Here is a 144179-nt window from a genome sequence, read left to right as displayed (position 1 = left end):
AGTCTAGCAAGTTCATCCACACCAAAGTTATCACACCTTCTAATGAGCGTACTTATAGCCCTTCAAACTTTTTCTCAAGCTTTCGTACCTCAAGTAAATAAGCCACCATGTTGTCGTCTGATCATTGGTACTCCTTTTGAACTTGGTTCATGACTATCTGTGAGTCCCCTTTGACAAGAAGTCGTTTAATTACAACCGACGTAGCTATGCGGAGCCCGTTTACTAGTCCTTCATATTTTGCAACATTGTTAGAGGCTTTAAAATCTAATTGAACAACGTACCTGAGTTCATCGCCCGTTGGAGATTTGAGTATACGCCAGCCCCCGTGCCTTGGAGCGTGAGCGATCCATCAAAGAAGAGCGGCCAATGATCTTCGACCATGTTTGGCCTTGCTTCTTCAATGCTTGTCCATTCGGTGATGAAGTCCACTAACACTCCAGATTTCATGCTCATGCGTGGTGCATAGGTTACGTCAAACTCATTTAGTTCTATCACCCATTGCACGATTCGGTAGCTTCCCAATTGAGTATTACATCCTTCAGTGGGTACGTCATCATGACGGTGATCCTTTGCGCTTGAAAGTAGTGCCGTAATTTCTAAGAAGACATCAATATTGCATATTTCAGCTTCTATACTTGCGCATATCGTAGCTTTGCATTATGTAAAACCTCGCTCACGTAGTAAATAGGTTTCTGGACCTTGGCCTTTCTCTCAAGACATTCCCGTTCAACCACCAGTACTGTGCTTACAACTTGTCGGGTAGTTGCAATATACAAAAAGAGCTCCTCTTTTTCGTTAGGTGGTGTAAGGATTAATGGAGACGATAAGTACCTTTTTAAGTCCTGGAAGGCGTGATCTGATTCTTCCATCCACTCGAACCGATCTTGTTTCTTCAACATCTTGAAGAAAGGGATCCCTCGCTCGCCCATCTTGGAAATGAATCGACTAAGAGCAACAATTCAACCTGTCAGTTTCTGGACCTCTTTTAGTGTTCGAGGTGACTACATCTAGTCGAGAGCCTCAATATTATGCGGGTTGGCCTCAATGCCTCGACTCGACACTAGGAAACTAAGAAGCTTTCCGGACTGCACGCCAAACCGGCACTTTTTGGGGTTGAGCATCATGTTATACTTCCTGAGATATTCGAACATTTCTTCGAGATCGTCAAGAAATGCACTTCTGGTTTTTTATTTGACTACAACATCATCGACGTACGCTTCTACATTGCACCCCATTTGGGTTGCAGACAGTTTTGAATACAACTTTGATACGTAGCACCAGCATTTTTTAAACCGAAAGACATCTTTACATAACAAAATACACCAAAAGGAGTAGTAAAGGTAGTTTTCTCCTCGTCCTCTAAACCCATTCTAATTTGTTGATACAACAAATAGGCATCTAGAAAACATAACAATTCGCAGCCTGCCATAGATTCGATGATCTGGTCAATGTGCGGGAGAGGAAAAGGATCCTTGTGGCAAGCCTTATTGAGGTCGGTGAAGTCAACGCACATTTTCCATCTGCCATTGGCCTTCTTGATGAGGATGGGATTTGCAAGCCACGTAGGATGGCGTACTTATCAAATGAAGCACACCTTTAGGAGATTATCAACCTCCTCCTGGATGGCCCGCTTCTTATCTTCCACAAATCTTCGCTGCTTCTGCACCACAGGTTTGGCATCGGGTTTAACAGCTAATCTATGCTCGATCACCTCCCTGGGGACCCTAGACATATCGGACGGTTGCCATGCGAACACGTCTTGGTTTTCCTGGAGGAAGGTGACAAGCTTGAGTTCCTATTTGGGGTCGAGGTTGGCCCCAACCTTAATCATCTAGGATGGTTCAGACGGGTCGAGGGGCATTGCCTTGACGCAACCATCGGTCTTTTTGTGGCTGACGTCGTCGTGGGTCTTGCCCTTGGCGTCATCAGATTTGTTAGTGATAGGAATCACTCTCATTTTGTTCGACCGTATCATTGAGTAAGACTCAGGTTCCCGATTCAGATGATGTGCCTAACCGGGTTTTCTAGGTTCTCATATCAATTATTCGGGGTTCTGAACACCTCTGAGTTCTTAAGTGAGTCCTTGACAAGGTGTTTCATCCGAGCAGAATGTCTTATTAGCCCAAAAATATCATCCCGTCTTTGCAAAAGTACAGGGGAGACAAGATTTATCGTTGGCTAGGCTCGGAAGTGGAACCGTCATAGTGGATGTTTTGTGTGATGGTGAAGAGATTCTATGTCTGAAAAAAGAGTTGCATGAGTATGGCGCAGCAACATCCCATCTTCTGAACTGCCACATGTGCTTTGAGGAACACGGCGGGCAATTGACTACACTGGTTGACTGCCTCTTTATCTGCTCAAGCCAGCCAAAAATATGCAACCTCTATGACTGAGCGGCGCTTGGGCGTCCATGATCCATTGTGTGGCTGCGCCCGGAATTAATGCTTGGAAGGTGAAGAGATATCGTCTTTGGACCCGTTAGACTATAAAAAGCCCCTCGGTGCCAAAGCTTGGTTGCACCAAACCTAAATTCGATCATGGAACCTCTTCCTTCGCCTGAATACTCTCCCTCTTCTCCATCATCCGTCAAGTTCTCTCCCCTCACACCACCATCATCTCCCATCGAATCTTGTTTGGCAGTGGAAGTCATCGACACCTCCTCTGGTAAGGAGTTGAAGAGAAGGCGGTGACCAGCGGCATCCCTGTTAAAGGTGGCAAGCCCTTGGGATCCTCAGGGTTATCCCAAGTCTAAGATGAAGTGGATCAAGATCTCCTGGAGGCGGAGATATGAGGAGAAAAGGCAGTGGCTGAGATGGAGGAAGAGGAGGTGTCTTGCAGCATCTCTATTAAAGATGACAAGGAGTCAGCCATTTCATTCCCTTTGTCCTCTGGCAATGCCGACAAGGCTGGGTGAAGAAAATAGCCAGAATCAGGGGGGAACCCAAGCTTCTCCACCAACCTCATCATCATGGTCGTTAGAGATGTCGTTGGTTGGGGCAGTGCCACTGATGAGTTCGGTGGGGAGTCAGGGCCGCTTTGATGATCTCATTCTTTTCGTCGCTGTTGGTGGTCAGGGCAGCAAGAGGAAGGAGAGACTTCCTAAAATGTGTTCTTTCTTCCTCTTCCTGCATGGTGCCGAGTGGATTATGGGACCTTTCTAAACCCTCTGTAAAAGACCTCAAAATCTCGTTAAATTGAAAAATCCTATTTCTACTGCACTACCTATATGTGAATCTTTATGTACATAAGGAATGTTTAAACAAGTGTTTGGCCCTGGAATTATGGCTTCCAAATAGCTTGGGGAATGTTAAAGTCACTTGCCGAGATGTTTGTCACGATTATCATTGGCCAGATTTTGAGCGAAAAGTGTCTTAGCTTTTAGGCCCATGTGGACTAGATAAGGTTTTTCGTTGTCCCTAAAGAGCCCCCCCCCTTCTCATCATAAGTTATTTTTATGGCGTGCATGACAAGTTTTTGTAGTCTGAGTATGTGTGAAGCCCCCGACTAGTTATCGGGGAGGAATTCCTGGAAAGGCTGTCTAAGAGTTTGACCGCACTCATGGGTTTAGGTACCCGAATAGCAGCTTATCTTAGTTCTTAAGGCATTGGTTCGAAATAAGGAGAAGTAATATATTGATCTATGTAAAATGATAATTAATATTACAAAATATACCATAAGTACTTACATATAAAACTTACAAAGCTAGTCCATATTCCAGTCATATTGAAGGATTTGACCACCTTTCTCATGTTTCACAACATATGGAAATGTTTCTATAAATTCAATCCATTTAGCATGTGTACGATTCAGCTTAGCCTGAGTTTTGAGATATTTCAATGCTTCATGATCAAAATGTATAACAAATTCCTTAGGTAATAAATAATGTTGCCAGATTTCCAAAACTCGAACTAAGGCATAAGGCTCTTTGTCATAAATAGAGTAGTTCAGATGTGGACCTTTCAGTTTTTCAAAAAAATAGGCAACATGTTTACCTTGTTGAAGCAAGACACCTCCAATGCCAATACCACTATCATCACATTCAATCTCAAAAGTCTTCGCAAAAGTTGGTGGCTATAGCAGTGGTGCTTCCCAAAGCCTTCTTTAAACTCATTAAAGGCAAGTTGAATGGAGCATCCTTCTTTGTCAAGTTGTTTAGTGGTGCAGCGATTGTGCTGAAATCTTTCACAAATCTGCGGTAAGAACCAGCAAGGTAATGGAAACTTCGTACTTGGCTCACATTTGTAGGTGTAGGCCACTCTTTTATTGCTTTGATCTTCTCTTCATCCACTTGGATTCCCTGTGAAGTGACAACAAAGCCAAGGAAAACAACACAGTCTGTGCAAAAAGTGCATTTAGCAATATTTCCATACAATTTATCAGCTCGCAAAATAGCAAGTACTTGCCGAATATGATTAGTATGTTCAGCATGTGATTTACTGTAAATCAGGATTTCACCAAAATAATCAATGACAAACTTTCCAATAAAAGGTTTAAGAACATGATTCATTAAACACATAAATGTAGAAGGTGCATTTGTCAAACCAAAAGGCATGACAAGCCATTCGTAGAAACCAAACTTTATCTTAAATGTTGTCTTCCATTCGTCACCAGTTTTCATGCGAATTTGATGATAGCCACTACGCAAATCAATTTTGGAAAAAATAATTAAGCCACTGAACTAGTCTTAACATATCATCTAATCTAGGAATAGGAGTTGTGGTGTTCCTTACGTCTATCAAATCACTCTTGCTCACCAATAAACACTCATTCTTTTATGGCACTCTTTTGTATTCAGTTGGCTTGATACAATGGGATGGCTTAGGATGCTCTCGCTCACTATGTTTTTGTGGATCACTCAATTTTTTCTTCTCACTCCCCTCTCTACTTGAGCAACATCAGAAGCATGTATTTCTTCAGGAGATAATGGAATCAACACCACCTTCTTCTCTTTACGCAAAAATGTGTGCTTGTTGGAGCGTCCAAGTGTATTGAATTCACATCAAACTGCCATGGACGACCTAGAAGCATGTGGCATGCTTGCATAGGAACAACATCACAGTCCACCTCATCATGGTGACGATGTGTTGTTAGATTGAGATTCTCAACAAGCATTGCACTCATAATTTATTGCAGCTCCCACCATCAATGATAAAATGAAAAACCTGCCCTTTAACTTTGCATCAAGATTGGAACAAGTTATGGCATTGGCCTTGTTCAGCTGTAGATAATTTAGTAGAAAGAACTCGATGAACCACCAAAGAGTGATTTGTTGCAGCCAAAATAGAAGACAAACACATTTGTCCAGATCTGAGATGTGACTACAAAAGGTGTGTAGAAGCAAGTATCCTAGAAAATAATGGCAATTCATCACCAATTCAGGACAACAAGCAACATTATCAATAGCTTGACGTGTGTCATATGCAGAAGCAGCAGATGTGACCACATCACTGCTAGTAACTGGGTGTCATGCAGCCAATAAAGAAATAGATGTTCTGCAAAATGTGGGTGCAGCCACCATGGAACTTGCTTCTTTAGTAGCTAAATCATCACTCGAATCAGAAAGCAATTAATGAAAGTCAGCATTAGTAATTTCCTCAATGGTACTAGGAACATCTTGATGTGAGTTAACCACATGGATGGAGGAAAAAGATTGACGGGTCATGAAATTCAGACCCAATTCTAACTCACCATGTTCTGCCTCATACTCATAAGTTTCCAAGTTTGAATCATGGAGGTCAATGCCATCTCCCTTATCCTCCTCTTCACTTTGTGAATCATAGGAACCATCAGCAAGAGCAATAATAACACATCGATTAGGGCACTCAGCCTGCTTGTGCCCATGACCACCACACTTAAAACATTCAATATTACTTGTCTTCTGTTGGAGCAAGAGTTCGTCTTGCCTCAGCAAGTACGGCGAGAGTTTCTTCGAAGGAGGAGACTCAAGCTTGAAGACAAAGTTTGAGAGGAAGGAACACCATAAATGTATTGATAGTAGAAAAATGGATCAGTCTGGAGGGGAGTATCACAGCGTGGTTTAGCGCTTGGGCACCTTTGTGTACTGTGTGTTTCCTTGAGGGTTCTCCTTGTGACCTCCTCTTTCCCCAGATGACCACAACCCCCTATTTATAGGGTGGTACGTAGCTTAGTGTACAAATTATCATGATGCACAAATATCTAGGACCTGGCTGAATTACTGGGCCTTATCTTGGATAACTACTTTTTACCCTACATAGGAGATAAATATCTACTATGGTAACTATTATGGTGCTTGGCCCATGATGGGTGAGACTGTTGCCAATTGTGGCTCGATGCCGCTCTGCCGGGGGTGTCAGGATGACTTTCATCGCGCTAGGGTGTCATAATAAGCACCACTTGCACCAGCATTAATCGCCCTTCACCTCGTGTCGGGTCAGTTATAGGGGGTGTCCTTTCTTCCAATTATCTCCGGAGGCCATCTGGATCTTTAGGCCTCGGAAGGCCACGTATGTGCCGGAGAGGTGGCCCGAAGGGGTCCGCAACCTATGAGGGCCAAGCCTCCTGCTGAGATTCTAGAGGCCAAAGGCTTTGGATGGACTTGTTGTAGCTCTTAGTCTCCGGAAGGCCACACATGTGCCGGAGAGGTGGCCCAAAGGGGTTTGTAGCCTTTGAGGGCTAGGCCTCCTGCTGAGAGTCTAGAGGCCGAAGGCTCTGGAGGGACTTGTTGTAGCTCTGAGTCCTCGAAAGGCCACGTATGTGACGTAGAGGTGGCCCGAAGGGGTTCGAAGCCTCCGGGGGCCAGACCTCCTACTGAGGGTGCGGAGATCGAAGGCCTGGAGGGAGCTTTGATAGCGACCGTCAACCATTATCCTTAGCTGGTCTATTTTCCCCCAACAGTACCCCTTCATTCTTAGGCCTCGACGTTCGGAGGGGTGAGAGGATGTAGAGGAAAACCAACTCTAGCCTGGGTATGTAACAAGAATGCCCAAAGGCCATTTCCTGTCCCTGAGGAGTTTTTTGGCAGGAACTGCGGATGTTAATGGTAAAGCTCAAGGCTGATGGTGCATTGGTGGTGGCAACATGCCCTGGGGTTATGTTGAGGTCGGAGGTGCAGCCGGCATCGAAGTCAATGTCGAAGACCGAAGATGTATTAGCAGAGGAGGCGCGCTCCATAGCCTGTTCGAGTTTTTGTGTGCGGTATCGGGACCCAAGGCCGGAGGGGCATCAGTGGAGGTAACACACTCTGGGGTCGGTGTCGAAGCCGATTTAGATTCTTCGGACTTTTTTGGAAATGGATCTTTTCGCCATTTGAGTTTGATAGAGTGGGGAATCCCCACATTCACCAGTTTGAGGACAGTAGGATGGGATGTGTCACTAGCACGTTCTAACTGGATACTGCGTGGATTCATTTAGGGTCTTATGCCCACGCTCGTGGCATGCGCCGAAAGGAGTCTAGGTCATTAATGTGACGGGACGTTCGTGGAAGAAAATGAGGCATTGTCGTGGGATGTTGCCATGTGTCAGTGGAATGACAAGGATATGGCCTTGGGCCCCAGAGATTAATGAAGGGCACCATGGAGTGACGTTGCGTTGGTTTCGCTTCACCTCCCGGGCGTACATGGCTGCTTGGCCTGGATTTACCATTGCCCCATGAACGAGAGCTCAATTTGACTTTGAATATGGCATCAATTTCCTCCCTGTCCTCTTTAGAAATGTTGATGATCACAACTGCTTCTACTGGGGCTGGGCCATCTCGGCTACCGGTGGTGACGCCATTGGCTCTCTGGCTTCCATCCCTGCAAGGTGGACATCTTCGTGTTGTCCCTGTCCAACCCCTGGTTCGGGAGACCACGCCTATCAAGATCATCGATATTTCTGACGATGATGAGGAGATCGACTGGGATCTCCTGTGGAGGGAGAGTGATGAGGAGGAGCAGGCTTCGGCGGTGAGGGAGGGGCTGGGAAGAAGCGGGAGGAGGCCCCGATGATGGATCCTTCGGTTTCATCTTCGTCTTCCAACAGCTCAGGGGCTGGCTACTACATCAGCTTTCGTGGCGGTAGGCCGCAGATGAAGTGCATACCCCGTTCCATGCGCAGCCCCTACTGAGATCCGTAGGAGGCGAAGGTGGCCTTCGTGGGGTGGTTCATGGACATCCCTGTCTTGCCGTTCGATTATGGCCCTGCCGCGGGCCAGAGTTGCCTTTTGGCACCTTGTACTCTTTCTCTCCCTGGTTTGCTCTTTCGGGGTCTGTCTTTTTCGTAGCGGCCTTTGTATTGTTTTCTTCTTTGTACGCATCCTCCAGATGCACGATTTGTTTAATAATGTAATTTGGACCTTTGGGGGCGATTGTACCTCTTTTTGGGTTGAAGTGTAAGGGGATCCTTCGAGCAGGTGACCGCATGTCTGTGTGCCTTCTGAAGGGTTGCGGGTAGGCTACGCTAGCACAAAATAAATTTTCTCTACCGCATTCAACCAGGAAGCCATGCGAGTAGGGGATCATGAATCGTTACCACTTGACGAGCAGTGCAGCGGAAGAAGAGTTGGAGCAGACCAATCCAACGTCATGCGTGTCAAGTAGTCGATCGTCAACCTCGTCCCGAGCACGTCCCGAGCACCTTCCGAGTGCTTGCGTGTACGTCCCGAGTACACCCGAGCAGATCAGCACCGCAATAGTAGCAGCGCCTCTACGGTATCCACACGTACAAGGATGGAATCGCCGTGCGCCGGTGGGCTAGCACCGCGCGCCCAGCTAGGGTTTCGAAGGGAGTTCGGGAATAGGAGGCGGCCAGGGTTTCTAAAAAACTCAATGCGCCTTAGCCCCTGCCTATTCTTATATAGAGCATGCTAATGGGCCTTTAATCAACATTAAAGGCTATTATGACTCTAAACCCTAATGGTCCTTTAATCAACATTAAAGCCCATTAGCAGATCCAATCCGCAAACTCGATCGCCTCTAGGGCATATTACCAACAATCTCCCACTTGCACTAGAGTCAGCACAAGTTTTATATTCCATCCCCTTAAGTGTGTGACCCGTTAGGTTCATGTGTAAACGGCCGCTATCCGGAAACCCTTTTCCGAATTGCAAGTCAATAGCGGTACCTAGCAGGACATATTGACTCCCGAATGCACACAAAGATCATATCGGCTGAACCTTGATATACTCATGCACCAATCCCTTTACCACACGATACCAGTCAAGCTCAAGGCGAGATTCGTGCCACCCTTGTGATAGCTCGACCATTCACTCGATCAAGTAGTGGATTCACCATGATTAACTCTTTAATCACATTGGCATGGCCATGCACTTTCCAATCCAACTACCTCGAGGGGCCCAGAGATATCTCTCCCGTTATTTAGGAGGGGTAAATTCCATCTTGATCACTCACATCCCACGACATGTTTCATAACATACCCGAAAGCAACCTTTATAACTACCCAGTTACGGAATAGCGTTTGGAAGCTCCTAAGTGTGTTACTACACATTCTGGAATCAATGATGATCTCAGGTCAAAGGATTCTGTAGGTACACCATTTGAGATAACAACTGATGGCACATTAAAAATAACAATCCCAGCAGTATCTCAGGGTGGGTCTATCCAACATCATGTTCTCTAACATGTGTCCACATTACTGATTTGATATCTCCATATCTATGATCCGCGAAACATGATCATCATTTAGTCAAATGTGCTAATCTATAAATCATTATTGTCCCACACAATGATATGAGATTAGGGACTATTTAGAATAACATCATAAAAACAACGAGTTTCACAAACAAGTCACATACTTGCTGATCAATGTAAATGATAATTATTCATGGAACTAGATAACAATTATCCAAAAGTACATTAGCATAGACAGAACACATTCTCTCACATGCACTAGAGTCTATCCAGCAAGTATCTAATACCCATAGAGCTCAAGTGTGCCTCATGCTTGGGCTGTGAGAGAGGCTTCGTCAACGGATCAACAATATTCGAATCCGTGTGCACCTTGCATATTTTTACATCACCTCTATCAATAATCTCTCGAATGAGGTGATAGCGCCGAAGTATGTGCTTGGACTTCTGGTGCGACCTAGGCTCCTTGGCTTGTGCAATGGCACCACTATTGTCACAATAGAGGTCCATTGGACTGGACGCACTAGGGACCACACCCAACTCAGAAACAAATTTTTTGATCCAAACAGCCTCTTTTGCAGCTTCCGAAGCTGCGATATACTTGGCCTCCGTCGTGGAATCAGCAACCGTTTCTTGCTTGGAACTCTTCCAACTCACCGCACCTCCATTAAGGCAAAACACAAAACCAGACTGCGATCTCGAGTCGTCCTTGTCGGTTTGGAAGCTAGCATCGGTGTAACCATTTACAACGAGCTCCTCCTCACCTCCATAGACTAGGAACATATCCTTAGTTCTTCTCATGTACTTGAGGATACTCTTTACTATAGCCCAGTGACATTCACCTGGGTTCAATTGATATCTGCTCGTAACACTTAGAGCATAGGAGACATCTGGGCGTGTACAAAACATAGCATACATGATGGACCCGATAGCAGAAGCATACGGGATCGCACTCATCCTCTCGAGCTCATCAGATGTCTTAGGACATTGATTCTTGCTGAGAGTGATGCCATGTGACATTGGAAAGAAACCTTTCTTGGAATCCTGCATATTGAACCGATTCAATACCTTGTCAATGTACGTGCTCTGGCTTAATCCGATTAGTCTTTTCGACCTATCTCTATAGATCTTTATGCCCAATATGTATGCTGCCTCTCCTAAATCTTTCATTGAAAAACTCTTTTGCAATGAAGATTTGACAGCATCGAGCATTGGAATATTATTTCCGATCAATAATATGTCATCCACATATAAGACCAGAAACACAAGTGCACTCCCACTAGTCCTTTTGTAAACACAAGGCTCTTCTTCATTCTTGATGAAACCAAACCCTTTGATCACTTCATCAAAACGAAGATTCCAACTCCGAGAAGCTTGCTTTAGTCCATAGATGGACTTTTGCAGCTTGCAAATCTTCCCAGCATTTTTTGGATTGACAAAACCTTCAGGCTGTGTCATGTACACATCCTCACTTAGGTTTCCATTAAGGAAAGCCGTTTTGACATCCATTTGCCATATCTCGTAGTCGAAATATGCAGCAATTGCTAGGAGAATCCGAATAGACTTTAGCATTGCGACGGGCGAAAACGTTTCATCATAATCAACACCTTGAATTTGCCTGAAACCTTTCGCCACCAATCGTGCCTTATAGATGTGAACATTTCCATCAACGTCTATCTTTTTCTTAAAAACCCATTTACACTCGATAGTTTTCACACCATCAGGTGGATCGACCAAGTTCCAAACTTGGTTTTCTCGCATGGATTCTAACTCGGATCTCATGGCTCCAAGCCATTTTTCAGAGTCTGGTCCCACCATTGCTTCCGAGTAAGTCTTAGGTTCATCATTGTCCAACAATAATATGTCGCGCTACCCCGTGGTTAGGAACATAAACCACTCGGGTGCACGACTAAACCTTTCCGACCGACGTGGGGCTGGTGTCTCGACAACAGGTTCTGCAACATCTTGCATACCGAGTTGTGGTTCAATAGGAGCTGAAACACTTTCAAGTGGTTCCCGAATTTCTTCGAGTTGCACCGTGCTCCCACTAACTCTCTTCGCGAGAAACTCTTTCTCAAGAAAGACACCATTCCGGGCGACAAACACTTTGCCTTCTTCCCGGTTATAGAAATAATATCCTTTGGTTTCCCTAGGATACCCCACAAAGAAGCATTTATCAGATTTGGGAGTGAGCTTATCAGACGACAAACGTTTTACATAAGCCTCACAACCCCATATCTTAAGGAAAGACAATCCGGGACGCTTCCAGGTCCATATCTCATATGGTGTCCTCTCTACAGCCTTAGATGGAACCCTGTTTAACGTGAAAGCAGCAGTTTCTAGAGCGTATCCCCAGAAGGACAATAGAAGATCAGATTGGCTCATCATCGACCGGACCATGTCTAACAAAGTTCGGTTCCTCCGCTCAGACACCCCATTCCATTGTGGCGTACCCGGTGGAGTCAATTGTGGAATGATTCCACATTGCCTTAGATGATCACCAAATTCATGGCTCAAATATTCACCTCCACGATCTGATCGCAGAAATTTAATTGTCTTGCCTATATGATTTTGTACTTCATTCTGGAACTCCTTGAACTTTTCAAAGGATTCAGACTTGTGCCTCATTAGGTAGATGTAACCATATCTACTAAAGTCATCGGTGAAAGTAATGAAATACTGAAAACCACCTCTAGCTGTAGAACTCATCGGTCCACATACATCTGTATGTACTAGGGCCAATAATTCATTTGTCCTCTCACTTCAACCAGTGAAAGGCGTCTTAGTCATCTTGCCAAGTAAACAAGACTCGCATGTATCAAATGATTCGAAATCAAATGAATGTAGAAGACCATCTTTATGGAGCTTCTGCATACGCTTCTCATTTATATGACCTAATCGACAATGCCAAACAAAAGTGGGATTCAAATCATTAAGCCGAGGCTTCTTTGTATCAATGTTATAGATAGTTATATCCTCAAGATCCAATATATATAATCCATTTACTAATGGACAATTACCATAGAGCATACCATTCAAAAATATCGAACAACACTTGTTCTTTATTATGAATTCATAACCATCTTCTTCCAAACATGAAGAAGAGATAATGTTTTTGCCCAAGGTAGGAATATAATAAGAATTATTTAATTCCAAAACTAATCATGAGGGTAGCGATAAGGAGTAAACGCCAACGGCCAACGCAGCAACTTTTGCACCATTACCGACGCGAGCATCCAATTCGCCTCTTGCACACTTCCTAGTCCTTTTCAGTCCCTGCAACGATTTGCAAGTATGAATCATTGATCCGGTATCAAATACCCATGAATCATCAGGACGAGTAGCAAGATTAATTTCAATAACATTTATACTTGAAGAAGAAGTCTTACTTCCCTTCTTCTTTTTGAGTTCTTCCAAGTACAATTTGCAGTTCCTCCACCAATGACCAGTCTTATGGCAGTGGTGGCAAGTGTCAGAAGCGGCAGGGCTAGCCTTGGGCTTTCCAACAGGTTTAGGCTTAGAGCTCGAGATCTCATCCGAAGTTTTAGCCTTACCCTTGCGCTTTCTCTTCTTGCTATCCTTTTGAACCATCATCACATGACTAGAGCTCTTCTTAATGCTTTCCTCAGCAGTTTTTAGCATCCCATGCAATTCAGCCATGCTTTTCTCCATGCTGTTCATATGAAAGTTCAAAATGAACGGCTCGAAGCTCGCAGGGAGCGACTGGAGAATTACATCCGTAGCCAACTCAGGGCTAAGGGGAAAACCAAGTTTTTCCAGGCTCTCAATGTAACCAATCATTTTGATCACATGAGGACTGACTGGACTGCCTTCTGTTAACCTACACGCAAACAAGGACTTTGAGGTGTTGTACCTCTCGGCCCGAGCTTGGTTCTCAAACATGCCTCGGAGTTCCACAATCATATCATGGGCATCCCTGTTCTCATATTGCTTCTGAAGCTCAGAGGACATACAGGCAAGCATGAGGCAGCTAACATCCAGTGAATCGTTGGTGTGCTTCTCATAAGCCCTCCGATCCGTGGCAGGAGCATTATTAGCTGGTTCATCAGGATAGGGGACCTCTAGAACATATTCCTTTTTCTCTTGTTTGAGAACAATTCTCAGATTTCTATACCAATCAATAAAGTTTGTTCCAGAAAGCTTCTCTTTTTCAAGAATCGATCGCAAATTAAAACTGGAAGTGTTACTAGCGGCCGGTGCCATAATCTACAACAGAAAATGCAGGTTCAGCACTATGCCTATGTGAATCTTCTATTAAACAATTTAACAAAAGATACTCCACTATATGTGTTTTCCCTCTAACAACATATAGAGGATCAAGATCCATATTCAACTAAGTTCTAGTGAGCTTTGGCATCACTGCTAGAAACTTAGTGACATAGGTAAGCAACGCCTTGCTAATCACATCCCTATGTGACTCTTGTTTGCTGGGTGGCATCGAATGCCCCGGCGCCCAACACCATGCCCCAAAGCCCAAAACCGTTTTGATAGCTTTATCAAGTAAACCAATACTATGCGTGTGGATGTCCGACATCCACTCTAACTGGTTAAGATAAATGATGGCACCCTGCTTTGGCAGACCTACCACACAATGATCAAAACCTTTGTAGGTGCAGCTATTGGAAGGGCATCAATTACTCTTGATTTTTCTGAGGGAAACTACTCTATCATGAAAATCATATCCACCACATATAAAACATGAAAGAATAGTATGACAGGAACATAAAAACATCACAGGCAATCATATTAACTGTGACATAGTATGGCCCCTTCACATGGTGATCTTCATCGCCACGGTTCCTGTCCTCCGGGTCATCATGCTTCAAATCTCCATGATCTTGTTCTAGTCTATTAAACCTAATAGCACTAGATAAATTACATGAGAAGAAGCATCACAAGTCGACACGCAGGCCGTTATACAATAACATGACAGCCTTGGGCTGCAATTAACCATGACACGCAGGCCATGAAAAATTACACACATGCATCACATATCACAAGGCCATACCAGTCACAACATTCTCTGCAAAAACGAGTTAAGCGTAGAATCGAATTCTAATGTCGTGATGGGATCATGTTATTACAACAACCTATGCGTGTACGCAACGGCGGTCCCGAGTCATTCATAATGCCTCAATTTCCATTAGATCAATCCCATTGATCATCGCGTGAGGTTTTTCCAAAAACGATGACAGCACACACGACCTCGATCTGCTGTTCTCCCGACCATGTCGCGATGCACGCAGTTAGCCCCGATGGTGATTCCAGTCGGTAGGGGCAAGTCGCACGCAAAACCCGGTGGGAGATCGAGCTAATCTTTTTGGCTATGTGGTTTCATCGACTGGCATCTCATCCGATCTCTAATTCACCTAACCAACCGTGCATTGATCAATCCATCATATGAACTGATCAAAAACAATAGATCTAATCTATTTCTATCACATATCTTCTATATGTGACTGATCCAGATCGAAAACTACACAGGATGGCTCTGATGCCACTGAAGGGTTGCGGGTAGGCTACGCTAGCACAAAATAAATTTTCTCTACCGCATTCAACCAGGAAGCCATGCGAGTAGGGGATCATGAATCGTTACCACTTGACGAGCAGTGCAGCGGAAGAAGAGTTGGAGCAGACCAATCCAACGTCGTGCGCGTCAAGTAGTCGATCGTCAACCTCATCCCGAGCACGTCCCGAGCACCTTCCGAGTGCTCGCGGGTACGTCCCGAGTACACCCGAGCAGATCAGCACCGCAATAGTAGCAGCGCCTCTACGGTATCCACACGTACAAGGATGGAATCGCCGTGCGCCGGTATGCTAGCACCGCGCGCCCGGCTAGGGTTTCGAAGGGAGTTCGGGAATAGGAGGCGGCCAGGGTTTCTAAAAAACTCAATGCGCCTTGGCCCCTGCCTATTCTTATATAGAGCACGCTAATGGGCCTTAATCAACATTAAAGCCCATTATGACTCTAAACCCTAATGGTCCTTTAATCAACATTAAAGCCCATTAGCAGATCCAATCCGCAAACTCGATCGCCTCTAGGGCATATTACCAACACCTTCATGCCTTTGTGCCGCGCTTCTTCCCCCCCCCCTTCATAGGTGATGGCTAGTTTTTCAGACGACTGAGGTACCTAGCCTTCGCATAGATCATAGCCAGTTTCGTTCCTTCCAGGGGAGAGGTGGCTTCAGAAATCTAGTAGTGGTAGACACATAGGGTGACTAAGGAAGATCGGGTGAAGCAGTGGCGACCTCCTCATTCCCTGTCATTCGCGTACTCCTCAGGTTCGACGTTAGTAGGGACTTCTTCCAAATTTGCTCCAGATTTCTGACCCAACGAAGTCCATCTGAAACCTTTGGGGACAAGATTCGGAGGTGGTCCGTGACCCTTCGTTCTTAGCCGTTGCCCGGCTTCGGAGGCGATCTGTCTAAAGCCTGGCGATAGTGTGTCAGAGGCGAAGCCAAAGGCTAGATGGGAGAGGTGGTCCTCAACCCCCTCGATCCTTAGCCGCTGCCCGACTCTAGAGGTAATCCGTTCGGAGCCTGGCGATGATGCGTCGGAGGTGAAACCGAAGACTAGATGGGAGAGGGTGCTCCTTGACCCCCTCGGCCCTTAGCCATTGCTCAGCTTCAGATGTATTTCGTCCGGAGCCTGGTGATGGCACGTCGGAGGCGAAGCCGAAGACTAGACGAGAGAGGTTGTCCTTGACCCCCTTGACCCTTAGCCATTGCACCGCTCTGGAGGTAATCTGCCTGGAGCCTGGCGACGGCCCGTCGGAGGCGAAGCCAAAGACTAGACGGGAGAGGTAGTCCTCGACACCCTCAGCCCTTAGTTGTTGCCTGGCTTAGGAGGTAATCCGTCCGGATCCTTCGGGGGTACCGAAGGTTGTGGTTGACATTGAGATCACTGCAGGGGACCACGTGCCCCGGAGCCTGTGGTTTCCCCAGGGCCTCCTTTCCTTTTGGGAGACCGTCGAGGTTGTGTGATGAACCGGTTTTCGAAGCCACAGTGGCTTTGACTACGCCTCACTATTGCGAGCTTGTTTTAAAAGGGAGCCAGAGTGGCTCAATGGGAGATTTGTTTGCCATTTGCCAAGTTTTCTTACAACAACAGCTACCAATGTAGCATCAAGATGTCACCTTTCGAAGTGCTTTATGGACAGAGATGTCTAAAGCCTCTAAATTGGTCCGAGTCTAGTGAAAGAGCTTTTCTAGGCCCGGATTTGGTCACAGAGGTGGAAGAGCATGTCCTAATCATCCACAAGAATTTTCTCACTGCTCAATCTTGTCAGAAAAGCTACGCCAATAGTCACCGGCATGAGCTTGTTTTCAAAATCGGAGATTTCATCTATCTCAAGGTCTCTCCTCTCAAGGGAACACGGCGTTTCCAAATCAAAGGAAAGTTAGTGCCGCGATATGTTTGTCCTTTCCAAGTTGTTGCCTGGCGTGGCGATGTGGCCTATCAATTGGAGCTACCTCCATCCCTCTCCGTCGTGCGCAACATTTTCCATGTCTCGTAATTGAAGAAATGTCTCCATGTTCCAACCGAAGTTGTGACCGTGGATGACCAAGAACTACAACCAGATCTTTCTTATTGCAGGCATCGTGTTCACATCCTTGATGAAGCCGAACGGAAGACACGACGCAACACCTTCAAATTTCTTAAGGTGCAATGGAGTAATCACTTCGAAGATGAAGCGACGTAGGAACGGGAAGATCGACTTCGTGCCAATTATCCTGAGTTCTTCTCCAACTCGTGAGTGTTGCTCTAGTTTAAAATCCTCACAGCGTGGTTTCTCACGAAATCATGAAGTTCCTTGTTTCACCGAACTCTTCCCCAACTCGTACCGAATCTCGTGACAAGATTCTTTTAAGGGGGAGGTTTGTCACATCCCAATTCCTAATCATGTCATTACGCATAATTAGGCATCATAAGCATCATGTTTATTTGTTAAGCATTTGGATTGCTTGATTAAATCAACTGATAAATTGTTTATTTATATGTATTTGAAAAATACCTAATGATAGATTTGTCGTTAATTAAAACCTCCGCTTATGGGTGTAAATGAATCCTTTTAGAAAGGTTTCATCTGAAATCGGGTCACAATTTTCCTAGAATTTTTGAAATGCTAGATTTCTAATCTTTGGGCTATTAGATTGGGGAGAGAAAGATTTGTTTTTCAGTGAACTTTTGTTCTCTCTTATGCGTGGGATCCATTTTGGTCAGCCCCACACCCTCTCCCTCAACTGGGCAGCAACCCCACTCCTCCACCTCAGCTCCCTCACTCTCCTCTCCTCACCCCCACACCCAAACAGCAGCAAGAGCTGCTGCTCCCCCCTCCCCCACTCAAACTCATTTACTCTCCACCCAAATCCCACCCCAAGCCCTTGGATTTGAGGTATGCATGTATTATCACTGAAATCCCCTCCTCTCTAGCTCTCTATCCCTCTAATTCTTGCCCACATGTATCAATCGTAAGCCGTATGGTCCTCAAGTCGTGTGGGTAATGGAGTACCCCCCTGCAGGGTGTAAAACAATTTGAATTGCCGCGCTCTCGGTTATGAGTACGCTTCTGTTCATTTGCATGAATCATAGAGTTCCGATTGTGGTTGTGATGGTATGTTGCAAAATGTATGGTGATGTTGTTGAAGTTTTGATATGGTTCAAGTTATAATTTCAGTATGGTAATGATCTTAGGATAGAAGGTTGTTTATGGTTAGATGTAGATGCTTACACTTGAGTCAAAATTTGCTCTTGCATATAAAATTCACTTGAGTTTGTTGCCGAGTCCTTGCTAATTATTCTGCATTCTCGTTGGAGTCAGGCTAATTATAAGTGCCTATTATGGATTAAGTCTTGCGAGTACCTTCGTACTCACGTGCTTGGTTTGCTTTTCAGGTGAGGAAGGTTTAGTATTTGCTACTTTACGCCCGCCGATGTTGGTGATGGGCATGAGTAGTGCCGTCTACTTAGTTGATGTTATTTTGGAGCAGCGTCTTAGGGCAAATGGTGCTTCTCATGTTTTGCTGTTATGTATTTTATTCCGCTGCGTAGCTACTCTAACAACGTTCGGTTTATACTTTTGTTGTAAAGTAAATCTACTTAAAGACTTGTAACTTAATTTAATTGCTCACTTTTCATTATGTCTTGTGATGATGTACTTGTTGTAAAGGCCCGTGTTCCAATCCTGGAGGAACACATGCCAGGACTACCAGAGTGATATTCTAGTTAATTGTTGTAGTCATGGTTATGCAAATGACCGACTTGATGATTAATTAGAATACTATCTGGACGGTTGCCTACATTATCCATGTACGAAGTAGGTACATCTCCATTTCTTTATAATATTCATCCACATTACGATTACCTTGCACAAGCCATTTCAGCCTCAAATGAAGCTCACGAGAGTAATATGCAGGAACAAAATGACACCTCATTTCTAACTTCATTTCCTCCCAAGTAAAATGATTGTCCCACACGATGTAATTCAGCACGGACTTGATTCCACCAAGTGATGGCATAACCTGTGAACTCAATAGTAGCAAGTTTTGCCTTCTTATCAGGAGCATAATCATATAAATCAAAGATCTTATCAACCTTGGTCTCCCATTGAAAATAATCATCAGCATTCTCCTTGCCATTGAATTTAGGAATAGACACAAATCTTCCCCAAACCATCATCATCACGACGATGATCAGGAGCTACATGATGTTGTTCATGATGACCATCATTGCCACCATGTCGGTGGTCATCTAGGTCTCCAAACATTCCTCCACCATCAGCATAAAAATCAGAATCTGCATCAAAACCTCAAGCACCTCCAACAGGAATGCGCCGCACACGATCAAACATGTGGTGCCGAACATTATCAGCGTCGTTATTGCCCTATCTATTACCCTAGTCACGATCAGTAGCACCACGTCCATGGCCAGCAGCTCGATGTGCCGCCTGCACTTGAAGATGTGCAACTTCATCCTCCATTGCAGCCGTGGCAGCATCATCAAGATCGGCATCATTGTGTGGAAACTCCACTTCAGTTTGCACTTGGAGCTGTAGGGCTTGCAGCTGCTCCATCAATTGGTTCATTTGAGTTTGAAACTGCTGGAATTCCTCCATTGATACAGCAGCACCGGTGTTGCTTCGAGACCCATTTGCATCATCATTTCCTGCCATATTAGTAGAGACAACAATATAGAACAATAGAAATATGTGGAGTCACTCCCTCACCACTTATGCAACAAGCTCTTTGTCTTCCTGAAAAAGAGAGAACCGGGACAGCAAAACAGTGGTGGAAGAGCGATTGTACCAGAGGTGATAGTGCTCACCTCGCGATGCTTTCGGTGGGGCTGGGTGCGGTAAAATTGTTGTACTATAATCTGAAAGTAGTGATGCAAAATCGAGTAGTAAATCCAAGTAAATCACAAGCCTATGTTGCTTGTCAAGAAGAAAATATGTGGACAGTGAAGCAACAAGGTAACCAAAGATCTAGGGTATGACACACTTTGCATCAACTGAACCGCAGCTTAATCCCCTTTCTCCTGCAATCTCTTTTGTACAGAATCACTCCCTCTTTTTTATGTTATTTTCTCTTTTTCACACTTTCTTTCTTTTTTTAAAACTCTCACCACAACATGAAAATAATATAGCAGACTAGGCAGGTTAGGGTGGCGCGAAACAACAAATCTGGTTGATGCAAAGCGTTCGGAGCTGTTCAGATTGAACTATTGATGGATTTTTTTTATATGTTTCTTTTGGGGGTCGGAACAAGGGAAAAAGAAAGGCTTAACTCTGGGGAAGTGGGGAAAAAATTCGAAATTCAAAACAAGGAATAAAAAAGCTATGTATATGGATCAGGTCTGGTGATAACTACTTGATGATATTTTTTTTCAGATCTAGAACAAGAAGCAAACAAAGAGGTGGTTCTGAACAACACTAAGAAATGGATTTAGGGAAAAGCAGCAACTAGCAAGACTCAAAGGATTGAAAACTCAAGACTGCAAACTACAATTCAGATGCAAAATAAAAGGCTAGGTATGTAATTTTTTACGGTGTGACTGTTTGTGGACTATAGGAACAGGAACAAACTAAATGACCAAAAGAAGAACGATCCCACCGAGTCAACATAGGCTCTGATGCCAGATGATGTGCGCACACGTATGGATCATGCGAAAGCAACTGCTGTGTCCTGATCTTCTCATTGGATCCTCAAACTCGATAACTATTGTTGCGCGACCTGACAAAGAGGTAGTGCACCACGAGTTCTACATTCGTGACGAACTACCGAGACATTCGCCCTTCCACGCACCATATAACCACTTAATTCATCAAGCATATCATCTAACCTAGGAATAGGATGGTGATATTATTGATTGCTCTACAATCCACACAACCATGATCAATCTTTCTTAGGCACTAGAATGATCGGAACAGCACAAGGACTAAGAGACTCACGCACATACCCTTTGTCAAGTAATTATTGAACTTGACGCTGTATATCCTTAGTTTCTTCCGGATTTATTCTGTATGGCGCATGATTAGGCAAAGAGGCCCCTAGAATGAGGTCAATTAGGTGCTCAATGCCTTGAATTGGTGGCAGCCTTGGTGGTACATCCTTTGGAAAGATGTCAGTGTACTCCTTCAAAAGATTAGCAACCACCGGAGGCAAAGATGATGGAATATCCTCAAATGAAAACAATGCTTCTTTGCATATCAAACTGTAACAAATGGAATTACTAACATCTAAAGCTGGGATGTCAGATTTAGTTTCAAGGAAACTGGAACCTTTGAATTTTATTGCCTTAGAAAGATTTGGTTCAGTTTATTCTGGTTATGAGATTGCTCTAACTCACTTGCTACAATCTGACTTAGATTTTGAGGTCTCATGATTTCTGCTAGCTCTAGCAAGATCACCTTTCAAAATTTGTTCAAGAGTAATAGGATGTAACACAATCTTCTTGCTTTTGTTCATGAGAGAGAGTATTGATTTGCTCTGCCATGATGCAAACAATCTTTATCATATTGCCATGGTCTACCTAACAACATAGAGCATGCTTTCATAAGAACGACATCACAATCAACATAACCATGATAAGAACCTAAAGCAAAATGTACTCTGACCATACAAGTTACCTTAACATTACCACTGTTATTAAACCATTGAATGTAGTAGGGATGAGAATGCGGTCTAGTGGGAGAGTGCTAGCTTTTCCATCATCTCCATGCTGGCCAGATTGTTACAACTCCCACCATCAATGATTATATGAACTAGTCGCTCCTTCACAATGCCTTTAATCTGAAACAAGTTGTGGCTCTGATTTTGTTCAGCACGAGCAATCTCAGCACTTAGCACGTGTGGTGCAATAATACTCAAATATTGGTCCATATCACCGGTGTTCACGTGCTCCTCTTCATGCTCTGAATTTGGTTTGCCATCTTCATGTTCAGCTAGCAAAGCATAGGTGTTTTCATCAAGTTTTCTTGCTGAATCATACTTGCCATCCTCACGAATTATTAGCATGTGCTTGCTCGAACACTCCCTCATCATTTGGCTGAAACCCTTGCAGCAATGGCATTGAGTGTCTTTTGTGCATCCCGTTGATGCAACTGATGACGATGAACTTCTGGTTGAAGCTTTTGTGGCACTTTTTGTCGGTATGGGTGTTCGGGGTGCTGAAATTGAATTAGAGGATGCAAGTTTGTTGATGGAGGAACTTGGTGTGGTGGTACGGGTGGACGGAATAGCGTAGGTTTGAAGTGTCCATGAAGTAGTGCGACCTGCAGAAAAGTTAGTTTTCATCCTCGATTGTCATCCTTGCACCTCACGTTCAGCTTTACAAGCAAGATGGAATAAACGAGTTATCAAATTATACTCCTTATAATCTAGAATGTCCTAGATTTCTCGATTTAATCCACCTAAGAAATGAGCCATAGAAGCCACCTCATCCTCAACTAAACTATAATGCAACATGCCAGCTTGCAATTCTTGATAATATTCCTCTACTAAACTAGTACCTTGACATAAGCAACTGCAATTTGTTTAATAAATCTCTAGCATAGTATGAGGAAACAAATTGATATCTCATGATCATCTTTAATGCTTCCCAAGTGGTTGATATATTGTTTGGATGAAGGCGGCAATGCTCTCTCCACCAAACAGAAGCAGAATCAGTGAATTCACTAGTGGTAGCCCTAACTCTTCTATCCTCAGGAAAATCATTGCATGCAAATTTTGATCAACAAGTAATTCCCAACTAATGTAACCATCGGGATCATATTTACCTTCGAATGATGGCATGTTGAATTTTACCTGAGAAAATGTCATCATGATCACGTACCTTGTATCATGGTGGATCACGTCGCATACCTTGCTGATTAAAGTGTAACTGACGATGGTCACAATTGTTATCATAATTGACGACATTGTCATCCTTTGAATCAACGGCATATTTTTTGGTGTTGTCACCGTTGGAAGGTCCCAGGGCAGCAGCTGCAAGCATATTAAGTCTAGACAAAATGGTGGCAAGGGTAGTGTTAGCAACTCCCTGTGCGGTCTCGATGGACTGGAGGCAGTCTTATTACAGTGACATAAGCTCATTAGTGAGTTGTACATCCCCTCTAAGGCCCTCAGTGGTGATCCTTATCATCCTCTCAAAGTGAGAGTGTTGCTGCGGACTCTCATTACCGTTGTTAGTAGAAGACAAGAAACACAAAGATAATGTTCCTATCATAGGATGTGGTGAAAAGTCGCTCAACTCTCAAGCTTTAATTAAAGCTCTTACCATGCAGCAAGTGTTGTCGGCCATTGGTGGTGTCAAAAGTTCTTCGAAGCTTGGATAAAGCAATTGCCAAGGGACGAAACGAATGTGCTGGGTAGAATGTGGAGCTTGGATACAATTTTCTCACACTCACAATTTAGTGGCACAATATATCAAATAGTAATACATGCTGAAAAGATTGTTGTCACACCCGGTTTTAACGGTCAAAACCAGATGTGGCTTATGTGTGCCCAGGATGTTCAACACACATAAGGACGTCATAGGTGAAGTAACAAAAGCAATACTTTTATTAAATAACATTAAACTCTTACAGCAATTGACATATATTGTCTTCTATGAAGATATCTATAGCGGAACAGAAGCACTGGTGCCCAACAACACCACAGGAAACCGACCGGGAGACACGCGCCAAGAACGTCACAACCTCGTCTTGATAGTCTTCAACATCTTCACTCACTGAGCAGCAGCATACATGTCGCATGGTATAGGGAAAATAGCAAGTGTGAGTACATGGAGTACTCAGCAAGTGGGGGAAAGTAATGATATGCAGGCTTATATCAAGAATAGGCTAACACATGGTATTTTTGCGTAAATGCGAGTAATGAAAACATATTTGGACTCAAAAGCATTAACCAATTATTAAGTGAATGTAACCCACACAATCCAACACACAACATACAAGGCTCCCCACCTTGCACACCATAACCGTCTAGTACTCCCTGTACTATAACCAAAACTACAACCATCTAGTACTCCCTGTACCAGAACTATAACCACAACCATCTGGTACTCCCTATACCAGAACCATAACCAAATCCATAAGCACAACCCACTAATCATGTGAGGATCCAAGTCTCTCATATCCGTGAGCATGGCTGTTATAACAGTTTTACACTCTGCAGAGGTTGTCCAACTTTACCCACGAGTCAGTGAATTCCATGTTGTCGTGTTTGCAAGATACTTAACACACGCCAGTGGTGTGCCGCTAAGAATCACTGTATGACACTTTCCACTAACCAGAGACTAATCCAGTGCATGTCTGCCCACTAGGTTTCACCGCCAGGCTTTACGCAAGCAACAGCTCCTACTCAGAAGCCCCCTTTTGTGCTGACCCAACGCACACTGGACAGACTCTAATCAGTATGTCACACTTTACCCATATCAGCCTCGTGGTTGGTACGTTACTTCTTGGGTTGTCGCTCCACGAACCGGTCCTTACTTAGGTTACTTGAGCAAACACTAAACCAACATCATAACCATGACAACCATCAAAACCACTTTGCTCAAGGCCTAAGGTTCCATGTTGCTAGACCATTAAAACATTAACGACCATTGTCGCATATGTTCATTAGTCAAGATTATGACACTTCCCAATATCCCAAAAGCAAGGCTAAGCAATCTACTCATAAAAGACACCTAACCATAAACCATCTAGGTTCCAAGGGATGATAAGGGGAAATCTAGGGAAAACCCTAACATAGGTGACTACCCATCATATTGACAGACATTGCATGCAATTTTGTAAAACAAAACATTTAAAAACATAGGTTCAATATGATCAAGGACACTTGCCTTTTTCCCAATGCTGCTCAGTGTTGTCGAAATCTTGGTCTTGAAGTCCCTCGAACTGCTCCGGAACGTTATCGACTAATCGCGAGAACTACCGACAAACAACACAAAGGAAAACACTAAGAACAACATACCAAACATCATTAAAATACTTTAAAAACACTATGGTTGGATAGGGATGATTTTAGAAACATTTAGACGTAAGAATCCCGTAAATCAGAGTTAAGATGAAAAGAGAACAGCTTTCGGGAGATGGATTAGACTGAAAAGGAAATGCTGATTTACTGGAACTATATATCACTGTGTCAGGCTTGACAACATCATTGCGCAAGATTCAAGAAGTGTAGGGCAAAATAGACTTCACTGACTAGGCTAAGGAGAATGATGTGGCCCTGACTTGGCATACTATGCAAGTACCATCTTAGATTAAAGAAGGGATACGCTGAGATCCAGTATCGACCACCTATGATGGATCAAAAAGGCCGAAAGTTATGCTTCTAGGTTAAGGATACTACTGGTGACTATATGTAGTGGTGGTGGTTCGGGTTTTGTCGGAGATGGCGATCAGGCATGCGGCCACAAACATCGATGTCGGCTTCAGTGGTGTTTCAGTGAAACGAGGGGAGCATGGCGTAGAACGCGGAAAGACTAACTCAACGGTACGGTTGGTTTTGGAAGGGATCATCCAAGGTAGCGGCAAAACAACAATGACAGCTCCTAGGTTTGGTGGTGACCGCGAACAAATGCACGAACGAAGACGCTCGCGTTCCAGGAGATTGGCTATGAAATTTGAGGAACCGTTTGAACAAGGATGTTCATATAACCCGGGAACACAATGCTATGGCATGGGTTTTGGTAGATCATCCACTGACAGGAAAAACAATCAGCATAGATGAAACGGGTGATGGCTGCGACATGCTGTGGTTGGCAATGGCGTCCTGGTCGTGTCGCTGCACAAACGGGGATGGTCTCCTAGGGTAACATAGAAGACTCCATGGGACACGCCGTGACGCGGTTGGTGCATCCATACGGCTTTCGGATTGACGGGGGACGCGAATGCAAAACCGGTGCGCGTGCTGAACACTTCCAGAAACCGGACAGCGGGTATGTCGACCTTGATTTCGATAGTTTGGCTAATCTACTGACCAAACTGGTTGGTGAGGGCGTGGGGAACATCATGGGACATGCACCGGTAAAAGGGCTTGGTGATTTGACCTCTGGTCGGTCGGGAACATCGATGCCAATCAGCTGCAGCGCTGCTGTCTCGCGGCTGGCCGCGACGGTGACGACCGTGGCGGCGTAGATCGGGCTTTGATCGGGGCTAGGCCTTTGCTAGGGACTTAGTATGATGCTAAAACAGTAGTAAGGGATGAGAAGAAGAGGTCCTCACCTTGCTTTGATGGTGGAAGAAGAAGGATTCGCGGAGAAGACGACGTAACGCATCACGAGCGGCGGCGGCGGCAGCTCCGGCGAACGGCGGCGCTCCGGTGACTCACGGACAGAGAAGCAGCGACTTCTAGGGCTTGGGGGCATGGAATAGAGGTAGGAGAGGGCGTGTAACTCATATATATAGGCCTAGGGACGGCTGGATGAGGTAAAGTCCAAACCGAACACGAGTTGGATTCGAGTCCGAGTCGGTTACGATTCCTTTTTCGCAGCTCTGTATTCCGAGGATGATATCTTTATCGTCCGGACTCCAAATTGGACGTTTCTCGATTCTAAATTGTATTACTCGAAACGATATACAACTTTGGTAGTCATTCGAACTTCTGAAAATGTCATCTTGATTTCCAAAAATGCGCCACAAGATAAACTGTTTGAACTCGGACTTCTCTGCGCAGCACTGATTTCGGGGGCTATAACTCCCAGCTCCATTATCGAAAAGAGGACTTCCATAGGTTCAAATCGAAGCTCTCGACGAGACCTACAACTTTGGTATTGTCAAGATTTGCATTTTAGGCCGTTTTGAACTCCGAAACGTCATGAGAAGATGAGGCTGTCCAGGACTCCGCGAAAATTTGCAGATTTCGTGGATCCTTTGTTGGGCCATCTAGAAGACTTGGCTAAGGGTTTGGACTTGAGCAAGATTGAGCCCAAAGATATTTTAGATATATCAAGGGTTTAGAAAAGAAACTTTTGTAGAGAAATTTGAATAGGATTTGAATTTGAATTGAGTTTGGAGTGAATTTGAGAGAAACGAAAAAGATGAGGTTGAACAAGAATAGGAGTAGATAAGGAATTTGAATTTGGATTTGGGTAGAATTTGAAAAAGAGGAGAGATTGACTTTAAACAAGGATTTGGATAAGATTTGAATTAAACTAGAGAAGGATCAAGTATGATCAAGGATTGAATAGATGATGAATTCAAAGATTTTGAATTCCAACCATTAAGATCCTTAACTTATTCACTACTGAGTTTTGTAAAAACCTTTTCAAAATCTTTTTCACTCAAAACACTAAAGAGAAAGAAAACAAAAAAAAAGTTCTAATGCATTTACCTGGCTCCTAACAAAACTCAGCATGCAATGCACACAAAATAATAACCTATATTGATTGATTAATTAAGAAAATAGGTTTCAAACCCATACTACTACTGAAGCTATTCAATACTCTTGGAAAATTTTAGAAATTTGAGAAATCTGGAAATCCGGGTGTTACAAACCTACCCCCCTTAAAGGAATCTCGCCCTCGAGATTCGGGCAGATCGAAAATGAGATAAGGGATCTTGATCTTCAGGTTTGTTCTCGCTTTCCAAATTGCTTTTGCTTTTCAGTGTTAACCTCATTGCTGTGACAAACTCTGCTCACTTTGCTTTTGACAGCTTCCGCATCTATCTCAACAAATCTTGATTGATTACCCTGAGTTTGCTGGATTTTCTCGGATATTCCATTCTTGTTATCTTCAACGGTTGTAGTTGTCTCTGATGTACTATTCTAGCTTTTTGACATGTGTCACATAGGACCATATACTTTGCTGCACTACTCTTGTTTCCATATTACTTGATAACAATCCTTGAGTTCATGATATTTCTTAGTGCTTTCTGATTCTTGGGAATTCCGTAGCTTTAGCACTCCTAGGATCTTCTCATCTGTTGATTGACCTTGGCAGACCTTCTTATCCTTGAAGATTTAGTAAGCCATATCCTAATTCCAAGGAAAGAGTACTTGTTCTTAGCAATCACTTCTGTGGTCGGAGTGCATCTTCTGTGTACTGTCCTTCCTCACACTTTATTACCTCATTACCTTTGCTGGCTAGCCGTTTCCAATATTTGTCTTTAGGTTCCAGAACCAAGAGAATGGCTAGAAAGTCTACCCCCCTTAAAAAGGAGCGGACTTCTCTGACTTACATTTCCAGTTCGTGAGAAGTAGATAAACATGTAGCCTTTGACATGGAATATATCACTCTTTTTTTTTTGGTGACTACTGAGCTTCTGCGAGCTTGATGGGATCTCGTCGATCTTGGCTATCTTGAGTTACAACTTGAAAGTTGTGACGGTCTGAATCTTGAACTGAGATCTTCATATGGGATTTGGGTTGATCCAGTTCCGTACGAGGCGCTTCGTGGGACATCTTTTGACCCAGCGTGTAGGTTCTCCAGAGTGGACACACACCTTCTTATCATCATATACAAGGATCCTTAGAGGGCATCCATTGGCATAGAGTCTTTCTTCTTCACAGCAAAACACACCTTCCTTGTAGGGGTACTTTGCAAATTTTCTCTCGACCTGTGAAACTTCCTAGTTGACAGAACAAAGTGCTTGTTCAGGACTGGAACGTAACCAAGAACTGTTCTTTGTTTGATGGTCTTCAAAGGCTTTCTTCTTGTTGTTGTTGTTGTCTTGCTTTCTATGCTCGTCTTCTTCTCCTAGAGCTTCAAAGATCTGTAGTAGACTTTCCATATTCTGAGCCATATTTTGAAATATCTGAGTCTGGATCTCCAAAAATTGTTCCTTGTTGAATTGAGGTTGCATCTACTGGATGTTGTTGTTGTTGTTGATACCCTTACCAAGCTGATCTTTCTTTGTGTTCACCATCTGATCGGGATTGAGGCGAAAGGTTGGGGCAAGAAGAGAAGGGACTAGAAAGAGAAAACCCAGCTATACTATCAACTATAGAGATATATAAGGAATGCAGCTGTTACCAGATGCTAAAGCATCACACAACGCATTCCAGCACTCAAACAGAAAAGCCAAATCACACAAGGCACACAACACAAGAACACGACCCTACATCGCTCTAACGTCTCTAAAGACTGGGGAAAATCCTCCTATAACTCGAAGAACTAAAACCGGAAGAAGCGCAGAGGCATATCTTCATATCTTCAGTGTTGTGGTAGATGAATCTTCCTTGTCGTGATGGATCTTCATCTTTATCATCGGAATCTTCACTCAAGGTAGGAGCACCAAGAGCGATCTTCAAGTTCATCCTTCTCGATCAGAGTAACCAGGGATGGTTCAACAACTAATAGTTTGAACAGGGGAATGTTGGAAATTCATTTTTCTCAATAGATTGAAATAGGTAAGTAGAGAGAGAAACCGAGAGGTCAGAAAAGCACAGGAATGGGTTTTTCAAAATAGACTTTTAAAATATGACCTTATGTCACGACCATTCTATCTAGGCTTGCGTCCTACGGTCAGTATGGCTCTGATACCACCTCTGTGACACCCGGTTTTAACGGTCAAAACCAGATGTGGCTTATGTGTGCCCAGGATGTTCAACACACATAAGGACGTCATAGGTGAAGTAACAAAAGCAATACTTTTATTAAATAACGTTAAACTCTTACAGCAATTGACATATATTGTCTTCTATGAAGATATCTGTAGCGGAACAGAAGCACTGGTGCCCAACAGCACCGCAGGCAACCGACCGGGAGACACGCGCCTAGAACGTCACAACCTCGTCTTGATAGTCTTCAACATCTTCACTCACTGAGCAGCAGCATACATGTCGCATGGTATAGGGAAAATAGCAAGTGTGAGTACATAGAGTACTCAGCAAGTGGGGGAAAGTAATGATATGCAGGCTTATATCAAGAATAGGCTAATACATGGTATTTTTGCGTAAATGCGAGTAATGAAAACATATTTGGACTCAAAAGCATTAACCAATTATTAAGTGAATGTAACCCACACAATCTAACACACAACATACAAGGCTCCCCACCTTGCACACCATAACCGTCTAGTACTCCCTGTACTATAACCAAAACTACAACCATCTAGTACTCCCTGTACCAGAACTATAACCACAACCATCTGGTACACCCTGTACCAGAACCATAACCAAATCCATAAGCACAACCCACTAATCATGTGAGGATCCAAGTCTCTCATATCCGTGAGCACGGCTGTTATAACAGTTTTACACTCTGCAGAGGTTGTCCAACTTTATCCACGAGTCAGTGAATTCCATGTTGCCGTGTTTGCAAGACACTTAACACACGCCAGTGGTGTGCCGCCAAGAATCACTGTATGACACTTTCCACTAACCAGAGACTAATCCAGTGCATGTCTGCCCACTAGGTTTCACCGCCAGGCTTTACGCAAGCAACAGCTCCTACTCAGAAGCCCCCTTTTGTGCTGACCCAACGCACACTGGACAGACTCTAATCAGTATGTCACACTTTACCCATATCAGCCTCGTGGTTGGTACGTTACTTCTTGGGTTGTCGCTCCACGAACCGGTCCTTACTTAGGTTACTTGAGCAAACACTAAACCAACATCATAACCATGACAACCATCAAAACCACTTTGCTCAAGGCCTAAGGTTCCATGTTGCTAGACCATTAAAACATTAACGACCATTGTCGCATATGTTCATTAGTCAAGATTATGACACTTCCCAATATCCCAAAAGCAAGGCTAAGCAATCTACTCATAAAAGACACCTAACCATAAACCATCTAGGTTCCAAGGGATGATAAGGGGAAATCTAGGGAAAACCCTAACATAGGTGACTACCCATCATATTGACAGACATTGCATGCAATTTTGTAAAACAAAACATTTAAAAACATAGGTTCAATATGATCAAGGACACTTGCCTTTTTCCCAATGCTGCTCAGTATTGTTGAAATCTTGGTCTTGAAGTCCCTCGAACTGCTCCGGAACGTTATCGACTAATCGCGAGAACTACCGACAAACAACACAAAGGAAAACACTAAGAACAACATACCAAACATCATTAAAACACTTTAAAAACACTATGGTTGGATAGGGATGATTTTAGAAACATTTAGACGTAAGAATCCCGTAAATCGGAGTTAAGATGAAAAGAGAACAGCTTTCGGGAGATGGATTAGACTGAAAAGAAATGCTGATTTACCGGAACTATATATCATTGTGTCAGGCTTGACAACATCATTGCGCAAGATTCAAGAAGTGTAGGGCAAACTAGACTTCACTGACTAGGCTAAGAAGAATGATGTGGCCCTGACATGGCATACTATGCAAGTACCATCTTGGATTAAAGAAGGGATACGCTGAGATCCAGTATCGACCACCTATGATGGATTAAAAAGGCCGAAGGTTATGCTTCTAGGTTAAGGATACTACTGGTGACTATATGTAGTGGTGGTGGTTCGGGTTTTGTCGGAGATGGCGATCGGGCATGCGGCCACAAACATCGATGTCGGCTTCAGTGGTGTTTCAGTGAAACGAGGGGAGCATGGCGTAGAATGCGGAAAGACTAACTCAACGGTACGGTTGGTTTTTGAAGGGATCATCCAAGGTAGCGGCAAAACAACAATGACAGCTCCTAGGTTTGGTGGTGACCGCGAACAAATGCACGAACGAAGACGCTCGCGTTCCAGAAGATTGGCTATGAAATTTGAGGAACCGTTTGAACAAGGATGTTCCCATAACCCGGGAACACAATGCTATGGCTTGGGTTTTGGTAGATCATACTCTGACAGGAAAAACAATCAGCATAGATGAAACGGGTGATGGCTGCGACATGCTGTGGTTGGCAATAGCGTCCTGGTCGTGTCGCTGTACAAACGGCGATGGGCTCCTAGGGTAACATAGAAGACTCCATGGGACACGCCGTGACGCGGTTGGTGCATCCATACGGCCTTCGGATTGACGGGGGACGCGAATGCAAAACCGGTGCGCGTGCTGAACACGTCCAGAAACCGGACAGCGGGTATGTCGACCTTGATTTCGATAGTTTGGCTAATCTACTGACCAAACTGGTTGGTGAGGGCGTGGGGAACATCATGGGACATGCACCAGTGAAAGGGCTTGGTGATTTGACCTCTGGTCGGTCGGGAACATCGATGCCAATCAGCTACAGCGCTGCTGTCTCGCGGCTGGCCGCGACGGTGACGACCGTGGCGGCGTAGATCGGGCTTTGATCGGGGCTAGGCCTTTGCTAGGGACTTAGTATGATGCTAAAACAGTAGTAAGGGATGAGAAGAAGAGGTCCGCACCTTGCTTTGATGGTGGAAGAAGAAGGATTCGCGGAGAAGACGACGTAGCGCATCACGGGCGGCGGCGGCGGCAGCTCCGGCGAACGGCGGCGCTCCGGCGACTCACGGACAGAGAAGCAGCGACTTCTAGGGCTTGGGGGCATGGAATAGAGGTAGGAGAGGGCGTGTAACTCATATATATAGGCCTAGGGACGGCTGGATGAGGTAAAGTCCAAACCGAACACGAGTTGGATTCGAGTCCGAGTCGGTTACGATTCCTTTTTCGCAGCTCTGTATTCCGAGGATGATATCTTTATCGTCCGGACTCAAATTGGACGTTTCTTGATTCTAAATTGTATTACTCGAAACGATATACAACTTTGGTAGTCATTCGAACTTCTGAAAACGTCATCTTGATTTCCAAAAATGCGCCACAAGATAAACTGTTTGAACTCGGACTTCTCTGCGCAGCACTGATTTCGGGGGCTATAACTCCCAGCTCCATTATCGAAAAGAGGACTTCCATAGGTTCAAATCGAAGCTCTCGACGAGACCTACAACTTTGGTATTGTCAAGATTTGCATTTTATGCCGTTTTGAACTCCGAAACGTCATGAGAAGATGAGGCTGTCCAGGACTCCGCGAAAATTTGCAGATTTCGTGGATCCTTTGTTGGGCCATCTAGAAGACTTGGCTAAGGGTTTGGACTTGAGCAAGATTGAGCCCAAAGATATTTTAGATATATCAAGGGTTTAGAAAAGAAACTTTTGTAGAGAAATTTGAATAGGATTTGAATTTGAATTGAGTTTGGAGTGAATTTGAGAGAAACGAAAAAGATGAGGTTGAACAAGAATAGGAGTAGATAAGGAATTTGAATTTGGATTTGGGTAGAATTTGAAAAAGAGGAGAGATTGACTTTAAACAAGGATTTGGATAAGATTTGAATTAAACTAGAGAAGGATCAAGTATGATCAAGGATTGAATAGATGATGAATTCAAAGATTTTGAATTCCAACCATTAAGATCCTTAACTTATTCACTACTGAGTTTTGTAAAAACCTTTTCAAAATCTTTTTCACTCAAAACACTAAAGAGAAAGAAAACAAAAAAAAAGTTCTAATGCATTTACCTGGCTCCTAACAAAACTCAGCATGCAATGCACACAAAATAATAACCTATATTGATTGATTAATTAAGAAAATAGGTTTCAAACCCATACTACTACTGAAGCTATTCAATACTCTTGGAAAAATTTAGAAATTTGAGAAATCTGGAAATCCGGGTGTTACAATTGTCAACCACTAGCCTAGTTGCTGATGAAGCAAAAAAGTGAAGAGTAGACAACAACACGTACACACAAAGATAATGGGATGAGCTAGATAAAAAAAAATTGAGAGTGTCATTGAAGCTTGTATTGCAATTGTTCAAGGAGAGACACTAGCTATTGCTCAAATTCGAAATAAGAGGGCACAAGATTGCTTAAAGACTAGCACGCCAAACAAAACTTGATGAACTACGGCCCCAAACAATATATACTTGATATAGAAAAACTTTTGGCCTCCTTTTTTCTATATATTTTTCAGTTATGTTTTCTTTCTTCCTTTTTTGGTTTTTTTTTTTTTTTGACTTGATGAAACAAAAACTTGTGGCACACAACCTACAAATGAGCAGTCCCTTGAGCAAATTCAACAAGCTAGTCTCAAATAGGATCAAAGCTGTTGCAAAGAACAGATGGGTTCACAAAGAAAACGTGCAACTAAGTAGATATAAGTGATGTTTTATTGTACAACTAGCAAGAACTAGCCACTCGCACCAAACAGCAAGATGATTTCTATAAAATGCATGGTGCGCAAAATAGCAGGTAATGGGAGGAAGGAAATTTTTGTGGCACTATTTCTAGTATTGTCTAATATTGGAGGACACAACTAGACAGAACATGACATAAGTTTTCCAATGGATCAAGAAACACTAGATTATGATAACAAACATGAACGACTCAACGAAATAAAAAAGCAATGGCTTAAGTGACTTAAAAAGAACACAACCAGCAACATCTAGATGGATGCAGCACAAATTCAACAATGCAAATAAGATATGATAAAATTGCAAATAGCTAAAAACAATGGTTCAGATGTTATGATCTAACCTTTTTTTTTGCTTTTTCTAGACTTTAGGTATGAAAAAATCTACTAGTAATAAAAACAGGAAACCTCTCACTGAGCAACCTGAAATCTGGTACCACTTGATAAGGTGGTTGGTCCCAATCTTTCGATGAGAGGGACAATTTTGATTTGGTGGAAGTGACTTTGATGATCCGACTACATGTGTGCATGCTGCCATTGAAGCGAATTGATACTCTGGCGTGTACAACCAGCAAGAACTAGCCACTCACACCAAATAGCAAGATGATTGCTATAAAATTCAGGGTGCGCAAAACAGTAGCTGATAAGAGGATGAAAATTTTTGTGGCACTATTTTTGGTATTTTCTGGTATTGGAGGACACTACTAGATAGAAGATGACACAAGCTTCCCAACGGATCAAGAAACACTAGAATCTGATAACAAAACACGAACGAAACAGATTGAAACAAAAAGCGATGGCTTAAGTGACGCAAAAGAAACAAGGCTAGCAACTTCTAGATGGATGCAGCACAAATTCAACAATGCAAATACTAGATGATAAAATTGCTAATGGCTGAAAACAATGGTTTAGATGTTATGATCTAACCTATTTTTTTTAGCTTTTTCTGGACTTTAGGGATGAAACAAACAACTAGTAATAAAAAAGGAAACCGTTCACCAATCAACCTAAAAATCTAATACCACTTGATAATAGGATTGGTCCCAATCTTTCGATGAGAGAGATTCTTTTGATTTCGTGGAAGTGACTTTGACGATCCAACTACACCATACGACGACGATGCGCCTTAGCAATCGCTAACCATCTCCGAAGAGTTGTTGACCTTGCCGTGAGCATGATCAACCTGACACAAGGTTCAATTCCTGTGAGCAACTGAAGAACAAGCAAGAACTCAAGTAAAAGCAATATGAAATTGCAAAGATATTGAAAAATGAACAAAGTGGGGTTCTATTTATGTTCTTGACAAGGTGGCGGTCCTGCACAACTCGAAGACTCAAAGTTTGCATGTAGCTAAATCAATCTAACAAAACCCACCTCTTCAGCGGCAGCTGCTAGGTGTATAAGGGTAGAGGACGACCAGGAGTTGTTGGTGTCGTACTCCTACCCTAGGACACATCCCTCATGGGCTCTACTTGATACAATGACCATCTGATCTAAATAAGGTGGCACAACACATGTTTGTAGAAACAGACTCGGTTTTAAATTGACAATAGTGATCGACTCGGGCTGAATTTGGAGATGAGGCCGAAACCTTTGGAAAGTAGACTTGATAAGTTTTCCATGAAGTCCTAGAACATCCCAAACATAGTCCTAATGAAGTTGGTATGGACGAATTAAGTTGATGCTATCATGCAGTCGAATCCGAATTGAACTCGTGGATAGGACTTGTTTTACACTTGGTGACTCTACTTCTGCACTTGGGCATGCTTGGTTCCTCTCCCTGGTTCCTAAGGACAAGGAAATCATCACAAGAATTAAATTGTATCCCATTCTTTGAAACATTTGTATGCATCCCTAGGAATGCATTCACCTGATGATTAAGTTGACGAGCACAAGCTCTAGCTGGTCCTTGTATTGTTGGAGAAGTGGTACTAGATGTTGGTGTAATGGGTGTAATAGTAGTGGAGATGTCATCATCAAGAAACCTTGTCTAAGTGCCTTTCCGACCAGGGTTCAGAAAGAAGTGTGAGCCCCGCACACCCCTCCATGGATTTCTTCAAGTAGTTATCTACCCTGCTCCTGAGAGATGCATTTCATAAGTACTCTGTGAGCACCTCTTCGATAGATGGCATCGTCCACCAAGGTATACATCCTGGATCGATGAGATATTTTCTTGGTAGTTCATCATCTCAGGCACAACTCGATCTTGAAGGTACTTACAGATTGTGTCCATCTAAAGAAACTTTGCTTTCGAGTTGAGCCACAAGTTCCCCCGCAACTCCTTTTGGGGCGTTGATCCCTAACGAGCCCCTGAGTTGGTTATAGGTCTCAAAGACTACCACTCCTTTGGTTGTGGCATCTGATGATTTCACAGACAGCTTCGAGAGTTTCTCTGTGAAAATCCTGGTTTGTCATGGAGATCGTGAGGACGTTTCGCAGGCAAGACTATTGGTGAGGCAATTATCATTCCTTCAGATATATTTGACCTCAAGTCCGACAAATTTTTTTTCTAGCTTCCTCACCTCTGCAAGGTAGTCCATCATGGTCTTATTTGAGGTTTGATGCTCCTTGTTGCTTTGCTTCACCACCTGTTGTGAACCCTCTCATATTTAGCTATGTTATTCATGGCTGGGAAACTAATCTACAAAGCATATTGTAGGTTTTCTCCCATGGGAGAGATTAATAGAATCCCAACCTCTGCACCTTGAAGCCTGAGTGATCTATCGAGGAATAGAGTCCATACATTTGATAAGTTGTTGCGGTTGTCTTTTTGTTGATCAGGTGCCGTCCATATGTCCACGAAGTCCATGAGTACTTGTGACTTGATCGCTATTTGAGGCACGAAGCAAATGTCAAATTCTCATAGCTAAACAAACCACTTGGCGATTCAACCGATAGCGTCTCTGTTGTGCAGGATCTCGTCGAGTGGGAAAATTGAGGGTACAATGATCTTATGAGCCTAGAAATAATGTCATAGCTTGTGAGAGGCCATCATCACAACATATAATGTCATAGCTTGTGAGAGGCCATCATCACAACATATAATTGCTTCTGCACTTGTGGGTAGCGCTCTTTGTGGGTACCCCGAATTAAGGAAGTACATATCAGGAAGGTTTAGATTTGTTACCCAACCTGATACGATCAGTATTCAAAACAGATTTATCTACTTGGACATCAAGGAAGACAACTCCCTATCGACTATGGCTGGATAGGAGTCGGTACCTCACCCCTATATAAGGCGAAAAGGTTGGGGGGATGACGAGGAACAACACGAAACACGCGAGAAAACTCGAGGCAAGCATCAAGACCCTAGCAGAGAAGATATTTGGCTACTTTAGCCTTAGGTTAGATTTGATATGATCTACTCTCTGTAATAGTTTTAGCTACATTGCTTGTACTTAAGATCATCAATATATAGCAGTAGCACCCCCACAGGATGTAGGGTATTACTCCATTCGAAGGCCTGAACCTGTATAAATCGATTGTCTCGTCTCATGATTAATCCCTGCACTCGAAGGTACCCAGTCAATTTACGGATATATTGTTTGGAGCTAATCTTCGACAGTTGGCACTCCAGGTAGGGGTCTTCTTCTGTTTTGCAAGATTAATCATGTCTTGGGCTCACGTTTACGTTGGATTCTCCAACAACGGCTTCTACGACCACTTCAAGTCGACGGTGGATAGCTTTGAGTCCCCTCTCGTCGACTCAAAAATTATCTTCGGAACTATGGTTTTTTGTTAGGATGGTCAAGGTGGACTGATCCACACCGATACCCTCAAATACAAACTAGTGGATGCGTACCGTGAGGAGGGACATCTCGAGTGGGATCCCGCGGAGCCTAATGTTCTCCACTGCATGGATACCGACAGCGAAGACGGTGGCGATAGTGATTCTAACGCTAGCCAAAACAACCGAACAGATCGATTCGTGTATATGGCTATAAGCAACGACCCCCATCGGTTGACCTAATGGTGATAGATCCAAAGGCCATGGTCGATAACGACGCGGAAATTCCCAAAGATTCGGTGACAGCTGTCGCTACAAACGGTACCGGCGCCAAGTTACCATGAGAAACATCTGTAGTTGGAGCCTTACGTGCACCTGACACGACCCTCCACTTGCGAACCACGGGAGGGCATATGCCTCCTGGCCTCTCCCGACGACTTCTGGTGGGTGTGCCTCCTCCCGTGACAACCCAAGGCTCAAGGGAGAAGCTCCATCCAAATAGTTACCATGAAGCTTCATCGGCTCGACCGCCACCGAGCCTCGGTAGTGACTATTCAGTACTCTAGATACTAACGTACAAGGAGCTCATCTGAGTCTCAGATCTCTTCCAGAGTTGGATCCGACGAATCCACTAACTCCTATGGTCAATCAAGTCAAGATCCTATTCGATGCAGCCCATATCCAAGTTGCTCGAGAAAATAATCCAAGCAATTCCAGCACCCCAGTTGGTACGATTTCGGCTCGAGGAGCCATGGGCAGGAATGCTCTCGAGTAGAGGAATCTGAGAGGTAAGCTCAGGTGGTTGAGCCAGAACACAACACTGGGCCAATCTGTAGCTGCCCTATCCATAGACGTAGAAATTAGGAAGACCTGAAGAATCATATTCCTCAAAAATGGCATGATCTACGGACGGTGATTGGAATACACCATGAATAACGCCGTGAAGATGATCGCCACCACTATGACCATAGATATACAGGACGAGATGGTCGATATGACTCCCATGCTTGAAGAGCCAGGCGTGATAGTCCCCCCCCCACCTCCTCCTGAAGAGTTCGACGGGGGCTACGAGGCTTTCATGCATGAACTTCGATCAATTCGGTGGACCGAGAAGTTCAAAGCGGGCCTGATCCAGAAATGTGATGGGAAAATCAATCCCAATTAGTGGTTGCAGATCTACACCACTATTATTCGAGTAGCCAGTGGTGACGATCAATTAATGGCCAATTACCTATTAACCGCCCTCGATGGACCCGTAAGGTCCTGGTTGCTAAATTTGCCACCCAATTCCATTAGTTTGTGGGTAGAACTTAAGGCTTTGTTCATAGCCAATTTCCAAGGCACATTCAAGCGCCCAGGAATTGAGAACGACCAGCACCAACTACACCAAGGCAACAATGAATCACTTCAAGATTTTATCCGCCGGTTCAACGACAAGCGTAATACAATCCCAGACATCTCCAATGAGTTGGTAATTGTTTCTTTCAAACAAGGTGTTCATGACATGGCTTTACACGGAAAATGGCTACTCAAAAGATCCGTACGGTCAAAGAGCTTTTCGAGTTGGCCGACAAGTGCGCAAAATGAGCAAAAGCACAGGTTCACACTAAAAACCTTCAATCTGGCAAGGACAAACCTGAGTCCTCGAAGAGCAGAGGAAAGAAGACCAAACCCAGTGACAGGCACAAGGGTCATGAGACAACTATAGCTACGGTCGATAGGAGCAAATCATGCAACACTGGGGACAACAAAGGCCTTAGTCGAGGTGGAAGAAAATGGTGTCCCATCCATCGGAGCAACCAGCATGACTTATACAAGTGCTATGTGTTCAAGAAGAAGCTTGATGAAAAGATCAGGCAAACGCTGAGCGTGGCAATAAGCAGGCTAAGTCAAACGTGGAGGGTAACGAGCCCCAATTCCATGAGGCTAACCGCAACTTTGCGAACACCTTCGGAGGATCTGCCACATACGAGTCCAAAAGGTAGTACAAGGCAGTCAAGTGAGAGGTCAACTTGGCCCTAACTAGGCCCACTTGTTATCTCAAGTGGTCAGAACAGTCGATCTCCTTTGATCAAACCGACTATCTGGTCGTGAAACCATGTCCTGGTCGATACCCGATCATGGTTCAACTGACCATACTCAATATCAAAGTCTCCAGAACTTTGGTCGATGGTGGTAGTTCACTCAACCTCATTTTCTCCAAAACGTTGGACAAGATGGGAATTCAGAGATCAGAACTTAGGATGGAAGTCGAGCCTTTCCACAGCATAACTCCCAACTCATCGACAATGCCTCTTGGCCAGATTGAGCTACCAGTCACATTTGGCATGCCCGACAACTTCCGCACAGAAAAGCTGACCTTTGATGTCGCAGACTTCGAGATGGTGTACAATGTGATCTTAGGTCATCCAATGCTGGGCAAGTTCACGGCGGTGGTTCACTACACCTATCAAACACTCAAGATCTTGAGTCCTAAGGGGGCTATTATTGTTAAAGGGGATCAGCGCGCAGCGGTCAAATGCGACAAGCAAAGCCTGGATATGGTCAAACACTTCAGTCGAGTGTCCATCACTCCCAAGGACACAAAATCTAAGTGTCAAAGGCACCAAGGTGTCATCGAGGCCAAATATTCTAGGCTTTTAAGTCTTGCTGGCACTTCTAAATCTGACGACGCCAAAGGCAAGAACAACGATGGCGTCAACAACAAGAAGACCGATGGTTGCATCAAGGCAGTGCCCCTCAACCCGTCTAAACCATCCAAGATGGTTAATATTCGGCCAATCTTGACCCCAATTAGGAACTTGAGCTCATCACCTTCCTCGAGGCAAACTAAGACATGTTCGCATGGCAACCGTCCGATATGCCTGGGGTCCCCAGGGAGGTGATCAAGCATCAACTAGCTATTAAAACCAACACCAAGCCTGTGGTGTAGAAGCAGTGAGGATTTGCGGAAGATAGGAAGCAGGCCATCGAGGATGAGGTCAATAAGATCCTATAGGTGGGTTTCATCCGAGAAGTGCACCTACGTGGCTCGCGAATCCGTCCTCGTCAAGAAGGCCAATGGCAGAAGGAGAATGTGCGTCAACTTCACTGACCTCAATAAGGCTTGCCCCAAGGATCCTTTTCCTCTCCCACGCATCAACCAGATAGTTGAATCTATGGTAGGCTGCGAATTGCTATGTTTTCTCGATGCCTATTTGGGGTATCACCAAATTAGCATGGGATTAGAGCATGAGGAGAAAACAGCTTTTACTATTCCCTTCGGTGTATTTTCTATGTAAAAATGCCTTTCGGTTTAAAAATGCTGGTGCTATGTATCAAAGGTGTATTCAAAATTGTCTACAACTCCAAATTGGGCACAATGTAGAAGCATACATCGATGATGTCGTAGTCAAATCGGAAACCAGAAGTGCATTGGTTGATGATCTCATGGAAATGTTAGACGACTTCAGGAAGTATCGCATGATGCTCAACCCCAAAAAGTGCATGTTTGGTGTGCCGTCCGGCAAGCTTCTCGGCTTCCTGCTGTCAAGTCACGGCATTGAGGCCAACCCATGCAAAATTGAGCCTCTCGACCAGATGCAGTCACCTCGAACACTGAAGGAGGTTCAGAAACTGACAGGTTGCATTGCTGCTCTTAGTCGATTCATTTCAAGGATGGGTGAGCGAGGAATGCCTTTCTTCAAGTTGTTGAAGAAACAAGACTGATTCGAGTGGACAGAAGAAGCAGAGCGCGCCTTCCAGGACTTAAAAAAGTACTTATCTTCTCCATAAAATCTTAAACCACCTAACAAGAAAGAGGAGCTCTTTTTATATATTGCAGCTACCCCACAAGTTGTAAGCATGGTACAGGTGGTCTAATGGGAATGTCCCGAGAAAAAGGCCAAGGCCCCAAAACCTGTTTATTACGTGTGCGAGGTTCTACACGATGCTAAGCTATGATACCCGTAAGTGCAGAAGCTGGTATACGCAGTATTGATGTCTTCCCGAAAATCACGGCACTACTTTCAAGCGCACAGGATCACCGTCATAACGACATATCAATTAAAGGATATAATACACAATCGAGAAGCTATTGGATGAATCGCGCAATGGGCAATTTCATTGCCGAATGGACAAGTGTTGAAGAAGCAAGGCTAAACATGGTCGAAGATCACTAGACGCTCTTCTTTGATGGATCACTCACGCTCTAGGGCGCGGGGGTTGGCGTTATACTCAAATCTCCAACGGGTGACAAACTTAGGTACATTTTCAATTAGATTTTAAAGCCTCTAACAATGTTGCAGAATATGAAGAACTGGTAAACAGGCTTACTTACTTGAGGTATGAAAGCTTGAGCAAAAGTTCGAAGGGATAGAAGTGATGCATATCAGAAGAAGTGATAACCCTGATGCGGATGAACTTACTAGACTCGCTTCTTCTTGGGCACCGGTACCCATAGGAGTCTTTGTTGAGAAACTTCTTAAACCATCTATCACGACAGTTCGGCGAACAGATGCTACCCAACCCGACCAATAGTCTGGCCAGGACATAGATGCCGCACTACTTGAACGCAACCTGACTTGGATGACTCCATACCAAGCCTATCTCGATGGCCGAGACATCCCTGATGATGGTGCGTCTGCAGAGAAAATTGCTCGTAAATCCAAGCTCTACATTTTGGTAAACAGCAAGCTCTACCGAAAGGGGTGTAAAGGATTCTTGATGAAGTGCATCATTCAGGAAGAGGGCAATAAAATATTGATCGATATCCATGGAGGCACATGTGGTAATCATGCGTCTTCTTGCACCTTGGTCGGATAAATTTTCCGCCAGGGATTCTATTGTCCAACTGCCCTCCAAAATGCTTCCGCGCTCATCAAAAAGTGCGAGCGCTGCCAATTTTTCAGAAAATAGACCACTCGACCAACCCAAGCTCTACAAACAATTCATCTCTCTTGGCCTTTCTCTGTTTGGAGCTTGTATATCCTGGGACTGTTCCCAAGGACCGAAGGTGGTTACAAGCTCCTATTCATGGCTATCGACATGTTCACCAAGTGGATAGAGGCTGAACCCATAAAAAAAATAACCGCATAAGCGGCCAAGAAGTTCATGAGGAGTATAATTACTCGATTTGGTATTTCACATTGGATAATTACGGATAATGGTAGCCAATTCAGAAGCGGAACCTTTATTGCATTTTGCGAAGAATTCGGCATCAAGACTTGTTTGTCCTTAGTAGCTCACCCTCAGAGTAATGGTCATGTTGAGCGTGCTAATGATATAGTCTTGCAGGGTATCAAAACTGGGATCTTCGACAGGCTAAAAGCCTACTCAAAATGCTGGGTAAAAGAGCTTCCCTCGGTACTATGGGCCGTTCGTACGTCAACTAATAGGGCCACCGGTGAAACTCCATTCTTCTTGGTTTATGGAACGGAAGCAGTGCTCTTGACCGAATTGTAGTTTGTATCACCTCAAGTGGAAAGTTACTCAGAAGAAGGGCAGGAGCACTTACGAGTGGATGACATAAATTTGCTTGAGGAGTATCGAGATCGAGCATCTATTTGAGCAGCTAAGTATCGGCAGGTGTTGCATATATATCAAAACCAGATAATTCAGCCCAAGCAACTCGCTGCTGGGGACCTCGTCCTGCGAAAGGTACAGAAATAGGTCCAGCGCCACAAGTTATCTCCTAAGTAGGAAGGACCTTACATAGTAGTCGAAGTCAACCGACCTGAGTCAGTACGGCTTTCTACTCTGAACGGCGAGATACTAGAGCACTCGTGGAACATTGACCAACTCCGAAAGTTTTATTCATAAGGTAGATTACAGAAAGGATCTGCCTAGCTCTAGCAAATAGTGAAGATCCACCACCTCCAAAAGTTTGGAAGCATATGGACCCTCATTCACCCCTGAATGAGTCGAGGAACCATCTATACTCCTCCCTCAAGTGACAGCTGATCACCCTAGGAATCGTCCGTCGACCAGCACAAGGGCCAGGAAAAGTGATCAAGGCGAAGGTTCTGATGGAGCTGATGACCAGCGTCGGTGATGCCGAGTGGTCTTCTGCCTGGCACAAAGGTGATCTGGTAGTTGTTGACAGAGAAGGCGACCGTGCCTCCTTCACCGGTGATGGCTCAAGGGCTCCACCGCCGAAGACCTCAATGGTGGCTTGGTCAATGATCTGGTCGATATCACCACCATCCTCATTCCTCTCCGGTGCAAAGCGCTGCGTTGAAGTATAGGTCTTGATGTAACAGCAAACGCGTTGAGTGAGGGGACAGCGACGATCCACAGTGAATGTTTCTTCCCTTTCCTTCTAAGGCCTGCTACTCGAGTCCTCATCATCGGAGGACGTGATGATGATGACCTCAGGAGGTATCATGGAAAGAGGCCTGGGGGATTGGACTTCTGGGATCGGCTCAAGAGGCAGAGATGGAGTGGAGGGTATGGCTTCAAGCTCTATGAGTCCTAGGAGGCAATGGTAAAGGAAACGAAGGAGATGACGGACAAACGGCTTCGGGCTCCCTCTATTTATAGCGGGGGAAATGGGTTGTATTGTGCAAACATGGCCATCAAGATCAGAAACAATGGCGTCACCTCAGGCACGTAGAGTTTTTGGTGGAAGTCATGATGGTGTTATGGCTTGTCTCGTCTTTGCAAAGAGGGATGGGTGGCCATTATGATGCATCAGATCAATGTTGCGGTGAAAACGAGTACAAATGGGAGTGGGATCTTTTAATGCCTACCTGCCCACTGGTTCAAGTTCACTAAATAATCATATTGCAGTCAAAACCATAATGCTCAGAGGCTTGCATTCTCGAGTATTCAGTCGAGAACAAGCCTCACTCTTCGACCGACTCCGTTATTGAGTACATGGTCAAGAACGAGCCTCACTCTTTGATTGACTCCATTATCGAGTATATGGTCGAGAACGACCCTCATCGTGCACATGGTCCAGAGCGAGATTTGATCAAGTATTGAGTTCTGAGCTATAAAACTACTTCCGATCAATAGTACATGTATGTCCTTTTCTACTTTTCGATCGATCAATTTCTTCTTCGACCGTAGAGTCGGGGGTTACATCATAATACCATATGTTTGTTATATGTTTTTTGCAAAATTTTATCTGGCTCTATGTCGATCACATTGAATAGGACCAACAGAGGCATGTGTTGGGTCGATGATGGACAGCTATACCTCAGGAGGCATAACGACACAAAGATTTCTAGACATCTCACGCCTAACGGCCAAAAGGGTGTTGAAGTCCTAGTCTACCTCGCATGTGCTCGCTATAAAATTCATGTTTGTATGCTGATCGAATGCACACATTGATAAAAGTTCGCAACAAAATTTGATATGCTCTTTCTTTTTCTAGCTCTATATTAGTCTTTTCCTTACTATTACGGTCTCCTCGAGTACTCAAGGACGGCGCATCTAATAGCTTATCTAGTTAAGATTTCAGGTTGATAGATACATAATTGTATGGTCTTGAGTTATTGCATCTACTTATGCTAATCCTATTTCATCGACAAGGAAATAGTAGACAAAAGCATAATAGACTGGCAAAATGTCACATTATTGTGGGCATTCTCAGATCATAAAATGTATTTTACAAGTGCCAGGACAGGATGGACCATCAGTCTGAGGGACTCTCCTCACCATCATCACTAGGCAAACTAAGCCTCAGAGACTCGACAAAGGCTGGAACCACCAGCTGGACGCTTTCGACAAGTTTTGCGGCCTCCTCGCTAGTACAATTAATCCCGACTATCACCAACGAAGTATCAAGCGTGGGATTGTAACTCTTGAGGATATCGAGCAATGTAGCGGCGCTTATAGAGGTTGATTGGGTCATGCAATCAAGGTTTGCTCCTTCAACTCTTGAAGAGCCAGAACAGCAGCATCCCGTTGGGCAATTACAGCATCCCTTTCAGTCACCATGGCTTTCTTTTTAGCTTGCGCGGTGTTCACCTGGTTCTTGAGCCTCTCCCGATACTTGACATCATCGTCAATATTCTTCATTGCGTAAGCAAGAAGTTTCTCCTTATTGCTATAGGATGACTTAAGTCTTGAAAAAAGTAAACTGGAAAGTAATTTTTGTTAGTCACCCAATAATCGAATCACACACTTGTGATCAGGGACAGACTTACATTCAATTTTCTCCCTCTTGGCTTTGATATTTTTGTGGTGGTTGGCCTTGACGGCAGCTACCTAGGCACCTATAACTTGGAAAAGAACCTTTATTGCTGCCCATGGGTTATTGGTTGGGATTGATATTGAGGTTTCTTTTCCCTTGAGCTGCAGGTCTTCTTTGGGCGTGCTCGAGGTAGGATCTCTAAGGAAGAGTTGGGATCCATGGATCTAAAGTTCTTCCTAGTGGTGGTGAGTGTTGGAATAGAGAAAGCTAAAAGTCTTGTGCAGGAAGACTGGTTGCAATAACGAGGAATGGCCACCACAATTTCGGGTCATACGGGTAAAAAACCGAAAAGTTATCACCGCTTCAACCACTACCACCTTTGCAATGCCTCGATCAGCGTGGAAAAGAGAATGATGATGAAGTACGAATCTCTACACACCCTTGTGCTCACATTAAATGCGCCCCATACCCGTCGTTTCAAATTTTAAAAGGTTTTTAACTCTTCTCGGAGTCGTGTGTCGATTAGTTGAGTTCGTTAAATCTTTTTTCTTCGAGTCTCGAGTGCGGTTAGCCACAGGTCGCTTGACCTGACTAAGCTTTCACTCGATACTCGAGAAAGGATTCATCCATACTCGATTCTTTCGACCATGAGTTTGATCTCCTTTACTCGACCAAGCTTAAACTTGGCAGTACTCGAGTAGGTGCTTGTGGAAACCTCTTCTTCGGAGTAGAGTTAGGGGGCTACTATAGAATATCTAACTATGGGGTATATACGCATAAGGAGTATATCACACATAGACAGGTATGTGCAACACATATTAGGGAACTTCAGATATCACGAAACTGAATCAGCGATACCTGATATACCCAGAATCAAGGAAGTATATATCAGGAAGGTTTGGATCGGTAACCCAACCCAATATGATTAGTATTCAAAATAGATTTACCTACTTGGACATCAAGGAAGACAACTCCCTATCGACAATAGATGGATAGGAATCGGTACCTCACCCCTATATAAAGCGGAAAGGCTGGGGGACGACGAGGAACAACACAAAAGACAACAACATGAAACACGCGAGAGAACTCGAGGCAAGCATCACTACCCTAGAAGAGAAGATATTCAACGACTTTAGCCTCAGGTTAGATTAGATCCGATCTACTCCCTATAATAGTTTTAGCCACATTTCTTGTACTTAAGATCATCAATATACGGCAGCAACACCCCACAGGACATAGGGTATTACTGCAATAAGATGCCTGAACCTGTATACATCGATTGTCTTATCTCGTGATTAATCTGTGCACTCGAAGGTACCTAGTCAATTTACGGACATATTGTTAGCAACTAATCTTTGACAGTTTCCTCACCATACTACTCTTTCTTTGGGTTCACCATCTGGTCAGGATTGAAGAGTAAGGTTGGGGCAAGAAGAGAAAAGACTAGAAGGACAAAACCCAGCTATACTATCAACTATAGAGATATATAAGGAATGTCGCAGTTACCAGATGCTAAAGTATCCCACAATGCACTCCAGCACTCAAACAAAAAAAAATCCAAATCACTCAAGGCACACCACACAAAAGCACACTACTAACATCGTTCTAACGTTTCTGAAGAATAGAGAAAGTCCTCCTATGACTCGAAAAACTAAAACTGGGAGCGGCGCAGAGGTGGATCCTCATGTCTTTAGTGTTGTAGTAGATGATTTCTTCTTTGTAGCGAAGTGTTTTCAAATCATTATCTGAATCTTAATTCGAGGTAGACTCATCAACTCAAATCTTCAAAATACTCCTTCTCAATTAGAGTAATTGGGACTGGTTCAACAACTAACGGTTTTGAAAGGGGAAGTGTTGGAAATTCATTTTACTCAATAGTTTGAAGTATGTAAGTAGAGAAGAGAGACTAGAAAAGCATGGAGCTAGCTTTTCAATATAGGTTTCTAAAATAATTCTTTATATCATGACCACTATATCTAGGCATTCCTCCTACAATCAACACGAATCTGATAATAGCTATGTCACACCCAATTTTATAAAGGGACAAAACCAGATGTAAACTACATATATGCCATGATCAAGTTTCATACATGCAGCGACTTAATCAGTGTATCACACATAGTGCCACTATTACAATGCTTAACTTAAATAAAATAGAAAGACCTTGAAGTCTTTAACTAAAACACACTAGCAAAACATAGCAAAGCTCTCATTTTCCACAGGCAATCGACCAGGGTCCACCAGCCTAGCAATCTTCATCTTTGTCAGTGAAGTAGTCTAGTTCTTCTTCATTGTCTGAGCAGTGTTTGATGTACATTTGGATAGAAATAGCAAATGTGAGTACATATCGTACTCCTTAAGTGTGGAAAATAAATGTCATGCAATCTTAAATAAAGGAATAGGCTATAACAAGTTAAATTTGCATAAATGACAACTATGTGAATCACCACTAAACTTCCATCCTCTAGAAACATCTCCACATGTTTCCCAACCACATGAAAACCACTTCAGGTTCCCAAATCATCCAAACCAAACAAAATAATCAAATCAACTAATCATCTGAGGATCCAAGTCTCATGACCGCGAGCACGGCTGATATATCAAATTTTACACTCTGCAGAGTTTGTCTAGCTTTCCCCATGAGTCGTGAATTTATTGTTGCCGAGCCGGCCAAGCACTTAACACACGCCTATGGTGTGCTGCCCAGGAATCACTACAAAGCTGTTAAAAAATTTCATCCAGCATGTGCATGCCTGTGAGGTTTCACCATCGTCAAAAGTGGTATTCATGCCACCCAGAAGACCCCTTTTGCATCGTGTTGTTTCTAGGAAGTTTTCACCCTTTTCTTCCACTACACATCTCATACAATTAACCAAATGGTTCTGGCCTTAGTCATCCCTACACATCCACTCTTCTATTTGGCACGCACAAAAACTGGAATCCACTAATTAATAGGCCAAGCTTGTCCCATACCAGGTCTCGTGATTGTTACGATATTTCTTGAGTTGTCGCACCACGAACCAGTCCTTACTTAGGTTACTTGAGCAAGCACTAAGCCAACACCATAACTATGATTATCATCAAATCCTCTTTGCTCAAGACCTAAGGTTCCATGTTGCTATACCATTACCAAAATTTTCCAACTCATAGTTGCATAGTTCATTAGTCATGTTTAACTGACTACCCATCCATACCCTTGTGCAAAGCTAAGCATAAGCTACCCAACAAAACTAATACTGACAACTAGGCGATAAGGAACATATGGAACATGGTACTATAAGTAAATAGGATTCAGGATTAACAGCATGCATGTTTGAAATAAAGAACACATTTGAAAAATTAGGATCAGAATGTTCAAGGACATTTGCCACTTCCAACTCGCTCCTCAGACTGTTCAAAGACTTGGTCTAGGAGATTCTTGAAGTGATCTTCATCTGCTCTCAAAACACATCGGAAAAGCACAAAACAAAACTAACTAAGAATAGTACACCAAACATCATTAAAAAATTTTAATACTATGGTTGGATAAGCATGATATTAGAAGAATTTAGACGCAAAAATCGCCTAAATCAGAGTTAGAATGGAAGAGAACGATCTTTCGGGAGATGGACTAGGTTGAAAAGGAAAGGCTGGTTTACTAGAGTTATCTTCCTATGAGAATAGGCATTATCACGCAATCCTTGTGTCACGCATGACAACGTCCTTGTGCAAGGTTCAAGAAGTATAGGGCTGACTAGGCTAAGGAGGATGATGTTGTGCCAACTTGGCATGCTATGCAAACATCGGCTGGTGTCTAGTCTCAATCACCCATGATCAAATAGTCAAGGTTATGCTTCTAGGTTAAGGATACTACTCGTAAGTCTGCATAGCGGCGGCAGCTCGGGTTCCATCGAAGACACCGACCGGGGGTGTGGCTACTAACCTTGATGTGGGGCTTCAGTGGTGTTCCAGCAAAACTCGGGAAGCAAAGCGTAAAATGGGGAAAAGCTATCTCAAAGGCATGATCGGTTTTGACAGGGGTCATCTGAGGTAGCAGCAAAACAACGATGACTGCTGCTAGGTTTGGTGGTGACTGTGAACAGATACGGCAATGAAGATGCTCGCGTTCCCAGGGATTGTTTATGAATTTTGAGAAACTATTTGAATAGAGACGTTCATATATCTCGGGAACACAGTCCTATAGTATGGGTTTAAGCAGATCATTCCCTCAGAGAAAGAACAAATAGTGGAGATGAGATGGGTGGCGGTTGCAATATGCTATGGTTGGCAAACACGTTCTAGTGGAGTCAATGCACAACAGGTAAAAAACTCCTAGGGTCACATACAAAACTTCATGGGACATGTTGTGTCATAGATGGAACATCTATGCGGCTTCCACATTGACAGGGAATGCAACAGTAAACTTGGTGCGCGTGCAAAACGTGTCTAGATCCCGGTGGTTTGGCTGCTCTACTGGATGACTCAGTTGGTGAGGGCGTGGATAACATCATGGGTCATGCACTGGTGAAAGGGAATGGCGATTTGACCTCTAGTCAGCCGGGAACGTCGATGGCAATCAGTGATGGCACATCTGTCCGCGACGATGATGATCGTGGCATCATAGATTAAACTTTGGATGGTACTAGGCCTTGGCTGGGGACTTAGTATGATTGTAAACCAGGGGTAAGGAAGGATAATTAGGGTCCTCACCTTGCTTTGATGATCAGAGAAGGAAGATTCGTGGAGATGACGATGTAGCGCATCACGGGCGGCTACTGCGGTGACACTAGTGAATGGTGGCACACGTGCAGAGCACCTACGGTGGCTAGGGCTTGGAGGCATGAAAAGGGGGTTGGGGAGGATGTGCAACACCTATTTATAGGGCTAGGGGCAGTTGGTTTAGGTGGAGTCCAAGCCGAACATGAATCGGGTTCGAGTTCGAGTAGGTTAGGATTTCCAAGGACAATATCTCCACATTTCAGACTCCAAATTGGACTTTTTTTGGACTCTAAATTATAGTACTAAAAAAGATCTACAATTTTGATATTCATTGGAACTTATGGAAATGACATTTTGATTTTCAAAAATGTGTCACAAGATAAAGTGTTTAAACTAGGACTTTTCTACGCAGCACTTATTTTGAGGGCTATAACTCATAGCTCTATTATGCAAAAGTGGACTTTCATTGGTTCAAATCGAAGCTCTCGATGATATCTACAACTTTGGTGCTGTTAAGATTTGCATTTGAGGCTATCTTGAACTCCGAAACTACATAGGAAGATGAGGCTATCCAGAACTCCACAAATATCCACAGATTTCGTTGATCCTTTGTGTTGGGCCTCCTAGATGACTTGTGTGCTGGCTAAGAGCATGGGCTTGAATTGGATTGGGTCTAATGGCACCTTAGGTATATCTAGGGTTTTAGAAACGGAACTTTTGCAGATAAATTTAAATAGGGTTTGAATTTTAATTTTGCTTGGAGTGAATTAGAGAGAAACGAAAAATGAGGTTGAACAAGAATAGGAGTAGATAAGGAATTTGAATTTGGATTTAGGTAGAATTTAAGAAAGAGGAAAGATTGGCTTTAAACAAGGATTTGGATAAGATTTAAATTGAACTAGAGAAGGATCAGTTATGATCAAGGATTGAATAGATGATGAATTTAAAGATTTTAAATTTCAATAATTAAGATCCTTAACTAATTTACTACAGAGTTTTGTAAAAACCTTTTCAAAATCCTTTTCACTCAAAACACCAAACAGAAAGAAAAAGAAAAAGAACTCTAATGCATTTATTAGGCTCCTAGCAAAACTCAACATGCATTGCACACAAAATAATAACCTATATTGATTGATTGATTATGAAAATAGGTTTTAAACCTATGGTACTAGTGAAGCGACTTACTAATATTGAAAATTTTTAAAAAAACTGAAAATTGTAAAACCAGGGTGTTACATGTGCAGAGCTATCCGAAACCTAGGATGCCCTAGCCTAGCAGGGGGCTGAATATGCTCTATCTACCAACAGCTTCCCATGGCACTGGATATATTCCAGGACACCCTCAGCAGAGACGGGCTACATGTGGAACCTTTGGAGGACGCCAATGCTATTGTGTTAGACAACAGGGTGACACAACTTGTTGAAACCATAAGAGGTTACTGGCCAGCGGTGGCCGACACATCTCGAGCTAGGCCTGGCAAGGTGTTGAGGATGTGCTTGCCTATGTGTTTGCATTAAATGTGACCTTGAGTTGTGGCCTCAGAGTTATGCCATGGTTCTAGTTGAGGAGCCATTTTCAAGAGTCACCACCCCATATAAAATGAGATGGGGATCTCGTGCAACGTTCATCCTTCTGTCATCGTCTACCTCTCATCACCTCTTTGCGCCTCTCTTGCCTTCACCTGCCTCCAAAACTCCCCTCCCAAAAAAAACAGTCTCTCTAGTGCCATAGGTCGAAAGAAGATTGAGAAGACAAAGAGTATTACCACTGGTGCAGAAGCGAGCACAATCACGAATTGGTTGGAATCGGATGTTTCAGAGGAGGCCCTAGTCAAGGCAGAGCACGACGAGGTAATATGCTCTCAGGCCTTAGTTGCTTGCGCTCCGGTGACTGGTCAGATGATCCCTAGTTCAGACACCACCTAGACTGTCATTTTTCTTAATTTGTTCCACTACAGCTTCTGCTTCACCCCTTCCTACCTTATCCTTGAGGTGCTTGCTTTCTATGGTCTTGAACTCATCCACCTTAACCCCCAACTACATCGTGATGTGTAGCATATTCGCGCATCTATGCAAGGCCATCTTAGGCATGTGCATGCCCAGCCTAGGCAACTACATTATAACCTCTTTAGGTATTTCTACCTCTTGAAGGGGGTTCCAGGGCAAGGTCACTGGCAATGCCGTATTTGGCTAAGGGAGGGGAAGTCAGCTTAGTACATCGACTTCACCGCCAAGAGTTCTTGGTTGGGGTGGCACAAGAGGTGGTTCTACTACCAGCCTAGCCCACTCGAACTCTCTTGCCAGGGCCTCTTCCCAATGCTAAGGTCTACGTGGATGAAGGAGCCGATGGAGACCGTCATCCGCCAGATCATAATCAATGAGATTTGGTATCTAAAGGAGTGGGGGTTGATGACGTACGATGTCACCAGGGACCTCATCAAGCGCCATCTTAGCCCTCTAAAGTTGCGTACCACCAGCGCTTGGCAGTTCATAGCTGAGATAGACCCGACCTGAAAAGGTGAGATATGTATCTAGTGATGCCGAGTAGCTATTAGGGAAGTTGTGTGCTCATTTCTTATGAATCATCTTTGTTTGTTGTTTTTCATAGAGCTTCTGCCAAATGTGGTAGACCAAAGGACTAAGCTATGTTTCGATGCAGTCCCTAAGTCTGGTCGCAAGGATGTCCCGGTCCCCATTTTAGAGATGGAGGCTCATGCCCAAGAAAGGATCTTGTCGATAAGCCTCATGAGCCTTCTTGTTTTCTTATGTTATCTTGTTTCTGGGTAGTTGTAGAACATGGTGGTGATGGTCGCAAATCATAAAGCTCCCCAGGTGCAGGCAGCTCGAACTGGAAGTTGAGAACACCAGAGCTCAGAATGTGGACCCGGACGAGGACCAGATCACGGGGACTAGAGGCCCGAGTGGAAGCCGTGGTGGTGGTGCCACATCACAGGCATCGTCTTATGTCAGTGGTGGGGCGCTAGACAAGGATGACCTTTTTGTGAACATCGACACATCGATTGATGACTCCACACCGCTGATGTTGTCTACTACACCTAATGCCCCTAAGGCACTAGGTCTAAATTCCCCTCTTGCGGATCCAGTGCCGACTCCGACAGCCGAAATCGGATCCCAACTATGACCATAGCAGATCTGGCCGAGATTCGAGCACTCGAGTACCAGCTTTGACTTAAAGTTAGGCATTTTGGCCAAAGACTTTGTAGCCCTGACATTTAATTCTGAGTAAGTTTAGGCACCTACCTAGGATCATGGAAAGGCGGTCTTCATGACAGACTCATCGAGCGTCGCGGCCCTTGCCATGCTGATATGATGGCCAAGAGGTCAGCCTCCATACTGGTCCCGCTGAGACCCTCGCTGGCCAGGAAGTGACCCAAGTATGTACTTGTCACTATGCACATCTTTCCTACGTTGATAGGAGCACAAGATTTAGATTCTCTTTCTAGCATGTTGCTCAGTGCGCCACCTCCAGCCCCCAAAGCTCAACCTCCTCTGATTCTGGACATCACCTCCTCCAAGGCAGGTGAGAGCAAGCCCGATAAGCCTCTGACATCGGTCATTGACAACCCAGAAGTGGAGGTCGCTGCACTACAGGTTATAGAACTCCCGGTACTCGTGAAAGGGATGTTTGGGCTTCCTCGGGACATTACTTGGAGGGAGATATTTCAAGGAATGATGGGTCACCACCTGGACTCAGTCTTAACTCCTTCCTTTGGGTAAGGATTTACCTGCAAGTTAGCCACTTAGTTAATGAAATGACAGGTACTGACCTGATGTTTTGTAGTTATTTGTTTTACGTTTGGGAAAACTCCATGATGACACCGATAAGGCTACTACCTAAGGAGCTGAACTCGAGAAGGAGGCTACCGAGCTGCACTACCAGCTTTCCTGGGAGGTCGTTGAGAAGGAAAAGGTGTGCATGGAGCTAGAGGGCCAGATGAAAGGTAAGCCTCAAACACTGCAAATATGCCACCTCTTCACTTTCTCGTTCAAAATATGATGTTCTATAGAACTCTATGAGACCCAAGAAGCCATGGCCCAGGAGGGGGCTCAAATGACCGTTGTGTGGCAATAGCTTGTCGCAACCCTTGACATTTTCCATGAGGCACTTGCCGAAGTTGGGATCCATGTGAAGCTTGCAGGAGGCATTGATGCAGTCGGACTGTCCACTTGGGGGATCAAGCTTGCCAAGGCCTATGGCGAGCTCCGAGGGAAGGTGGCCAAGCACGTCTCAAGCAAAGATAAGCAGGGTGTAGAGGAAGTGGTTGCCCTTGTCCTGGCCATCCTGAAGGTGTAGTACCCAAACATCGACACTGATGTTCTCTAAGATGACTTTTTGCGAGAGATGGACAAGGAGTCAGCGTTGAAGTTGGAGGAAGTGCTCGGGCCAACCAAGGCTTTTTTAGACGTGATGGACTTTCGACTTGGGTCCTCGCCGTATAACTTTTTGATCTTGTACTTTGTAATAAGGAACTCGATAGCTTGTTAGACTTATAGGAACTTTAATGTTAAATGCTTTTGCATTCGATGAGGGTACTTAGTGTTGGATGCTTTCGGCAAGTTATCATGATTTTCTTACTTACTTCTTCCAATGATTAGTTCAGGATGTGTTTGTCACTAATCGGAGCGCTTATTATGGCCTGCCTTAGGACCACTTGAGTGGAAGGAGTCATAGCCCTCAATCACTCATGGAATGCGATAAGGAGCCTTTCGCAAGTCCAAGTTGCAATGTAACGGTCCTTCCCTTTTGGATAGAATCGGCTTTCTGAATCTACACAATATGTCAATTTCAGTTTGCAGCATTGAGTGCTTATTTAGCCATCGACTGTTTGCCTAGAGAATTTTTTCTGGGTAGACAATCTAAAATGGAAAAACACGTAATTAAGTGAATAGATCTCATATTGCCTTTAGGTCGTAGAAAAAGCTTTCCGTCACCCCAAGTGCGCGCAAGGGATGAGGATCCCAAGAGGCAACTTATCCCGTTGTCGGACATTTAGAATGCACGAGAAGACATGTAAGGCAGAAAGAGAATCTAAGCAACATTTTAGGTAATATGATTTTATTATTGTGAATGTACTCTTAGTACTTGGGACTTACAGACCTAATTGATGACCCACGAACTATTGTAGACCTAATATCTTAAACCTAAATGACACATAGTAGATTAAACCAATAAGAGGGGACCCTATTACTTCGGTGGTGGTGTTGGCGCTATTACATGGGTTCTGAACTAGTCACGGAACCAAGCCCTCGGGTTTCTAGGTTTACGTCTCGAGGCACTGTGGTCGTAGTCATGACTAAGGCTTCTCGTTCACCTTGATCCTTGTGCACTTGGGTTCCATGCTGGGTCGGTGATGAGACATCATATCGAGACTTTGCTTCTCGTAGTGGAGATTTACCTTGAGGACAACCCCAGATGGTGATGACCCCTTTGGGTCCCAGGATCTTCATGCATTGTTAAGCGTAGTGCCATGAACTTGGCCAAAGCTGCTCATCCTTAGATGGCATTGTACGCCATTTTGAAATCAACAACATCTAATAGAATCTTTTCCATCAGAAGTTGTCATGCTTCCTGAAAGTGACGGGGAGCAATATCTGGCTGATGGGAGTGGCCGAGGACCCAAGTACTATGTCATGGAAGGCTTGTGTAACTGGCTTGAGGGCGGATTGGGAAATCTACATCACTTTGAGTGTGTCTTCAAAGAGGATGTTTAGGGAGAATCCTCCATCAATAAGCACTTGGAAGACCCTGCAGTTGTTGATCGTAGGCTCGACAACTATCAGGAAGCAGCCTAGCTGTACAAAGTTCTCTAGCCAGTCATCTTGGCCGAAGCAAATCTTGACATTTGACAACTTAATGGCCTTGCGACTCTTTGGGATGGTAGATAAGACTTTTCAGACCACCATCTCGTACTACCGCTTGGACTCATAGATCACATAACCATCGATCACGTGGCTAATGGTCCTCTTGTTCGACTGGAAAGACATCAGATCAGAGCCATCCTCACTGCTATTGGAGCTGAAGTCCTTACTTTGGGCCGCGATGTGGCTCTTCTTTCCCTTGGCCATTTTATTGATATCTGCTTTTACCATCTTCTTCTAGTATGGCATTCGTGGAGGCTACTGTTGTCGGTCTGGTGGAGATCATGCCAAGGCTTACCGTCTCATTCGCCGACGCCTGGTGTGAGTTTGTCAGGACAGATGTTGGGAAAATCTACAAAAATGTCACCAGCTTTAGTTTTCTTTACCTTACCTCCCTTGGTGCTCTTATTACGCTTGCAAATATTTGTGTTGCGGTTGACCTTAATCTGAGGGAGCTTGATGCCCTGGGCCTTTTCCTTGACGAAGAGGACCGCATCTTCAGCTTTGGAGGACATATCAACAATGTTCATGAGTTCTTTGACCGTCTTGGGCTCCTTCCTAGCAACATCTATGATGCATCACCGGTAATTGATTGCCTGAGTGAATGAATGGATGATGTCATAGTCGCTGATCTTGGGATGGTGTTTCGCGTGTTGTTGAAGCGTCGCATGAGAGTGCGCAGGGTATTTCTCCATCTACTAACAATGGTTGAGATCATTTTTCATGCCAGGGTGGACGTATGTACCCTAGAAGTTTGCTTTGAATACACCGCAGAGCTGACAAGTAGATTGTCCTAGTTATAGGTTGGTCAACTACATCCTGGTTGCCCCTTCAAGGGTTGTGTGGAGGTAATTCGCCATTACCTTCTCATCCCCACCAGACGCATGGATGGCCATTGTATTAATATAAAGGACCTCAATGGGATTCGTTCTCCCATTGTCTTCTCAATCGAACTGGGGCTTGCTGGCCGGTTCATGTTACGTAGATCTAGGAAGAAGTCTTGGCACCTGTTATTGGCACTTTGCTTGGTCTGGGTGTCCTCAGGTGTATTGTCCATAGCAGTTGGAGATTGGCCATAGCTAGAGTGGTGTCAGGACATCATCCTACCAAATCATCAAGGAGTAGTCGATGCCTCCTTGGGGGTCTTTGAGTGTCTGCGCTTGTTGATGAACTCGTGCAAGTCATTGATCGGACGACCTTTGACTAGTGAGGTCTTTCAGCAGTTAGTTGCTTGGTTGTCTTCCCGATTCATCATGTTCCAGGGATTACACCTTTTTTATTCTAATCCATCTCGAGTAGGGGCGATGCGAGACATTTCTTGATTAGAGTTGGCGGTGGCCAGATGGGAGTTCTTGGCTTAAATAAGAACCTCCTTCGTCATGCCGGTCACTGAGTTCATCTAGCCCTTACCGACAGGGGTTGTCAGATCTATAGTCAGGGAGGGGAGTGCATAAGAGCCTCTTGTAGAAGGAGGAGCCTCCGCACCATTGTAGATTGTAATGATGAGCCCCTGCTGATGCTTAGGAGATGGTAAACCCTATGCTCCATTAGGGTTTTGGTTCTGGGGAGGCGTGGTCAATGGAGGCTAGCTGTTGCCTAGAGCCAGAGTGGTAGGGATCTGCGTGTTTGCTGTATCATCACTATGATTGACAAGATTGCTAGCCCCATCTCCAATGGCGAAGACTTCTTGGGGTAATCTACACCGTAGGATGAATCCAAATCCATCATGGATTTTTTATTCACTTGCTCTGGGTAGGTATCTCGAGAATCCATGTTGTCAAAAGCTACGAGGAGGATCCTAACTTGTGGAATAGCACATTCATGGTTGTCTTGGCAGCACCTTGAGATAAATTTCATCTTGTAGCAAATGAAGAATCATCAATAAACTCCCTTCAATAATAAATATCACCTACACCAAAAGTCTCTAGGACTTGAATTGTAACACCAACTAAACTTGGGCTCAAATTTAGTAGCACGAATTGTCTTTGTCATCATAGTAGTAGGATTATCATGAGTGTTTATCTTCCTTACTTTAATGTCACCTTCAGTAATGAAACCTTGGATGTAATGATACCTCACATCAATATGCTTTGTTCTTTCATGGAACACTAATCCTTTGTAAGCCAAATAACACTCTGATTATTATAAAATATATTAATGCGATAATTATTTTGACAAAACTCAATGTACAAACCTCTCAACCAAACAGCTTCTTTGCATGCTTCAGAAATAGCTATATATGCTTCAAAAAACATGTTTTCCAACTAATAACATAGCCACCAATGGTGAAATTTAACCTTTGAGAGATCTGCTCTTATCCAAGTCACCAGCAAAATTTGAGTCAGTATAACCAACAAGTCCATCTCCAGACTTCCCAAACTGCAAAAAATCATTAGAAGTACCACACAAATATCTAAAAATCCATACAACTGATTTCTAATGCTTTTTGCCAGGATTAGCCATGTATCTACTGACAACACTAAGTGCATGAGATAAATCGAGATGAGAACAAACCATGGAATACATAAGTGAACCAACTGCACTTGAATTTTCTTGTTGGCTAAGCTATAACTTGCTATATTTCCTCTATCTAATGATCTTCATGCCAACAATTTTCTTTGTTGCACATAAGTCCTTCAAGTCAAATTCATTATTCAACTATGATTTCAATTTGGCTATTTCTGATTCATCTTTTGCAACATCCAACATATCATCAACATAGAGAAGAAAATAAATAGATGAAACCTTAACAGTGTCCAAATAGACACAACTATTATAATCAGAAGGCTTAAAACTATTCAAACCTTAACAGTGTTCAAATTCTCTTGTACCACTACATAGGGGATTGCTTCAAGGCATAAAGAGATTTCTTCAATTTACATACAAGGTTTCCCTTTCCATGAACAACAAAATGTTCTGGTTGGTCTATATAAATATCTTCATTGGACTCCCCAAGTGAGAATGTAGTTTTAACATCTAATTTCTCAAGTTCATAATTATACATAGCAACAATACTGAGTAAACTACAAATAGAACTATGCTTCATAACAGGGGAAGCCATAATTTTGTACCCAAGCAATTAGATGTTAAAGGTATAATTATGCATAGCAACTATGCTTCAATTGTCCAAAAGAAGTTGAAACTAATGCAGAACCTTCTAATTATAATGAGGCAATTACTTCTACTAACTACAACAATTGGATGACTGCTATATAAGATGATATGGAGTCAGTTGAAAAGAATGGTAGTTGGGAATTAGTCAAATTGTCAAAAGAGAAGAATCACATTCGTTGCAAATGGATATTCAAAAGAAAGGAGGGCATTTCTCTAAATGAATAAGCAATGTTGGTTACTAGAGGCTATAGGCAGAATTATGCATTAGCATTAACCTCTTCTGCACAACTGAAAGCATAAGCAACAATGTCAAATTCTTCAATTAACATCTTGGGTGGATTAATTTGACTTCTACACCTATTAACCACAAAAAATGTTGAGTAGACTGTACAAAGGGAGAAGAAGGTGGAACACTACATAAATCATGATCAATAAATGAATTTTGAACACTATGTGAATCTTAGATAACAAAGTCAGGTCTACTTTTATAACACCCTAAATTTTGAATTTTTGAAATAGTTTAAATTTTTTGTACAATTTTAAATAGGAGTTGCAAATTTTGTTCAATAGAAGAAATTAATTTCTACATTTAATTTTGCCATAGGTTATATAAAAGTTTGATGCAATAATGCCGTCATAGTTGCAATAGGTTTTTATGCGTGGAAAAAATTTGCAAAAGTTCGCTAGAAGTCGCTCGTTTAAAACCCCTTTTCAATTTGGCTCAAAATCTTAAAAGAAAAGTATTTCAAAAATAATAAAGTGCTCCCGAGCTAATTCTTTTCCCCGGCCCATTTCCTCTGCTCCCCATTTCTCTTTTTCTCTCCCCGCGTGGGCCGCCCTCCCTCCTTCTACGTTGGGCTGCCCAAGCCGGCCTACCCGTGCACCCAAACCGCCCCAACCCCACCTTCTCTCACCGCCAAGCGGGCCCGGCTGGAGCCGAGCCGCCCGACCTGAGCTGGCATCCTTTCTTCCTCCTCCTACCACCCACCTTCACCATCCCTAAATCACGCCGCAGGTTCAAAATTGCTGCCTCCCCATGCTGTTTCCCTCTGATTAAACCCTGCTATCGCAATCCGCGCCTCACAATCACTCAATTCTGACTATTTCCTCCTCGTTTATCCCTCTCCAATGAGGAAACTGTCGCATTTATACCCATTTAATCTGCCGACCATTTATCTTCAAATCCGGCCAATTGACTTCACCTCTCGCATCTATAAGCCGGCCATATCCTTCCTTGCAACGTTCCACACCTTTTCCCCCTTTCTCCCCCTCCATGTCCGAGACCCCTCTAACCTCGGCTCTTGCTTCTTTGGCGTCGCAAGGTCACTGGCAAAGTTTCCCACCGCTTCTTGGTTCTTCTCCGCTGCTAGACACTGCCTTCACCGAGCTTGAAGCCCGCTGGCCTCCCCTCTCCATCGCTGGCCTTCCTCAGCTTCTCTCCACTGGCAAGAAGCCCACGGTGAGGCTCCCCATGAGCTCCTTTTCATTTTTCCCCTCTTCCCATTAAGTTCCGTACCCATTTACGCCTTTCCGGTGACCCCGCCGCCGTCGACTGCAGCCCGCTCGTGTCCATGCCGCCCGACCGAGCCCCACCAAGCTCATTTTAACCCCTGCCGTTGGATCTCAATCAAACGGCTAAACTCACATAACCCTTCATTTTTCATAATCGGTCTACCCTGGACATGGACCGGCCCTCCAGGCTGTGGTCCATGGGTCCATGGACCATTTCCATAGTTTTTTCCCATTTCAAAATAATTCAGTAAATGTTCATGACATCATAATTAGGATTTTTAGTATAAAAACAATTCAGTTTATTCTTTGAAAATCAAGTAAAATTTGCAGCTAAGCCCCTGAAACTTCATAAGCTCAGTACATTTTTCTCGTAGCTCCGATTTGGGCAATTTTCACACTCAAATGTTCGTAGCGACGTGTAGAATCTTTTTATAGGATTTCTAACTAGATTTAGTACTATTTGGTGTACTGTTCTTAGTAATTTCCCTTGTATGCTTTTCCGATGTGTCGATTAGAAGGTGGTCAGTTCGGGAATCTACAAGGGTAAGTTTTCGAAGATTTCGAGCAACCCTCAGCCGAAGGAAAGTGACCTTGAACATCTTGTTCCTATTTTAGCATTCATGAGTAGTTATTTATCCTTCATTGCATGCTTGTGGATATTGGAATCCCATGTTAGGGTTTACTAGCTTTGTATGATTATTCATTGTCGTCATTGTTTTACCATGGTTTAAAATGGGTAGTATATGCTTGTGCAGTCGTAGTTGGGGAAAATATTAATCTTGACTAATGCCTATGCAACATAAATTGGGAGTGGTAATCTTTTGTAGCAACATGGTATAGGGATTCTATCAAGATGGTTAGTTTGAGTTGGTGCTAAACAGCAGGCTTGTGTTTGTTCCTATGTGGGGTCCTAAGGACCGGTTCTTAATCATGTAATCAAGAGAATCCGCACAACCACGAGGCCTATATGGGTACAGCCTGGCCAACTAATTAGCCACCCCTCTAACTCTGTGGGCACCATTGGACGGTTGAGTGGCACAGCTTCTGCAGTGATATAATCTTCTGATAGCGGTGAAACCTTAGTGGGTATCTATAAGTTGGCGGGAGCTTTGTAAAGGTCTTGTGGTGAGACCCCGACTCCACACCCCAGAAGTGTGAAGCAACATGGGAATCATGCCTCTTAGGGAAAGCTATGCAAACTCTGCATGATATCAAACTGATCGGTGAGCCGTGCTCACGGACAAGAGCGGCCTTGGACTTCTTTAGGATTAGACGGGATGAGGGTTTAATATGTGTAACACCCTGATTTTCAGAATTTACAACTTTAAAAAATTTCTAAGATTATTGAATAGTTTTACCAGTAGAATAGGTTTAAAACATATTTTCTTCATCAATCAATCAATATAGGTTATTATTTTATGTGCATTGCATGCTGAGTTTTATTTTTCTTTCTCTTTATCTTTGGTGTTTTGAGTGAAAAAGATTTGCAAAGGTTTTTACAGAACTCTGTAGTAAACTAGTTAAGGATCTTAATGTTTGGAATTCAAAATCTTCGAATTCATCACCTATTCAATCCATGTTCATACCTGATCCTTCTCTATTTCAATTCAAATCTTATCCAAATCCTTGTTTAAAGCCAATCTCTCCTCTTTATCAAATTTTACCCAAATCCAAATTCAAATTCCTTATCTCCTCCTTTTCTTGTTCCAACTTATTTTTTTCATCTCTCTCAAATTCACTCCAAGCTCAATTCAAATTCAAACTCTATTCAAAATTTTTCACAAAAATTTCTTTTCTAGAATCCTAGATATGCGTAAGGTGCTATTGGACCCAATCCTGCCCAAGCCCAAGCCCTTAGCCTGCACACAAATCATCTAGAAGGCCCAACAAAAAGGATTCACAAAATTTGCAAATTTTCGCGGAGTCCTGGGCAGCCTCATCTTCCCATAAATTTTGGAGTTCAAAATGGCCTCAAATAAAACTTGACAATACCAAAGTTGTAGTTCTGGTCGAGGGCTTCAATTTGAACCTATGGAAGTCCCCTTTTGCATAATGGAGCTAGGACTTATGGCCCTCGAAATCAATGTTTCACAGATAAGTCTAAGCTCAAACAGTTTATCTTGTGGTGCATTTTTGAAAATGAAGATGGTGCTTTCAGAAGTTGCAATGAATACTAAAGTTGTATATCATTTTGAGTATTACAATTTAGAGTCCAAAAATGTCCAATTTGGAGTCTGGACGATGATGATATTGTCATCAGAATAGAAAGCTGCGAAAAAGGAAATCATAACGACTCGAACTCGAACCCGATTCATGTTCGGCTTGGACTCCACCTCAACCAGACACCCCTAGCCCAATAAATAGGAGTTGTAAGTCCTCTCCTATCCCTATTCCATGCCCCCAAACCCTAGACGCTACTGCTCCCCTGTCCGTTTGAAGCCGTTCGTCGGAGCCGCCGCCGCTGCCGCCCGTGATGCGCTACCTCATCGTCTTCTCCATGAATCCCCCTTCCTCGAGCATGAAAGCAAGGTGAGGACCCATTCTTCTCCTCCCTTAGTACTGTTTTATCATCACACAAATTCCGTAGCCAAGCCCTAGCCCTAGCCAAAGCCCGATCTACGCAGTCATGGTCATCATCGTCGTGGACAACCACGCAATCAACGATTGGCATCGACGTTCTCGGCTGACCAGAGGTCAAATCACCAAGCCCTTTCACCAATGCATGTCCCATGATGTTCCCCATGCCCTCACCTACCAGGTCGGCGAGTAGAGCAGCCAAACCACCAAAATCAAGGTCGACATGCCCGATGTCCTGTTTTTGGACGTGTTCTACGTATGCACCGAGTTTGCGGTAGCGTTCCTTGTCAATCTGGAAGCCATATGGATGTACCATCTGCGTCACAACATATCCCATGAAGCCTTCTACGTGACCATAGGAGCCTTTCACCAGTTGTGCAGCGATTCGACCGGAATGTGATTGCCAATCACAGCATATTGCAACCACTACTCATCTCATCTCTGCTGACCGTTCTTCCTCTCAGGGTATGATCTACCCAAACCCATGCTATAGAATTGTGTTCCCATGATATATGAACGTCTCTGTTCAAACAGTTTCTGAAATTTTATAGCAAATCTCTAGGAATGCGAGCATCTTTGTTGCTGCATCTATTTGCAGTCACCACCAAACCTAGCAGCAGTCATTTGTTGTTTTGCAGCTACCTCGGATAAACCCTTCCAAAACCGACCCTACCTTTGATTTAGGCTTTCCGCATTCTATGCTATGCTTCCCTCATTTCGTTGTAATGCCATCGAAGCCCGACATCGATGACAGTGGCTACGCGCCCGATCGCCATCTCCGACGAAACTCAAACCACCGCTGCTACACAGACTCACTGGTAGTATCCTTAACCTAGAAGCGCAACCTCTGGCCATTTGATCCATCATGGGTGGTTGAGACTAGATCTTGACCTATTCCTCCTTTAATCCAAGATGGTACTTGCATAGCATGCCAAGTCAGCACTACATCGTCCTCCTTAGTCTAGTTAGCCCTACGCTTCTTGAATCTTGCGCAATGATGTTGTTAAGCCTGATGTAGTGATTGTGCAATAAAGCCTTTTTTCATAGGAAGATAGTTTCGGTAAATCAGCATTTCCTTTTCAGTCTCATCCATCTCCCAAAAGTTGTTCTCTTTTCATCTTAACTCTGATTTAGGCGATTCTTGCATCTAAATGTTTCTAAATCATACCTATCCAACCATAGTGTGTAACACCCTGATTTTCAGATTTCTCAAATTTTTAAAATTTTCCAAGATTATTGAATAGCTTCAACAGTAGTATAGGTTTAAAACCTATTTTCTTAATCAATCAATCAATATATGTTATTATTTCTTGTGCATTACATGCTGAGTTTTGTTAGGAACCAGGTAAATGCATTAGAGTTCTTTTTCCTTTTCTTTCTCTTTGGTGTTTTGAGTGAAAAAGATTTTGAAAAGGTTTTACAAAACTCAGTAGTGAATAAGTTAAGGATCTTAATGGTTGGAATTAAAAATCTTTGAATTCATCATCTATTCAATCCTTGATTATACCTGATCCTTCTCTAGTTCAATTCAAATCTTATCCAAATCCTTGTTTAAATCCAATCACTCATCTTTCTCAAAATTCTACCCAAATCCAAATTCAAATTCCTTATCTACTCCTATTCTTGTTCAACCTCATTTTCCGTTTCTTTTAAATTCACTCCACACTCAATTTAAATTCAAATCCTATTCAAATTTCTCTGCAAAAGTTTCTTTTCTAAACCCTAGATATACCTAAAGTGTCTTTGGGCTCAATCTTGCTCAAGTCCAAACCCTTAGCTAAGTCTTCTAGATATCCCAACAAAGGATCCACGAAATCTGTAAATTTTCGCGGAGTCCTAGATAGCCTCATCTTTGCATGAAGTTTCAGAGTTGAAAACGGCCTCAAATGCAAATCTTGACAATACCAAAGTTGTAGGTCTCATCGAGAGCTTCAATTTGAACCTATGGAAGTCCCCTTTTGGATAATGGAGCTGGGAGTTATGGCTTCCGAAATCAGTGCTGCGCAGAGAAGTTCGAGTTCAAACAGTTTATCTTGTGGCGCATTTTTCGAAATCAAGATGGCATTTTCAGAAGTTTCAATGACTATGAAAGTTGTAGGTATTTTCGAGTACTACAATTTAGGATCAGAAAACGTCCAATGTGTAGTCCGGACGATGGAGATATCATCCTCGCAATACAGAGATGCGAAAATGGAAACCGTAACCGACTCGAACTCGAATCCGATTCGTGTTCGGTTTGGACTCCACCTCAAACAGCCGCCCCTAGCCCTATATATATGAGTTGCATGCCCTCTCCTATCTCTATTCCAAGCCCCCAAGCCATAGAAGTCGTTGCTGCACTGTCCGTGCATCGCCGGAGCGCCGCCGTTCGCCGGAGCCGCCGTCGCCGCCGCCCGTGATGCACTACGTCGTCTTCTCCGCCAATCCTCCTTCTTCGTCCATCAAAGCAAGGTGAGGACCCCTTCTTCTCCTCCCTTACTACTGTTTTAGCATCATACTAAGTCCCTAGCCAAGCTCTAGCCTCGGCCAAAGCCCGATCTACGCCGCCACGGTCGTCGCCGTCGCGGACAGCCGCGAGACAGCCGCGCTGTAGCCGATTGGCATCGATGTTCCCGACCGACCAGAGGTCAAATCACCAATCCCTTTCACCGGTGCATGTCCCGTTCCCCATGCCCTCACCAACTAGGTCGGCCAGTAGATTAGCCAAACTATCAAAATCAAGGTCGACATACCCGCTGTCCGGTTTCTGGACGTGTTCTGCACGCGCACCGGATTTGCATTCGCGTCCCCCGTCAATTCGAAAGCCGTATGGATGCACCAACCATGTCACGGCATGTCCCATTGAGTCTTCTATGTTACCCTAGGAGCCCATCCCCATTTGTGCAGCGACACGATCAGGATGCCATTGCCAACCACAGCACATCGCAGTCATCACCCGTCTCATCTATGCTGATCATCCTTCCTCTCAGTGGATGATCTACCAAATCCATGCCATAAAATTGTGTTCCCAGGTTATATGAACATCTTTGTTCAAACGGTTTCTCAAATTTCATAGCCAATCTCCTGGAACGCGAGCGTCTTCGTTCCTACATCTGTTCGCAGTCATCACCAAACCTAGAAGCAGTCATCGCTGTTTTGCCGCTACCTCGAATGACCCCTTCCAAAACCAACCATACTGTTGAGTTAGTCTTTTCACGTTCTACGTCATGCTTCCCTTGTTTCACTGAAAGACCACTAAAGCCGACATCAATGTCTGTGGCCACATGCTCGATCGCCATCTTCGACAAAACCCAAACCACCACCGCTATATAGAGTCACCAGTAGTATCCTTAACCTAGAAGAGCAACCTTTGGACTTTTTGATCCATAGGTGGTTGATACTAGATCTCAGTGTATCCCTTCTTTAATCCAAGATGTTACTCGCATAGCATGCCAAGTCAACGCCCCATCATTCTCCTTAACCTGGTCAGTGAAGTCTAGTCTGCCCTACACTTCTTGAATATTGCGCAATGATATTGTCAAGCCTGACACAGTGATTGCGCAATAAACTCTTTTCCTATAGGAAGATAACTCCAGTAAACTAGTTTTTCCTTTTAAGTCTAATCCATCTCCCGAAAGCTATTCTCTTTTCATCTTAACTCCGATTTAGACGATCCTTGCGTCTAAATGTTTCTTAAATCTTACCTATACAACCATAGTGTTTTTAAAGTGTTTTAATGATATTTGGTATGTTGTTCTTAGTGTTTGCTTTGTGTTGATTGTCGGTAGTTCTCGCGATTAGTCGATAACGTTCCGGAGCAGTTCGAGGGACTTCAAGACCAAGATTTCGACAACACTGAGCAGCATTGGGAAAAAGGCAAGTGTCCTTGATCATATTGAACCTATGTTTTAAATATTTTGTTTTACAAAATTGCATGCAGAGTCAATATGATGGGTAGTCACCTATGTTAGGATTTTCCCTAGATTTTCCCTTATCATCCCTTGGAACCTAGATGGTTTATGGTTAAGTGTCTTTTATGGGTAGATTGCTTAGCCATGCTTTTGGGATACAGGGAAGTGTCATATACTTGACTAATGAACACAAGCAACAATAGTGGTTAACTGGTTAATGGTCTAGCAACATGGAACCTTAGGCCTTGAGCAAAGTGGTGTTGATGGTTGTCATGGTTATGATGTTGGTTTAGTGTTTGCTCCAGTAACCTAAGTAAGGACCGGTTCGTGGAGCGACAACCCAAGAAGTAACGTACGAACCACGAGGCTGATATGGGTAAGGCGTGACATACTGATTAGAGTCTATCCAGTGTGTGTTAGGTCAGCACAAAAGGGGGCTTCTGGGTAGGAGCTTAGCTTGCGTAAAGCCTGGCGGTGAAACCTAGTGGGCAGACACATACTGGATTAGTCTCTGGTTAGTGGAAAGTGTCATACAGTGATTCTTGGCAGCACACTACTGGCGTGTGTTAAGAGTTTCATGAAGACGACAACATGGAATTCACTGACTCGTGGGGAAAGCTGGACAACCTCTGCAGAGTGTAAAACTGTTATAACAACCGTGCTCATGGATATGAGAGACTTGGATCCTCACATGATTAGTGGGTTGTGATTATGGGTTGTGGTTATGGTTCTAGTACAGGGAGTACTAGATGGTTGTGGTTATGGTTCTGGTACAGGGAGTACTAGATGGTTTTGGTTATAGTACAGGGAGTACTAGAAGGTTATGGTGTGCAAGGTGGGGAGCCTTGTATGCTGGATGCTGAACTATATGGGTTATATTCACTTAATAATTGTTTAATGCTTTTGAGTCCAAATATGTTTTCATTACTCGCATTTACGCAAAAATACCTTTTGTTAGCCTATTCTTGGTATAAGCCTGCATATCATTACTTTCCCCCACTTGCTGAGTACTCTATGTGCTCACACTTGCTATTTTCCCTATACCATGCAACATGTATGATGCTACTCAGTAAGTGAAGATGTTGAAGACTATCGAGACGAGGTTGTGACGTTCTAGGTGCGTGTCTCCCGGTCAGTTGCCTACGGTGTTGTTGGGCACCAGTGCTTTTGTTCTGCTGCAAATATCTTCATAGAAGACAATATATATCAATTGTTGTAAGAGTTTAACATTTATTTAATAGAAGTATTGCTTTTGTTACTTCACCTGTGATGTCCTTATGTGTGTTGAACATCCTGGGCACACATGAGCTGCATCTGGTTTTGGCCGTTAAAACCGGGTGTGACATAGTGTTTTTAAAGTGTTTTAATGATGTTTGGTATTTTGTTCTTAGTGTTTGCTTTGTGTTTTTTGTCGGTAGTTCCTGTGATTAGTTGATAACGTTCTGAAGCAGTTCGAGGGACTTGAAGACCAAGATTTCATCAACACTGAGTAGCATTGGGTAAAAGGCAAGTGTCCTTGAACATTTTGATCCTAGTTTTCGAATGCGTTCTTTATTTGAAACATGCATGTTATTAATTTTGAATCCCATTTACTTATAGTATCATGTTCCATATATCCCTTGTCGCCTAGCTATCAGTAGTGGTTTATGGTTAGTTTATGCTTAGATTTGCGAAAGGGTATGGATGGGTTATCAGTTAAACATGATTAATGAACTATGCAACTATGAGTTGGAAATTAAGGTAACTTGTGAGGCAACATGGAACTTAGGGATGTCGAGCAGAAGGATGGTTGATGATGGTGGGTGTGGTACAAGTGTCTGAAACACTTTGGTGGGTGGTAGTGTTTGCTCGGTGTCCTAAGGAATGGTTCGTGGAGTGAAAACCCAAGAATTATCGTCCACCCACAAGGCTTATATGGGTACGGCCTGGCTTAGTAATTAGCGGATTCTCAGCATAGAATAAGCACTAGTGGTGTAGTGGAAGGGAAAAGTGATTCTTTCTAGGGCTACAAGGTGCATGACGGGGCTTTTGGGTGGTGTGACTCCACTTTGACGGTGGTGAAACCTTAGCGGGCTTATTCTTGTTGGGTGAATGCTTTGTAATAGCCTTGTAGTGATCTCCGGATGACACACCACTAGCGTGTGTTAAGTGTTTGTGCAACACGGCATCAAGGAAATCATGACTCGTGGGGAAAGTTGAACAACCTTTGCAAAGTGTACAATCTGATATATTAGCCGTGCTCACGGTCATGAGAGACTTGGATCCTCACATGATTAGTTGGTTTGGTTTAGTTGTTTTGGTTGGTTACCTGTGAAGGGTAAATGTTAGTGAATGGTTCTTAATTACCTGTGATGGGTATCAAGTTGGTTGGTTTCAGAACCTAATGTGGAATTCAGGTAGTTGGGAAATATGTGGAGATATTCCTAGGAGTTGGGAGTTTAGTGATGAATCACATAGTTAAATATGATACTTTTATAACTCTTTTTACGATAGCATAGTTGGCATTTATGCAAATTTACCTGTTATAGCCTATCCCTTTAATCAAGCTTGGATGTCATATATTTCCCACACTTGATGAGCATGTCATGTGCTCACACTTGCTATTTTCCCTATGCCATACGACATGTGTGGTGCTTCTCAATGAGTGAAGATATTGAAGATTATCAAGACGAGGTTGTGACGTTCTAGGCGCGTGTCTTCCGGTTGATTGCCTGCGGTGTTGTAGGGCACCAGTGCTTCTATTCTGCTGCACATATCTTCATAGAAGACAATATATGTCAATTTTTGTAAGAGTTTAATGTTTATTCTATATTACTTCACCTGTGACATCCTTATGTGTGTTGAACATCCTGAGCACACATAAGTCGTATCTGGTTGTGTCCGTTAAAATCAGGTGTGATAGAGGTGGTATCAGAGTCATACTGGCCGTATGACTCAATCCTAGATAGAATGGTCGTGCCATACAGTCATATTCTAAAACTCTATTTTGAAAAACCCATCCCCATGCTTTTCTGACCTCTCAGTTTCTCTCTCTACTTACCCATTTCAATCTATTGTGAAAAATGAATTTCCAACACTCCTCCTTTCAATCTATTAGTGGTTGAACCATCCTGGTTACTCTGTTCAAGAAGGATGCACTTGAAGATCTCTCTTGGCGCTCCTACCTTGCGTAAAGATTTATACGATAAAGATGAAGGTCCATCACGACAAGGAAGATTCATCTACCACAACACTGAAGGCATGAAGATCTACCTCTGTGTTGCTCCCAATTTTAGTTTTTTGAGTTATAGGAGGATTTTCCCTAATCTTCAGAAACATTAGAATGATGTTAGTAGTGTGCTTTTTTGTGGTGTGCCTTAAGTGATTTGGATGTTTGGTTTGAGTGTTGGAGTGTGTTGTGGGATACTTTAGCATCTGGTAATAGCAACATTCCTTATATATCTCTATAGTTAATAGTATAGCTGGGTTTCTCCTTCTAGTCCCTTATCTTCTTGCCACAACCTTCTGCCTCAATCCCGATTTGATGGTGAACATAAAGAAAGATCAGCTTGGTAAAGTTACCAACAACAACAATGGCAATGGCTAGCAGATGTCACTTCAATTCAACAGGAAGCAACTCTTGATGACACTGACTCAGATCCTTCAAGGCATGACTCAGGATATAGAAAGTCTGCTACAGATCGTCGATGCTCTAGGTGCAGAAGACGAGCGTGGAAGGCAAGGCAACAACAAAGAAGAGGAAGAAAGCCTTTGAAGACCATCAAGCAAACAACAGTTCTTGGCTATGTTCTACTCATGAACAAGCACTTTGTTCTGTCAACCAGGAAAATTCACAGGTCGACAGAAAATTTGCATAGTACCCCTACAAGGAAGGTGTGCTTTTGCTGTGAAGAAGAAAGACGTTATGCCAATTGATGTCCCCTAAAGGATCCTTGTACCTGACGATAAGAAGTTGTGTGTCCACTATGGAGAACCTACGCGTTGGGTCAAAAGGTGTCCCACGAAGCACCCCGCACAAAACTGAATCAACCCCAAATCCCATATTAAGATCTCAATGCAACATTTAGACTGTCACGACTTTCAAGTTATAACTCAAGATAGCCAAGATTGACGAGATCCCATCAAGCTAACAGAAGCTCGATAGGCACCAAAAAAAAAGTGTGATATATTCAATGTCAGAGGCTACATGTCTATCTACTTCTCATAAACTAGAAATGCATGTCAAAGAAGTCCACACTTTTAAGGGTGGTAGACCTTCATACCAATCTCTTGTTTCTTGAACCCAAAGCCTGATATTGAAAATAGCTAGCCAGCAAGAGTAATGGAGGAATAAAGTGTGTCAAAGGAAGGACAGTACTTAGAAGCTACACTCTGATCCCAGAAGTGACTGTCAAGAACAAGTACCTTTTCCTCATAAATTAAGGTATGCCTCATGTAAATCTCCAAGGATAAGAAGGTCTGCCTAGGTCAACTAACAGATGAGAAAGCTAGCAAAAGTGATCAGAGCATGTCAGTGCAATGAGGTCACCACCCAGAAGAAAAAGCAATTTGGAAGCGATAAAAAAAATTTGGAGACCAAGTTCCCTTATCTCTTTTCCAATCTTCTTGAATCTCGAGGGCGAGATTCTTTAAGGGGGGTAGATTTGTAACACCCTGATTTTCAGAATATACCAATTTTTTAAAAAAATTCAAGATTATTAAATAGCTTTACCAGTAGAGTAGGTTTAAAACATATTTTCTTAATCAATCAATCAATATAGGTTATTATTTTGTGTGCATTGCATGCTGAGTTTTATTAGGAGCCACGTAAATGCATTAGAGTTCTTTTTCTTTTTTTTTGCTTTGGTGTTTTCAGTGAAAAAGATTTTAAAAAGGTTTTTACAGAACTATGTAGTAAACTAGTTAAGGATCTTAACGGTTGGAATTCAAAATCTTTGAATTCATCATCTATTCAATCCTTAATCATACCTGATCCTTCTCTATTTCAATTCAAATCTTATCTAAATCCTCGTTTAAAGCCAATCTCTCCTCTTTCTCAAATTCTACCTAAACCCAAATTCAAATTCCTTATCTACTCCTATTCTTGTTCAACCTCATTTTTTTCGTTTCTCTCAAATTCACTCCAAGCTCAATTCAAATTCAAACCCTATTCAAATTTTTCCACAAAAATTTCTTTTCAATAATCCTAGATATGCCAAAGGTTCTATTGGACCCAATCCTACCCAAGCCCAAGCCCTTGGCCGGCACACAAGTCATCTAGAAGGCCCAACACAAAGGATGCACGAAATCTGCAAATTTTTACGGAGTCCTAGACAGCCTCAAATTCCCATAAAATTTTGAAGTTCAAAATAGCCTCAACACAAATATTGACAATACCAAAATTGTAGGTCTCGACGAGGGCTTTGATTTGAACCTATGGAAGTCCTCTTTTGGATAATGGAGCTAGTAGTTATGGCCCCCGAAATCAGTGCTACACAAATAAGTCTGAGTTCAAACAGTTTATCTTGTGGTGCATTTTTGAAAATAAATATGGCATTTTCAGAAGTTTCAATGAATACCAAAGTTGTAGATTGTTTCGAGTACCACAATTTAGAATCCAGAAACATCGAATTTGGCGTCCAGACGATGAAAATATTGTCCTCGGAATACAAAGCTGCGAAAAAGGAAATCCTAACCGACTCGAACTCGAACCCGATTCATGTTCAGCTTGGACTCCACCTCAACCAGCCGCCCCTAGCCCTATAAATAGGAGTTGCACACCCTCAGCTATCCGTATTCCATGCCCCCAAACCCTAGATGCCGCTGCTGCCCTGTCTGTGTGTCACCGTTCGTCAGAGCTGTTGTCGCCGCCCCTAATGCGCTACCTCATCGTCTTCTCCGCGAATCCCCCTTCCTCGATCATAGAAGCAAGGTGATGACCCCTTATTCTCCTCCCTTAGTACTTTTTTATCATCATACTAAGTCCCTAGCTTGGCCCTAGCCCTAGCCAAAGCTGATCTACACAGTCATGGTCATCATCATCGCGGACAGTCGCGCCATCACCGATTGGCATTAACGTTCTCGGCTGACCAGAGGTCAAATCGCCAAGGTATTTCACCAGTGCATGTCCCATGATGTTCCCCATGCCCTGACCAACCAGGTCAGCTAGTAGAGCAGCCAAACCACCAGAATCAAGGTTGACATGCCCGCTGTTTTGTTTCTAAACACGTTCTGCATGTGCACCGAGTTTGCTGTCGCGTTTCCCGTCAATCTGGAAGTCATATGGATGTACCATCTGTGTTACAACATGTCCCATGAAGTCTTCTACATGAACATGGGAGCCTTTCACCAGTCGTACAGCGACTCGAGCGGAACGTGATTGCCAACCGCAGCATATCACAACCGCTACTCATCTCATCTCTGCTAACCATTCTTCCTCTCATGGGATGATCTACCCAAACCCATGCTATAGCATTGCGTTCCTATTATATATGAACGTCTTTGTTCAAATAGTTTCTAAAATTTCATACCCAATCTCTAGGAACACAAACATCTTTATTGTTGCATCTGTTCGTAGTCACCACCAAACCTAGCATTAGTCATTGCTATTTTGCCACTACCTCGGAGGACCCCTTCCAAAACTGACCCTACCTTTGAGTTAGGCTTTCCACATTCTACGCTATGCTTCCCTCGTTTTGCTCTAACGCCATCGAAGCCCGACATCGATGTCAGTGGCCACGCGCCCGATCGCTATCTCCGACAAAACCCGAATCACTGCTGCTACACAGAGTCACCGTTAGTATCCTTAACCTAGAAGCGCAACCTATGGCCATTTGATCCATCATGTGTTGTTGAGACTAGATCTCAGCATATCCTTTCTTTAATCCAAGATGGTACTTGCATAGCATGCCAAGTCAGTATTACATCGTTCTCCTTAGTCTAATCAGCCCTACACTTCTTGAATCTTGCACAATGATGTTCTCTTTTCATCTTAACTCTAATTTAGGCGATTCTTGCATCGAAATGGTTCTAAAATCATACCTATCCAACTATAGTGTTTTGAAAGTGTTTTAATGATGCTTGGTATGTTGTTCTTAGTGTTTACTTTGCGTTGTTTGTTGGTAGTTCCCCTGATTTGTTGATAACGTTCCAAAGCAATTCGAGGGACTTAAAGACCAAGATTTTGTCAACACTGAGTAGCATTGGTAAAAGGCAAGTGTCCTTGAACATTTTGATCCCAGTTTTCGAATGCGTTCCTTATTTCAAACATGCATGCTATTAATTTTGAATCCCATTTACTTATAGTACCATATTCAATATATTCCTTGTCGCCTAGCTGTCAATAGTGATTTATGGTTAGTTTATACTTAGCTTTGCCCAAGGGTATGAATGGGTTATCAGTTAAACATGATTAATGAACTATGCAACTATGAGTTGGAAATTATGGTAACTTGTGAGGCAAAATGGAACTTAGGGATGTCAAGCAGAAGGATGGTTGATGATGGTGCATGTAACACCCAAAAATTCAATATTTGCAATAATTTAAAATTTTGCTAGAATTTAATCAGGTGTTGCCACTTAGTTCAATACGAAATTAATTTCTAAATTTAACTTGGCCTAGGATAAATATTTGAATGCATTCATGCCATTGTAGATGCAATAAGGTTTTATTGGGTGGAAAAAAGAGTTTGCAAAATTTCTTTAGGATTTGCCACTTTAAAACATCTTTTGAAACTATGTTGAAATTCAATTGGAAAAAGCTTTGAAAATTAAGAAATCTCTTTTGGGCCGAATTCTTTTATCCGGCCCAGCTCACCCCCTCCCCCTCCCTTCTTTCCCCTCCCACGTGGGTCGGCCCCTTCTCTCAGCGTCAGCCCAAGCCGCTAGCCAGCCTGCTCCGCTTCGGCCCGAGCCACCTCACCACGCCACTCTCACTGCCCGATAGGCCCGGTTCAAGCTAGCTACGCCAAGCCGAACTGCCCCGGCTCCTCTTCTCCTTCCTCCGGCCGCACCCGAGCTCCAACGGCCACCGGCCGTTTTCCCTTCTCCTACGCCCTCTCCTCTCCCAACAACTGCCGGATCCGAGCCCTAAAGCCCCATTAAGTTTCCCCCAGCCATTTTCCCCCTCATTTCTCCTCTCTATTGCGCGGTAAAAGCAAGAAAACTGTCGGCCATTAATCCATGGCTGCCGCCCCCTTTCTTTTCCAATTCCGGCCACCCTACTCCTCCTCTCCTCTATTTAAGCCGTCCATTCTCTCCGTGGCAAAGTCCCTCACATTTTGCTTTAGCTCCCACACTTTTTCCTTGCTGATTTCGTTGTCGCCGGCCTCTTCTTTGCCAACTCCGGTGAGGAGCTCAGCCGACGCCGTTCTTTGTGACCGAACCGCCTCCGGCCAAATTGACCCGTTCATCATCTTCACAGGACCCTCCGGAGTCAATTCCATCGGTTGTTGTCGTCATTCGGTCGCCAGAGCTCCCCTTCCGCCGTAGCACCGACCGCCGCCGCCGTCCTCACCGTTGCCCGATCACCCCTCCGCCCCTCCGCCCTTCTTTTTGCCTGGGGTAAGTTCGCCGGACTCCCCTCCCTCCCTTCTGCCGCTCGTCGGAGCAGCCCGGCCGCGCTTCAACCACCTTGCCACCGTTGGCCACCGTTCGCGCCGCCGGACCGAGCCCGGATCAATCTCGGCCATCCGATCTCCTTTCTACTGCTGGGATTATAACCCCCTTTGTTCTTGAAGTTCGGTCCACAGTGGACTCGTGGACCGGCCTTCAGGCCCTGGTCCACGGGGTCATGAACCCATTTCACAACCTTTTCTAATAGAAGAATAAATCAATAAATGTTTATTGCGTCATAAATCACATTTCCAGTATAAAAATAATTTGTTCTATTCTCAGAATTAAACTAAAATTTACAGTTAAGCCCCTGAAACTTCAAATGATCATAACTTTTTGCTCGTAGCTCCGTTTTAGGTGATTTTTGTGCTCAAACGATCGTAGCATCGCATAGAATCTGTTTATAGGGTTTTTATCTAGTTTTAGGAATGTTGGTGTACTGTTCTTATGTATGATTGTGTGCTTGTGTAGACGATTCAGTCCAAGAGTTCGAGAATTTCTAGGAAGAAGATTTTGAAGGACCTGTGCATCACTTCGATGAAGGAAAGTGTCTTGACCATGTTGCGAACCCAGTTTTTCCATAAAGATAGTTTTTATCAAATATGCTTGCTGTTTTACAAAATGGGTAGTATAGCAACACTAGTGTTAGTTGTAGATGTTTTTATCCTTAAAATAACATCATGTTTATGCTTAGCCATGCTTTTAGATGAACATGTAGAATGTAGGTGATGAATCATGAGTTATGAACTAAAAGTTGATATAGAAAGTATGATATGGGAACTGATGTTGTTAAGGGAGTTAATGATAAGGATATTTGGGGCTTTGGGCAAGAAAGGGGTTATTCTCAGCATGGTTGATTGAATGGAGATGTGTGGTAATCTACCCTTATGGGGTTATTGACGGTCTTGCCCAGACCATTTTAAGGACCGGTTCGTGAAGCGACCATCCATAGCAATAGAACAACCACGAGACCAATATGGTACGGCTTGGCCTAGTAATTAGATGTTCTCCCAGTATTGTATGAGCTAATTGGATGTGTAGATAAGGAAGGGTTACTTCCCGATTCTACCCAGCACAAGAGGGGGCTTCTGGGGTGGAGGGTTACTCCACTTATGTACGGCGGTGAAACCTCAGTGGGCAAGTGCATACTGGGAGACTCTTTGGAAAAGCCTCATAGTGATCTCTTGAAGCACACCCCGGAAGTGTGTAAGGTACCGGCAACAGAGAAGATCACGACTCGTGGGTAAAGTGTACAAACTCTGCAGAGTGTCAAACTGAATATTTAGCCGTGCTCATGGTTATGAGTGGCATGAACCCTCACATGATTAGTCGGGTGGATGTCTTACATGGTTGAGAATTGGTTGAATTCTCGGAGGTTAAAGAAAATCTTTTGTACATCTTTTCCTTTTTAAAATAAAATTGCTTTTCCATAGTTCAGGGATAAAATTGGCTTTTATGCAAATAAAACCCTAGAGAATAGGAAATCTTGGTTCAAGCCACCATATCATATTTTCCCCCACTTGTTGTGTATTTGAAATACTCACGCTTGCTGTTTCAGAAGGTGAAGCTTTTGAAGATTTCCCTGAAGATGATGTCGAGTTCTTGGCTTGTGGAGTTTTCGGTTGACTGCCTGTTGGCGTGGAGCTACGTTGTGTTCTGTTCCGCTGTGATGTAATTTTCTTTTAGACCCGTGTGTGGTCATTTTGTAATAAATAACGTTGTAATAAGAAGCAATGTGTCTGTTATGCACTGATGACGTTGCTATATGTATGACTAAACTGATCCTCGCATACATATAGTCTACACTTGATTTTAATCTTAAAATCGGGTGTGACAGAAGTGGTATCAAAGCCGTGTTGACCGTAGGTCACAAGCCTAGCTAGAAATGGTTGCGTATTAAGGATTAATTTATAAAAACTATATTTGCAAATTTTTCGTTTATCCTTGAGCTTCATTTTATTGCTTTATTGAAAATGTTTTACCGATACTCTCTTGTTTCCAAACTGTAGATGGCCCGCATTAAGAAGACTGCCCGCAAGACCACCGGCGGCTATGTTCCTCCCTACGCCCCTGCCACCTTTGCACCTAACGCCTCTACTGGACCCAGCTGTGGAGTCACTATTCCCAAGAGTGGAGGCAAGAAGTTGTACCATTCCAAGGGATTTGAAGTAGAGAAGGCACCGATGATACTGGTGGAGATGCTGCAGCATCTGGGGTACAACAAGGCGTGAGGAGTGGACGGTAGAGGTGTGCACCTACGGTTCTCCAGAAGGCGACGACAACTATGAGATCGTGGGAATCCACAAAACAATGGCAGTCCGTGCAAGCTTCGGAGCAGGGATTCGAGACGCAGCAAGGCAGGCACTAGCTCGTGTCTGTGAGCGCCACAGGAGTACTCTGAGGGGGACTTCCTATGACTACTTTCCTCATCGGGAGTGTGGAAACCAGGACATCAAGGTGAAGACGACCACGCACGAGCATAGTGGTGTGGCTCGAGAGCAAGTGCTGCTGGCTACGACACTGCATGAGGACCTGGATGAAGCTTTGGACGAGCTTCAGGACACACGCAAGTCCCTTCGTGATGCCGAAGCACAGATCAGGGAGCTGCAGAAGAGCCTCAATGGGATGTCCAGCTCTTCTGAATCAGAGGACTAGTCCGTTCACTCGCCCTCCCCCAAGAGGCCGCGCCGCAGTAATCCTTCTAGCAAGGAGTCTTCGGAGGACGACGATCAGTCAGTTGATAAACCATCTGCTGGATCTCATGCTTAGGAGACCACCTTGAGCCAGTTTAATAAATTGTCTAGATCATTTGTGTCGTCTGTTCTAGTTTTTGTGTGGTTGTGTCTGTCTTGTGATCAATGTTATGAGTTGGATCTTTGCATGATTGTTGATGTAATGTGGATGCTCTTTCTCCACGTTGCATCAGTTATCTTATAATATAATATTAGTTGGGAGTCTTTTGCTCTTATTCTATCTGTTTCGGTCATATCTTATCATCTTTGCTTTTTCCCTCTGTTCTCCGCTCATGCCTTGGCAACCAGCAGATGGTGAACACCAGAGAAACCCTCGCGCTAACAACAACAACCAGCAACTGCCGCATCCTCCTCCGCCACCTCAGTTCAACATGGAGCAGATGATGGCCATGCAAACGTAAATTCTTCAGGGACTAGCTCAGACTATGGCAAATATGTAGCAGGCCCCCGTGCACATGCAAGCGTCTCCTCCTCCACCGCAGAATAGGTTGGGAGAGTTCATGAGAACCAAACCCCCAGTGTTCTCACAGGCTGTGGAACCGATGGATGCCAACGATTGGTTGAAAGCCACGGAGAAGAAACTCCGGATAGCCCAGTTCAACGACAGGGAAAAAGTCTTGTTTGCTTCACATCAACTTTCTGGACCAGCGGCAGATTGGTGGGACGCATATGTCAACACCCATGAAGACGCACAAGCCATTACGTGGGCGGAATTTAGGACCAGCTTTCGCATTCACCATATACCAGCTGGGGCAATGAAACTCAAAAGGAAGGAATTTCATGAGCTTAAAAAAGGAGCTATGTCTGTGAGTGAATATGTGGCCAAGTTCACGCAACTATCAAGGTATGCCCCCGAGGATGTCGATACGGATGAGAAAAAGCAGGAGCACTTCCTAGAGGGTCTGAATGATGGTATCCAATATGCATTGCTTCCCCAAGACTTTGCGAGCTTCTAGGCTATGGTGAATAAAGCCCTGGTGGTGGAACACAAACGCTGCCAGATGGATCAAAAGAGGAAAATGTCTTCTCAAGGCCAAGGCTCAAGCAGTCACTTTCGACCCTGCTATAATCCACCTCAACAAGGACCAATGTTCCGCCAACAGAATCAACATCAAAATTAGAATCAGCATCAGAACCAAAACAAGCCACAGATGCAAGTTCAACGCTCAAACTTCCAAGCCCCTCGTCAGGCCCCACCACCGGCACCTCAGCAGAAGTTTGGCAATCAGGTACCTTCCACCGGAAAAGCATGTTTCGTCTATGGTGAAGAAGGGCATTATGCCAATAAATGCCCGAAGAAGAAACCCAACAACCCTCCCATGCAGTATGGCAATGGGAATGCTCCAAGGCAAGGTCAGTATCAGGCCGCAATGGGAACCAGGCACCAGCTCCAACCAACCGGGCTCAATAGAACTACGCACGTGGGCGAGTCAACCATATCACTACTGAAGAAGTCCAAGAAGCGCAAGATGTGGTGCTTGGTATGTTCCTTGTCAACTCAAACCCAGCATCAGTTTCATTTGATTCAAGAGCATCGCATTCATTCATCACTGCAAGATATGTTGCAAAGTATAATCTGCCAATTGTGCTTATGAAGTAGCAAATGATTATTAGCTCTTCTAGAGGAGAGATGAGGGCAAAGTATATATGCTCAAAGCTAAGCCTTTATATAAGGGGGGTAGACTTCTTAGCTAACCTTGTAGTTCTGGAATCCAGTGGAATTGATGTTATTTTGGGTATGGACTGGCTAGCGAAATACAAGGGAATCATAGACTGCGCCAGAAGAGCAGTTCAACTGACCAACAGAGAAGGCACGCAGGTCGAGTTTGTTGCAACTATACCCTCAGCAGAGGAATGCTCACTAAATCAAATGAAGGGAATTCCTATAGAAGAGATCAACGTGGTGAATGAGTTGCCAGACGTTTTTCCCGATGATCTTCCAGGTATGCCGCCAGATCATGAAATAGAATTTGTTATTGAGTTAGTGCCAGGAACTGCACCTATATATAAGAGACCTTATAGAATTGATGCCAATCAGCTGGCAGAGCTCAAGGAGCAAATCCAAGAGCTGTTGGACAAAGGGTTTATCCGCCCCAGCTCTTCGCCCTGGGGAGCCCCAGTCATCTTTGTACCAAAAAAAGATAGAACACAAAGGATGTGCATAGACTATCGGGCTCTCAATGAAGTAACTATCAAGAACAAATATCCACTGCCTCACATTGATGGTCTGTTTGATCAGTTGAAAGGAGCGTGTATTTTCTCCAAGATTGATCTTCGGTCCAGATACCACCAGTTGAAGATTCGCGCTTCGGATATTCCAAAGACCGCGTTCGTTACCCGATATGGCCTTTATGAGTTCACGGTAATGTCTTTTGGCTTGACAAATGCACCAGCATATTTCATGTACCTAATGAATAAGGTCTTCATGGAGTTTCTGGACAAGTTCATTATGGTGTTTATTGATGATATCCTGGTCTTCTCCAAGAACGAGGAAGAACACGAGGAACACTTACAGATGATATTACAGAAACATAGAGAGAACTAGCTATATGCCAAATTGAGTAAGTGTGAGTTTTGGTTGACAGAAGTACCTTTCCTTGGTCATATTATTTCATCAGGAGGGGTATCCGTGGATCCATCCAAAGTGAGGGATGTTCTAAACTGGAAAACCCCGCAGAATGTTTCAGAGATCCGTAGGTTCTTGGGTTTAGCAGGGTATTACCACCGGTTTATAGAAGGTTTTTCCAAAATAGCGAAACCAATGACAGAACTACTAGAAAAAGGAGCAGAATTCAAATGGACAGCCGCTCGAGAAGCCAGTTTCAACGAGTTGAAGAAAAAGTTAACCTCCGCACCAGTTCTTATTATGCCAGATACCCAGAAGCCGTTCTCTGTGTATTGTGATGCGTCTCGACAAGGGTTGGGAGTGTGTGCTTATGCAAGAAGGTCATGTGGTAGCATATGCATCTAGGCAGTTGAGGAAACATGAGGAAAATTATCCGACCCATGATTTGGAGTTAGCTGCAGTGGTTCATGCCCTAAAAATTTGGAGACACTACCTCGTTGGCAACCGATGTGAAATATATACGGATCATAAAAGACTAAAGTATATTTTCACCCAACTGGATCTTAATCTTCGGCAACGTCGATAGTTGGAATTAATCAAAGATTATGATGTGGGAATACATTACCACCCTGGGAAAGCGAATGTTGTAGCAGATGCTCTGAGTAGGAAGAGTTATTGCAATATGGCTATGTTGCAAAGAAGTCAGCCAGAATTATGTAAGGAGTTTGAAAGATTGAATTTGGGTTTTGTTGCTGACATGGATGCAACGGTAATAGAAATGAAGTCACAATTGGAACAAGACATCCGAAAAGGACAGTGGGAAGATGAGAAAATAAAGGAGATCAAAGAACTCATGAAAATAAATAAAGCACCAGGATTCTGTGTGCCCAACCAGAAAGTCAAGGAACAGTATGGTTTGAGAAAAGAATCTGTGTGCCCAACCAGAAAGCTTTAAGGGATTTGATCTTGCAAGAAGCACATGATTCTGCATATTCCATCCATCCCAGAAGCACCAAGATGTATCTGGATCTGAAAGAGTATTATTGGTGGTATGGTATGAAAAGAGATGTTGCAGAATATGTAGCTTTGTGTGACACCTGTCAGAGAGTAAAGGCAGAACATCAGAGGCCACCAGGATTATTGCAACCCTTGAAAGTTCCAGAGTGGAAGTGGGAAGAAATCGGTATGGATTTCATCATCGGGTTACCCCGTACTCAAGCAGGCTACGATTCTATCTGGGTAGTGGTGGATCGCTTAACGAAAGTTGCACATTTTATCCCAGTCAAGACAACATATTCAAGTGCAAAACTTGCCGAGCTGTATATGTCAAGGATTGTGTGCCTACATGGTGTACCTAAAAAGATCGTGTTAGATAGAGGTACCCAATTTACCTCTCGCTTCTGGCAGAAGCTACATGAATCCTTGGACACTAAACTGAACTTCAGTTCTGCATATCACCCCCAAACCGATGGTTAGACAGAGAGGACCAACCAAGTGTTGGAAGATATGTTAAGAGCCTGCACCTTGAAGTACAAGCAGAGTTGGGATAAAAGCTTACCATAAGCAGAGTTTTCTTACAATAACAGCTACCAAGCCAGTCTCAAAATGTCTCCATTTGAAGCTTTGTATGGTAGAAAGTGCAGGACTCTGTTGTACTGGAACGAAACTAGAGAAAGCCAAGTGTTTAGACCAGAAGTTCTTAGAAGAGCAGAAGAGCAAGTTCAGACCATACGGGAAAACTTGAGGACTGCACAGTCTCGACAAAAGAGTTATGCAGATAATCGATGGAGAGAATTGACCTTTGAAGTGGGAGATATGGTGTATTTGAAAGTCTCACCTATCAGAGGTCTCCGCAGGTTTAAGGTTAAAGGGAAATTGGCACCCAGGTATATTGGACCATTCAAGATAGTTGCTAGACATGGAGAGGTAGCATATCAGCTGGAACTACCTTCTGCACTAGCTGATGTGCATGACGTATTTCATATATCTCAATTAAAGAAATGTTTAAAAGTGCCAGAGGAACAGTTGTTCCTGGAAGAAGTGGACCCAAAAGAAGATCTGACGTATGCAGAATATCCTATCAGAATTCTGGACACTTCAGAGCGAACGACAAGAAGAAAGGCTATTAGAATGTGCAAGGTTCAATGGAGTCATCATTCAGAAGATGAGGTAACCTGGGAGTGAGAAGACGATCTGAAGGCAGAATTTCCGCAGCTGTTCGAAGATCAACCCGAATCTCGAGGGTGAGATTCATCCTAAAGGGGGTAGGTTTGTAACACCCAAAAATTAAATATTTGCAATAATTTAAAATTTTGCTAGAATTTAATTAGGTGTTGCAATTTAGTTCAATAGGAAATTAATTTCTAAATTAAACTTGGCCTAGGATAAATGTTTGAATGCATTCATGCCGTTGTAGATGCAATAAGGTTTTATATGGTGGAGAAAAAAAGTTTGCAAAATTTCGCTAGGATTCACCGCTTTAAAACCTCTTTTGAAAATGTGTTGAAATTCAATTGGAAAAAGCTTTAAAAATTAAGAAATCTCTTTTGGGACGAATTCTTTTTCCCGGCCCAGCTCACCCACTCCCCCTCCCTTCTGTCCCCTCCCGCGTGGGCCGGCCCCTTCTCTCAGCGCCAGCCCAAGCCGCTAGCCGGCCTGCTCCGCTTCTGCCCGAGCAGCCTCACTGTAACACCCTGATTTTTAGATTTCTCAAATTTCTAAAATTTTCCAAGATTATTGAATAGTTTCACCAGTAGTATAGGTTTAAAACCTATTTTCTTAATCAATCAATCAATATATGTTATTATTTTGTGTGCATTACATGCTGAGTTTTACTAGGAGCCAGGTAAATGCATTAGAGTTCTTTTTATTTTCTTTCTCTTTGGTGTTTTGAGTGAAAAAGATTTTGAAAAGGTTTTTACAAAACTCAGTAGTGAATAAGTTAAGGATCTTAATGGTTGGAATTCAAAGTCTTTGAATTCATCCTTTATTCAATTCTCGATCAGATTTGATTCTTCTTCAGCTCAATTCAAATCTTATCCAAATCCTTGTTTAAAGCCAATCTCTCCTCTTTCTCAAATTCTATCCAAATCTAAATTCAAATTCCTTATCTACTCCTATTCTTGTTCAACCTCATCTTTTTCGTTTCTCTTAAATTCACTCCAAACTCAATTCAAATTCAAACCATATTCAAATTTCTTTGCAAAAGTTTCTTTTCTAAACCCTAGATATACCTAAAGTATCTTTGGGCTCAATCTTGCTCAAGTTCAAACCCTTAGCCAAGTCTTCTAGATGGCCCAACAAAGGATCCACGAAATCTTTAAATTTTCGCGGAGTCCTGAACAGCCTCATCTTCTCATGACGTTTCGGAGTTCAAAATGGCCTCAAATACAAATCTTATAATACCAAAGTTGTAGGTATCGTCGATAGCTTCGATTTGAACCTATGGAAGTCCTCTTTTGGATAATGGAGCTAGGAGTTATGGCACCCGAAATCAGTGCTGCGCAGATAAGTCCGAGTTCAAACAGTTTATCTTGTGGAGCATTTTTGGAAATCAATATGGCGTTTTCAGAAGTTAGAATGACTACCAAAGTTGTAGATCTTTTTGAGTACAAGAATTTAGAATCAAGAAACGTCAAATTTGGTGTCCGGACGATGGAGATATCATCCTCGGAATAGAGAGCTGCGAAAAAGGAAATCGTAACCGACTCGAACTCGAATCCGATTCGTGTTCGGCTTGGACTCCACCTCAACCAGCCGGCCCTAGCCCTGTAAATATGAGTTGCACACCCTCTCCTACCCCTATTTCACACCTCCAAACCATAGGAGTCTCTGCTGCCCTGTCCGTGCGTCGCCGGAGCGCCGCCGTTCGCCGGAGACGCCGCCGCCGCCGCCCGTGATGCGCTACGTCGTCTTCTCCGCGAATCCTCCTTCCTCGATCATCAAAGCAATCTGAGGACCTCTTCTTCTCCTCCCTTACTACTATTTTAGCATCATACTAAGTCCCTAGCCAAGCCCTAGCCCCGGCTAAAGCCCGATCTACGCCGCCACGGTCGTTGCCGTCGCGGACAGCCTCGAGACAGCAGCGCTGTAGCTAATTGGCATCGATGTTCCCGGCCAACTAGTGCACTGTTTGCCATGCCCTTTTACCAGCACATGTCCCATGATGTTCCCCACACCCTCACCAACCGGTTAGGCCATTAGAGCAGCCAAACTACCGCAACCAATGTCGACATACCTGCTGTCCGGTTTCTGTACGTGTTCTGCGCGCACACCGGATTTGCATTCGCGTTCCCCATCAATCCGAAAGCCGTATGGATGCACCAACTGCGTCACAGTGTGTCCCATGGAGTCTTCTACGTTACCCTTTGAGCCCATCCCCGTTTGTGCAGCGACACGACCAAGACATCATTGCCAACCACAGCATGTCGCAGCCATCACCCGTTTCATCTATTCTGATCGTTCTTCCTCTCAGTGGATGATCTACCAAAACCCATGCCATAGCATTGTGTTCCCGGGTTATATGAACATCCTTGTTCAAACAGTTCCTCAAAATTCATAACCAATCTCTTGAAACGCGAGCGTCTTCGTTCCTGCATTTGTTCGTGGTCACCACCAAACCTAGAAGCAGTCATCGCTGTTTTGCCGCTACCTCGGATGACCCCTTCCAAAACCAACCATACCACTGAGTTAGTCTTTCCGCGTTCTATGCTATGCTTCTCTCATTTCACTGAAACACCACTGAAGCCGACATCGATGTTTGTGGCCATGTGCCCGATTGCCATCTCCGACGAAACCTGAACCACCACCGCTACATAGAGTGACCAGTAGTATCTTTAACCTAGAAGTGCAATATTCGGCCTTTTTGATCCATCATAGGTGGTCGATACTAGATCTCCGTGTATCCCTTCTTTAATCCAAGATGTTACTTGCATAGCATGTCAAGTCAGCACCGCATCAGTCTCCTTAGCCTAGTCAGCGAAGTCTAGTCTGCCTTACACTTTTTGAATCTTGCATAAGGATGTTGTCAACCCTGACACAGTGATTGTGCAATAAGCTCTTTTCCCATAGGAAGATAACTCCAATAAACGAGTTTTTCCTTTTCAATCTAATCCATCTCCCGAAAGCTATTCTCTTTTCATCTTAACTCCGATTTAGACGATTCTTGCATCTAAACATTTCTAAAATCATCCCTATCCAACCATAGTGTTTTTAAAGTGTTTTAATGATGTTTGGTATGTTGTTCTTAGTATTTTCCTTTGTGTTGTTTGTCGGTAGTTCTCGCGATTAGTCGATAACGTTCCAGAGCAGTTCGAGGGACTTCAAGACCAAGATTTCGACAACACGGAGCAGGAATGGGTAAAAGGCAAGTGTCCTTGATCATCTTGAACGTATGTTTTTAAATGTTTTGTTTTACAAAATTGCATGCAGTGTCTGTCAATATGATGGGTAGTCACCTATGTTAGGGTTTTCCCTAGATTTTCCCTTATCATCCCTTGGAACCTAGATGATTTATGGTTAGGTATTTTTAGTGGGTAGATTGCTTAGCCATACTTTTGGGATATTGGGAAGTGTCAAAAGCTTGAGCAAAGTGGCTTTGATGGTTGTCATGGTTATGATGTTGGTTTAGTGTTTGCTCAAGTAACCTAAGTAAGAACCTGTTCGTGGAGCGACAACCCAAGAATGGATGTGTGGGGACGGCAAAGGGCCAGAACCATTTGGTTAGTGGTATGAGATGTGTAGTGGAAGGGAAAGGTGAAAACTTCCTGGAGCTACAAGGCACAAAAGGGGGCTTCTGGGTGGTGTGATGCCACTTTGACGGCGGTGAAACCTAGCGGGCATGCACATGCTGGATGAAACTTTGTAATGGCTTTGTAGTGACTTTTCGGGCGACACACCATTGGCGTGTGTTAAGTGTCTAGCTAACACGGCAACATGGAAATCACGACTTGTGGGGAAAGCTGGACAACCTCTGCAGAGTGTAAAAACTGTTATAACAGCCGCAATCACGGTTATGAGAGACTTGGATCCTCACATGATTAGTGGATTGTGGTTATGAGTTTGGTGGTGGTTGTGGTTATGGTTCTGGTACATGGAGTACTAGATGGTTGTGGTTTTGGTTATAGTACAGGGAGTACTAGACGGTTATGGTATGCAAGGTGGGGAGCCTTGTATGCTGCGTGTTGGACTGTGTGGGTTACATTCACTTAATAATTGTTTAATGCTTTTGAGTCCAAATATCTTTTCATTACTCGCATTTACGCAAATATACCATGTGTTAGCCTATTCTTGATATAAGCCTGCATATCATTATCTTTCCCACACTTGCTGAGCGCATCATGTGCTCACACTTGCTATTTTTCCTATACCATGCGACATGTATGCTGCTGCTCAGTGAATGAAGATGTTGAAGACTATCAAGACGAGGTTGCAGCGTTCTTGGCGTGTGTCTCCCGGTCGGTTGCCTGCGGTGTTGTTGGGCACCAGTGCTTCTGTTCCGCTGCAGATATCTTCATAGAAGACAATATATGTCAATTGCTGTAAGAGTTTAACGTTTATTTAATAAAGATATTGCTTTTGTTACTTCACCTGTGACGTCCTTATATGTGTTGAACATCCTGGGCACACATAAGCCGCATCTGGTTTTGGCCGTTAAAACCGGGTGTGACACTCACCCCGCCGCTCTCACTGCCCGGTGGGCCCAGCTCAAGCCGGCTGCGCCGAGCCGAGCCACTCCGGCTCCTCTTCTCCTTCCTCTAGCCGCCGGCCATTTTCCCTTCTCCCGCACCCTCTCCTCTCCCAACAATTGCCGGATCCGAGCCCTAAAGCCCCATTAAGTTTCCCCGGCCATTTTCCCCCTCATTTCTCCTCTCTATTACGCAGTAAAAGCAAGAAAACCGTCGGCCATTAATCCATGGCTACCGCCCCCTTTCTCTTCCAATTCCAGCCACCGTACTCCTCCTCTCCTCTATTTAAGCCGCCCATTCTCTCCGTGGAAAAGTCCCTCGCATTTTGCTTTAGCTACCACACTTTTTCCTCGCCGATGTCGTCGTCGCCGGCCTCTTCTTTGCCAACTCCAGTGAGGAGCTCCGCCGACGCTGTTCTTCGTAACCGAACCGCCTTCAGCCAAATTGACCCATTCATCATCTTCGCAGGACCCTCCGGAGTCGGTTCCACGGGTTGCCATCGTCATTCGGTCGCCGGAGCTCCCCTTCCGCCGCAGCACCAACCGCCGCCGCCGTCCTCACCATCACTCGGTCACCCCGACGCCCCCTCCTGCCTTCTTTTTGCCCAGGGTAAAATCACCGGACTCCCCTCTCTCCCTTCCGCCGCTCGTCGGAGCAGCCCGACAGCCAGAGCCTGATTCGGTTAACTCCGGCCGCGCTTCGACGACCCCGTCGCTGCGGGCCACCGTTCGCGTCACTGGACCGAGCCCAGATCAATCTCAGCCATCTGATCTCCTTTCTACGACCAGGATTATAACCCCCTTTGTTCTTGAAGTTCGGTCCACCGTGGACCCGTGGACCAGCCTTCAGCCCATGGTCCACGGGCTCATGAACCCATTTCACAACCTTTTCTAATAGAAGAATAAATCAATAAATATTTATTGCGTCATAAATCACATTTCCAGTATAAAAATAATTCGTTCTATTCTCAGAATTAAACTAAAATTTACAGTTAAGCCCCTGAAACTTCAAATGATCATAACGTTTTGCTCGTAGCTCCGTTTTAGGTGATTTTTGTGCTCAAACGATCGTAGAGTCACATAGAATCTGTTTATAGGGTTTTTATCTAGTTTTAGGACTGTTTGGTGTACTATTCTTATGTATGATTGTGTGCTCGTGTAGACGATTTAGTCCAAGAGTACGAGAATTTCTAGGAAGAAGATTTTGAAGGACCTTGATGAGGACATCACTATGTCGGATACACACACACCGAGTATTCCTCCAACAATAGGTCCATTGACACGAGCTCGTGCACGTCAACTAAATCATGAGGTGAGCTCGTTCCTTAGTGTTCCTTTATATTTTGATAAGGACGGGATGCTACTGAATAATTGTGATGTATTGTTACTTAGCAACACGGGAGAAGAACAGCAAGGGCGCCCAAGCCAAGGTGGAGGTCCAATCAAGTTCGAGTCCGTTTCGGAGTTCAGGACCAGTTTGCACTAAAATCTTCGTCCAGGACGCATACAGACTCCGTTTTTAACGTTCTACACATGGTTGGAAAGCTAAGGAGATAAGATTTCCAATGGAACTAGTCCCATGTCCAAATTCTTTCTGAGTCAACAAGAATCGTCGAAACAAGTGGTCGTCTAGAATCTGTCAGGGTGCTGCGCCACCATCTTTTGGGCCGTTGGGCCATGTAACGTGTTAGAGTCTATTAGGGACGCGTCCAGGGGTCCTTGGCCGACCCTAGTCTTTTATATACAGTATCCACCGCCCTAATTAGGGTTGGGTTTTGCTTAGATATTGATCTACACAAAGTTGTGAGATTTTCGCTCTTGTTCCGGACCGACTAGGCCGCCGCAAGTGTTTGTGGAACCCCGACTTCGAGTGCTTGAATTCGATTCGCAATATTTCAGATTGCATCTTCTACGTTCTTGCTTGTGTTCTCGGTACGCTTGCAGGGATTGAGCCTTCTTGGCGAGGTCAACCGCGCGACACGGTTGATAACCAACGGAGCTGTGGTGTAGTGATTGCAAGGGAGACGGTCTGTTCGGGTCGAAGCCTTTGGATCATCAACGTCGAGTTCTCCACCCACCGACTTATCGCTACCTATCGAAAGATCAGGCCAACATTACTCATCAGACCTGTGCATCACTTCGACGAAGGCAAGTGTCTTGACCACGTTGCAGACCCAGTTTTTACATAAAGATAGTTTTTATCAAATATACATGCTGTTTTACGAAATGGGTAGTATAGCAAGCTGATGAGTAATGTTGGCCTGATCTTCCGATAGGTAGCGATAAGTCGGTGGGTGGAGAACTCGACGTTGTTGATCCAAAGGCTTCGACCCGAATAGATCGTCTCCCTTGCAATCACTACACCACAGCTCCGATGGTTATCAACCGTGTCGCGCGGTTGACCTCGCCAAGAAGGCTCAATCCCTGCAAGCGTACAGAGAACACAAGCAAGAACGTAGAAGATGCAATTTGAAATATTGTGAATTGAATTCAAGCACTCGAAGTCGGGGTTCCACAAACACTTGCGGCGGCCTAGTCGGTCCGGAACAAGAGCGAAAATCTCACAACTGTGTGTAGATCAATATCTAAGAGAAACCCAACCCTAATTAGGGCGGCGGCTACTGTATATAAAAGACTAGGGTCGGCCAAGGACCCCTGGATGTGTCCCTAATGAACTCCAACACATTACACGGCCCAACGGCCCAAAAGATGGTGGCGCAGCACCCTGACAGATTCTGGACGTCACCTTGTTTCAATGATTTCTGTTGACTCAAAACGAATTTCAACATGGGACCAGTTTCGTTGGAAAGCTTATCTCCTTAGCTTTCCAACCATGTGTAGAACGTTGAAAACAGAGTCCGTATGCGTCCTGGGCGACGATTTTAGTGCAGACTGGTCCTGGACTCCGAAACGGACTCGAACTGGATTGGACCTCCACCTTGGCTTGGGCGCCCTTGCTGTTCTTCTCCCGTGTTCCTAAGTAACAATACATCACAATTATTCAGTAGCATCCCATCCTCATCAAAATATAAAGGAACACTAAGGAACGAGCTCACCTCATGATTTAGTTGACGTGCACGAGCTCGTGTCAATGGACCTATTATTGGAGAATACTCGGTGTGTGTGTATCCGAAAGAGTGATGTCCTCATCATCCTCCCCATTTTGAATTGGAGTCGTCCTCGACGCAATATCATCTTCTTCTCCCAAGTAAGGCTTTAAATCTGAAATGTTAAATGTGGGACTAACCCCATAATCTGCAGGCAACTCAAGCTTATATGCATTATCATTGATCTTTTCCACAATTTTAAAAGGACCATCAGCTCGAGGCAACAATTTAGACTTTCTCAAATCAGGAAACCTATCTTTGTGCAAATGTAACCACACAAGATCACCAAAAATCAAAAGTAATATGTTTCCGACCTCGGCTACCATAAGTTCTATACTTCTCATTCATCTTTTCAATATTTTCCTTAGTCAACTCATGCATTTTCAGAATCAAATCAGCACGTGTCGTAGCATCAAAATTCAATTTCTCGGATGTTGGTAAAGGAAGTAAATCAATAGGAGCACGAGGGTTAAAACCATACACTACCTGAAACGGACTTACCTTGGTGGTGGAGTGAACTGATCTGTTGTAAGCGAACTCAATATGGGATAGACACTCTTCCCACATCCTCAAATTTTTCTTCAAAACAGCCCGCAATATGGTGGATAATATGCGGTTCACAACCTCCGTTTGTCCGTCGGTTTGAGGGTGACATGTCGTCGAATATAACAGCTTTGTCCCAAGTTTATTCCAAAGTGTCCTCCAAAAGTGGCTCAAAAATTTTGCATCACGATCCGAAACAATGGTGTTAGGCACTCCATGCAAGCGAATGATTTCCCTGAAAAACAAATCAGCTATGTTTGTAGCATCATCGCTCTTGTGACAAGGTATAAAATGTGCCATTTTTGAAAAACGATCCACAACGACAAATATACTATCCCTCCCCCTCTTGGTCCTAGGCAATCCTAAAACAAAATCCATAGAAATATCCTCCCAAGGCACACTAGGAACAGAAAGAGGCATATAAAGTCCATGTGGGTTCAAACGAGACTTAGCTTTATGGCAAGTAGTGCAGCGTGCCACGTAGCGCTCGACGTCGCGCCTCATCTTAGGCCAAAAGAAGTGAGTAGCCAGTACATCCTCGGTCTTCTTCACTCCAAAATGTCCCATCAAACCACCTCCATGCGCTTCCTGCAAGAACAATAGGCGAATAGAGCTAGCTAGGATGCATAGCCTGTTAGCACGGTATAGTAATCCATCATTCAACACATATTTATTCCAAATTATTCCTTCTTTACAATGTTCAAAAGCATCTTTAAAGTCCAAATCAGTAGCATATAATCCTTTAATGTTTCTAAACCAAAAATCTTATGATCGAGTTGGGACAACATGGTATAACGTCTAGATAACGCATCTGCAATGACATTGTCTTTAACTTTCTTGTGTTTAATGATATAAGGAAATGACTCTATAAATTCAACCCATTTAGCATGACGTTTCTTCAGTTTGGCTTGGCTTCTAATATGTTTCAAAGCTTCATGATCAGAATGAATAATAAACTCCTTGGGCCAAAGATAATGTTGCCATGTTTCTAAAACTCGCACTAAAGCATACAACTCCTTATCATAAGTCGAATAATTAAGAGATGGCCCATTCAATTTCTCACTAAAATAAGCAACGGGTTTACCTCCTTGTAGTAGCACTCCTCCAATTCCAATGCCGCTAGCATCACATTCTAACTGAAAAGTCTTACCAAAGTCCGGAAGTTGGAGTAGAGGTGCATGCGTAAGCTTATCTTTCAGCGTATTAAAAGCTTGTTCTTGTGCTGGCCCCCATTGGAACGGAACACCCTTCTTTGTCAACTCATTGAGTGGGGCAGCAATGGTGCTGAAATCTCTCACAAAACGTCGATAGAACCCTGCAAGGCCATGAAAGCTTCTCACCTGTGTGATAGTCCCAGGGGTCGGCCAGCTCTTGATGGCTTCAATTTTAGCTTCATCCACTTCAATTCCCTGTGGAGTAACAACATAGCCAAGAAAAGCAACTCTATTCGTGCAAAAGGTGCCCTTGTCAAGGTTAGCAAACAAACGTGCCTCTCTCAAAGCAGTAAAAACAGCACGTAGATGATCAATGTGTTCTTCATGTGACTTGCTATAGATCAAAATATCATCAAAGTACACCACCACAAATCTTCCTATGAAAGCACGTAAAACCTCATTCATCAATCTCATGAAAGTGCTAGGTGCATTAGTTAAACCAAAAGGCATCACTAACCACTCATATAGACCGAACTTAGTTTTGAAAGCAGTTTTCCATTCATCTCCCAATTTCATTCTTATTTGGTGGTAACCACTACGCAAGTCAATCTTCGTGAAAATAATAGAACCACTCAACTCATCAAGCATTAGGAATATGGTGACGATACTTTATTGTGATATTATTAATGGCTCTACAATCAACACACATGCGCCATGTGCCATCTTTCTTAGGAACCAAAAGAACAGGAACAACACAAGGACTAAGGCTCTCTCGTACGTACCCACGGTCCAAAAGGTCTTGGACTTGTCACTGAATTTCCTTAGTCTCCTCCGGATTGGTCCTATATGTAGCGCGGTTTGGCAAAGTCGCTCCCGGGATCAAATCTATTTAGTGCTCTATCCCTCTCAATGGTGGTAGCCCTGGGGGTATCTCAGCTGGAAAGACATCCTTATACTCTTGCAAAAGGTTAGTGACAGCAGCAGGCAAAGAGCTAGGTATATCATCAATTGAAAATAAAACCTTTTTGCATACGAAAGCATAGCATAAAGTATCATTATCTTGAATTTCAGCAAGGTCAGATTTAGTAGCAAGCATAACACCACCCTTTAACTTAATGCCTTCGGACCTAGGTGTGTTCTTCTCTTTCTGAGGTGGAAAAACAGATTGGGCTACTTGCTGATTTTCAGATTCCAAAACACGTTCTTTCTTTTCTTTTTCAGCTAAAGCTTTATCACATTGCACAATTTCAGTAGGTGTCAAAGGAAGCAAAGAGATTTTCTTTCCCTTGTGCATGAGAGAGTATTTATTACTTCTACCATGGTGTGTAGCATCGGTATCAAATTTCCAAGGACGGCCTAACAAAAGTGAACATGCTTGCATAGGCACTACATCAAAATCAGCATAATCATGGTAGGAACCAATAGAAAAATATACTCTCGCAGATTGTGTTACCTTAACCTTACCGCTGTTATTGAACCACTGAATGTAGTATGGATGAGGATGTGCACGTGTTGGCAAGGAAAGATTCTTCGCAAGATCGGAGCTCAAGAGGTTGTTGCAACTCCCGCCATCAATTATGGTACGAACACGTGCATCTTTGACAATGAGGAATGTCTGGAATAGATTATGGCGTTGTAGCTGCTCCGCTTGCCCCATTTGAGAACTCAAAACTCGCTTCACAATGAAGGTGCGTGCTGCATAACTCTCAGTGGCAGCGGTACCACTAATCTCCTCCCCCTCACTATCCATGTCATGATCGGCTGCAAGATTAGCTTCAAATGCATATTCTTCCTTGACATCACTATGACTAACATATCCACCATCTGCTGTTGTGGAGTATGCTCGCTGGCTTGGGCAATCCTTCATGACGTGGCCAATACCTTGGCAGTGACGGCACACAATGCCCGTTGTATGACCCGTGGTAGCTGCACCTGAAGAAGAGCGTGGCAATGGATCCTGTGAAACAGTAGATTTACTCACCTCACGTGATGGTTGTGGTGCTCCTGCTGAACGCGCCCGAGTGTTGGAGGAGGGGGTAGCAGATCATGTAGAAGGGAATGTTGTTGCTTGTCCCGGTGGTACTCGTGAAGTAGATGTACTCCCAAAATTGTTCCGCAATTTCTGCACCTATTGTCGACCCTGCAGTTCTTTTTCTGCCAAGATAGCAAAATAGAACAACCTATTGGTAGTATTGTAATCTTTATAATCAACAAGGTCCTGAATTTCATGTCTCAACCCAGAGTAAAAATGAATCATGGTATCCTCATCATCCTCTTGTATACTACAACGAAGCATAGCAATTTGAAGCTCTTGATAGTAATCATGGACAGATTTAGAACCTTGATTTAAGCGCTGCAATTTCTTTTTCAATTCACGTGTATAATCAGGAGGAATAAATCTATTGCGCATGGCACGCTTTAGTCTAGGCCATGATTTAGGTTCTAAGCCACTAGAAACTAGACCATTCCACCAAATAATAGCATAATTCGTGAACTTACAAGTGGCTAGTCTAACTCTATGTATTTCAGGAACCATATGAGAACTATACTTTTGATCAACCGTCATTTCCCAATTCAAATAAGCATCAGCATCATATGCACCATCAAAAGGAGGCATTGAAAACTTAATCTTAGAATAAGGATCATCGTGACCGTTGCGATTAACATTATTACCTCCATTACCTTGATGACGTTGTTATTGGCCATGACATAATTGTTCAGCATGAGGACGTTGCTCAGCACGCGCATCTTGCCCAACAAAAACCTCACCATCTTCTTGGTCACCATCATTAGTATCATCATCATCATCATGTGAATGGTCATCATCCTGTGGTGGCTGTCGCAACTTAAGGTCGTTGACTCGCGTGACGAGGTTAGCAATGCTTGTTCTAATGTCTGTCAATAGCCTAGTATGATCCTGCAAGGCTTTGTTGAGTTCTTCCTTGGACACACAATCCTTAAAATCCAACAGAGAGCCATCACCTGACATGGTTAGTAGAAAACAAACGACAACAAATATTATCCCTATTAACTACTAGGTTGTGGAAGGTGGAATCACACACACTCAAGCGTCTTACCACGCTCTTACAAATGTTCTTACCAACGTAGCAAGGAGGAACAACCGGTGACGAGTCTGGAAGCGTGGGATGATTGCAAGAGTGAACCTGTTCGGATCAAAGGAGGTGGAGCTTGGAAGGCACAATATGGTAGCAAGGATTAGCAATAATTGTAATCAGAAGAGCAAAGCTAAATAAGTGTCCAAAGTATGAATCACAGTTGCTGGTCTATCACGTGTCCCTAGTCCTAGCACAATAGCTGAAACAAAGCTAAACAGGATGATCAGAGAAAGACACAGCAAACAGCACAATTATCTGGGTGTTCTCTATGTGCTCCTCTTTTTTTGTCTTTTAGCACTAGTAGACTAGTAGGAATCACGAATTTTTTTTTCGTATTTTTCTGATATTTTTTTCTGAACTAGGAGCACACAAGCAACAACCACAGAAATTTTCAGCTCAAACGGATGCAAGATGTGGCCTACAGAAAATCAAGCACGTTCTCTAAAAAGCGTGCGGAAACTTCGCGGCTCGAATACTCAATCTTCCAGGCCGAATTTGGGAAAAAAAATTTGGCAGAACTCGGCGAAGTGGGGGAGCAACGGATGTAACTTTTTCTGTAGATGTCCATGAAAAAAAAATTTGCCTGATTCCGAGTCCGTATGAGAAAGTTATGGCAGTTTTACTGAACCCGTGTCGAGTTAGGGTTATTTTTTCAAGCAACTCTTGCAGAAATTGACCTCTTTAAGGTATTGCAAGCAATAGGATCGCGAGATGAACAAGGATGGCAGCGGTGGCAGGGCAATTGATACAAGGTGGCTTGCGACCTATCTAGGGTTGGCGTGGCGGAAAGTAACACAAGGCGGCTCGCGGTGGCAAATCGAGTAATGTGGTGGCTCGACTTGTTGGTGGGGATGGTGGCAATGGGATAGAGGCGTGATCAAAACAGCACGGAGCGTTGACTAAAAAACCAAGAACACGACTCTAAAACCAGCAACAAGACTCGACCACAGACACAAACTCAACAACGCGCAACTGAAAACAAAAATTGCAAAGGCACAAAGGGTTCTAGGGCAGCGGAAATTGACGGAATTTTTTTGGCTTTTTCTGGACTCTAGGTAATGAAAAACAGACTAATCTAAAGGGGAAAATGAAATTACCTAACGGGCAACCTGAAAATTTGATACCAGTTGATGAGTAATGTTGGCCTGATCTTCCGATAGGTAGCGATAAGTCGGTGGGTGGAGAACTCGACTTTGTTGATCCAAAGGCTTCGACCCGAATAGATCGTCTCCCTTGCAATCACTACACCACAACTCCGATGGTTATCAACCGTGTCGCGCGGTTGACCTCGCCAAGAAGGCTCAATCCCTGCAAGCGTACCGAGAACACAAGCAAGAACGTAGAAGATGCAATCTGAAATATTGCGAATTGAATTCAAGCACTCGAAGTCGGGGTTCCACAAACACCTGCGGCGGCCTAGTCGGTCCGGAACAAGAGCGAAAATCTCACAACTGTGTGTAGATCAATATCTAAGAAAAACCCAACCCTAATTAGGGCGGCGGCTACTGTATATAAAAGACTAGGGTCGGCCAAGGACCCCTGGACGTGTCCCTAATGAACTCCAACACATTACACGGCCCAACGGCCCAAAAGATGGTGGTACAGCACCCTGACAGATTCTGGACGTCACCTTGTTTCAACGATTTCTGTTGACTCAAAACGAATTTTGACATGGGACCAGTTTCGTTGGAAAGCTTATCTCCTTAGCTTTCCAACCATGTGTAGAACGTCAAAAACGGAGTCCGTATGCGTTCGAAACGGACTCGAACTGGATTGGACCTCCACCTTGGCTTGGGCGCCCTTGCTGTTCTTCTCCCGTGTTCCTAAGTAACAATACATCACAATTATTCAGTAGCATCCCATCCTCATCAAAATATAAAGGAACACTAAAGAACGAGCTCACCTCATGATTTAGTTGACGTGCACGAGCTCGTGTCAATGGACCTATTGTTGGAGGAATACTCGGTGTGTGTGTATCCGAAAGAGTGATGTCCTCATCACAAACACTAGGGTTAGTTGTAGATGTTTTTATCCTTAAAGTAACATCATGTTTATGCTTAGCCATGCTTTTAGATGAACATGTAGCATGTAGGCGATGAATCATGAGTTATGAACTAAAAGTTGATATAGGAAGTATGATATGGAAACTGATATTGTTAAGGGAGTTAACAACAAGGATATTTGGAGTTTTGGGCAAGAAAGGGGTTATTCTCGGCATGGTTGGTTGAATGGAGATGTTTGGTAATCTATCCTTATGGGGTTATTGGCGGTCTTTCCCAGACCATTTTAAGGACCGGTTCGTGGAGCGACTATCCATGGCAACAGAACAACCACGAGGCCAATATGGTACGGCTTGTCCTAGTAATTAGATGTTCTCCCAGTGTTGTATGAGCAAATTGGATGTGTAGATAAGGAAGGGTTACTTCCCGATTCTACCTGGCACAAGAGGAGGCTTCTGGGGTGGAGGGTTACTCCACTTATGTACGACGGTGAAACCTCAGTGGGCAAATGCATACTGGGAGACTCTTTGGAAAAGCTTCGTAGTGATCTCTTGACGCACACCCCGGAAGTGTGTAAGGTACCGGCAGGTACCGGCAACAGAGAAGATCACGACTCGTGGGTAAAGTGTACAAATTCTGCAGAGTGTTAAACTGAATATTCAGCCATGCTCACGGTTATGAGCGGCATAGACCCTCACATGATTAGTCAGGTGGATGTCTTACATGGTTGAGAATTGGTTGAATTCTCGGAGGTTAATGAAAATCTTTTGTACATCTTTTCCTTTTTAAAATAAAATTGCTTTTCCATAGTCCAGGGATAAAATCAGCTTTTATGCAAATAAAACCCTAGAGAATAGGAAATCTTGGTTCAAGGCACCATATCATATTTTTCCCCCACTTGTTGAGTATTGAAAATACTCACGCTTGCTGTTTCAAAAGGTGAAGCTTTTGAAGATTTCCTTAAAGATGATGCCGAGTTCTAGGCTTGTGGAGTTTCCGGTCGACTTCCTATTGGCGTGAAGCTGTGCTGTGTTCTATTCCGCTACGATGTAATTTTCTTTTAGGCCCATGTGTGGTCATTTTGTAATAAATAATATTGTAATAAGAAGCATTGTGTCTGTTATGCACTGATGACATCGCTATATGTATGAATAAACTGATTCTGGCATACATATAGTCTACACTTGATTTTAATCTTAAAATCGGGTGTGACAGTGCGTGAGGCACAAGTGTGTGAAACACTTCGGTGGGTGGTAGTGTTTGCTTGGTGTCCTATGGAACGGTTCGTGAAGTGACAACCCAAGAACTATCGTCCATCCACGAGGCTTATATGGGTACGGACTGGCTTAGTAAATAGTGGATCTTCAGCATCGAATGAGCCACTGGTGATGTAGTGGAAGAGAAGAGTGATTCTTTCTGGAGCTACAAGGTGCATGAGGGGGCTTCTAGGTGGTGTGACTCCACTTTGATGGTGATGAAACCTTAGCGGGCTTATTCCTGTTGGGAGAATGCTTTGTAATAGTCTTGTAGTGATCTCTAGACGACACACCATTGGCGTGTGTTAAGTGTTTGTCCAACACGGCAACAAGAAAATCATGACTCGTGGGGAAAGCTGGACAACCTCTGCAGAGTGTACAATCTGATATATTAGCCATGCTCACGGTCATAAGAGACCTGGATCCTCACATGATTAGTTGGTTTGGTTTAGTTGTTTTGGTTGGTTACCTGTGAAGGGTAAATGTCAGTGGATGGTTCTTGGTTACCAGTGATGGGTATCAAGTTGGTTGAGAACCTGATGTGGAATATAGGTAGTTAGGAAACATGTGAAGATATTTCTAGGAATTGGGAGTTTAGTGATGAATCACATAGTTAAATAGAATACTTTTATTACTCTTTTTACGATAGAATAGTTGGCATTTATGCAAAATTACCTGTTATAACCTATTCCTTTAATCAAGCTTGCATGTCATATATTTCCTACACTTGCTGAGCGCATCATGTGCTCACACTTACTATTTTTCCTATGCCATGCGACATGTGTGGTGCTTCTCAGTGACTGAAGATGTTGAAAGTTATCAAGAAGAGATTGTGATGTTCTAGGCATGTGTCTCCCAATCAGTTAGCTGTGGTGTTGTTGGGTATCAGTGCTTCTGTTCTGCTATAGATATCTTTATAGAAGACAATATATGTCCATTACTGTAAGAGTTTAACATTTATTCTATAAAAGTATTGCTTTTGTTACTTTACCTGTAATATCCTTATGTGTGTTGAATATCCTAGGCACACATAAGCCGCATCTAGTTTTGTCTGTTAAAACCGGGTGTAACAGTATGATTGGTTGGATAGCCGGGTAATGGAATTACCTGGTGAGTGTTGATAGTTGGATGGAATCCGATGAGTCAATCCTTTTCGTTATGGTGGTGTTTTCACACCTAGTAAATAGGATGCCTATTGTTGGAGTCATTAGGTTAAAGTTTGCTTAGTGCAGTTAACCGTGTCTAACCTTTCCTTGCCTTAAGCCCCATAGCATGTTTTCCCTCACTTGCAGAGTACATTTTTGTACTCACACCCGTTGCTCCTTCTCTTGCATTATACCGCTATTCAGAGGCCATCAATGAAGCTGCAACCTTTGATGAACACGACTACGACCCGAAGTTGCTGTTTTAGGCTGGAGTGCCCCCGGTTGACGCCTGTGGAAGATGAAAGCCCCGCTGGCACTGAACATCTTTAGTTCTACTGTGTTTTCTTTTAGACCCTCAGGTCCTTTTGTAATAAGTTTTATACGTTATTGTAATTTTAACACTGTGACGATACATTGATGATGTAAAGCATGTATGAAACTTGATCCGGGTATACATGTGTTGTGCCTGGTTTTGTTCCTTTAAAGCTGGTTGTTACAACTTTCTGCATCAATAACAAGCTCCACCTGCATGCTAGAACTCTGTTAACTTTAAACAAGAACACTAGGCAACATAGCATATTCATTAAAGACAACATCCCTACTAATCATCACCTTTCATGTTTCAGTATTCCACAATTGATAACCTTTAACACAATATTTATAACCAAGAAATATGCATTTAACAGCTCTAGACTCCAATTTACCATTATATGTGAGCATGAGCACGACAACCGAAAACTCTTAATTCTGTATAATCAGTTGGGAAACTAGACCATACTTCAATTGGAGTTTTCTTATCAATGACAATGTTGTGTGAACAATTAATAAGATAGCAAACAGTGGAAGTAGCTTTGACCCAAAAATGCCTATGCAAACCTGCAGTAGACAACAAGCAACGGGCCCTCGAGATGATAGATCTGTTCATATGCTCAGCTACACTATTTTGTTGTGTAGTACCAGAAACAGTATAGTGTTTCGCAATGCCTTGAGACTTGCAATATTAATTAAATTCATCATAATAGAACTATATCCTATTATCAGTGCAAAGCATCTTTATCTCCTTTTCGGTTTGCCTTTCAACCATAACCTTCCACTCTTTAAATGCCAAAAATGCTTTTGAGTTATGTTTCAATAAATAAGAAGAAATAAGCCAACTTTTCTCAAATAATCAACAATAATAGTCAACATATAATGAGAACCACTTAGTGAATGCATGTGAGATGGTCCCCATATATTAGAATGCACAAAATTAAGAATACCTTATATCGTATGAACCGAAGTGTTGATTCTCACCCTCATATGCTTGCCAATGACACAGTGCTCACAAAATTTCAGCTTCCTGATGCTATGTTTGACAAGAAGTCCTCTCTTGCTCAATTTAGCCAAACCAAGTTTACTCTACCCAAGACGCATATGCCAAATATTAGTCGAATCAAAATCTGATAATGTATGTTCACTTATAGCTACAACACCTGTAATTGTAGTGCCTTGTAGATAATATAGAAAATCTTAAATCACCTTTCATTATAATAAGGGAAATTTTTTTCACCTCCAAAATACCATCTCCACTGGACCAATTATACCCTTTCTTATCAAGAGTACCCAAAGAAATAAGGTTTCTTGTCATACCTGGAACATGCCTCATACATGCCAAGGTCCTAACAATGCCATCATGCATCTTTATCATAATAGATCTAATCCCAATAATTGGATATGGCCTATCATTACCCATCCTAACAGAACCAGCATAAGTAGTGAACCAATATCTATAGATGCATATATGAAAAGATGCAGAAGAATTAATAATCCATTCATCACCACTACTTACACATCTAGCAAAAGCAATGAGAGTCTAACCATCATCAGAACTACAATCGGCAACAACAACAGAAATTGTACCTTCTTCATGAGATTTACCTTTCCTCTATTCTTTGTTTTTTATTTTGTAAAAATTAGATATGTCATGATTGTCCTTTTTGCAATACATGCAGAATTTGTCCTAGCCTCTTGACTTCAAACCACCCCTATAATCGTCTGAACTTTTACCTCTATGGCCATGATGAAATTTATTTTCCTTTGTTCTGCTATGCATAATCAGACCTTCTCCATTAGAACTCAAGTCATCAGTAGACACCATCTATTTTATCTTTTTGTTGGCATGAAAGGCCTCATAAACTTCTTTCGAAGTTAGAGTATCATGAATGTAGAATATGATATCTCTGAACTTCGCAAAGGATCTATAAGCAACGAGCGCAAAAGAATAAGACTCAAGTCATCTTCATTATATTTTACCTCCATAGACTGTAGGTCAGCAACGATCTCCTTGAAAACCAAAATATGATCCAATACTGAACCACCGTCTTGTAATTTGTGCACGAACACTTCATCTTCAGACGCATTTTGCTTGTGAAATCCTTTAACGTGCAGATCAATTCCAACTTTAGCCATAAAGCGAAAGCTGTTTTCTCCTGCAAAACATTGTTTGATAAATGAAGATGAATTTGAGACAAAGCCATATGATCCTTCGTCTTTTCCTCATCAAACATTGATCTCCGGTCATTTTTGCAGAAGCTATCAAGCACATTATCCAGATCAATATGCGTCAAAACTACTTGCATCTTGAATTGCCATTGTGAAAATCTTGGATCATTGTCTAGCAACAGAATATCATACTTCAAAGAAGACATACATCTCGGAGTAATTCCTAAATGCATGAAGAAGAACCAGCCCAAAAAATGCAAAACACAAAATTCATGGTACGCTTACTAGGTGCGCATAGCAAAAATAGGTTGAAACCTAACTCCTGTGGGCAATTTCCTGGTGCACTTAGCAATTTCTCGGGTGATGTCAGCTGTGAATAATGCTCACTGCTAACGACGTATCTCGGTGTGGATGATCCTAGATCCGGAGCAGCCGGCGTCTTTGCAGTAGACCTTGTGGCCATGACGGTTAGTGTTTGGTCAGAGTTGAGATCAGTGAGCGGCCCCGTCGGTGAGCCGACGATAGCGTCTGACAGCCGGTGACGAGGCGGAAGGCGGCGGTGACTGATGGCGCTGGCCGGCGGCGCAGCAGTAAGTGGGATGGTGTGCAGAACCATGCGTGATGTTGATGAGCGACACGGACGGTAATGCTGAGCGGGGCGATACGGTACGAGTCCATAATCAGTCGGCGAGGTCCAAAATGGTTGGAGCCAGCGGAGTGCAACCGGCGGCCGGCGAACGCCGGAGACGATAGCCAGCGGCTGTGAAAACCGACAACAAGTGCCGGCAGTGAACAGTAGCGGATCAAACCAGTTGATGAACAGTACCAGACCTTTACTGGATGATACACTTATGGATCGCGTGATGAACAGTGGCAGGAGAGATCGATTTTGCTTTGTGATTGAAAAGAAACCGATCTTCATGTCGTTCGGCTCTGGTGTCCCTTCTTAAAAGTTAAGCACGATACATTGAATACGAGATATAATTTTTATGTCAAAAATACTTATAAAAAAAACATAGATATCAATCGACGATTTTTATTATACGAGAAGTTATATATAAATAGAGAAGAATTATAACGGCTGTTCAATTTATCATGTGATTTACAATATATATAATATATATATAGGGATCGATAATAAAGACTAGTCTAATACATGTTATTATGGAACATGAATAAAAATATTCTTTATATGGGCCAATTAGAATTCGAATTACAATTCAATACTTATATTATGTACGGAACTAGAGCCTTTGATTTGGACATCACTAGCATATCACCTTCTTCGGCACATGACGATCAAGCTACGCCACCACAAGCACAAGACTTTCGCATTGACATGCTGGCCGGACGAGCTCGAGCAAAACAACTTCAAGAACAGGTGAATTTAGTCCTTCATGAGCATGGTAAATTTTCTAATGTTGATTTTATACTACATAAATCGTCTATGTTACTGGTCCTTAGGTCTGACGATAAACTAGACAATGGCACATGGAATATTTGTCTGAAAAATCAGGAGGATGAATCAAAATTAATTGTGGAACCTATATAGGGCGTGAAGAATAAAAGAGAAGACTGTTGTAGCTTGCATGTGGCTGAGAAGAAATGAAATAGAAGCTGGCGTGCATGCATTGAAGGAAAGGGAAACCTCATGCTTGGTAAGTCTGCATGCATGGAGATTCTATTGAGAAGGAAGCAGGTGAGTAGCTGGCCCAAATCAGAAGAGAGATTAAGGAGGATCTGTCTAGGAAAATGCAATTAAAGAAGAAATCGAAAGGCTGGGCGTGCCTAACAATTTGCTAAGCTTTCCTTATATGGTTGCATGTAAACCATGTTTAGATATGTCAGGCGTTAGGTGACTAAATTAGTCTCCATTTTTTTATGTCAAGTCCAGGATGCGGGGAGCCTTTATAACCCTATGTAATTGTTCTATTTAGCAGACTATATATTACTAAAGAATACACACCAAGCTATCCCTTGTTCTTTCGACAACAGAGTTCATGCGTAGACTACTGTGAGGGAACTGTTGAGGAAAATATGAATTTTTGATCTTTTCGTGAGCATTTTCTCTTGTGGACTAGCTGGCCTATTGGCCTTTGGCGCTGCTCTGCCCATGCGGCTGGAGTACATGTGCTGGTGTTTGGTTCAGCTAGGGTGCAGAGAAAAAGAATGTGTTCAGGGAGAGGGAGGAGGTGGCAGCAGCATGTGGGAGCCGGCGGCGGCGTAACTGCCCACCCTGTTTCCTTCGGGAGACGGGTGGGGATGGATGGTGTTGTGGTTTCTATTTGTAGACTCTCTCTCCTTTGCTTGTTTATTGGTTTTTTGGAAATCCCTTCCAAATGCTTGCTCCCTCACTTATTTTTCCTTTGGTTTTGGGATTCATCTTCTGAGCTCAACCCGAGAGGAAGCTCGGGCTTTTGGTTTGGTGGTCTTGAACCACAAGAGATTGGTGGAGGTGCTTTGTGCTTGGTGCTCGTTGAAGCTGTGGTTGCCGAGGCTCGCCCACAAGCGCCGACGTGGTGCGGTGAGACCTTTATCTCCGTCATCTCTCTCACCGGCGTACCTTGCCTCGATTACCAACTCATTCCAACGCTTCTCCCTGTGAGTTTCCATCTTCTTTTTTTATGTGAATAATCTGGATGCATGCTATAATGTTCAGTGATGATTGAATACATTGAAATTGGATTAGATGATTGAGTACAATAGATAAGATCTTGTTGTTCTCTTATTACTAAAAGGCATAGGCAGTGTTTGTGCTTTGTTTCTATATGATCAGTTCTGGTATACCGCTTTTGAGATTATGTTGTTTTTAGCTTACTGCCTAATTGCATTGAAGGCCTAGACATGAGCTACTGTTATCTATAATTTAGGCTTAATCTGTTATGATTGGTGTATGAAAGAGCAACAGGTTTGATGCTTCTGTAACTGTGGTTACAAGCTCGTGCTGTTTTATTGCGTTGCTAGTTTCTCATTTTACAGGGGCTTATTTCTCTTCTAGTGTTTAAACACTTGATCAGTAACTCTGTCTAGGATGTTGTAGTAATTCAGAGAAGTGTTTATTAGGATCTTATCTAACTGTGATCTCATTTTTCTTATTCAATTTTTGATATGTCTAAAGATCAGCTAGGGAGCACATCTTTATAGGTCTACGGCCAGCTGTTAAGAATCCTCTGAGAGAAAATTTGGCACCACATCATGTTGTTCAGTACTATTTCTGTATACATGTTGAATGATCTCTTTATTTTTATGCTGGTAGCTCATTCTTTCATGAACATGTATTTTATATATGTTATGTTCTCCTCTTGTTATGGTTTTTATGGTATATGGAAATATACATTACTGTAGCAACTATTTTTGAGATACTTAGGGTGCCTATCTACAGGCGGGTCATATGGCAAACCGCTCGAGCAATTTCTAGAGGTGGGTGGTAGAAAAAATAGTCTATGTAAAGGTCATTTCCACATATGGTTCTTTATGTAAACCACATGTGGAAATCGTACCATTTTTACAGGCAGTTCATATAAGGAATCACCTGTGGAAATATGTGAAAATAGTTATTTCCACAGGTGATTCCTTATATGAACCGTCAGTGAAAATGATACGATTTTCATAGACAGTTCATATAAAGAACCGCCTGTGGAAATGGATCATTTCATAGATGGTTCCTTATGTAAACTGTATGTGAAAATAGACTGATTAATACAGACATTTCACATAAGGAACTGCATGTGGTAATGATCATTTTTACAGGCGGTTTACATAAAGAACCGTCTCTAAAAATAAATCCCGATTTATCTTAAAAAAATCATAACTTTTTCATACGAACTTGAATAGAGGCAAATTTTATATAAAAATTGTAGCCCTCAACGAGATCTACAACTTTCTAGTTGAAACTTTTTTTATTTAAAGTAATTTACATATTCAGTAATCAGTTGAAGTTTTACACATAAATTTCGATTGCACATATGCTATTGTTACCATAAATCCTATTAATACAAGTAACTTCAGAGAAAAAAAAGAATACTACCAACTTCAACATCTCCAATAAGATCAACTATAAGAAGATTAAAGACCCCCACTATCAATAACAAGACTCTGCTTGTAGAAGTTTAGTGATAACAATAGCATCAAGTGTCATCAAGAGTCAGTACGGCTATAAATATTTTTTATTTTTCTCTTATTTTTTCTCAACTTAGCAGCACTAGAATAGGAACTATAGTACATTTCTTTTCAAGTTTGATGTAAGGGGTGACAGCTATGTATACAAATACGCGTCCAAAAGTAGTGCAGAAACTTTCGAGGTGAGAACTTAATCTTCTAAGCCATTTTTGGTCTAAAAAAATCACCAGACCGGACGAAGAGTCAAAAAAATGTCCAAATCAGAGTCTATATGCAAAAGTTATGGTTGTTCTACCGAAGACGGTTCACCAACAATTATCACAGGTAGTTCACTTAAGGAACCGTCCGTAAAAATTGATTTTTACATGCAGTTTCTAAAGAGAACCTCCTGTGAAAACCTTCAGCATAAAAGGTTAAAAGGATAAAATATCTAGTTTCAACCACAACTACTTGATAGATGAGGTGATAAGCTGGTTCACGTGCGAGGGTAAAGGGTAGGGAGGTTGCGGGTTGATTCACTTGAAAATCAAAAACTAAAAATAGTGCAAAAATATAGCATGGTCGTGGACTTGCAATGGCACGGCCGCGGGGTTTCTCAGGTAAAAAAAGTTTTTTCCCTTTTTTCGGAAAAAATATCGATTCGAAGATCGATTATCACAGGCGGTTCCTTAAGAGAACTATCTGTGAAAATTATTTCTACAGGCGATTTACTTAAGGAACCATATGTGAAAATTGGTTTCCACAGATGGTTCACTTAACGTCTATAAAAATAGGTTACAAATCATCTCTAAAAATAGTTTCAGTAATAGTGATATGCTCTTATTATTGTATATTTTACAACAGGAACTAGACGATCCATTGTTTGTTCTTTAGATCAAGTTCAAGTTTCTTTCCGCTCGGAATTGAGAGCTTGGCAATCTGCACTCATGGTATAGCAACGCTCAACCGGGTGTGTGGTTGTAAATATCCATAGAGCTGCAAATCCATTCAGTGGCACGTGGTGTACTGATACAGCTGAGTACTGTTCATCATCAAACACTTCTATCCACGGTTATACTCGAGAGGATCGAGTCACCCGTTTCATCATGGTATCAGATTCTAGAACCACTCGGTAGAATCATTTTCTTCCCCATAAATTAGTATTTTGATTTCCCGTCTTCTACACTGAAAAGCCATAAACAAATCTTTAGCCATAGTTGAATTTTGTGTTTAGTGCGTTTTGTTAGGTCTTAATCCACTCGTTCCTTGTGTTTAGTTGCTGGTCGTGTGTTCCTTCGCGTCACTTTTTCTCATCAAATTTGTACAATATATTTGAGCGTATTTATTAAAATAGAGAATATTTTTCTGTATTTACAAATCTAGCATCTATATTCGACACATGTTGTGCAGAAAATATCTTTTTCGGTACACGGCACACCGTGTGCCTACCGTATTCGGCACACCATGTGCCGAAAATTACCTGTATTCGGCACACCGTATGCTGAATACAGGGAACAACGTGTATTCGGCATACGGTGTGCCGAAATACACTTTTTCGGTAACCGTGTGCCGTCACATCATGTCGCGTCATGCTTTACTTTTTCTTTTCCTTTCGCTTTTGCTTTTTGCTGCTTTCTTTTTGCTTTATGCTTTATGCTGTCCGCCAGCCGGATTCGAGGCATTTTGCATCACGCGCGGCAGAGCATGGCTATAAAAATAGCTCCCTTCGCTCTATCTTCTGCATTCGTGCAGAGCTAGCGTGAGCAGAGCGACGACGAGTAGAGCGAGTTCGCTGCGTGAGCAGAGCAGCAGGTGAGCGGGAGCGCGAGCAACATTTGAAGCAGCAGTCGAGCGCGAGGAGCTGTAGTGCAGCAGTGTGTGAAGAGGATAGCCTTCCATAATAGTAAGTATGTAGATTATGTATGTACGTAATATTTAGATTAGAAAATGTAATTAGAGTAAGTAGAGTATTTATTCCGTTCGAATATATTGGTTAAATGGTATTAAGTTGATAAAATAGAGTAGGTATAATACTTGCATATTTTATGATGTCGTAACAGAATCTTCTATAGTGTACCAGTAATTTTGATCCTAGATTATATATGTACTTAATATTTAGATTAGAAAATGTAATTAGAGCAAGTAGAGTATTTATTCCATTCAAATACATTGGTTAAATGGTATTAAGTTGATAAAATAGAGTAGGTATAATATTTACATATTTTATGATCTCGTAACAGAATCTACTATAGTGTAATAGTAATATTGGTCCTAGATTATGTATGTATTTAATATTTAGATTAGGAAATGTAATTAGAGGAAATAGAGTATTTATTCCATTTGAGTACATTAATTAAATGGTATTAAGTTGATAAAATAGAGTAGGTATAATATTTGCATATTTTATGATCTCGTAACAGAATCTATTATAGTGTAACAGTAATTTTGTACGTAGATTATGTATGTACTTAATATTTAGATTAAAAATGTAATTAGAGAAAGTAGAGTATTTATTCCGTTCGAATACATTGGTTAAATGGTATTAAGTTGATAAAATAGAGTAGGTATAGTACATACATCTAAGTAGTTATTTGCCCATTTACGTTTGTTTAGCGGACGCTATGACTATCCATATTTATTATGGAGAACGTCCTGCTTCTTTGCATGGGAGGCTCATATCAATTCGGAACTGCCAGCACGTAGAGAGTACAGTTGAGCTACCTATTGATCTAGAAGGCTTAAAATCACATGTTATGAGCCTTTTACATGTGAACCAGCAGTCCTACAATGTTATCCTAGAGGGTGTGCAACCACGACTTGTGCCAAACAGCTCGCTCATTGTCCATACGTTGTTCAATTTGAGAAGGAACAATGCATGGCCTTTGTACTCACGCAAGGCATTAAAGGAGAACTTTGAAATAGGAGTGTACGTAAACATAGTATTATGACTGGTGCAAGGTGAAGCGGTGCCTAGCGTGGAAGGATCAGACCATCATGTGATGCATGATGAGGCGGGAGGGAATGTCAGGGATGGCACTTCCGGTACAGAGGGACTTGAAGTGGACCATGGTGAGGTACATGCAGGATGCATGGATGATGAAGCCGGTAGTAGTGGGAACAAAGAAGGTGCTGACAACGATGACCTGGTGCTAGCAATCCAGTACTTTCATGGTGCTGGGTTGCTAGATTGTACCATCGTTGAGTATAACACCCTATCTAACTGGGGATACAAGAATAGCGACATCCAGGTGGGACAACGATTTCGAAACAGGGAGGAGGTCATCCACTTTATCAGCAACTATGCTATAATCACAAGAAGGGACCACAAGTGCGCCAGGTCTAACCATACGGAGTATGAGGTCAGGTGTATCAAGTACTCGGATTGTCCTTACTTCGTACGAGCACATAAGCCAAAGCACGAGAACTATTTTGTGCTGAGTAGACACACCCTACATATATGCAGCGAAGAGGCTGTTAGGAATGTGAGCCACACTGTTGATGCGAGGTTCATAGCCCAACTTCTCATCACCCTTGTTGGTACAAACATATGTTTGCCGCCAAAATCTATTATGGAGGAGGTGCAGATTAAGATGGGTATGCTGATCAATTACCACACCGCGTGGCGAGCGAAGTAGAAGGCGTTGAAGATGTTGTTTGGAAGTTTCGAAGAGTCTTAGCACTATGCATCGAGGCTGCTGCAGAAGATTTCCATGACCAATCTAGGGACCCAGTGGGCCATGGCGGATGAGCCGATCAGGCTGGGGGATGGGTCATAAACAGCACGAACCTATACCTCATTAGATTTTTCTGGTCCTTTGCCTAATGCATCGAAGCTTTCAGATATTGCAAGTCGGTTGTATGTGTAGATGCCACATTTCTTAGTGGCAAGTACCATGGTAACCTAATGACAGCGATGACAGTGGATGCAAACTATTAGATCATTCCTCTCGCGTATGCAATGGTTGAGAGTGAGAACAATGATAGTTGGCTGTGGTTCCTCACCTTGGTGAGGACATGTGTTGTCGGCAATAGGGAACGAGCCTGCATCATATTAGACTGCAACAAGGGCCTCTTGCATGCGTTGAAAGTGTTGCATGACAGCACAAACCACTCCATTGCATGGCCTGATGTGGAGAGAAGGTGGTGCATGCGACACTTAGGTGCGAACCTTTACTCAAGGTACCACAACAAGGGTTTTGTAAAGAGGTTCAAAGGGTTGTGTCTTCAGAACTAGCAGGCAAAGTTCAATGAGATATGGCGAGAGTTAAATGAGACCACTCGAAAGATGATGGTAGAGCAGGAAGCACAGCAGGACCATTTGCGGACGCAAATGGTGGGGGGCCAAATCATCATTAGCCGTTCACGTGCTACGTTTAGCCAGTGGATAGCGGGAAAGCCGGCAGAGTGTTGGGCCCTAATCCATGACACTCATAGTTCCATGTTAGAACATAGCATTTGAAAGATCGTATTTTACTTTTGGTTACAAAAATATCCCATCTAAAATTGTTATCTCTTATATTAGGTATATGATCATGACAATGAACATAGCGGAGGCGTTCAACAATGTCCTGAAGGGTGTACATGGCCTCCCGTTGTGTGCCATCATTGAACTCATATTCTATAGAACGGCTGACTACTTTCGAGACCGTGGTATAGCTGCAATGGAGTGCAACACGCAGTTTGCACCTAAGGTGGAGGAAATCATATCCAGAAGGAGGAGTAAGGCACACTTTCATCAGACTAGGATCTACAACCGGGCCAACAATGAATTTGAGGTCATGTGTCGTCATCGGTACACTTCAGGATACAGCGCGGGGGACACTGTACAACAATATCAAATTGGTCCTCACGAAGTGAAGTGCACATGCAATAAGCCAAAACTGCACCATATCCCATGCTCCCATGTCTTGGCCGCTTGCAGGGACATGGGCGGTAACGACGGATCACAATACGTATCACCCTATTTGTAATTGAACCATGAGGCTTGAAATCATTGGCATGGCTCACGTTCACCTTCCCGAGCTTCTTCAGCTACGGTACGACGAGAACCACAAGGGAAGGATGATTTTTGTAGGGCAACAGATACAACAATAATACGTGAATTTCAATTGCTCTGATAACTTGGTACTAACTCAATAAATGTATTGCATACCTTTGCAGTTAGTCCCGTTGCGTTCCAGGAGTGTGCGCAAGCTTAAGGAGTTAGACCCTCGATTCCATGAGCCACTCACACAGGCTGGACTACTATCGTTCGCTCTTATGATGGTAGGAGCTCCCATGGAGGGTGGTGGCAGGACTCCCCTGCCACTGATCGAGGTCTCACTGCTCACAAGCCTCGTCGACCGCTGGCGTCCTGAGATGCACACGTTCCACTTTTCGGGATATGGCCATGCTGACCGGGCTCTCGATAAGGGGCACCCCATTAGTACTTTCACGACCAGCAAAGGAGCAGTAGAAGATTTATATTCAGGGCAGGTAATTATTCGTTACATAAAGCATTTCATATGTTGCAGTGTTGTTCGTGGTTCATTGAGTCTCTGCATCTTGTAGGTTTAATGTGCAATATGACATGAAGGATGTTGGGCCCTCCATGTCATGGATTCATGGGATACCACAGTTCGGTCCTTGCCCACCGGATGCGGATGAGACTACAGTTATGCAGAATTACGAGGTGTACATGTACATCTAGCTGGGAGGCATTATGTACGGCAGGCGATTATGTACTTCCGCATATTGTATGGTTAGCGCATCAGTTCGCGTTACGTCCATACGAACCAACACCTTACAGTTGGGGATCTGCTGTGTTGGCTGCTACATACAAATGATGGTGTGCCGCTACCCAACGGTCAAAGAAGATGGGATCTATTTCTGGCTGTCTACACCTTCTACAGCTCTGGAGCTGGGAGCATCTCCCGGTTTGTCGATCGTGGTGAGCAAGACCTACTATCTAGTTCCCATCTCCGATGGTGTTGCCAACGACATGAGGCCTACGATGGGGTATCGGTAGATTCATGCCTGGCTACGATGGACTCACCAGCAAGACCATGGAAACTACTCCCGGGTGATCAGTGACCTTGACGTCCTTATCGCCGACCTCGTGGAGTGAGATCCATGGCGTAGGGAACGAGTGGCCGAAATTGCGACTAGTGGCCTCATCGCATCCTCTTGTTTTCGTGACTCGAACTTATGGATGACCAGATGTTTCTTGCTGTACATGAACAATGTGGAAGTGTATTCTCCTGACCGTGTACAGGGGTAGTTTTGTCATCGACAATTGGTGCCAGTACCTTCCCCACGAGACACTAGTCGGGCGCACAAGTAAGTGTGTTATTGTATGTACCATTATTATGTTACGAAATTATACCTGTTTATGTCACGTACAGGAGGAGCGCATAGGGGAATGCAGGCACACATGACTGACTAGGCAGAGATTAATGCAGAGCACATAACCCAGTAGATGGAGTCTGGCCTAGTGGATGTCGTCGTTCCTGTGGGACAGTATGACGACGACACGTACTGGGAGTACCTTTCATGGTACCGTTCACGCACGCGTGCCACCTTACTCAGCGTCAACGTACCGCCAGGCCCCAAACCTTTCCTCGATGATCGTGCCCTGCTTCTTCATGTGGTGGTAAGTGATGTTGTATTTATAACGATTTTCATTAGTTTCTCATCCGTATTACTGACATAACCCTCAACAACTACAGACCAAAGTGGGGTACAAAATGCATACGCATGTGAAGCATGCATGTGGGGAAGCAAGTGGGTCATCCACGCAAAGGAATCGACACCCTCTCCGTGACTACATAAGGACGAGAGGGTCTCGCTTGTTGTCCATAATACGTGGTCTAGGTGGTTGTGCCTCTCGTTCGAGGGGGTATGACTTACCCGCGCATGGACCTGTCCCGTGCCTCCCACAGCAGGCGCTCGTCTAGTGCTCATGAGGCACATTCACGGGAGGTACCTTCGTTCGTGGCCCATCATGTGACACGTTCTTGTGCTGGAGCTAAGGAGGTCACAGAGGCTCCTGCTCCCGAGGAGTGTACACTGGGTTCCCAGCCCCCTCAGTTCACACAACCTAGTCAAGCTACGCAAGCACCTCCACCAGTATTATCATCTCACCACGAGGACGCCATTAACTGCATGCAGCAGACGCCAACCTAGAGAGGCACACAAGATTTTGACTGGGCTGCTGCATTGCAAGCGGGCAGCTTCACCGATCTACTGAGCGGCCAATACCCCCAATATTCTGATACACCTAGGGGTTCATAGTGGTACCAGCAAGCTGAGACTTCAGCATTTCGTACTCCATCCGAGCACGTAATACCGGCATCCACACTCCCGCATGACGATCCTACATCGTGGTACATGCAAAGCCGAGTTAGCGGTTCTGCATACACATTCGGTGGAGTTGGAACACAACACGATGATAAAGATGACGACCAAGGGCACACATGGCAGGGGCTAGCTTAGGCCGCTAAGATGAGGGCCACACACCCGCCAGACGCTTACACTCCTGGGGATTGCTTGCAGCGTTGACGTCGTTAATGAGCCAGTGCAATATATTGTGTACTCATCTGTTTTGTATACTCATCTATACTATCTGTTATTCACTATATTATGTACTCATTTGTACTATGACATATATTTCAGTGTTCAAGTAATTACATTTAATTTACATAATCTTTATCAACTAATTAGGACACATAACTTATTTATGAGTAATTTATTAAGCATTTGTATATATCATTTATGATATTTTATACCTGTTTAATGTTTATTAAATAACCAGCGATTCATGCTTTGGTGGAGAGCAAAAAAGTTGCAGTCAAAGATCAACACCTATATGGCGGGATATTCCAGCACTAGCTACCCATGGACACCTACAACGATCCATATAGCATTAGATGTCTCCTTGCAGGTTGTACATAGAGGGAAGGATGATCCCTTCAATGAGAGCAATCTAATCCAAGCTGTGTCTAAATTGCATGCAAGACCGCCATGTTCTGCGTTCACGGTTCCACTCCTACATGTAACAATTGATGACCTTAGGGCCCTCTTGCATGAGCGCCGCCAAATATACCTCAGGGTGTGCGAACTAGCCGACCATCCTTCTGTGCTGGGTTTCTGTATGAGACAAAGAAGGATGGCAATGTTGCCCGACCAGTATGTATCCTACATACAGATTCGTCATTTTCTATTTGGTTATAATACTTATCTTATTGCTATTGATTCGAATGCCCCACTTCTACTTTAGGCGTTCCTAGAAGACGCGGAGTTAGTCGACAAAGAAATCCCACACTTCTTGGCAATGCATATGCTCTTCGGTGGGGGTGTGATACCTAGTTCGCGTAGAAAACGATAAAGATCAGCGAACCTAAGGGATACAAGAGCTGATGATGATTTTATACCACCAATGCCTTGACGTTCCACCAGCCATATAGGAGAAGGTTCAACGAACACTACAAGAGGACGTTCACACACCATATCGACATGGTGTCCAACCAACAACGAAATAGGACGTGCTCGTACCATGATATCTCAAGACGACGACGACGACAACGATTTCATGCCACCTCGACCCCTGCCTCCGAGGCCTCCATCTCCAGAGGACAGTGATGACCGTGAAGATGATGTTGAATTTTCTTGTACCGTCCTCCTAACTTCCAACCACCACCTCGGAGATGACAACCATCTTACCCTGATAGCCTTGACTGGCACAATTGGTATTCTTTCGCTAATGTACGTCGTCACTTTCCGCCACCATCTTAAGATGATCAATGATACAAGGATTAATGTTTTGCATGTTCAAACATACCTAAGTGTTAAGACTGCCCGCCGCCTTAGAGACTATATGCTTTTTTCTCATGCATTTTGAAATGTACAGTTAAATTAGCAACTAATTTCTAATTTTGTTGAAAGTTACTAATTACATAAAATAACAACACACCGGTACATAAAATGAAGTGCCAACTTACCAAGGTAAAATAACAGTTAAATTAATAACTCGTTTCAAATTTAGTTGAAAGTTGCCAATTACATGAAATAACAAAATACCGGTATCAGATGACAGAAGCGAACCGATGCTGGCCACAACCATATTTGCCACACGCCAAAAAAAATAGATTTTTCGGTACACCGTGTGCCGAATACATGTGATTTTTGGCACACGGTGTGCCGAATACATGTGATTTTTGGCACACGGTGTGCCGAATACATGTGATTTTTGGCACACGGTGTGCCAAATACATGTGATTTTCGGTACACTGTATTCAGAAAAACCATTTTCAGCATACCGTGTACCGAATACAGATGTTAGAATCGTAAATACAGAAAAATATTGTCTATTTCATTAAATACGCTCAAGTATATTGTACAAATTCGTATTTTTGCCGTAAATCTTGCGTATCTCGAGCGTTTTTTTGCCATACCCAATTTTGTTGGATTCGTGATGTCATCTCCCATCTCTTGCCATCATTGAAAACCATAAAATCCAAAAAGAAATGTTTGACACGAAATTTGCATACCCAATTTTGTACGTGCACATACACAGTTGTTTTTTTATTGTTTCATGCACGTATTCCACCCAATTTTGTACGTGCACATACACAGTTGTTTTTTTATTGTTTCATGCACGTATTTCACTCCGGTTACTTGTGCAACTAAGCATCCCACATATTTAGTGGATTACACGTTTTTCTTTGAGAGCAATCTGCCCTTTCGCGAAGCTTTGGTACCGATTGAGACTAGCTTCTTGATTTGCTCTGAGTCGTTTCTTTTGTACACAAATTGGTGATTAGTAGTTCTTCATCTACAGTGCTCCTTGCTGTCACTTTTGGTGGGGCCGTGAGTAAAAATAATAGAGAAAAAATACAACAAAAAGAGATAAAAAGGATATATATCGGCCATATTGTAATGCCTTTTGATGGAGCTGAAAGATTTTGATAGGTATCTGCCTTCTGTTCGAGCACTAATTTTTCCTATTGGGCAATTGTGTGCCCTCTTCACTTTGAGCAATAGCTAGTGTCTCTCTTTATACTGTTGCAATACCAGCATTGGTCTTCATTATAATTTTGTTTCATGCTCAGTCCATGACTGCAATACTCCCTTTATCTTTGTGTGTGTTTCATGCTCGCTCCCTTTATCTCTGTCCCTTTATCATACGATCTGCAACCAGACATTGCGAGTCTCATTTGGATTTCTACCAAGCTCGACAATCTTCCAATTCAGAATTGGATAGGTGACACCCCCCCCCCCCCACCCACAAAGCTCCATCCAAAACATCCGTGTCATGTTTCGGCTGTTGTTCCTGGTATTCGCTTGCACAATCTTTGTTGGTCGTTTGTTGTTACGTGTGTGAGCTTCTGCCACTCTTAAGTTGCTACAGGACAGTAAATCTTTATTTCAGAACTGTAGAGATTATTCCACATATATGTTCACCAAGTCTTTTTGCTACTGTAACCATGTCAGAAAATGAGAAAGACAAGGATATTAACGGAGACACTAGTGCACCGGTCACCAAGATGCACTATCATACCCTTCATAACATGCTTCGCCACGAGTTTCAAACTGAAGTCGACAATGTACGCGAAGACCTCGGGCGTGTCCAAAACATTTTGGATGGCCTGGGGACAGATGTCCAAAAGATGTCTATGACCGTTGACAGCAATCACAAGGTGCTGCTTGATGCCATTGCTAAGCTCGCTGCTTCGGTATGGGTACCCGTGGTGATACAGGAGGAACCATGCGATGAAACGGACGAGGAGGCTGCCGCTAGACAGCAGCGTCAGGCTGAACAACGACAACAACAACTCAGCAAACTGTTCATTTTTACAGATGGTTTATAGGACAAATTATCTGAATACTCGGCTCGGGTCTCATGAGGTTATGGACTGTCTGTGAAAATAGCTCTATTTCTACAGGCGTTTCATATAAGGAACCGCATGTGGAAACTAGTTTTCATAGGCGGTTCACATTAGAAATCGTCTGTGAAAATATTCCATAAATAATGCCTCTCGTAGGGAGCTCGATTCAGACTGACTTCACTGTTGTTCGAACAGTGCAGCTCAAGTGGTGGACGCGAATTTTGAAAACAAAGAGGAAAAGTTTTGTTTCTGAATTTCTTGGATGAGACATCTAAGGTAAAAGTATTTTATCCCTAGGTAGCATCTTTTGAAGTAAAGATTTAGATTTATGGTTTATTTAGGGTTTCAAAATGCTCTAGAGTGCTTATGATTTTAGCCATTTAGATCCTTAAATTAGCTAAAATTTGTGGAAATGTTGATTCCATTATGTAGATTCACATGATTATAGCATTATATTTCAAAATTGTAGCTTCAATTTGATGTTTTTTAAGCCTCTAGGAGGTTTCATCATGAATAAGGATTTTTTTTTATCTAGATCTATATCTAGATGTAGAGGGAGAGAGTAATGAATCCATATTATTTTGAGCTATAAATTTGCGCTAACGTAGATTCAATTGCATTGACATATTATAATCATAACATGCCCAATTTTTTCTATATTTAAAAAAAATTATTTTAAAAATTGATCTTATTATTAATTAATTAATTTATGTATCTAATTCTGTGGTTGAAGTTAAAGGTGGACAGAGTATGGATGTACGATGCGCTACGGCATGGAGAAATATACATCAAATGACTTTCTGCTTTTATTGAAGCCACCGAGAATGACGCTTTGACTAAGAAGATAAAGAAAATATATTGTCCATGTTCTAACTGCAAGAACCAGAAATTAAGGGTCAAATCAAGAATAATCAAATCACACTTGATCTTGAGAGGTTTTGTCAAGGATTACACATATTGGTACAATTATGGTGAACAACGTACAAGCGAATCAAACGACGACATCATTGCTGATCAAGTGGATGGTGATGAGGGAGTCGAAGGTGACACTGATGTTATGGTGGATGATGATACGGATTTCGATCTAGAGGAAATGTTGCACCACGTATAACCGCATGTTTTAAGGGATACGAGAGGTTTAGATAATTTCAAGGCATTACAAAAGGCATCGAAGGAACTTTTGTATGAGGAATCGAAGGGCTTTGATAAGGAGTTTACGGTGTTGCATTTAGTGCTTGAACTTCTAATGTTGAAGGCCCGCAATGGATGGTACAACAAGAGTTTCTCGGATCTGTTGAGCCTCTTGGCAAACATCCTTCTGAAGCCTAACTCCTTGCCCACCACCACTTATCAGGCGAAGAAGCTTATATGTCCATTGGATGTGCAAAAAATACACGCGTGTTCGAACCACTGTATCCTTTATCGTAAAGAGTACGAAGCATTGGATAGATACCCAATGTGCAATGCGAGTCGGTATAAGAGGAATGATGATTGTGATGACGAAGATGCTTCTGCCAATGCGAAGAACAAGAAGAAGAGTACTTCTGGTCGTGATGAAGAAGACACTTCTTTTGTTGCGGAGAAGAAAAGAAAAAGTCCTGCCATGGTGATGTGGTACCTGCCAGTGATCTTCCGCTTGTAGTGTTTGTACTCGAACGCTAGAGACTCTGAACTGATGCGTTGGCATTTCGATAAGCGCAAGAAGGATGAAACTAAGCTTCGACACCCCACTGATGCTAGCCAATGGAGAAAGTTCGATGCCATGTATCCTGATTTCGCTGAAAAACCAAGGAATGTAAGGTTCGCGTTGAGTACCGATGAAATGAATCATTTCGATGACATGAGCACCTCACAGAGCACTTGGCCGGTGGTCCTGGCCATCTACAACCTTCCTCCATGGCTATGCATGAAGCGTAAGTACCTTATGATGTCCATTCTTATCCAAGGACCAAAACAACCGGGTGTGGGATGAGTTCCGATGACAGTACTTCATACTGAAAGCCAAGATTTTTGTTACCATCAATGATTATCCCGCCCTTTTTCCCTATCAGGATAGGTTAAAGGGAAGCAAGGATGTGTTGTGTGCTTGGATGAAACCATGCTTGTGTACATTCCATACACACAGAAGGTAGTGTATACGTGACACCAATGGTTCTTACTCAGAACTCACAGATATTGCAAGATGAAGAAATATTTTGACAACATGGTGAAGCAAGGTACTGGCCAAAACCTCGCAGCGGGGCACTAGTATTTGAAATGGTCAGGAGCATCAAGGTTGTTTTTGGGAAGCCGCTGAAGGGTAAAAAGTGGAAGAGAAGTGAGACGCCGACCGGCATGCTGTGGAAGAACATGCCAATTTTCTTTAAGTATTTGCCATACTGGAAGCACTTAGACGTTCACCACAACATCGATGTCATGCACGTTGAGAAGGATGTGTGTGATAGCATCCTTGGCCTCTTACTAGACATACCGGGCAATACAAAGGATGGAATTAAGTCACGTAAGAACTTGGTGCATTTTGGAATCAGGCCAGAGCTACACCATTTTAGATAGGCTAACTACTCTCTAATACCTGAGGAGAAAAAGACACTGTGCAAGTGCTTACGTGGGGTGAGAGTCCCGGCTGGTTACTCATCCAACATCAAGAAACTGGTCTTGATGAAATATTTGAAGCTAATCAGCATGAAGTCTTACCATTGTCATGTGATGATGACGCAGATGCTCCCTACTGCAATCAGGGGTATCAAGCCAGGCTACATAAAGGTGGTCATCACACGGTTGTGTCACTTCTTTAACGTAATTGCTCAGAAGGTGATCGATGCTGAAAAATTAGGTGCTCTACATAGTTAATTGGTAGAGACTCTGTGCCAACTTGAGATGTGCCTCCCTCCATCCTTTTTCGATGTCATGGTATACCTCTTGGTTCACATCGTGAATGAGATAATTGCACTGGGCCCTGTATTCTTATATCAGATGTATGCATTTGAGCGGTACATGGGCATTCTCAAGGGCTATGTAAGGAATCGTGCTCACCCAGAGGGTTCCATGATCGAGGGCTACAGTACCGAGGAAGTCGTTGAGTGTTGCATCAATTACATAAAAGATGCTAAACCGATTGGTGTACTTGTATCTCGACATGAGAGGAGATTGTATGGGAGAGGGCCCAAATGAAAGAAAATATTCATCGATCATGATTACAAACAGTGGAAGAAGCTCATTTCACCATCTTGCAGCAGCTCCAAATAGTGGGGCCATACGTCGAGCAACACCTGAATGAGCTTCACATAGAAAATCAAGGTCGCTCATATGATTAGATCTTGAAAGAGCACAAGTGTCGCTTCACCACATGGTTCAGGAACCAAAACCTTACAGATGGTGAATCTGTAGATAAAAATTATGAAAATGTTGGCTTGTGGCCTATCAACTTTAGTTACGCCTTGGCAAGCGTATGACATCAATAGGTACACATTTTATACTAAAGCAAAGGACAAGAAGAGCATGATCCAAAACAACAATGTTTGGATACAAGCCTATGACACACCAGGGCAAAAGATCATACGCTTTCAGTGCAAATGGGTCAAACACCTAAATGGCATGGCGGTGGACATCTACGGGTTCACAACTATCGACCTCAGCATGGTAGACCACAAAGATAACCTGTGGGTACTCGCTGATCATGTTGCACAGGTTTTCTATATAATCGAACTCGTGAATAAAAAGAAGCACGTAGTTGTTGCCGAAAAATAAAGAATTGTCGGAGTTGAGAATGTGGAGGATGAGGAAGAATACAATCAGTTTGTCGACATGTTACCTTTCGGAGATTCAGAAAAGATCAAACTTGTAGAAGCAGCCCTCGATAGATCTGTGATGTCCTACATGCGCCTTGATGCTGTAGGGAAAACAGTTCAAGACAAATAGTGCCATGTTATGCAAATTATTTGTATAAATTTAGGATAAGCTTTAATTTGTATCGAGGACTTGTATCATGATGTAAGAATATGCTTTAATTTATATCGAGGGCATATATGGAGTAATAATATGCTTTAATTTATATTTAGGGCATGTATATGCTTTAATATAAGAAGCTTAATATGTAATAGAAGAATATTTCCTAAAAAATAATTAGTGCCGGTTTTAGGGAAAAATAAACATTGATACATTTTCATAGATGGTTAACCTAAGAAACCTCCTGTGGAAATGCTTTTCCACAAGCAGTTGACATAAGCAACCGCCTATGGGAATGATTTCTATATAGATATCCATGCAAGGCCCCAAAAACCCTAGCTAATTGATGAAGATTTCCTGCGCCGTCAAGCTACCAAGGTTAAGTGTGCCCACTACCTTTCCACCGCGCCCTCTCCCTCCGTCTGCCGCCCGCCGCCCACTCTCCCTCCCCGACGAGGAGGGCTACCCCACAACATCGCCGCCCCCGACGAGGTGGGCCACCCCGTGCCCTGCCCCCCTCCCCACGAAGGTGGACTGCGCCGAGGAGGAGGAGCCGCTGCCGCCGCCGCCGAGGACGAGCCACTGAGCCATCGCCGCCGCTGAGGACTCCGAGGCACCACTGCCCGAGCCACCAAGGAGGAGCCACCGAGGAGGACCGCGCCAACGCCGCCGGAGTGGTGAGTACTCCCACCAGTTTCACAATATGTTTGTAAAATATAAATATTGTTAGCGGCCCCTAGAATATATAAAAATAAATATTCACAATTTATTTACTAGAAATTTCATGGATAATTAAAACATTGGAAAACCGGCTTATCATATTTTATTGTTCGATGAAAACAATAACATGATAATTATTAGAAGTCTAGTTACCTGCACTTGCTCATGCAACCACTTGATGTAATTTATCGCCTCATACAGAACTGATGCCGTATCGGTCTAAGACATACACAAAATTAAGAGTCAATACAGAAGTTGTCATGAAATTAACTAATAATTGAACATATATGCAGTATGAACATACCTTTCCAAATGGTGAAATGATCTATTGTAGTGCAGTGATCTTGTCTCCTAACTTCACTTTTGGAACCTGCTGCGATGACTGTTAAACTAAGCAAAATCAACATCTCGAGCAAACATATATATTGTGACGACATATCATATAAATATCTATACGCATCTATTACAAAACTTTAGCCTATGAGCTTGTTAATTTATGTATAATGAAATCTGTGTTAGTTAATGAATTGAACTTAGTAAATAATTTTTTCTCTACGTGTATTAAAAGTGGTTTGTATTCTAGACTATCAAAACAAAAGTGTTTGTAAACGTCAGCATGGTGCCAACGAAGCCTAGGCAGTATGGTTCTAGTGCTTGAATTTAATTATATGCATGATAGATGGCACACACAAAATTTAACGATGCTCTGTCTGACTAGTGTAAATATGTCTATTAATGAAAGGATATCTTGCTTATGTCAGTTTTGCTAGCTAATTTGGTGTAAATTATCTATCCACTCATGTTTAGATATGTATTCATGTTGTTTCGGGATATCTTGCTTCTATTGGCGTTGCGCTGCAGGGGTGTTTGAGTTGTAAGTAGTTATAATTGTAGCCTTGCTGGGTTTAACAACCCATTCATGCCCCTCATGGACTGGCAAGTAGGAAAAATCCACACTCTCCTTTACACATGCCCCTCATGGGCTGTAATGGTCTTAGTCTAGTATGGGTAACTAGCCATAGTATGGGGTGTCACAGTTCACACCGCGTAAATTATTTGGAAAATAAGCATTTTTCATTCACATTGCACATCTATTGGAACTATTCGCCTAGAGACACCACTGTGGCAGTCCAGAAGTATAAGCTAGGTTCCTCTTCCGGTGTGTGAGCACACGATCCCTAATAATTCTGTGCATTATGAAAGAACACTATGCATTTACGAAAAGTGTAAACTCAGTAATTTTACCATGTCACCACTCCTTATCTCTCTCTGAAACAATTGTATGCCATTAAATTAACAAGTTGTGGTCAGAATATTGCTATGAGAAACGTAATAATTAGTACTAATTGAATTGTTTTCAAGTCTTATGAGCCTAGACATTAGACTAGCTACAAGATAATTTCTATTCATCCATTCACAAGACTACTTGCTACAGATACACGGGAGACATGTCAATATTCTAGTGTTCAGAACATAATCCATACCCATCATCTCTGTACAAAAGACCTTCAATTAGTACTGTATGTACTAGTCATCAACCAGTGCATTTCCACGTGCTAGACTTATAATTTATACTGCTAATAACTGAATTATAAAATAGTATACTATTACAGTTGAAACTATTAAAAACTTAATTGAAAAATTATCACACTCCTTGTTCGATTATAATTTGTAGAGTTAGATCAAGTTTTATATAGTACAATCCAACCATATACCGATTAATGTGGATATTGTTCACAAAAAAAGATTAATGTGGATATTTTTACTCTTTGTTATGCCTTCGTACCTTGAGAAGTAGCCTGTTGTGTGCAGTGTGTTAAGGAGCTATGTGAGTTCTTGGTGAAAACTCCTGTTGAACGGTAGGGCTTTCTTTGAGTTATATATAGATGCAATTGGAATCGTATCCTCTGACTACAAAGTCAGAGGATGAATAGTACTATGATATTGGATTTTTTTAAACCGTTAGATCTAGAATGATGCATCAGATTAACTGCTACAGCGACTCTGTGAACAGTAGAATTGCTACAGTATTTAGCTACTATAGGACTGTTCACCCAGACTCATTTTACTGTGCGTTCCGTGACTTTATGAAGCAATGTTAGAGGATGCGCGTCCGATGCTGTCGGAGGATTAACTCCAGTCGCAAGGATCCCGAGAGACCCTTTTTTAGAGATTCGGTCGGGGGGTGATCCTGAGTATTTTCGTCGGAGAAATAAATACGAGTGAATGCAACTGCCGGTGGTGGTGGAATGATCTAATACGAAAAGAAGTAAATGCACCGTAATTTAGACAAGTTCGGGCCGCACGGGGGCGTAACACCCTACTCTTGTATGGATACTATAAATGCCCTGAGGTAGTCCCTCAAGGATGTTGCTGGTTACAAGCATGTTGGTCTATCCTAGAGCCTAGGGCTCTCTGTTCTTCGGCCTGTCTCGTGCTGCTCACTTCTCGGCCGTGTTTCTCTTGTGCTGTGTTCTTGTCTATGCTTGTGCGTCCTCTCTTTTTTCCATACCCTTTCTGGATTCACTCCGCTGCTTTCTTCTGTGCCGCCGGCTGCTCTAAATACCCGCCGACAGTAACGTACCCCGAACGGAGGGAGCGGGCACGAGTTCCAAGACACCATAAATGGAAAGGGTGTCATCATTTCCTCTGGGCGAAGTGACCAGTGGTGAAAAATGCGGCACACGCCTGGTCATCCGTCACCATAAATGGCTTGGCAATGGACGCCATGGAGAGGGCCCACCGGGCAGCCGCAGAGCGGCCCGGCGTGCCCGCCCTGTCTTGTTCCCCTGCCACAGCAGCGCGGCAGACGGAACGCCTCGGCCCTCACGACGTTATCCTGAGACGGGCCGGAAGGCACGGGACAGGACCCGTGCAATTAATAACCCCACGCCTCTTTGCCAGAACGTGGCAGGAACTGACGCTAAGCGCGGCGGGAGCAGTTGGAGGTGATAGGCCACGCACGCTCTTTAAATGCGGCCTCGGGCCTTTGAGTGGCTGACACCTCATTGGTGCCCCTCGGGGGCCTCTCCCAGGGGGCTTTCTAGGTCGTCGGGGTACCGAGAGCTCAGGGTACTATTCATCTCCGCGAGCACTCTCTCCCGAGAATACCCTTTCTTGTCCTCGGGGGACCGAGTGCTCGGGGGTACTCTTCACCTCCCCGAGCATTCTCTCCCGGGCACACTTGTACGGATCCTCGGGGATCCGAGTGCTCGGGGGCTGCTGCACGCAGCCCCGAGCACTCTCTCCCGAAACTTTCTTCGGGGAGTCCTCGGGATACTTAGCTCTCCTGGTCGTTGGGGGACTAGGGTGCTATGGGGTCACCGTACACCTTCCCGAGCACTTTTTTCCTGGTACTTAGATTTCGTGGATAATCGGGGAACTGGGGTACTCAGGGGCCACCGACTGCAGCCCCGAGCGTCCTCTCCCGGGACTTGATCTTTTCTCACCTTGTGGGAGAGGCTCCGCGGGATGGCGCCATGTGGCGGATGGCTGGCCTGGCCTCGGGATTCGGGGACCCCCGGTTCCTAATACACCGACAGCAGCCCTCGGGCCCATTGGCAGGCAATGGCCCAAAGACTGCGGATGGGCCCTTCGTCGCCAACGAGGCCGAAGCCGACACGGACGCCACGTGGCAAGCTTTCAGATGGTGGTCCCTCCGGTCCGGGCCTTTGGTACGGCCCAACGGGGAGCCGAACGGACGCGCGTCCACACGACTCCCGAGGCGTGCGACAATGGGACGGGCGGCGCGTGATGACGGGGCAGGCGGCACGCATGGCAGCCACGCAAATCGAGGAAAGTACGCCTGGCAACTGGTGACACCGCACGGCCCGTGCTATGGCAGGCGACGTTTGAATTCCCCTGGGGTATAAAAGGAGGAGGGGAGCGAAACGCCCCCCTCTTTACGCCATCTTGCGATCAAGCTCTCGTCCTCTTCGCGCTCCTGAGCCCTAGACTTTCCTTAGGCGATCAGAGCACCTTCCTTTCCCCACCGTCCAGATCATCCCCCACCCCAACGAGATGCCCGCCCTGTCTTGTTCCCCTACCACAGCAGCGTGGCAGACGGAACGCCTCGGCCCTCACGACGTTATCCTGAGACGGGCCGGATGGCACGGGACAGGACTCCATGCAATTAATAACCCCACGCCTCTCTGGCAGAACGTGGCAGGAACTGACGCTAAGCGCGGCGGGAGCAGTTGGAGGTGATAGGCCACGCACGCTCTTTAAATGCGGCCTCGGGCCTTTGACTGACTGACACCTCATTGGATAGAAGAGAACAGTAACCCCTAAAAAACCAGAAGCAAATAGGATGTCGGATAGGAGCCCAAGCCCCCCGAAGAAACTAGAAGCACAGAGGATGCTCGCAATAGAGTCCTCCCTGGCACAGAGGATGCTCGCAATAGAGGCCTCCCGGCACAAAGGCCGCTCGCAATAGAGGGTGCCCTGGCACAAGATGGAGCGGATGCAAGCAGGAGGTCGGATAGGAGCCCAAGCCCACACCAGTCGTCCTTCTCCGACAGTAGCGAAAGCTCGGGCTTATATCACAGCCTGAGCCCTATTCCATGCAATCGGGAGAGCCGATGTCGGGAAAGTGACAATGAGTACGATCTCGTCGAAGAGGTATTTAGTTGAGTCAATGCATTTTATACTTCTTAAATGGAGGAATATTTTTTGTTTATGTCAACTCTCCTTTTTTTCTCTCTAGAGAGTTAGGGTTTAAAGATCATCGCATTAATCATCTGCGCCACAACCTTCCGCTCCCTCTGTGCCTGAAACTTTGGGCCCCTCTGGGGGTACGCTGAAACAAAGACGAGGTGGGCGAAGCAGAAACAAGGTTACATGCGGCACTTATACAATAACGCAAGTCGGTGTTGAAGGGGGGCCTGTTGCACCTCGTGAGGCCTGAGCCAAATTCCGCAATAAAATTCCGTAATAGTTGCGGATTTCTTATCAAGGAGTATGTCCCAATCACTATAACTGATTGGCGGTTGCTGCCGGAAGAGACGAAGGAGTTCCTGTGGGCAACATTGTAGAGAACCATCTGATTCCCCCTCAGGAACAGAGGAAGCCGTCAAACAAAATGCATTGAAAACTATGGGAAAGAGCTTCCAGGGTTAGAAGTGTAAGCTGAATAAGGACTTCGTGAAGAAGGACTTGGTACCCTTTAATAAATACGGAAAGATTATGCCAAACCAATAGGCAGAGTTTCTTAGGCAAAAGACCACACCTAAGGCCATCAAACTTGGTAAATCTTTTAAGTAGCTTGCAAAGAAGAACAAGTACCACCATCACCTGGGCTCGTCTGGGAATGCCCCCAAAATTTCTGAATGAAGGAGGCAAGAAGAAGAGGCTGTCTCGGTTGGGAAACCCAACCCTTTGGAAAATTATGACGAGCAAAGCAGGAATTGTGTCTACGCTCGGTTAGAAAGAACCAAGTCTGGGGACTTAGCCTTCAAAAGCCTTGAGACCATGGAAGTAACCCAGACCATTCAAGAGATTGCTAACGAAGGGTCTCTAGCGCTCGATAGGGACAATGACATGCTTACCAAGACCCTAGGGAACAAGGAACACCCGGGTCGCACTCGAGGCATCGGATCAAAAGTGGGCTGAAAGCATGGGTTCCCAGACGCCATGAGCTAGTACAAGAACCATAAAAGATATAAGAAGACCCTAGAGGAAGAGATACAAGAATAGGTTAAGGTCCAGTTTATGAAAATGTGGAATGAAAAGGAGAAGGAAAGAGCAGCATTATTGATGATAGAGCAACCAACCAGCCTGGGCTTTCGGAGCAGCGTCGGGTCCATGTAGGCTGATAACCTGAGATATCCTATGGGTGATATCATAGAGGCTACCCCTTGCATGCTACATGTTTCGGTTGATAAGGGAGACTTCACTGTTGAGGCTGCCACAGGCCAGGCCATTCCAGGTCGTGTGTTTCACAATTAAGACATTCCGGCCAGTTACGTCAAGGTACAAGTGGACTTAGTAGAACCACTTTTTATGAAGTACAAGATAGACATTAGCACACCTAAGGGTATTGAGATTCTTGAGGAGGCTATTGGCAACTTCATTCTATGGCCCAGATGGGATATCATCTTCAGTCGTCAAAAGTCACAATCGTCAACATCACGATCGCCCCCATGCCCAGCATCTCTACGTCACGCACCTCCGCCCCAGAGCCAAGCCTCTCCGCCCCCATCCTCTCTGCATTAGGCACCTCCACCCTAGAGCCAAGCCTCTTTGTGCCCAGCATCTCTGCCTCAGGCACCTCCGCCCCAGAGCCAAGCCTTTCCACCTCAAGCACCTTCGCCCAAGAGCCAAGCCTCTCCGCTTTACGCACCTTCGCCCCTGCACCCATTATCTCCACCTTGGGCACCTTCGCCCCTGCGCCCATTATCTCTGCCTCAAGCATCTTTGCATCATGCTTCACCGTCTGTGACTCCGACACCTCCGCCTCCAGCATCTGCGCCTCTGAATCCTTCACCTGAGCATCGGAGAGTCCCTATCATGGTTACCCCATATGAAAAGACTCTAACATCTCCGGTGGAGAGATGTCTTCTGTTCTCCAAAGCAAAGGCATCATCCACTCTGGAATCTCTAGCGAAGGGCAATCTTGCGAAAAAGACCAGCAAAAACTTAAGTACCCGTCAGTTGGATTTCTTGCCTACGTTGGATGTTCCTGAGAAATACGAGAATGGCAAGCCATTTATGCCATTGTTTCAACTCCAAGAAGGTCCATGGGAGATGAGGAGATTCCACGAATGGTACATGAGGGCATGTCGTGCGGGGTTCTCCATAATCACTGCTTCTGTCCCCGCTAACGTTTTTCTAAGCGGAGACTCCTACCTCATGGTGCATTTTAAGGACATGCACGCCGCGAGAAACTAGACATCAATCTCATAAGCGTGTGGTGCCTGTAAGTGTATACAATCTATCCATATGTTTATATATGTACCAATATATGCTATGGAAGCTAATGACTAGTGACTTGTTCTGTAGAATGCAATTTATCGCTGCGGAAAAGTTGAATGTACTAGTTGGATTCATTGATTCGCAACGAATTTCTCAGTCCAACCTGGTCGTGAAGTAGAGGACAGATGACCCCCGGATTAAGGGAAAGAGTACCAAGAACAAAGCAAGGGTCATAAGAGAAATGACCAAATCACGCAAGCTTGACATGTCAACCTACGTAGGAAGGGCTATGCTAGAAATCTAAGACAAGGACAACATCATGGCTCCCTACAACTGTCACGTCCCGAAATTCGTAATTGCGTGTTTAATATTAAACATGCATCAATAGCTTCATATTTGAATTTGGATCTCTTTCGATCGCCAGATTGAAATTTGAGCTGTGATTCTGTGATCAGATGCTCCTAAGGATTTTAATCACGACATAAAAATTTTCAGGATTTTTGGAGCACAATAGCACGTCAATTTGGATTAATGAAGTGAGCGGAAAGAAAATTGGAGAGAGAATTGAATTAGAAGCAAAATCGGACTTTTTCTCTAACTTGTGGGCCCACATGAGGAAAATATCTCTCTCTCACTCAAAATAGGTCAGCCCACCCGCTCTCTCTCCTCCCTCACTCCCCACGTGGTCTTCTCTCTCCCTCTCACCTCTCTCTCTCTAGCTCTCCCTTTTCCCCTTGGTTCCCGCCACTACATGCGAAGCCGAGGTGTGTATGTGGTACCCACGCGACCACACGCTCGAGAGCTACTCATCCGTCTAATTTGTTTTCATTTTTTCGAAGGATTCGAGCCGATTTTGATCATTTTAGGTGTTCTAGGTTCAAACATTTAGAGCACCGGAATTCTTCTTCGTCCCGAGCATTTAGCTTCTTCCCGAAGATCGCAAAGTGGGGCAAAAGCATCCTTGGTGAGTCTCCTAGGCTTCCCATGGCATGAACGCGCATTTGGATGATCGATTTTGGACTTTGATCGATTTTTATGAAATCAATGCGTTCTTGAGCACTAGGAGTGAATTATAGATTTGGTTGAGATTTGATTTAGGAATTGAGTTGCTAGGTGGTTAGTTAAGTTCTAGACTCTCTAAACTCTCCTAAACATATCCCCTTTGGAGTGAAAAAATCGCAAATCGATTTGGCAAAGTGTCCCCTAAAATAGGAGCAGTTCTGGAAAGTCTGGAACTTCCAGAAAATTGTCCAGAGTTTCCATAGTTTGGAACCTCCACAAAAATATGCGGATAGTCCGAAAAAGTGCGGAGGTTCCGCATAAAAGTGCGGAGGGTCCGTAGTTACTATTCATCAAGTGAGCTGAGGTTTGTAAAATTCATAATTAATTCATCCGAACTCCAAACGATGTGAGACTAGTTGCGTTAGCTTCGTATTAGTATGAACTACGTGTTACAAGTGTTGGAACTTGATAAAGTACTTTTGATAATTGATGAGTAAATTAAATGTGTTTCCGCTTGTTTAAGTCACCGATAATCAATACCATCTCCAAAAATTGTGAAACCACTTGGACAATTTATGTTTTGCACATCTTATGGCATGCATTGTTGCATTTCATCCATACTCATGGCATTGCATGCGTTATTCTTTTTAGAGAACGCCGATCCGACGATCTCGGAGGCCGAGTTTGATCCCGACGCGCCCCACCTTTCTAATCCGGGGTAGCAAGGTAAGCATCTATCATATTGCACCATGTTAAATTGAAAACCAAAAGTGTTACCTATGCTTATATATATGCATGTGTCGGGTACCCTTGGGTAGAACCTATGCTGTTGCATTATTCTACCTTGGTCAAGAGTCATGTGTGTTCCTTAAAGCCTAGAGGTGATGTCGATGTCTAAAGGTCTTCGCTATGGTTAGCAATGCTTAGGTATTTCGGTAGAAGTCAAACGACGGTGTTCTCTGTTGTTCACGAGAATAGGATATACTACTGTTTACAATTACATGTTGTTGGTGATAGTATGGTTGGTGAGTAGTGAGTATGAGACGAGATGTGGACGGTGTTAGGGGTGTTGTCTACCTTGGTGGAAAGTCTAGGGGGCAGGTCGGGAGAGGAAACCCGAGCACCATAGACCGCTTGCATCGTTTAAGGCTGATTGTCGGGGTTGTTGGCTTTAGCACTTACCTTACTCACCACATGCCGTTCTAATGGTAACGCGAGCCGAATACCTTCGCAGCTGTGGCTTTGTGGGTGTGAACATCGATGGTATGAGCGGGTGGGCATGTAAGCGGTACTAGTTTGCTCCGGGAGTAGTTTAGTATCGCCGCGCCGAGCGATGCATGCCCCACACGGTTGGGGCTGGTTGGGAAAGGTTGTCACGAGTACCTCTTGTGTGCACTTTGGCCGGTGGCACAAGTCGAATGGTCCTCGTGTCGTGTGGGTCCAAGAGTATCCCCTGCAAGGTGTATAAACAGTTTGAACTGCCGCGCTCTCGGGACCATGCTATTGTTTCATCTGCACCCGGTTGTAGAGTTCTCGTTGTGGTTTGTGGATGATGGCATGAGGTTGATGGTTCGGCATGTGATTATGGTTTTGGTATGGTGGTTTGTGGTTGGTGGTTCGAGTTAGCACTTGTTCACATTGATATACTTATTGTTAGATTTACATATGCTCAGTTGTTGGTTATGGCAGGGTAGTTTTATATAAGTTGGTTAAGTTAGTTGCTCACACCTATGTCTAGGATGCTTACCGATTAATTAACTTAGCCATGTTTAATCCTTGCTATTAGCTAATGCATGATCCTTGGGGTCGAGCTATGTATATGTGCTCTATATTGTATAAGACTTGTGAGTACCTTCGTACTCAGGGTGCTGCCCTTAAGTTGATGCAGGTTCGCAGGTCGGCAAGGAAGAGGCGGTGTTCGGCTACTTTGTGCCTGCCGATCAGGGTGGCGGACAAGAGTAGCACACTCTACTCCGAACTCAATGTTTTGGTATGGAGCATAAGGGCATGTGGCTCCATATCCTTTTATTGTATAGTTTTATTCCGCTGCGTAGTTGTTGTTTCCTTTTTGTTGTAAATTGTGGAAACAACTGCATGTTTAAAGACTTGTAATATAATGTTAATTACTCACTCTTTCTTAAACTTTGTTGTGATGTATATGTTGGAAAGGCATGTGTTCCGATCTTTGGAACAAAACACGTGCCAGGACTACCGGGATGGCATTCTGATTAATCGTCGAGGTTGTGATTATGAAAAATGATCCGCCTGATGATTAATTTGAATACCGTTTGGACGGTTCCTCATAGCAACTTTAAGTAAGTGTGATACATCAAGAACCTAACATCAGTATTAAATTTAATTGGTCAATCAAGAACCTAACATAAAGATTCATGTAGCAATCACTTTATTTGTATAATGTTGATGCTGAAGTCGAGCAGACTCATGGTCCTTAACTTAGCCGATCTCCCCCAAAAATCGTACCAAGATCTCATCAATGTTATACAGAGGTAAAGAAAATCCCTATACATAATGTTCTTAAATTTTTTTATGAATTGATAGTTACTTATTAGTATTCGAATAGAGTCTACAAGTTGTCAGTAACCAAAGGTGGGATACACGATGCAGCCAAGCCGGATGTGATGGCGGTTCGTACATATGTTCCGGTAATTACACACCTCTAATGCTTGTATCTCACTATTTATGATGAAGAGTTTTATTGAACTAACGAATACATTGCGTTTTTATTTGAAGTGCCACAAGCAAGGTTTTGATACCGTTCTTTGTAATTATTATATTTGCCAGTTTCTTAGGGTTAACGGGAGGTACACAACGAACCCCAATGACGTAAGTCATCATTGCGCTTGCATATTATTATTTGGTTCTGTTTTTGTTGTTAGTAGTGTTTTAGCTCTTTAAGTTGTATTTTCATTTCAAGCACGGATGATCGAACCTATCCACACCTCTCTCAAAGACGAAGATATCCAAAACGTCTAACGTGACATGTGCGGGTTCATCATGCATGAAGTCATCCACAAGAGTGGCAGATTTTTTGATCTTGAAGGCAAATTGGCTAGCCATCCGAGGCTTTGTGAGTGCGAGATGAAAGAATACTTGTGTTGAATATTTGGCTTGTGATGTAAAAATATTGTACTTGTGAATAATTTTGTATTTGTGTTAAATATTAAACTTATGTTGATTCAATGTTATTGAAATCTGTGATTCGGAATCTGTCTTCAAAATGTGTTGAAATCTGAAGAGAATAAAATATATGCTCTCTATTATTATTTGAATAAAATACATACCACAGGTGGATCGTTATGTCGCCCGCCTGTGAAAATCTACCTATCTACAACGGTTACTTAAGAGAACCGTCTGTGAAAAGCTATTTATATAGGCGGTTGACTTAAGAAACCGCATGTAGATAATCCATTTACACAAATAGTTACTTAAGAGAACCGCCTGTGGATAATCGATTTTCACAGGCAGTTTTTAAGTGAACCATCTGTGATAATAGGTTTTCACAGGCGGTCTCTTTTGTACTTGTGAAAATCGTTTATTTTCGTAGGCCTTCTTTCGCAAGCGGGTTAGCTAAACGCATTAGAAATGGGTTATGATTTGCACTAAAAATAGTTTTTTATAGTGCGAGTCACGTGTGCAGGAGGAGGCACCGGAGGTGGCACAGCAGCGCCGTGTCACTGCCCAGAACACGGCCTGTCCGAGGCGTGGCAATGACATTGGTGGGGGTGGCACCCACCTGGTACCAACAATGCTATCCATGGAGGAATTTGTAGCAACTGCCATGATGATCACGACGGCTATGAGTCCGTGTTCGAGGATTACTTACCACACCGTCCATAGAATCACAAAGATGATGATGCTGTGGTCGCGAAGCCAAAGTTCACCATGCCAACTTTTGAGGGTACTTCGAAATGTGAGGTCTTTCATCGGAGCTCAAGGTCGACAAGCTGTTCCGCATGAACCGCTACTCTGACCAGCGCATGTTAGATCTTACCGTTGCTACTTTGGACGGATATGCTGCTACATGGTGGGAGTGTTGTGTGCAGCAGCGCATGGAGCGACACAAGCCACGTGTTGTGACATGGGATGAGCTCAAGCGACAGATGTGCGTGCGCTTTGTAACTACACATTACAAAGTGTTCACTGCATGAAACATTGATTGGACTACGATAGGGTTTGAATTCAGTTGATAAGTAGTATAAGGAGATGGAACAAATTATCATATATGCTTATGTGCGTAAGAATGAGGAGCAAACTGCGGTTAGTTTTCTTGGGATGAACTATTCTATTCGGAGATGGAAAAACAAGTAAACAAAGATGCTAAGTTTGCTGCCTAGCAACGTTACATGGTGAGTTCGGGACAACAATATAGCAAGGGTTCAGAGAACAAGGGTGCAGCCTCGGGAACAATTCGACTATGCGCAGTTCTCTGTTAATAGGAAACCAGAGAGCATGGGGCACCGACCAGGTGTGCCCACTGCTAGCGCAACCGCTTCTATGGGTTCAATAGGACGTCCACGTGATATAACAGGTGCCATGGAGTTGGTGATTTTTAGAAAGATTGTCAAAATAAAATAGTTGTGCTACTGACTAATGATGGATATATTTGAGCTAGTGGCGAGGAAGATATTACTCCTTTTGCTGATTTTGAGGAGGAGCTGGCGCCCTAAGGATGAGAGGTTGGACTGCAGGCCAGGGTCACCGAATGGAGAGCATATGCTAGCGTATCACAGAAGCAGTCCACCAAATAGGGGTCCAATTTATCTCAATCATGGGCAACAGTTGGTAGCAAAGTGTGCAAAGTAATAATTAATGGCTAAAGTTGTCATAATCTAGCTAGCAAGAAGTTGTGCACGAAGTTAGGCTTAAAATATTATCCTCATCCTTACCCTTATCATGTGTAAGTTGAGCGATGGTTACACGGTGAAGGTGCACTTCAAGATTAGCAAGTATGAGGATATTGTTCAGTCGGCGTGGTGTCCATGTCCGTTTGTCACTTGCTGTTGGGGCGCTCATGGCAATTTGATCACCATGTTTACCATTGTAGGACTGAATATGCACAAAATATCCTATAAGTGGAGGGTGAATGATTGCAGAAATAAAATTCAAAGATTGACTTACGCTCTAGTAAAAGCAATGTAGAGAAAATATATTGGTCCGATTTTCCTCAATTTTGAAGAGAAGAAACTAGATTCAAATACAAAACTAACCCAACAAGAATTGAGTCAATCGGATATGTGGATCAAGAATTATGCCTAGTCAAAGCAGACTGTATTAACCAGAATCGAGTAGATCAAAACCTAGTTGAGTTGACAAAAAGCTACTCGAGATCAAACTGAAATCACACGACTTTTTCTCAGATCAAATACAAGATATTCTAGCAAGGTTTTGGATGGATTAAACCAAGATGAAACTCACTAAAAACAGAGAACTAATCGAAAACCAAAACCAAGCACGCAGAATATAGAATACAGAGAAATTTTCAAATCAGCAACTCATCAACTTACGAAATTTGATTTTTCATTTCACTAATGAGTTTACAAGATGTCTCTACAAAGCATCCTACAAGGATTTCCATAAAATCCCAAAATCCTAGACAAATCTACACTCTAGATCAAAAGTCTAAATATGTTCTCATTCTTGGCACACACACCTCGTCTTGACCGAGACCCTCTCAATATATAGCTCTCCAAACCACCTTTGGTTTGGAAACAATCATGAGTGTATCCTACCTAGACACAAACCATACTAAAACATGTGCACCCATAACCGAATCTAACTCGTGCTCGAGTCCAACTCTGACTAGCACTCGACTCTTTATGTGATTGGACACTTTGACCAATCAGACTGCAACATGACCTCGCCATGTACTCAAACGACTCCATCATCCGAACACACAATTCGGTTGCCTACAACCTCATATATGTCTGTCCTTCTCCGCAACGCACCTAGTAGCACATATCCAATCTAGCCTTCACGTACACTATTCTCTAGACCGAACATCCTGCATGACATCCTCGATCACTAGAACCTTAGTTCCTCCCTAAACTAAGTTCTGATCCCGTGAGCGACCATGTTCACCTTTGAGCAACACTTGCACATGAATCAAATAACAAACAAGTACGAGCATAAGTACTTCCTCACTTGACTTAAGATCAGTTCACGCAACACACCGCAAACTCCAAGCAAAACCAACATGCTAACATAATCATACTCGACTTCTGATATCGCATCAAACCATTTATGCTATCTAAGCATATCTAAGTAATATCTTAGCAACTCATGAACATTATCCTAATGTCATTATGCTAAATCACTTTACTCTACTAATTTCATTATTCAAACCAATTTTTCATCACATGATCTCACAATCTCCCCCTTGATGAAAACATTGGCAACCCTCATATGAACATTGGCAACCTCTTAACAAACATGATTTGATTTTAAAATTAAAAAGAAAAGTGGAAACAAAAATTCCCCCTTTGACAAAAGTAAAAAACTCTCCCCATTTGAGAGAAAAAAATATCTCCCGAAATGAGCGACTCTCTCCCCCTTTGGCAATGGTTTCATCATAAATTCAAAAGAGAAAATCAAATTTTGTTATTTCTATCATAATAAGCATCATAGATCAATCACATATATAACGGATACTCGATCAAGCCACGCTACCAACAATACCTACACCAACACCTATACACATGTAAAAATATAGTATGAACATAACTTATCGAGTATAATTAATGATTTATTTGCAAGACATGGTCTCGCAATCTCATCTACTCGAATCCTCAATTAATATGCTCTCAAAAACATGGATTCAAAAAGTATTTTATTATTTTGATTAAAATCACATGTAACAAGATACCAATTGTGTTGTCAAGAATGTCCCATATTCTTTTGCAAGGAATTATATGCATCACCAGCTTTATTCTATCCAACCATGCTAAGTCTATGTTAAAAAAAACAATCAGAACCTTAAGACAATGGTTACAGTTATACACAACTTCTTTCAAGTTTATATCTAAGTGCAATGATAAGTAGTCTCGTAAAGAAGAAGTGTGACACTACATACTCTCTTGATCTTTTACCTATCAACTATTATTCAACACATTTTCATTTCTTTGAGTCTTTCACATATAGCATTAGTACCAAAGTGCCATTATACCAGGATTCTTCATTGCACTGATGAGTTTATGTAACACCTAATTTTAAAGGAACAAAACCAAGCACAATACATGTATACCAGGATCAAGTTTCATACATGTGTTATATCATCAGTGTATTATCACAGTGCCATTATTAAAATAATGATATTAACTTATTACAAAGGGACCCGATGGTCTAAAAGAAAACGCAGTGAAAAAAGAGAGCTTCAGCGCCAAAGGGTCTTCCATCTTCCACAGGCGTCAACCAGGGGCACACCAGCCTAGAACAGGAGCTTCGGGTCGAAGTCGTCCTCATCGAAGGATGCAATTTCATTAACGGCTTCTGAACAGTAAAGGGATGGAAGAAAGGGGGCAATGGGTGTGAGTACAAAAATGTTGGAAACTGGTTAGAAACTGAAGAAATGTTAGGCAAAAACATGCTATGGGGCTTAAGTCAAGAAAAGGATAGAAACTGGTTAACTGCACTAAGCAACTATGACGTATAACTTCAACAACATGCATCCAATTTAGTGTGGAGACACAACTATAACAAAGGAAAATGACTCATCGTATTCCATCTGACTACCAAGACTCACAGGTAATTCCATTACCCAGCTACCCAACCATATCAAAACCTTAATCCCATCTAATCAAGAAGTCCAAGCTACTCTTGACCGTGAGCACAACTGATCGATCAGGTTTATACTCTGTAGAGTTTGTACAGCTTTCCCCACAAGTCGTGATTCCCGTGTTACTTCACACTTCCAGGGTGTGGAGTCAGGGACTCACTACAAGGCCTTTACAAAGCTCCCACCGATTCGTAGGCACCCACTAAGGTTTCACCGATAACAGACGATTTCATCGCTGTCGAAGCCCCCTCTTGTGCCACTCAACTGTCCATTGGTGCCTATAGAACTAGAGGGGTGGCTAATTAGTTGGCCAGGTCGTACCCATATAAGCCTCGTGGTTGTGCGGTTTAGCCAGGTTACATGGTTCAAGAACCAGTCCTTAGGATACCACACAAGAATAACCACAAACCAACTGTGCATTACCTGCAAATGTGCATTCCCAAACCATCATCGTACAAACATTCTGTTGGGATCCCTATACCATGTTGCTACAAAGTTATTATATCCAATTCTTGCTGCATAATTATTAGTAAAGATTAACATTTACCCAACTATGATAGCACTAGCATATCTACCCTTCATTACCCATGATTCATCAACGGCGACAAGGAATAAAAATCATACAAAAGCTAGTAAACCCTAACATGAGATTCCAGTTTAGACAAGCATGCAATGAAGGAATAAATAGCTACACATGAATCCTAAAATGGGAGAAAGATGTTCAAGGACACTTGTATTCAGCTGAGGGTTGCTCAAAGTCTTCGAAAGCTTGATCTTGTAGATTCCCGAACTGATCACCACCTAATTGACATATTAGAAAAGCACACAAGGGAAACTACTAAGAACAGTATACCAAACGGTACTTAAACTAGTTAGAAATCCTATAAAAAGATTCTACACATCTCTACAAGAATATGAGCATGAAAAACGCCCAAATCGGAGCTACGAACAAAAAGTTATAAGCTTTTGAAGTTCTAGGGGCTTTTCTGCAAGTTTTACTTAATTTCAGTGAATAAACTGAATAAATTTTATACTAAAAATCTGGATAATGACATCAGAAAGCAATGTTTTTCTATTAAAAACCTATGGAAATGGTCCATGGACCCATGGACCACGGCCTGGAGGGCCGGTCCATGTCCACAGTGGACCGATTATGAGATGGTGAAGTGGTACACGTTCTCGGCCGTTGGATCTTGATTGGACGGCCAAAATCAAAAGGTCTTGGCCGGGAGATGCTGAAAAGGGAGGGCGGTCGGCCGACAGTGGCGGGGAGGCCGGAGCATCGCCAGAGTGGCGCAAACACGCGCCTCTGGCCACAGATCTCGATGGGTAGGAGCGCAAAATGAAGAGGAGGGCAAGGGGAGCATTCCCGAGGGCTTCCATCGGTAGAAAGGGGCTGAGGAAGGCCAACAATGGAGAGGGGCGGTCGGTAGGGCTCGAGCTCAATGCGGCGGTTCTTAGGGGGTCGAGCAAAGTCAGGAAGCGATGGGACGGTCTTTCGACGGCTTTACGACACCAAAGAAGCAAGAAACAAGATCAAAGGTGGCTCGAGCACGGAGAATCAACATGGCGGAGCTCTTTTACCGGCAGCGGTGAAGAAGGGCCTGGCGATGGTGCTAGAGCAAGGGAGAGAGGGAAAAAGTGTCCGAACGGGGTGGGAAATGAATGCGTGGTGCTCGGGATGGGCTTACATATGGAGGAAAGGGCTCGTGGAGGGAGATCGGCACGGCCAAAGCTGTTTCCAAACCCAACTGCCACCATGGCTTTGAATGCGGTGGCTTCCGCATTAGAGAGGGGTAAAGGAGGGGGAAACGGCCGGGGACACGTGATTAGGGTGCAGGGATCACATCCACGGCTTTTAATTGATGCGAAACGGCTCAGGGCGGTGCGAATTTGAATTGGCCGGTGAGATTTTTGGGAGCGGATTCCACGGGCAGGAGGAAGGAGAAGGAGAGGTAGCGGCTCTGGTGGGCGGCTCGGTTGCGTGGTTTGGCTCGATGGGCCCACTTGACAGAGAGAGGGTGGGAGGGGGAGGCTCAGGTGGCCCAACGTGGGAGGAGGGGAGGCAACCCACGCGGAAGGGAGAAAAGGAGAGACAGGGGGATTGGAGGAAATAGGCCGGAATAAAGGAATTTGGCTCAGGAAGAGTTTTATAATTTCAAAAATCCTTTTCTTTTTACATTTTGAACCAAATTCAAAAGAGGTTGTAAATGAGCGACTTCTAACGATCTTTTGCAAACATTTTTCAATCATAAAACCCTATTGCAACTACTGCAGCATGAATACATCAAACACAAATATAACGTATGGCAATTTAAATTTAGAAATTAATTTCTTTCTATATGATCAAAAATTACAACTCCTATTTAATTCTAGCAAAATTTTAAACTGTTGCAAAAATTGAAAATTTAGGGTGTTACAACCCTACCACCCTTTGGTTGAATCTCACCCTCGAGATTCGGAAGGATTGGAGAAGAGATGGGGAAATTCTCCCTTCAGATCATCTTCTCTTTCCCAGGTAGCTTCCTCTTCTGAGTTATGTTTCCACTGCACTTTGCACACACGGACTTGCCTGTTTCGGGTAACCTATTCTTACATCTCAAGAATCTTGACTAGATACTCTGAGTAAGAGAGATCTTCTCACACATCCACTTTTTCTACTAGTAGCTGCTCTTCGGGAACTCTCAGAGACTTTTTCAACTGTTACATATAGAAAACATCATGTACTTCTAATAGTTAAGGTGGTAACTCAAGTTGGTAAGCTACTTCTCCTTGTCTTCCCAATATCTTGTACGGACCAATAAACTGAGGTGAAAGCTTGCCCTTGATCTTGAACCTACGTAGACCTCTTATAGGTGACACCTTGAGATTCACAAAGTCTCCTACTTCAAAAGTCAGTTCTCGATGTCGATTATCTACATAGCTCTTTTGCCTTGACTGAGCAATTTTCAGATTATCCCTGATATCTTGTACTTGTCTCTCTACTTCTCTTAGAACTTCTGGACCGAAAACTTGGCTTTCCTCGATCTGGTTCCAGAACTATGGGTTCTACACTTTCTTCCATACAAAGCTTCAAAAGGAGACATCTTGAGGCTAGCTTGATAACTATTACTGTACGAGAACTCCGCATACAACAGGTCTTATCCCAGCTATTACCATTCTTCAATGCACGTGCTCTCAACATATCTTCAAGGATCTGATCTACTCTTTCTGTCTATCCATCAGTTTGCAGGTGATATGCTAAGCTGAAATTCAACCTTGTATCCATAGATTCATGTAGGCGTTGCCAGAACCATGAAGTAGACTGACTGTCACAATCAGATATGATGATCTTGGGTACTCCATGTAGACAGATAATTCTGAACATATATAACTCAGCTAGTTTTGGACCTTGGTAGGTTTCTTTGACTGGAATGAAATGAGCTACTTTTGTCAACCAGTCAACTATGACCCATATGGAGTCATACCCTGACTGCGTTCGCAGTAGACCCACTTTGAAATCCATGCTAATTTCTTCTCACTTCCATTCAGGTATTTTCAATGGCTGTAGTAGCCCTGCAGGTCTCTGATGCTCAGCTTTGACTCACTGATAGATATCACACAAAGCCACATATTCTGCTACTTTACATTTCATTCCGTACCACCAATACTGATCTTTAAGATCTTGGTACACCCTAGGTGAATGGAATATGTTGAATCATGAGCTTCCCTTAGAATCATATCCCGAATAGCCTTCATGTCCAGAACACATATCATGTGCTTGTACCACACTGTACCTTGCTCATCATCAGTGAAATATGGGGCTTTGCCAACTTTGCTGAGCTTCATGATTTCCAAAATCTTCTCATCCTCAAGCTGACCGTACCTCGTATCTTGTTCAAGCGTTGAGTCTATTTCTATTGCAACTATTTCGGTGTTATACACCAGTTCCAAATTCAACTTCTCGAATTCCTTCCATAGCTCGGGACTCATCTCTTGAAGAGTTATAGCGTTGACCTAAGATTTTCTGCTCAAGGCATCAACTACTACATTTGGCTTTCCTGGGTGATAGTTGATTCCCAAGTTGTAATCCTTGATAAGTTCTAACCACCTGCGTTGTCTGAGATTAACATCTGGTTGAGTGAAAATATACTTCAAACACTTATGATCTGAATAGATCTCACACCTTTGACCTATCAGATAGTGTCTCCAGATCTTGAGTGCATGAACTACTACGGCTAGCTCCAAGTCATACGTCGGGTAGTTATCTTCATATTTCCTTAACTGTCTAGAAGCATATGCTACCACATGACCCTCTTGCATGAGCACACAACCCAAACCTTGACGAAATGCATCACAATACACCGAAAATTGCTTCTAGGTGTCGGGCATGATCAATTCTGGAGCTGAGGTTAAACTTTTCTTCAACTCATTGAAACTAGCTTCATGAGCGGCTGTCCACTTGAACTCTTCTCCTTTCTCTAGGAGTTCTATCATTGGTTTCGCTATCTTGGAGAAATCTTCTGTGAACTGACGATAATATCCTGGTAGACCCAAGAAACTGTGGATCTCTAAAACATTATGCATTGGTTTCTAGTTCAGAACATCGCTCACTTTGGATGGGTCCACAGATATACCTCCTACTGATATAATGTGACTAAGGGAGGGAACTTCCTTCAACCAGAACTCACACTTGCTCAATTTAGCATACAGCTGGTTCTCTCTGAGCTTCTGCAATACCATCCTTAGATGTTTCACGTGCTCTTCCTCGTTCTTGGAGTAAACCAGGATGTCATCAATAAATACCATGACAAACTTGTCCAAATACTCTATAAAAACCTTGTTCATCAGATACATGAAGTAGGTTGGGCCATTTGTCAAACCAAAAGGCATTAATGTGTACTCATATAGACCATACCGAGTAATTAATGCGGTCTTTGGAATATCCGAGGCACAGATCTTTAGTTGATGATACCCAAACTGAAGATTGATCTTGGAGAACACACATGCTCCTTTTAATTGGTCAAACAGATCTTTAATGTGGGGTAGAGGATACTTTTTCTTGATTATTACTTCATTCAGAGCTCGATAATATATACATATCCTTTGGGTTCCATCCTTCTTCGGTACAAAAATAACTGGGGCTCCCTAGGGCAAAGAACTGGGATGGATAAACCCTTTGTCTAGTAGCTCTTGGATTTGCTCTTTGAGTTCAGCCAACTAATTGACATCCATTCTATATGGTCTCTTATATATAGGAGCCGTTCTGGGTAGTAACTCAATGATGAACTCAATTTCGCGATCGGGCAGCATACCTGGCAATTCCTTTAGGAAGACGTTTGGAAATTCACTGACCACTCTGCTATCTTCTACTACATTGGACTTGTTGAGACTGGCGTTGATAGCTGACTCCGTTGTGGCTTGGAATTCCACCTTGGTACCATCTATGTGTCTCAACTGTACTAACCTTCATAGCAAATCCAATCATTCCATTGTACTTGGTCAACCAATCCATTCCCAGAATGATGAGGTTTGCAAGAAGTCTACCCCCTTTATGCATATACTTATTTTAGGGCATACATGCCTTGATTCTATTTCTCCTTGAGGAGAACTAATTAGCACCTGATTTTTCATTAATGCTCTTGGAAATTTATATGTATTCACAAACTGAGATGATATGAAAGAATGCGTAGCACCATATTCAAATAAACTGTAGTAGGGTGAGAGTTTGTAGAAAACATACCCAGCACTACATCAGGAGCATCCTG

Source organism: Phragmites australis, chromosome 3, assembly GCF_958298935.1.
Source record: "Phragmites australis chromosome 3, lpPhrAust1.1, whole genome shotgun sequence".
NCBI classification, from domain to species: domain Eukaryota; kingdom Viridiplantae; phylum Streptophyta; class Magnoliopsida; order Poales; family Poaceae; genus Phragmites; species Phragmites australis.
This window is presented reverse-complemented; position numbering follows the sequence as displayed.